The sequence below is a fragment of the Crotalus tigris genome, unplaced genomic scaffold, assembly GCF_016545835.1.
Source record: "Crotalus tigris isolate CLP2741 ecotype Arizona unplaced genomic scaffold, ASM1654583v1 scf7180000017701.1507938, whole genome shotgun sequence".
Lineage (NCBI taxonomy): Eukaryota > Metazoa > Chordata > Lepidosauria > Squamata > Viperidae > Crotalus > Crotalus tigris.
Genome location: NW_024096577.1, coordinates 1,387,583 through 1,507,938, shown reverse-complemented (window position 1 = coordinate 1,507,938; position 120,356 = coordinate 1,387,583). Strand labels below are relative to the sequence as shown.

At 41.0% G+C, this 120,356-nt stretch overlaps 1 protein-coding gene across 2 annotated transcripts; it reads left to right on the top strand.

Annotated features, from left to right (window-relative positions):
- The first annotated feature begins 56,029 nt into the window (after nt 1–56,029).
- LOC120306004 (cAMP-specific 3',5'-cyclic phosphodiesterase 4C-like) lies at nt 56,030–117,777 on the top strand. 2 transcript variants are annotated; one of them, XM_039338543.1, is made up of 15 exons: nt 56,030–56,151; nt 74,450–74,641; nt 75,309–75,345; nt 77,203–77,276; nt 79,466–79,518; nt 82,130–82,242; nt 85,403–85,496; nt 89,534–89,712; nt 90,951–91,049; nt 91,541–91,705; nt 94,328–94,427; nt 100,486–100,640; nt 113,340–113,462; nt 113,917–114,099; nt 114,482–117,777. In XM_039338543.1, exons 2-15 carry the CDS (start codon nt 74,610–74,612, stop codon nt 115,019–115,021), a joined length of 1,947 nt encoding a protein of 648 aa, XP_039194477.1. In that variant the 5' UTR covers nt 56,030–56,151; nt 74,450–74,609; the 3' UTR covers nt 115,022–117,777. The 2 variants fall into 2 exon arrangements, with proteins under 2 accessions (XP_039194477.1, XP_039194476.1); XM_039338542.1 differs by lacking the exon at nt 56,030–56,151 and adding an exon at nt 56,277–57,349.
- The last annotated feature ends 2,579 nt before the right edge of the window (nt 117,778–120,356 follow it).

Sequence of the window (120,356 nt, the reverse complement as noted above, 5' to 3'; positions counted from 1 at the left end):
GTACTGAGTTGCTCCATGATATCTCCTAGAGTCAAGGACTTCCTTTATTTCGAAGTGTTGTTCACCCTCCACCATGATTGGAGGTGGTGGGTGGGGGATTTTTGGCCGTAGAGGTGACTGATGCTCTCTTTTCAGCAAGCTGCAATGAAAAATTGGGTGTATTTGCCTGAGGTTTTTGGGTAATTCTAATTCTACTGTTACTGGATTTATGATCCTTTTAATTGGAAAAGGTACTATATATTTTGGTCCAAGTTTTTTACAGGGCTGTAGGGACTTTAGGTATTTTGTAGATAAGTACACCATTTCTCCTATAATGAATGGTGTAGGCTCAACCCTTTTTTTAGCGGCTTGTGCTTTGTATGCCCGCCTAGCTTCATCTAGTGATTTTCTGACTATTGGCCAGGTGTTTTGTAGGTTTTCCATCCATTCTTTCAGTGAAGGGATCGTTGGTTCCTTTGGGGTTAACTCTGGCATAGGGTTGAAACTTTGACCGTTGGCTATTTGAAAAGGAGTGTAGCCTGTGCTGGAGTGGACTGCATTATTGTAGGCAACTTCTGCACAAGGAAGTAAGTCCGTCCAATCACTCTGTTGGAAATTTAAAAAACATCTCAAATATTGCTCAAGTACCGACTGGCAGCGTTCCGCTTGTCCATCCCCTTGAGGGTGGTGGCTAGATGTCAATCCCTGAGTGGTCCCTAAGAGGGATAAAAATTCCTTCCAAAATGCAGACGTAAATTGTACTCCCCTATCAGAGATGATGCGTTGGGGTGCCCCGTGCAATCTGTAAATGTGCTGGATGAAAAGTTTGCTAAGGCCTTTGCAGTGGGAATCTTTTGGCAAGGGATAAAGTGCACCTGTTTGGAAAATACGGTCGTGACTGTCCAGAAACATTATTTCCATGCTTTCTGCAATTCCACTAAAAATCCAGGATATTTCCTCAGGGGGTGAGGGGACTTGGCCAATGTGTTAATAGCCCTGGCGACTTCCCTTGCAACCTCTTTGCCGATGCACAGGTTGGGCAGATGGCAACATAACTTTCTATGTCCTTTTTTATTGATGGCCACCAAAATTGCCGTTTAATTAAGTGTAAAGTTTTTACAAATCCAAAATGCCCTGCTGATTTTGTGTCATGGCAAAGTTGCATGAAAGTTAGTCTTTGAGTTGTTGGTATATATAACTTTTCCCATACCCAAGGCAATCCGTCTCTCATTGTGCACACATGTTTGTTTTTCTGGAACCATTCATCTGTTTCCAAACTTTTTCTGAATTCAATCCCAGTTTGGCTGTCCAGTTGTGGTTTTATTTTGGCTTTGGTTCTTGTGGTTACTGGCGCTGCCAGTTGTGACTCTGCCATTATTGGTCTAGAGTCTGTGGTTCGTGCGCTGTTATATTGGGGCATGCGAGATCGTGCATATGCCAGGAAGTTCTTTCTCCCTGGTAAATGTTTGAGCTTAAATTGGAACTGGTGAAAATGCTGGGACCAGCGGGCTTGTTTGGGATTGAGTTTCCTGGACGTTTTCAGGGCTTCCAAATTTTTGTGATCAGTCCAAACCTGGAAGGGGATTTTGTTGCCTTCCAGGAACTGTCGCCACGTGAGTAATGCCCAACGTATCCCATAAGCCTCCTTCTCCCATACGGGCCAGCGCTGTTCTGTTTCCGTGAGTTTCTTGGATGTATATGCACAGGGTTGCAATACTGCATCATCATTTTCTTGGAATAGCACAGCCCCCACTGCCACATCACTTGCATCTGCCTGTATTATGAAGGGTTTGTCCATGTCTGGGTGCCTTAGTACTGGTTCGGCAGAAAAAAGTCTCTTTAGTCTCTCAAACGCTGCTTGGCACTCCATTGTCCATGTTAGTGGCTGGCTAGGTTTTACTGAGGATGTTCCCTTCGTTTTTAGTAAGTTAGTGAGGGGCAAGGCTATCTGTGCAAATGAGTGGATGAATTGGCGGTAAAAATTTGCAAAGCCCAGGAAACTTTGTAGTTGCTTTCTTGTGCGGGGTGGTGCCCATTCTAATACTGCTCTGACCTTCTCTGGGTCCATTTCAATGCCCTGTGGGGATATGCGATAGCTAGTAGTCTAGACTTTTCTGTGTGGAATTCGACTGAGAGTTTGGCATATAGGTGAGCGGCTCGCAGCTTCTTTAAAACCGCTCTGACAAGTTGGACGTGTTCTTCTTTTGTTTCAGTAAAGATAAGAATGTCGTCCAAGTAAACAAGGACCCCCTTAAATAGGTGCTCCCTTAGAACGTCATTGATTAATTGCATAAAGACTGCAGGGCCCCCTTGTAATCCAAATGGCAAGACTTTGACTTGATAGCACCCCATGGGGCAGTTAAATGCAGTCTTCCATTCGTCCCCTTCCTTGATTCTCACGCGATAGTAAGCTTCCCTTAGGTCTAGTTTAGAAAAAAATGTCCCTTTCGATAGGTGTGACAGCATGTCTTTCATGAGGGCAGCGGGTATAGGTTGCTTTTTCAATGATGTATAAGGGCCCTATAATCCACGCATAAACGTCAAAGAGCCATCCTTTCTCTCTAAAAAGGAACGGGCAGCCACTTTAGGCTTGGCTTGCCTCAATGAAAACCTCTCTCAGGTTTTTTTTATAAATTCCATTTCCTTCTCCTTTGGGCTCATGGGAGTATAAATCTGGGTTCGGGACGTTTTGCCCCAGCTTGAATCAAGTACAGTCTGTGGGTCGGTGGGGGGGAAGCTCATTCGCCCTCTCCTCACTGAAGACTTCAGCAAGGTCCCTATATTCCTCTGGTATTTCTGTTAATCTTTTTTCCTCTCATATGGATGCTTTTTCTATTCTTGATTCTGGTAGCCTCTCTTGGGGTTTTAAGTCCATAGGGTCCCCCTTCGGGAATTTGATTTCTGTCGTCCTCCAATTTACCAAGGGGTTCCATTTTTTCAACCATTCCATCCCTAGAATCATTGGGCATTCCATACCTGGGGTCAACACAAACGTTAAGTCCTCTTCATGGTTGCCCAGGGAGAGGTGTATTGGCAGAGTGGCTAGGGTAGCTGGCACCCCCCCTGCTATGGATCCATTCTAGTGGCAAATGAGATGTTTTGTTCAGTCTCCTGGATGGGATGCAGCATTCCCCATAGTGTGGGGCTATAAGGAGGCAGCGGAGTGAGCCAGAGTCTATTAAGGCTTTCACCCACAGCTTCGGCTGGGGGGATTAATATAGTCACTGTTTTGAAGATGGGTGTGATGCGTCCACTTACCAGGGGTTCGCCTTCCGAGCTGTCATCTGAGGCATCCAACGTCCCTGTGGTGTAGGCTGGAGTTCTTTCCCCTTGGTGAGCAGAGGTGGGGTTTTCTGCAATTTCCATCATTTTCATGGCTGTTTCTTTTGGCTTAGCTGAATACCCTCTGGGGTTGTTGATTGGGGATCTGTCTGGGTTGTGCTGGGGGGCCTTTGAGCGGCATTCTACAGCTCGATGCCCTTCTCTTCCGCACTTGAAACACCCCATTTGCTTCTTGGCTGTATCCGATGATTTCAACGGTTGGTGTGTCAGCTCAGGCGGGGGGCGGCTCCATTGTTTTCCTCGGCGGTGCCTCTTCAATATGTCGATCTCTGCTTCCTCTGCCAAGACGTACCATTCCTCAAGTCGATGTGGGTCCCCTCGGGGCAGGCAAAGCATATATAGATCATAGTTTAGTCCGTCTTTGAAATGGCCAAGGAGGATGTCTTCTGGCCAATTCAGTTTGCTGGCAATGGACCGGAATTCTTGTGTATACTCGGCCACTGGGCGTTTGCCTTGCCTCATCGTTGTTATTCTTTCACGGGCTTTGCGATCAGCCAGGGGGTCTTCAAATCGTCTTCTCAAAGAGGACATGAAACGGTTGAAGTTAATGAGTTCTGGGGCATTGGAGTCATGCAGGTTCACCACCCAATCTGCAGCTGGTCCATCCAGGGCAGATTGCACGATCCGGATGCGGGCTTTGTCGCTGGGGATGTCCTGCCCATATTCCTCCATGTAGCTGAGGACTTTGGTTAGGAAAAACCCCAAGCGTGTTGGCTCCCCTTTGAATTTCACCTCCAACGGTGGACGTCTTGGAATGGATCGGTGCCTCCGTTGTTGGTGGTAGTGTCTTCCGTTCCAGATTGCCATCTAGTGTCCGTTAGGGTGCGGGGGCGCTACTGGATTCAGTAGATGTCCTCTGGGGTTCAGGCTCCACGTCCCCTCGGTCTGTCTATCCCTTTGGCTCCAGGAAACTGGGGCGGCCGTTAGGCTCAGTTATTCTCCTCTCTAGGGAGCTGAGAGTTCTATTAATCAGGTCAATAGGCTTTCTTAGGATCCAGGCTTGAGCGGTACCAGCTTCCCCATCTTCACTTGCGTGCAGGTATTCTCATCTCCTGCTTCCATTTCTGGTGCTTGGTCCCCCGTCTCAGGGTCACCTTTCTGATCCTTTATCCACTCACTTTCTTCAAAAGTTCATCGACCAGCGAGGCTTGTGGTCCTGTGTCTCCACCACTTCTTCTCCCGAGGAATCTGACCTCTCAGATCCCAACATCTGGCAAGGTTTCAACTGGGTCAGCGGCTCTCTTTCCAGGGAGTTTTCCCCCTCTCTTTCTCCATTGTCTGACATGGTAAATTTTTTGCAAAATCCCCCGGCAAGGGTCTCCCGTCCAGGTGGATTAATTTTGCAAGTCCTGTCTAATGTAAGGACCCACCCCACTTTGCATCTTAAGAAGACAGAACTTTTGGAATAATTCTTCCAACAGGAATCCTTTATTAAGAGAAAATGGTTGCAGGCATGCTAGACAGGACTTGGGGTTCAAGCTCTTCCATTCAAGGTTTTAAGGGGTTCCCCGGTAGTCCCACCCAATCAACCCCCCTTCCAGTGATAGTTTCAAGTATCACAATTCCGCCCCGTTTCTTCTTTCTTCCGTCTGGATGGGGACTTCAGATAACTACATGAAAGGCAACTACCCTCCTTTGGTATGTTAACGCTTCGAGGTTACAATAAACACACATTCAGCATTCCGCTCTTTGAAGTGTAAAGAAGGAAGTGAGGGCCATAAAACCCCTTTGTTCTCCCCCTTCTCTCCCTCTTATGGCAGAATCCAGAGAAGGCAGAATTGGGGTTTTCTATATTTGATGATTAAATATGCAATATAATTGGATTCTGCAGGTGACAAAATGCCAAATCCAGTCTGAAACATCTGGCTGAGGTTGAGGATCCGTAATAATAAATAATGGAACAATGAATCATGCCCTTCATCCACGCAGTGACATTGATAGACTTTATCTACCAAGGCAAATAGGTGGGCGTGGAATGCTACAAGTACATCAGATGGTTGAAGAAGACAAAATGGCTTTGGAAGAATATCTGAAGAACAATGATGAAGATGCACTGAAATTATTATATCAGGAAGGCTTACTAACTACTGGAGAGACCAAACTGGCCTACAAGAAAGACCAAATGAAGAACAGAATAGAGGCATGGGAAGACAAAGCACTACATGGCCAATATGTTAAAAAAATAGCTGGGAAAGCAGATAATAACAAGACCTGGCAATGGCTAAGAGCAGAAAATTGAAGAAAGAGACCGAGGGACTAATTCTGGCTGCACAAGACCAAGCCTTAAGGACAAATGCATACAAAGTCAAAATTGAGAAGACAGCAACAGACAGTAAGTGCCGCCTATGCAAAGAAGCTGAAGAAACAGTGGACCACCTGGTAAGCTGTTGCAAGAAGATTGCACAGACTGACTACAAGCAGTGGCATGACAAAGTAGCAACATTTTTTTATATTGTGGCGACCAAAACTGGATGCAGTATTCCAAGTGTGGCCTTACCGAGGCATTATAAAGTGGTATTACACTTCATGTAATATAAAAAAATATTTAAAAAATGTTGAGACTCTAGAAAGAGTGCAGTGAAGAGCAAGAAAGATGATCAGGGGACTGGAGGCTGAAACATATAAAGAACGTCTGCTGGAATTGGGTATGTCTAGTTTAATGAAGAGAAGGATGAGGGGGGACATGAGAGCAGTATTCCAATATCTCAGGGGTTGCCACAAAGAAGAGGGAGTCAAGCACCTGAAGGCAAGACAAGAAGCAATGGATGGAAACTAATCAAAGAGAGAAACAACTTAGAACTAAGGAGAAACTTCCTGACAGAGCCATTAACCAGTGGAACAACCTGCCTCCAGAAGTGGTGAATGCTCCAACACTGGAAGTTTTTAAGAAGAGACTGGACAGCCATTTGTCTGAAATGGTATAGGGTTTCCTGCCTGAGCAGGGGTTTGGACTAGATGACCTCCAAGATCCCTTCCAACTCTATTATTATTACTACTACTACTACTACTACTACTACTACTACTACTACTACTACTACTATTATGGATCATCGCACAGTCAGCCAGATGTTCAGACTGGATTTGGCATTTTCTCTACCTATCGAGTCCTTACCCAGGACCTGGGATAGGCAGATGTGGATGTTTGATGGTATTACAGATATCGTCGCAGGATGGAAGCAGTTCCTAGTAAGGCTGCTTTTTGCAATTGACTAATAGCGAATTTGTCAATGCCAATGGTGTTCAAGTGGTGCTCCAGTTGTTTTGGGATTGCACCCAAGGAGCCTATTACTATTGGTACTACCCTTGTTTGCTTTTGCCACAGTCTTTCTATTTCTATTTGTAGGTTTTTGTATTTTGTTATCTTCTCCAGTTCTTTCTCGTCAATTCTGCTGTCTCCAGGCACTGCCACGTCCACTATCCAGACTTTTTTGTCTTTCTTATCGACAATTGTTAAGTCTGGGGTGTTATGTGGCAGGTGCTTGTCTGTTTGAATTCTGAAGTCCCAGAGCAGTTTAATTTTATCATTTTCTATGACTTTCTCTATTTTATGATCCCACCAGTTCTTGCTTACAGGCAAATGATATTTCTTGCAGATCTTCCAATGCTGCATTATTATTATTATTATTATTATTATTATTATTATTATTATTATTATTATTATTATTACTTGAATTTAATATCCTGAATTCTGGAATGAGAGAGAATAGCTTTGATCTCCTTCTGTGAGACATTTAGGCTGAATTGGCCAGAGAATGTTTCAGAGAAATGTGCAATGCTCTATTCTCCCAGCAGACCATGCCAAATCTTCCCCTGGAGCATACCATTCAGCCGATCCTCAGTGATATTCTTTCAGCATTCAAAAAGTGTTATCCTATCCCCTCCCAGCCTCAAGGTGAAATTCTATTAAGAAAATAGGTTTCCTTCCCCAAGATCCCAGCCCAGCCTCTTTTTTTTGTTGTTGTTGTGCCAACCTAGTTGGAATTCTACTGGCATCTTCCTTTATCTTCTGATGAGTAATTCTTTGGTTTTCCTGGGCTTGGGCTCAGAAGAGTGAGTTGGTTCTTTTTTGCATGTGCTTTTTGCCTGTGTATTTTGCCTGCTCGGGATGATAATCTGCTCCACTCACCCAGTTAAGTCTGTATGCTTCCCACTCCTCAGATTTTCCACAAGTCTCTTGGGAAACCTGGCTTTGCTTCCGAGATGGGGGACAGAGGGGGGGGGTTACTGGGCTTGTTGGGTTTTGGGGTGAATTGTGTTTTTTTCTGGATGTATATGGTTCTTTTCTTTTACTGTTTCTTGCTCCTGAAAGACAATTAGAGTTGTCTGGGAGTAGGGCAGTCTCCAAATTCAGTCAATCAATCATTTATGTTCAACACAATCCCCTGTGTGCTTTTGAAACTTTTGAACTTGACCAGACATAGGGGAGGGGCAAGAAGAAAGATTTTGGCTACTAGTTGAGGGGGATACAGTATGCTTTTTTTTTTTTAATGATGGTGGTGATGATAAAGTTAGTCTTCTTGTTCTCAAAAGCCATCCTTATCTGATTGCCAAAATGCTCAGAGAGGCTACAGTTTATTTGCCTTTTAAGAAATAAATCAATGCATACAAATAAGAATATTCAATAAATGCACAGATGGATAGATGTGGCATGCACAGATGGATAGATGTGGCAGCAACCACCACCAGGCACCCGTATTTCACAGTATTTTTTCTAATTTATTGTCTGATTAGCCAAATGTCTTTTAGGAAACAACTTTATTAATTTTGAATGAATGCATCTTAAGAAGGCCCAGGAGTCATCTTTTAAATTATTGATGGAACTGAAGAGGGGGGGGGGATGATCCATCAGTTACCAGCAGGGCATTTTTTATATACTTGGATTTTGCTTCCTCTGAAAAAGAAAGAAAATTGGGGTTTAACTTTTTTGAATTTGGGGATACTTTCCCAGGAGGCTTTCTGCTGTGTGTCCCTAGGTTGCCATGTCAGAGTCCCACAGAGCACTTTAGCCAATTTCTTTCTGACTTGACCACCCAACATTTCAAATTATGAAAACCTCTGCTTGAGGTATGAGATGCTGGACCAATCTGGGGACTTGAGATGGGCTAGTTCCCCATTGACTGGGACTCCAAGGATGAAAGATTGAGGGCAACAGAAGAAGGGGACAACAGAGAATGAGGTGGCTAGATGGAGTCACTGAAGCAGTAGGAGTGAGCTTAAATGGACTCCAGAAGATGGTAGAGGACAGGAAGGCCTGGAGGAACGTTGTCTATGGGGTCGCAATGGGTCAGACACGACTTCGCAAGTAACAACAACAATCAAGGACGAGGACGAGGATTCCTGATGCAGTCCTAGGCTGCATCAAGAGAGGGATAATATTGAGATCACATGAAATGCCAATACCACTTTTTACTGCACTAGTAATACTGCATCCAGTTTTTGTCACCATGATACAAAAAAGATGAGAATACTAAGAACCTGATCATAAAATTGCTGAATTTGTGGAATGTGCAAAACTGTACAGTGAGCCATTGTGGGGAACTCCAAAATATATTATTCCACCATTAGACTTCCCACGTGTCTAAGGATGGTCCAGTAGTTTTCTGGAAGTCAAGCTTCCCAATCAAAAGCGATTATATGGTGTTCTGGACATAGCATTCTGGACAAAATAGGCTTGGAGGATGATAAATGTTATTTTTATATACTTCTATTTGTGGAATGCAATTTGCTCCCCATTTGGTTTCCCAGATTTGCACTGGAGAAGTTCTAGTCATCTCTAGCAGGATTGTAGAGGGAGTATTGTAAAAGCATTCATCCACCTAGAAGACACCAGACACTGCCACTCCTTGGCTACTGATAGACATGAATTTCTTGATAATTTGCAGTTCTGAAGTTTCATACTTCATCTCTTCAAAACTAATTTTTGCCAAGGGAATGCCACTATGAGGTGAATCAGTAGAATGGCTCCTCAGGATTATATTTTCTTTAGTGGTTTCTGAATATTACATTTTTCTTTTTCGGTTGTTGAGTGTGTGTTCTACATACTGGGCAGGTTTGCATCCATTTCTCAATAATACATTGGATCCTTGTTGAGATTATTGAGACTCTAGAAAGAGTACAGAGAAGAGCAACAAAGATGATTAGGGGACTGGAGGCTAAAGCATATAAGGAACGGTTGCTGGAATTGGGTATGTCTAGTTTAACGAAGAGAAGGACGAAGGGGGACATGATAGCAGTGTTCCAATATCTTACCAAGAAGAGGGAGTCAAGCTATTTTCCAAAACGCCTGAAGGCAGGACAAGAAGCAACAGGTGGAAACTAATCAAGGAGAGAAGCAACCTAGAACTAAGGAGAAACTTCCTGACACTTAGAACAATTAATCAGTGGAACACCCTGCCTCCAGAAGCTGTGAATGCTCCAACACTGGAAGTTTTTAAGAAGAGATTGGACATCCATTTGTCTGAAATGGTACAGGGTTTCCTGCCTGAGCAAGGATTGGACTAAATGATCTCCAAGGTCTATTATTATTATTATTATTATTATCATCATCATCATCATCGTTATTATTATTATTATTATTATTATTATTATTATTATTATTATTATTATTATTATCGATCATCGCACAGTCAGCCAGATGTTCAGACTGGATTTGGCATTTTGTCTACCTATCGAGTCCTTACCCAGGACCTGGGATAGGCAGATGTGGATGTTTGATGGTATTACAGATATCGTCGCAGGATGGAAGCAGTTCCTAATAAGGCCGCCTTTTGCAATTGACTAATAGCGAATTTGTCAATGCCAATGGTGTTCAAGTGGTGCTCCAGTTGTTTTGGGATTGCACCCAAGGAGCCTATTACTATTGGTACTACTCTTGCTTGCTTTTGCCACAGTCTTTCTATTTCTATTTGTAGGTCTTTGTATTTTGTTATCTTCTCCAGTTCTTTCTCGTCTATTCTGCTGTCTCCAGGCACTGCCACGTCCACTATCCAGACTTTTTTGTCTTTCTTATCGACAATTGTTAAGTTTGGGTGAAGTTCCCCAGTCTTTAATTGACCTGATCAATCCTGTTGTTTAAATCAGTTTCACTTGTACATAAAAATTGACTATTTGACCTTTGTAGATTATAATGTGGAAATACCTCAGACCTTTCTGTGAATATTATCAGAAATGGAGCAGTTGGTATAGCATAACCTGATTAGATTTTGGAGAAGAGTTGATCTTTGTTAGAGGGCTTGCTTGCTTGGATTGGGACTGTTTACATGGCCTGCAGGCTCCAGTGCTCCAAGATTTTTAACATTGCTTCCAATATCAGTGTTTTCCAGCTTAACTTTGGTGCCAAGAGCCAGAGAGCCTGATGACCTTACCTCTGCCCTTGGCATTTGGCTTTCATTAGTAAAACCACCCTTAGGTGCCGGCTCTATGGTTACCAGGAAGTTTCTCCACAATTTTTTTTCATCTTTTTTCTTCTAAGCCAGGGATCATCCTTGTATGTTGCTCCATTAGTTATTCATTTTTGCAGAAACATTTTTCCTTTGGTTTTCTCTGCTTGTCAGATTTAGGGTTTCAGTGGACATTAATGATATATTAACTGCTTCAGGTCCAATATTAAGGGAAAGGTGGAAGTGTTTGTTCCTGCACTATACATTAATTAAAGAAAATTCAAGTTCCCCAGTGGTGGGATTCAGGCAGTTCGCACAACTTTGGCAGAACTGGTAGCTAATTTTTTGTTGCCCAGGCCCAGAATGGACTTCTGGAAGCGGCACCCACACAGACAACCGGTTGTTTACATATTTGAATCCCACCACTGAAGCTCCTCTTGAATTTTCTTGATGAAAACCTTTATCACTGGAGGTTGTAAAGAAGAGACTGGCCAGACACTTATCTAAAATAGTATAGAGTCCCTGCTTGAGCAGGGGGCTGGACTAGATGACCTCCAAGGTCCCTTCCAGCTTCTCTTTTCTTTTCTTCTCTTCTCTTATTTCTATTTCTATTTCTATTCTGATACATTTACATATCTACTTGCATTTCATTCATCAATTTTCTAACTTTTTGATGTCTGTGAATCTTTCCTCTCCCCCTGCAGCCTCCCTTTGCCTGCTCCCCAAGCAATTATATCAGAAGGGGGGGAAAAAGGATTCCATAAGCCGTAATGGAAACTTTTCCTCAACCCTTTGCAGGTTGATCTGGGGGAATCAATGAGCATGGACTGGAGATTAAACTGCCTTTTCCCAGCAATCACACATTTGTTCTCACATGGCAATTAGGCTCAGGGGGGAAAGTGCTGTTGTTCATGCAAATGAAAGTGTTCTTTTCCATTGCCTTCAGCCCAGTTGCCATGTAGGCTTAGTTCTCAAGAACAAAAGCACAGGTTGGGATTTAAAGGTATTTCAGACTTCAGAGATTCCCTACGTGACTTGGTTGCACTAGGTGGTAGCTCCTAGCCAACTAGGGCTCATCCTGGGGGTGGGGGGTGGAAAACAACTAAACAGGATCAGATCAATGCCAGGAAATTCAAGGTGATAGGTGAGACTGTGAAATCAAAAATACATCCCAGAAGATAACCTTGGCAAGCCATTTTCATATTGCTGTCATGAACACTTCATGAACATGCCCATTAAATCTCTCGCTGTTAGAACTGGTTCAGGAGAGGGTCACAGATGATACAGAGGCACCAGAAGCTGCTCAAAGAACTGTTTTGTTTGGAGGAAAGAAGACCGAAGGACACATACATCCATGTTTGGTACAAAAAAGAACGCCACAGACATAGGGAAGAAGATTAAGGACACTTTTCCATTGCCACAGAAACTTGGATCAGGAATAGTGGGTATAAAGTACAACTACAATAAAGGCTTATTTAAATAAGATTTGTGCGAAGGGGGGGGGGACAGTCCACTTATGGACGATGTGGATCCTAAACCTGGAGTATTTAATGAAAAGACTGAGCAGGCGGTTGAACTGCTTTCCCTGCATATTGCAGGAGAATGGATTACATGATCCTTGTGGCCCCTTCCAACTCTATAATTCTATGTCTGTTGCCAGGAAAATAACATGGATGTGTCCATGAAGTCATTCAGATAAACAACTTGGGGAAGGCTGACTTGAAGGTTAGGGAAAATGGAAATTAAATCCTAACTGAAAGAACTGCTTGTTGTCTTTGAAAATATGGAAAATTTTAGCACAACATCTGAACTGGCAGACTTAAAGCCAGTTAATTAAGAATTTCAAAAACCTTCCTCAGTTCAGAATTAAAATATAAAATATAGTATTTGTTGGATAGGAAGGACAAAATCACCCCCCCCCATATAACAACTACCTGTGAATTGGCTGATAAAAATAGTTGTTGAAAACAGATGGTACAGATGACTGCAGGCACCTAAAAAGCAAGCTGCTTTTGAAGATTAGCCCTTGTTTTAAGAGGCCTTGTATACCCAATGACTTTAATACTTTTTCTAATGCCTAAACAGGGTTTCTCTTTTCTTTCTTATTCAACTATTCCTTCCTTCCTTCCTTCCATCTACTTTTGTATGCTGTTTTGTCTTTCTTTCCTTTCCCAGTGCAATTTATCTTGTTTATTTATCACATTTGTAGATTGCCCATTCAGAACGAGTCCAGTTAGCATAGAAATCAAAAATGGTGGAGTCCCTCCACAATCTGAGCTTCATTGTTTCCTTGTAAACATTTCATTACTCAGCTAGGTAACATCATCAGTGTGAGTGTGAGGTTTGCTCTCTATATACAGATAATCCTTGACTTATGACTGGTTGCTTGGCAACCATTTGAAGTTACAACAAACCTCCCTGAGGTACTTATGTTTCAAAATTCCAATGGCTGCCCCCCCCCCCGGTCACATGACTGCATGCTGGTTGCTTGGCAATTTGCCTGCATTTACAACTGTTTGCAGCTGCAGTCACTTTTTTTTTAACGATGGTTTTCCTGAAAGCTGGCATTTACTTCTGGTTTTCAGCAAATTGGTCTATGGCAAACCACTGGCGTTCACTTAATGAAAGTGGCATTTGCTTTATGACTACGGTATTCATTTAATGACCATCTGAAAAAAGATCATAAAATTGGATCAGTCACATGGGTGACCTGATTTACAACCATGATGACTTACGATCATGGGGCTCCCATTACAGTCGTAACTCAAGGACTACCTGTACAGTAGTTTGCCTTGTTGAAAGAAAAGCCTTCATCGTGGTTCAGTGCGAGGTGGGAATAAACATGGCGACTGCTTTAGAAAGAAGGTTGCAGTTTATTGAAGAGGAGAGCCAGACAGGAAGATGGCTTTGGAAATAAGAGAGAGAGAGCACATGTAGGGAGTGGGTTTTTATACCCTCTGGAGCCTTTTGTTTGGAGTTGTTTCCTGTTCTTGTTTGAGGCTATTTCCTGTGTCATGTATTCTAACCTGAGTCTGGGTATGCCCTTTGACATCTGTGGGTTAATCCTATTATGTCCTGTCTTAGAGTTTGGATGGGGTATGTAGATTTTAGGTGTCTTTGTCTTCCTAAGCTTCTAGCTTCAACCTTCCTGGAGTTTACATCTGCATTTTTATAGAGCTGGTTTCTGCTTGGGGAAGGGAGACTTGGGGCTATTAAGAAATGGCATGCTTTTCTGCCTCTTTAAGATCCTTTGAGGAAATATATTTTCCTGTCCTTTTACTATTTCCTTCTCTGGGGGACTGACTTCCCACAGCCTGGCTAATTTTGGTGGGGGTGTGGTTTTTTCCTTGGTAGTTCCTTGATTAGGACATTGTTTGTCTGGTGTTAATCCTTGCTAATCTGGATATCGGTTGCTAGAAAGGATGTGTTCTGGTATTTTATGACTCATGTTTCCTTCTTAATTGTTTGTCTCTTTTGAATAATATGAAAATATAGCTTATCTTAATGGTCTGTTGATTGTCATTTATCTGAATGCTAAGGTTTTAGGAATTCCCTAATGTTTCTAGATTTGGCTTGGTCTAGATGGCTCACAGTTTTTCAATTGAAACTATGATTGAATCTTTCCGTGGGTTGTCAAATTAAATTTTTATTATGTCTTTCTGATCGCTAGTTGGTGTTCATGGATACGCGCTGTTAGTCTTTTGCTGTCTGTCCTACATAGTGGTTTTTTCACTGTATGTTGTAGGTAACTTTTCCTTTTTCTTCTTGGACTTCTGGGTCTTTTGGTTTAGATGTTTCAGAGGGCTTTAGTTGGTTTTTGTGCTAAGGTGATGTGCAGTTGTAATAATCTGTTTATTGTTTTTGAGATGTTTTGGATGTAACTGTTATCCTTTTCACAACTTCTGTTGGTTCCACTGTAGTGGACTGAGTGGTCATGCACTTTCTGATAAAGTTGTGTGCATATCCATTTTGTTGGGAAAATATTGTTGTAGGCAGTCTGTTTCCTTTTGCTGATGTTTTGAGTTGCTGAAGTGCATTTATACTCATCCAAATAATGCAGGGGTCTTCAAACTTGGCCCTTTTATGACTCATGGACTTCAACTCCCACAATTCCTCAGCCAGCATGCCTGGCTGAGGAATTCTGGGAGTTGAAGTCCATGAGTCATAAAAGGGCCGAGTTTGAAGACCCCTGGAATAATGCCTTTACAGAGCTCCTTTTGTAGGAGATTGGATTGTTACTTCAATAATGGAGCACCTGGTTAGTGCGGATTGTTTTTCGATAGAGTTGCTTTTTTAATTTGCTATTGTTTCCTTTGCTGGATATCCAGCAAAGGATATCCAGGAAGGGTTACATGTTTTCTTTTTCCCTTGTGGATGTTATTCCTTTGAAGATACGTTGATTTTTTATGTGTCCCTTCTAGTTGTTTTTTTTTTATTGTGATGAATATGCCATCTATATACTAGATCCATATTTTTGGTCATACTTGTGGGCAGTGCTTTTTTTGTACATGTCATACAACCCGCCTTGCCTATCCTACAAGGTTCCATCCCAAAAAGGTGCCAGAACTCTGTTCTTGGCGTTCTATGACAAAAAAAGCCCTGCTTGTGGGGATGCTACAGTTTCTAGATCTGCATTACAGTCTTTGTTATGCGTTCTGTGAGTGGTAATCCCGTGGATGTTCCTCTGATTTGTTGATATATTTGTCCCTCATACTGAAAACAGGTAGCGAGGCAGAGTAGTAGGTATTTCAAGCTTAATGTATTTGGCTAGATTGGATGTCTTTTATTCTACTGCTGCCATGGATTTTTTTTCACTAGTTCTGGATCTATTTATTTATTCGATTTGATTGCCACCCATCTCGCATTGAGTTGTCTCTGGACAGTTTATTTATTCAGTTATTAGCTATGAAAGGCTATAACATTGAATGAAACCATAATTTCATCTTCTTCTATTTTTTATTTTCTGGAGGCACTGTAATGAGAAGTTGATAGAATATTTGCTTCTCTCTGTGATTAAAAAATAAAATGAAAAATATTGAAGACATTAAACAGTAATAAAAATTATAGGAAAAGGGGAAGATGGTCAAACAGAAACGTGAAAGATACAATAACAACAAAGTGCCATTTCTTAGTGTGTATCCAGGCAAGTCTGCAATGTGTGGTCAAAAAAAAAAAAAATCAAGATGGTGGTTACAAAAGTGTAATCTTCTGTTTTTTTATGAGTATTACAATATTGCACGGCCAGCATTTTTTTGATCACAGCCTGTGAACCATCCTGGACTTGTCTAAAAGAGTAGGGTTGGGGCCGTGTGGCTCTCTAAAGGGAGTGTGGATGCTGTTCCAGAGGGAAAGTGCTGTGCCAAAGAAAGCGCACTATCTGGGTCCCATCAGAAGATGTTGCTTTATAGCAGGGGTCTTCAAACTTGGCTCTTTTATGACTTGTGGACTTCAACTCCCAGAATTCCTCAGCCACGGTGCCTGGCTGAGGAATTCTGGGAGTTGAAGTCCACAAGTCATAAAAGGGCCAAGTTTGAAGACCCCTGCTTTATAGCATAGGTGGGGAACAGTGGCCCCTTTATGACTTGTGGACTTCAACTCCCAGAATTCCTTGGCTCAGGAATTGTGGGAGTTGAAGTTCACAAGTCATTAAAGGGTAATCATTCTCCACCCTACTTTATAAAGTAGATGGAACTTGGAGCATACTGACGCTATCAGATTTTACAGGACATGTAAACATCACTTTCTGTCTATGATTGATATATCCAGATGGCAAATGAGTTATTGGTTCTTTCTGTTACAGCCAATTTAATTCATCAATTCTTTTATTATGTACATTTATCAGATAGGGGAAGATATTCAGCATTGGCTACAACTGAAGCTACTAACATTAGACTGATATAGTTGGAACACTGGAGAGCATACAAAGATTTTTGGCATGTTTATATATTTTCCTCTACCCTCCTTTGAGTAGGGGATCTTCTTCAATTCAGGGTTATCTTTCTTGAAGTACATACAGTAGTTTTACACAGAAACATGAGATGTCACTTGCATGTTTTTAAAAAAAAAAAAAACCAATAGGCATGCACATATATTCACTAATTCATCCATCTATCCATCAAATTTCTAGGTTGCCAAACTCTAAAATGATTCTGGCTGGCTTTACAATTAAAAGAAAGCAGTACTGTACATAGAAGGAATAGCAATCACCCAGAGGGATCAAATAAACAAAATTTCCTCCACTTATGGCCTGACTTAAAGGGTCCTGACCATGCACTAAGGCTGGGGAAAAGCCAGATTTTAAAGCTTGTTTAAAAATGGGTAGCATAAGGGCTGTCCTATTTCTGAAGGAATGCTGTTCCAAAGGGCAGGTACAGCAATGGAAAGTTTTACTTTCTGGGTCCTACTAGAAGCCCTGCCAATTCTGTTTGGGATGAGCAGACCAATGAGGAGGAGGAGGAACAGAATCAGATAGTGCATGCCTATAACGGATGAGCAGAAATGCTCAAAGGTTGTGGCCAAATTTGCTACTTCCCAATCTGGATTACTGCTAGAAATTCCTTCAAGTCAATAGAGTGGAATCCAAGCCATGGTGAACCAAAACATCAAGGGCCAAAACTTCCCATCCCTATCCTACCCTCTAAGACAAGCCTGGGGACCAACAAGATCATGGGCTAGAAGTGGTCTACAGAACCTTTGAGTAGAACTAGGGACTTCCCATCTGCTCTTTGGTTTTTACTTCACTCTGCAGTCAACTCCAGTGTTTCAAACTTTGCTGCAATGCCACAGTCTCCTAAGTTGATAAATGACTCTGCAACCTTCCCAGTAAGTAAATCCAATAAATAAATATACCATATTACAAAGTATGTTATTTTGTTCATACTTTAAGCGTTACTTCTGAGCACAACTTGTAAAATGGCCACCTTTAGCTTTTGTCTAAGCCAGTGTTTCTCAACCTTGACAATTTTAAGGCATGTGGACTTCAACTCCCAGAATTCCACAGCCAGCATTGGCTGTGGAATTCTGGGAGTTGAAGTCCACATGCCTTAAAATTGTCAAGGTTGAGAAACGCTAGTCTAAGCAGCCAATAAAAAGTTCTATTTTGAAAGTTAGAATGATGTTTTCCCTGATGTATGTATTCCAATTCTGCTGATGTTTCAAAAGGCCTTGAAGGCCCTTTGGTGAAGGTAAATGAACCCTCAACCACCACCACTTTGAACCATGTGTGTTTATTATTTTTTTCTTTCCATCCAGTTTTTTGTCTTCCTTCCCATTTTTATTTTTTCTCTATTGTATTTTTTTTCTTGTAACTAAAAGTTGGACTTTGAATAAGCAGGATAGGAAGAATACTGACATTTTTTGAATGCTGATGTTGGAGAAAACTCTGGAGAATATCACTGAAAGCAAAGAAAACAAACAGATAGAATTACACAATCCAGAGTTTTCATTTGAAGCACAAATGACCAGGTTCATATTTTAGATATAGCATTTTTGAGAGGTCTATAATGCTGGGAAAGGCAGTAGGAAATGGGGAAAAAAAACACCAATTGAAAGGTGGATGAATGCAGTTACAATGACAATGAATACACCATTACACCCAAAGAACCTGGTTGGGGACAGGACAGGACAGAACAGAATAACAGAGTTGGAAGGGACCTTGGAGGTCTTCTAGCCCAACCCCCTGCTCAGGCAAGAAACCCTATACCATTTCAGACAAATGGTTATCCAGTCTCTTCTTAAAAACTTCCAGTGTTGGAGCATGCACAACTTCTGGAGGCAGGCTGTTCCACAGATTAATTGTTCTAATTGTCAAGAAAATTCTCCTTAGTTCTAGGTTGCTTCTCTCTGATTAGTTTCTATCCGTTGCTTCTTAGCTTGGCTTCTGGTGCTTTAGCTTGACTCCCTCTTCTTTGTGGCAAGCCCTGAGATATTGGAACACTTTTATCATATCACCCCTCGTCCTTCTCTTCATTAAACTAGACACACCCAATTCCAGCAACCGTTCTTTATATGTTTTAGCCTCCAGTCCCCTAATCATGTTCTTTGTACCCTTTCTAGAGTCTCAACATCTTTTTTATATTGTGGTGACCAAAACTGGACGCAGTATTCCAAGTGTGGCCTTATCAAGTTATTATACAGTGGCATTAACACCTCACGTGATCTTGATTCTATCCCTCTGTTAATGCAGCCCAGGACTGTGTTGGCTTTTTTGGCAGCTGCAGCACACTGCTGGCTCATATTTAAGTGATTGTCCACTAGGACTCCAATATCCCTCTCACAATTACTATTACTGAGCCAGGTACCACCTATTTTATGGCTGTGCATTTGGTTTTTCTTGCCTAAATGTAGAACCTTACTTTTTTCACCACTGAATTTCATTTTATTAGATAGCGCCCAATGTTCAAGTCTGTCAAGATCCTTCTGTATCTTAAGCCTGTCTTCTGGAGTGTTGGCTACTCCTGCCAGCTCGGTGTCATCTGCAAATTTACTGAGTTCCCCATCTATCCCCTCATTGACGAAAATAGTGAAGAGTACTGGGCCTAAGACAGAGACTTGGGTTACCCCACTGCATACTTCCCTCAATGTAGATGCAGTTCTACATAGTGGGAAGATATCCCTAAAAAAAAAATTAAGTGATTCTAAAACTCAACATGAATTTTGTGGCCAATTATCAATAGGAAATAAAGAAAATAATGATAACTCCCTGGAGTTATTTTTCCAGATATATATTTCTTAGAAGGAATGACATCAAATTAGCAATTGGCATTCACAGCACCTCTGCAGATTCCTCCCCACACATACTAGATTTGCTGTCACCCAAACAAGCAGACGGAGAGTTCTCCAGCATATTCCAACCTGCAGTTGTTATTTTGCTTTGAAAACAATTAATAAACCAATATGTTCGTTACTTTGAAGTTGCTCCATCTGAAACTGGAATCTGAAAGTGTATCCAACTCTGTGATATGCAGCATTTGGCCCCACACTGTATTGTTGGTCAATGGTCAAAGGAAAGAAACTGAATTTCCTTGTTCTTGCTGTCCATTGCCTCAAGGATAGGTGAGAAACGTGCACAGTAAGTGGAAAAATAAGCACATTTAATAATGTTCTCTGGATCAGAGATGAACCTTTGGAGGAAAGTAATCATCTTGTTTTGCCAAGAGTGTGGGTGCATACTGTACTCTAATGCAGTGTTTCTCAATCTCAGCAACTTTAAGATATGTGGACCTCAAATCCTGCTGGTTGGGGAATTCTATGAGTTAACATCCATGCATCTTAAGGTTGCTGAGGTTGAGAAACTCTGTTCTAATCGACTTTTATACTAGCTTGTGGAACTCACTGTAACAAGATGACAACTGCCTATAATTCAATAGTCACATACGGCATATTCACAGAGTATAAGATCTGTTATAGTAGGGGTGTCCACAGGGTATGGATTATAAATAAAGTCAAATGGATGGGGCAACTGTACAATTAAAGCTCTGTTTTTATGTGCTTCTTAATGCCTGGATATATTCATAATGGGAGAGGTGGTCCTTTACATAATTAAACCATTCTTGGTTGTCAAGTTCCAGGTACTAGATATGTAGTTCCAGAAATATTATCTCTGAAAATGTTAGCTTTTGTCACACAATCGTATTTACATAATCCATTACTTTCTCCCAAAACTTAGTAAGTGTAGGGCCTTACTAAGTGTAGTAAAAACATGTGTTTTAAAGAAGCATTGTCCATATATGTCCAACGAAATGCTGTTTTGACAGTTCTTTTCTACACAAACGTACTGTAATAGACTTCAATACATTTTAAATATTATTTTTGTTATAATTTGAGGTCCATTGATACTCTTGGCTATAGATGTTAAGACACCCTTCCATCGTCTAGGTGATACAGGAACTTCCAATTCTTTATTCCACTGATTTCTTACCAGTTGCATATCAAATTGTTTTACTGATAACAAATATCTATAAAAACTAATTGTAGTTTTAAAGGATTTAACAAGTTGTTCTAGTATCTCAGATGTCTTAGAAGCTGAAAATTTTGCTGGTCCAAACATCTCTACCTCCATCTAATTTTTCCACCTCACAATGTTTTCCCCAATTTTTAAAGTTGGGTGTCATCATAAAGTAAATTTAGCATGGGGAAAAGGAGTCATTTTTTTTATTAGACATTACATTTTATAACTTCCTAACTAAGAAATCTATTCCCAGAAATACTAGAGTTTTAATATATTTAGATCCTAATATAGTCCATCCAACCAAAGATATATATTCCAAAGTTGCCCAAATTGAGAAAACTAACACCAATTGTTGGCTTCTAACATTTAATACTTGACAGTAAGCAAGCATGATGATATAGCTCCAGATTCCGAAAACCAAATTTTTCCTGGTAAGGATTTGATTATTGCATTTTCTGCAAAGATATTCTTGGAATCGAAGAACCTCATACAATTTTTCTAAACAAACAAAGATGTATAGTCATATAAATCAATTAAAATTATGAAAAGGAATAAATAATAATGTTTGCCCTCTTTGCAACTTTTAGACACTTTTCAAGGATAATTCCTCTACAAAATTTGTTGCAGTAATCAAGAGGCTATAATTGTGTTACCAAATCAAAGCCTCTACATTCAATCTACCTGTAAATATTACAATCTGGCCCCCATTTCTAGGCTCTCCCAGATACACCTGGCCGGCTGTGAGAAACAGGAGAACACTAAACCAGATGGATGGACGCTTGGCATTTAATTTCACTGAACCTGTGCACAAAATTGTCCTAGTAAAAGGAGAGCCATAATTGGTAGCCATTAATAATGGTTTTCTTCAGGTAGAGGAAAAAATTATTTCCATCAAGAGTAGGAAATAATGGGATTTAAGAGCGAAGAGCACAGAGGGCAGCTTCAGAAAAGAAGTGTGTGTGTGAAGAACAGTGGCAAAAATATGAGTCACTCAGCAATGCCCTTTGGTCCTTTTTCTCTTCATGCTGTGCCATTAAAGTGTTTTTAAGAGCACCAGCTGAACATGGGGAGATTGCAAATCTCTCCCAGATCCCTTCAAGTTAAACCCTTGCCTTACCCATATTTTGGCTCTCTAGCAAAGGCAGGCAGAAGACGCCAAAGCCTTTCCTAGCCAAGAAACCCATTATGCAGCAGGGAACTATAGAAGGTAGATGTGATAGAGAGAAGTGTGGTTGAAAAGGAAGGGAAATTATCAAGCATGTAGCCCAGAGGGCAATAAAATGGCTGTGAAATTAATAACATAGGGCCTGATCAAAGCTCCAGTTGCACAGTCACCTGCCAGTTGATTACTCACAGATGACCCAGGAGCTGCAAATCTAACATTTGTGAATGCATTTTTGCCAGATGAAACAGATGCCAGGAAATGTTTTTTGAACGAGTATATTTGGGGCTTCTCAGAAAGGATCTCCTGGAGCTGTTTGATGTAGCTACTCTTGGGGGCATGAGTCGCCATGGGTTCCCCCTCCCCCAAGAATATTCTTGGAAGAAACTGAAGCCACCTAGGGAAAACTGCTTTGCTCTCCCTCTAATCTAGCATCCACAGCTGCAAGGGAGGGAGCACCAGACATCCCAGATACATGTTCTTGGCCTTAGGCATTTTCCAGCTACTACCCACAACTCTTCTAGCCACTTCTATTTCTCATACAAATGTTCAGGTTGGTTTCTCTTCTTTGGGAACTAAAAGCACAAGACCGGCAAATATATGTGTCCCAGGATAATGTTGCAGGATCCTATCTGAGTTGGTCACCAGGACCAGAGCTTTAGTCTTCCTAGATCTGGACAGACTTGAACACTGGGCACTATCTAACCAAATGAAATTCAATGGTGAAAAAAGTAAGGTTCTACATTTAGGCAAGAAAAACCAGATGCACAAGTACAGCATAGGTGGCACCATGCTCAATAGTAGTAACTGTGAGAGGGACCTCGGAGTCCTAGTAGACAATCACCTAAATATGAGCCAGCAGTTTGCTGCAGCTGCCAAAAAGGCCAACACAGTGCTAGGCTGCATTAACAGAGGGATAGAATCAAGATCACGTGAAGTATTAATGCTACTCTACAATGCCTTGGTAAGGCCACACTTGTAATACTGCATCTACCGTAAATGCCGGCGTATAAGACGACTTCCGCGAGCGCTGAAATCGGCGCAAAAGACGGGGGTCATCTTATACGCCGAGTTGTCTTATACGCCGGAAATACTGGTAGTTTCCGGCGTATAAGACGACGTTCTAGGAATGCGGCCCGGCTATAAAGACGGGGGTCGTCTTATACGCCGGGTCGCCTAATACGCCGGCATATATGGTAGTTTTGGTCATCATGATGTAAAAAAGATGTTGAGGCTCTAGAAAGAGTGCAGAGAAGAACAACAAAGGTGATTAGGGGACTGGAGGCTAAAACATATAAGAAACGGTTGCTGCAATTGGGTATGTCTAGTTTAATGAAGAGAAGGACGAGGGGGGACATGATAGTAGTCTTCCAATATCTCAGGGGCTGCCACAAAGAAGAGGGAGTCAAGCTATTCTGCAAAGCACCTGAAGGCAGGACAAGAAGCAACAGATGGAAACTAATCAAGGAGAGAAGCAACCTAGAACTAAGGAGAAACTTCCTGACAGAACAATTAACCAGTGGAACAACCTGCCTCCAGAAGCGGTGAATGCTTCAACACTGGAAGTTTGTAACAAGAAACTGGACAGCCATTTGTCCGAAATGGTATAAGGTTACCTGCCTGAGCAGGGGGTTGGACTAGATGACCTCCAAGGTCTCTTCCAACTTTATTATTATTATTAGTAGTAGTAGTAGTAGCAGTAGTAGTGGTAGTAATAGTAGTAGTAGTAGTAGTAGTTTTTGGACGTGCTGAAGCCCATTCTCAGGGGATTTCTCTCTGTCTCCAGAATGTGTACACTGAACTGTTCTATACATAGTATTTTCGTGATGCCTGCATATGGCACCACAGAAATACTATGCATAGAACAGCTCAGTGCATATATTCCAGAAAGAGAGAAGTTCCTTGAGGATGGGCTCCAGCATGATTCGCTTGGAAGGCTAAACCTCTGGTCTCGGTGATCAACTCAAATTGGATCCTAGTACAGGATAGGTCCAAAGAACCACTAGACAGGCATATCTCCTAATTGACTTCAAAGGCTTGGAAAACACTTATTCTCTGCTAATATTCTTCCTTTCTTATTAGGAATCACTTGCTACCCCAAGTAGACTAAACCCTCCAATATGCAGTTTTTTTTGTAAGAGCAAAGTTTGCTGCATGAGGAAAGAAGTCTGTCATCTAGCCTCTTATTTCCCCTGTGGCCAGTCAAATACTGGAATAAAATGTCCACAAAGAGAACAAAAGTTTTCTTCCAAGACTTTTTTTGCTTAGCAACTGCTATTCCAAGATAAATTGCTCCTGGATCTGAAGGTTCCATGTCATTTTCACTGTTACTTTCCTCTTCCGTTACTCTGCCTAATCCTTTCTTTAAAGACATGTAAGATGGTAGCCTTCATCAAGTAATTAGCATTAAGAGATTTAAAATAATTTATTAAGAGATTTATAATTAATCAGACTACATTATACAGAAAACATTCTTCCCATTTGGGCAGCATTTCAACATTTTTTTTCTCTTTCTGGATGATGAACAGGAAAATATCTGGCGATAACTGTAATGCTACTGAATGAGCAAGGTTAAACATTTTCAAATTTTTTTTGGCATATTTCAGAGGGCTAGGGAAATATAAATGTGTGACTTTTGTTTCTCAGAAACTTAATGTATCCATTTCTGCCCTTGTTTGGGTTTAAAATATTAACAGCAAAATTGCTTTGCTAAAAATCAGCCTTTTTTGCTGCCAAAGTTGATTGCTAATATATATTTAAGGGGGAATTAAGTAGCTATGCAGAGCCTACAAATTGTCACTCCTGCGTTCTGCGTGATTCTACCTGATAGTTAAACTAATTTCAGTACTTTTTCTCAAAATGGCCTGCCTGCTGAAGATTATGTCAGTAGTAATTTGAAATACCTATTTCAGGAGAGGTTCCCTCCTTTGAACAACTTCAGGTTGAAGGTTGTATATTTTAGTTTCAAATAAAATAAGATGCAAGAAAGAAACCTTCTCTCAGTTAGTATATCTCCAGAGATCAGCCTTCTGTCTGTCCTTTCCAGGTACCTTGGATTACCAGACTCATCATTCCCGGCCATCAGGGCCATGGTGTCCAGAGAATGATGGGGGTTACAAGTTAGTAATGCTAAAATGTAGTAGATTGGAGAAGATTGCTCTAAAATTCTTTTCCAGATACATTTGTTGCACTTTGTTTTATTGTGATTCATTTTAACAATATTAAATGATAGCATATGTGGGCCAAGATATCATACTTGTATATTAAATGATTCTTCTACCTTGTAACATTTCTGTGAAACAGGAACTCAGCTTTTCTTTGCAGTGCTAAAAGGGCTGATAAGGACTGTTCTATGTCATAGCATTGACAGAGCTTGTGATTTTATTAATGCAAGTGAACATTTAAAAGGGGCTGCATATAATTCCTTGTCACATTTCTTAGGGAAGGATGCTGTCTCTTTTCTCCAGCATGTAACACAGGGGTAGTCAACCTTTTTATACCTACCGCCCACTTTTGTATCTTTGTTAGTAGTAAAATTTTCTAACCGCCCACCGGTTCCACAGTAATGGTGATTTATAAAGTAGGGAAATAACTTTACTTTATAAAATTTATAAAGCAGAGTTATAGCAAGTTAAAGCATATAATAATAATTACTTACCAAACACGACGAGTTGTGTTTCTACCAAACAGTTCTACTTTGGTTTCATCTGACCATATGACATTCTCCCAATCCTCTTCTGGATCATCCAAATGCTCTCTAGCAAACTTCAGACGGGCCCGGACATATACTGGCTTAAGCAGGGGGACACTTCTGGCACTGCAGGATCTGAGTCCCTGGCAGCGTAGTGTGTTACTGATGGTTGCCTTTGTTACGTTGGTCCCAGCTCTCTGCAGGTCATTCACTAGGTCCCCCTGTGTGATTCTGGGATTTTTGCTCACCGTTCTTGTGATCATGTTGACCCCACGGGGTGAGATCTTGCGTGGAGCCTCAGATCGAGGGAGATTATCAGTGGTCTTGTATGTCTTCCATTTTCTAATTATTGCTCCCACAGTTGATTTCTTCACACCAAGCTGCTTGCCTATTGCAGATTCAGTCTTCCCAGCCTGGTGCAGGTCTACAATTTTGTTTCTGGTGTCCTTTGACAGCTCTTTGGTCTTCACCATAGTGGAGTTTGGAGTGTGACTGAGGTTGTGGACAGGTGTCTTTTATACTGATAACAAGTTCAAACAGGTGCCATTAATACAGGTAATGAGTGGAGGACAGAGGAGCCTCTTAAAGAAGAAGTTACAGGTCTGTGAGAGCCAGAAATCTTGCTTGTTTGCAGGTGACCACATACTTATTTTCCACCATAATTTGCAAATAAATTCTTTCCAAATCAGAGAATGTGATTGTCTGGATTTGTTTTCTCATTTTGTCTCTCATAGTTGAAGTCTACCTATGATGACAATTACAGGCCTCTCTCATCTTTTTAAGTGGGAGAACTTGCACAATTGGTAGCTGTCTAAATACTTTTTTGCCCCACTGTAGAAACAGGAAGTCTGATGAAATTACATTTAATTAATTAAATTATTAATGAGATCCCTGAGGCTGATGCTGCGAAACTAAATACTGGATATCTGGCTCAATTTTTGTAAGGAACAAACGAAGGTCTCCTCTTTCGGAAATATTCAGGCGGTTTCTTTCTTTGGTCATAATATGATTAACAGCACTAAAGCCTGATTCCACAAGATATGAGGTAGGGAAAGGTATCAATAAACTGAATATCATTTTCCACATATTTGGATATAAGGCAGGCATTTTTTTACTTTGCCATAGGTTTTCATATCCACCACTTTCAAATTTATGTTTACTTTCTTCATCATATCTAATTTCTAACAGTTCTTCTTGGCAAGTTATATCAGCCTCTTCAATATTTGCGGTAAAAGGATTTTTCATCCAGTCATACACCTTCAATTTCAAAATATCTTCAAATCGTTTTTCCATGTCCAATTTAAGTTCGTTGAGGTGGCTACTAAATCTGTCAATATCCTCTGGAGTTACATCATCTTTTATAGATGATAATTCAGGAAACTGATGAAATTCTCTCTTCAATAGATTATAACGAAGTAGTTCAAGTTTGTCAATAAATAATGACACAATAGTTTGGCAACCTATAAGAGTCTTATTAGCTCCCTGAAGCTGCAAATTGACATCATGAAATCTCTTGAAAATATCTGCCAAATAAAAGGCATCATTCTTTACTGTTTTTAACTGTTGACACAAATTGGTCTCATTATTACTTTCAAAAAATTGTATGACACTATCATATAATGCTACAAAACGAGCCAAAGATGTACCCTTTGACAGCCACCGAACTTCTGTGTGCAAAAGTAACGTAATAAAATCTTCATTATTGTCCTGGCAAAGCTGTCGAAACATTCTATCATTTTTTGGTTTGGATTTGATCTTGTTTATGGCTCGAATTATTATATTTAATGATGAATGGAGAGTTGTACTTAGATGTTTTCCTACAAGATGTTGTCTGTGCACCACACAATGAATACATAAAACATTTGGCACTTCTTCCTTCAAATAAGCAACAAATCCACGATAGCAACCTACCATTGATGGTGCTCCATCAGTAGCACATGCAACAATATTATTCAAAGGAATATTATTTTTTGTAAAGTATGATTTCACAGTATTAAATATAGATAATCCTCTTGTATCTGTAATGAGATTTATTGCAAATAGCATTTCTTCTTGTAATGTATTGTTTTCATCAAAATAACGTACATATGCCATCAATAAAGCATTATTATCTGCAGTGGTAGACTCGTCCAGTTGCATAGAAAATGAAGTGTTTTGGAGAATACTTATCAGTTTTTTTTCAACATTAACTGCCATTTCATCAATTCGTCGCTTTACTGTGCTATCGCTTAGGGGCAACGTTTTTAAATTTTCAGGTATATCCTGATGCATTACTGTTGAAATAAATTCTTTTATAGAGGGTATTATTACTGTTTCTCCAATATTATAGCTTTTACCACTTTTTGCAATTAATTGTGAAATGCGATAAGCGCAAATTAATCCATCTTCGTTCGCTGCATGTTGTTTCTTAAATGATGCAACGATTGTTGAACGATTTTGAAATTTTTTATATATTTCCTGAAAATATTCAATGGGCTTGTCCTTATCATTTGGATGCTTTGTAGAAAGATGTTCTCGCAATCGACTTGGCTTCATTGCCTCATTGGATAATGTTTTATGACACAATAAACACATTGGGTGTTGTTTATTTACAACAGATTCTATGAAACCCATCTTCAGATACTCTGGCAAATAGCCACGAGCGTATTTCTTTTTTTGAGACATGGCCTCTACCTTGGTATTGAGGGAATGCCCAGTGGAGTCTGGTTTGCCCCCGATCTGTGCCTGTCACAGCAGGATGAAGAGAGAGCCTGGTTTTTGTCAGAGATGTCTGAAACCTCTATGACTGAGGGCTCTGTGCGGTCTCAAAATGGCAGCCGCACCAAAATTAGCGGCCGCTTGTATTTCGGCTGGGCCTTCCCAGCCATGAGGGGCTCTAAGAGGAAGCTTGTTGTTGGTTGTGCCTTAATTTCCACCCCCCAAAGCCGAAAATGAGGCACTTGCAGTTTTATCTCGTTGCGCAGCCTCTGCTGCAATCCGGATAGTCGAGAAAGTTGACGGGAGCCTCGTGATGATGGCGCGCTTCAGCGAGGCTCTCTGGCCTCCGAGAGCTCCGTGGGGGGTCGCACAGCTGAGGCTAACACCCCGCGCCTGCTGGAAAGCTCTGTGAGCCGATCGGAGGGCTCAATAGATCCAAAAATTTAAACGGCTCGATTGAACCCCTACCGCCCACCAAAAGAGGAAGCTTGTTGTTGGTTGGGCCTTTAATTTCCACCCCCCAAAGCCGAAAATGAGGCACTTGCAGTTTTATCTCGTTGCGCAGTCTCTGCTGCGATCCGGATCATCGAGAAAGTTGACGGGAGCCTCGCGATGATGGCGCGCTTCAGCGAGGCTCTCTGGCCTCCGAGAGCTCCGTGGGGGGTCGCACAGCTGAGGCTAACACCCCGCGCCTGCTGGAAAGCTCTGTGAGCCGATCGGAGGGCTCAATAGATCCAAAAATTTAAACGGCTCGATTGAACCCCTACCGCCCACCAAAAAAGCTGGAACGCCCACTAGTGGGCGGTAGGGACCAGGTTGACTACCACTGATGTAACACAACTGCATATCAAGCAGGACAAAACATTAGGCTGGAAATGAATTTTATAGGAGACAGAAAATTCCAATGCCAAAAAGTAATTGACTCATTTATTTAAACCCTTCTGCAAATAAGCAATCTTTCCTGAAAATTGTTGCATTTACACACCATCCCCTTCAGTTTGAGGCTTTGGGAGCACAACCCATCCTCCTCAGTAGTTTAGTGCAAAGCTTCTTCAGAGAAAGAAGACCAGCTGTAGAGCAATATGGAGATGGCCCTGAAGAAGGTATTTGGGTACCATTAGGTAAACACCAGCTTAGCTGTGAAAGGAGGGAGTGAAGAAGAAACTCAGTTTTGATCTCTTTGGTATAAAAAGATGGAGAGAGAATCTGTGCTTGGCTTTCAAGATTCTGTTATAATACATTGCAAGAATATAGTACAGGTAGTCCTCGTGCCAAGGTCCCGACTAAGGAAACCAAATAGAGTAGAACTCTGAGACTTAAGAATTCCTCAGAGAACATATGTATTGGATACATAATATCGGCACGATCAAAAGTGAAACCAGCTCTAAACTTTCCCCCCAGAATTTCAAAGTAATTAAATGTAACAATTCCCTCCCTTCTATTATGCTACTGATCACATTATCCAATAAGTGCATTTGTTGGTCTTCTTGACAGTTCTTCTCTCTGCCTTCAGGGTCTGGTGAGAATGACCTTGGTTCCCATGGGATCGTTCTATGTTTAGTCTAATAAAAGTAAAAGCAACCAGATCCCCCCCCCTCCCTTCTCTTTATGTGGCGACTGAGAACGAACGACAAAGATGGCATCAGCTAGGTTTGTTGCAGGACTAAACACCTCAACTTACAACAATTCATTTAGTTCAAAGTTACAATGGCACTGAAAAAAGTGATTTATGATCATTTTTCACTGTTCCAACTACTGCAGCATCTCAATGGTCACGTGATCGAAATTCAGACACTTGGCAACTGACTTATATATGATGATTGCAGTGTCCCAGGGTCATGTGATCCCTTTTTGCAACCTCCTGACAAGCAAAGTCAACAGGGAAAGCAGATTCACTTAACAACTGTGTACTAACTTAACAACCAACAACAAAAAATTTAGGCTCAGTTGTGATTGTAAGTTTCCTAAAGCTTCCTGACACAACTCACTGATATAAGCCAATTTTTTTCTGTGGCAAACTTCTGCTTAATTCTGAACTGGCTTCATGCTGATTAAGCTAATGATTAAAAAAAAAACCTGTCTGAATGATTTGCAATGGCAGATCTAAATTTTTCTCCAACTTCCTGAGAGAAGGTCGTTCTATTTTGGCCCTTGTAGCACTTTCTCTTTTTCTCTTTCTTCCTCTGAAATTCTCCCCTGCAGGGAAGTATTGATGTGTGATATTGATAGAAGAGTCAAATATTCTGCTTAATTAAATTGTAGGAACCCAAATCATTTAGCTATGGAGATTAAAAATAAATAAATGCAATCTTATTAAGTGGAACACTTGTGGTGAACATCAGCAACACATTTGGTAGGCTTGGTAATTTCTCTCTTTTGTAAGCAGTGGGAAATTTTACATGAGGCCACTGCCTCTGAGGCAAACTACAACAGCAGCCCAGGATGGGAAGGTGGATAATAGCTCCTTGACAAATAGATTCAGACTTTATATTCAGTTGAAGGGGTTATCATTAAAAGTAGGAAATTATTTAATACTTTCTTCTCATTGTATCTTGTTCCATTTCCCCCTGTTATTCCAAAATACTGACATGCTGGAAGCATGTTTACAATATAATTCCTTTTCTGATTTCTTTTACTGACTTGGAAAAAAGTGCTAATTCACTTCAGCAATGCGGGAGTTGTGCAGAGCTCAGATCTGAAAGCAAAAAAGGCTCTTTGGAGGGAAAGGAGTGCAGACACAATAGCTACAAACTGCATAAATCCAAGGAATCTCTTCCCAGGATAGTGCGGTAGCTGTGAGGGCAAACATCCGTGCCCAGAAAAAGGTCCAGTGCTTTAAAGGGATGCAGATGGGCGCTATGTAAATACCTTCAGATTTCAAATTAAACCAAAGCACTGCAATATCCCCCCCCCGCCTCCCCCCTCCCATTAATTTGGAACTGGTTCATTTGAGTTGTGTGGATTCATGCAGTGGTGGGATTCAAATATGTGAACAACCAGTTCTCTGGGTGGATGCCACTTCTGGAAGTCCATTCTGGGCCTGGGCAACAAAAAATTAGCTACTGGTTCTGCCAAAATGGTGCAAACTGACTGAATCCCACCATGGCTCTTCTTCCCACTGGCCCTGGAGATAACTAAGTTTAAGAAAAGTATCGTTATTGCTCTGATGGATATGGAGCACTGGTTCTCAAACTTTTCTTTATGATGACAAAACAAACTCCCTTTAAATACTATTTGTAGCCATGGACCATGGTCATGGACTCCCAAAACTTAACTCAAGGTTTAAATTATAACATTTCTTTAACCTTTTGTGGACTCCCTGGACATTGCAGCCCCCAGGGGTCCACAGACCACAGGTTGAGAGCTACTGATGTAGAGGGTTTTTTTCAAAGCGTCCAAAATTCAATCCATTATTTAATTTTAGTAATATCTTGGTTTGAATCAGACCATCAGCGACGAACCAAATACATTTAAGAAGTAGGAGAGGAGGAAAGGCAACATCCCCCATCATTGTCCTTAGTAATGGGTATTCAAAACAACATGGCTTCCAAACATAGACATTTCAACTATATTTCGTGGCCAGTAGCCATTGCTGAAGCCCTCAATATACAGGTAGTTCTTGACCAGGGGTAGGCAACCTTGTCTCTTTTATGACTCGTGGACTTCAAGTGTCCACGAGTCATAAAAGAGCCAAGATTGCCTACCCCTGTCCTTCACATATAAGGATAATGGACCCTGACGGTCGTAAATTGGGTCACCCACATGACCGACATGATTTTGCTACCTTCTTTGCAGCAATCATTAAGCAAACATGGCTGTTGTAAAATGAATGCACTGATCTTTAAATGAACGTCATGGCCATTAAGCAAATCCGTTGCTCAGGATGACACTGTTTGGCTGAAAACTAGAAGTAACTATCAGTTTTCGGCAAAATCATCCTAAAATGGGTCACATGATTGCAGGATGCTGCAAACAGTTTCAAATGTGGCCATGTTGCAAGTGCGGTCATGTGACTGCAGAGCACTGCAGGAACTTTGGAACTGGGTTATAATTCCCTTCTTGCTGGTAGGCCCCAACTTCAAATGATCACCAAGCTAATAGGCACAAATTGAGGACTACCCATAATTCCACTTTAAAACTGTTTAAATCAGACATGTCAAACACAAGGCCCGGGGCCAGATGCAGCCCGCAAAGTGGTTTCATGTGGCCTGCGAAGCCATCCCGAAAACAGTGAGGGAACGGCCCCCGCTGTCTTGGCCCTGGCCTAGGCCAGCCAGGAGCCAATGTACAATTTTGTGGTGGCCATCTATGCTGAAACGCATTCAGTCTTAGCTCCACAAGGCCGTCTGGAAACAGCGAGGAACCAGCCCCTGCTGTATCGGCCCCGCCCCCTGGGTGCATGCTGGGGAGGTGTCACCCTTTGTGAGGAATGAAGAAATGGACCATGCCTTGGCGCTTGTTCCTGTCCCATCCCCTTCTGCCAGAGACCCTCAGATCTGTCCCACTCCTGCCCACAGGCACCCTTGACACGAACAATGTAGAGCTGGCCATGCCCACCCAGTAGGCCACACCTACTCCATCCACACCCACCCAGTAGGCCGCACCCACCCTGGCCACACCTACCCGGTCCTCCGAGGGCAACCGCAATGCTGATGCGGCCGTCAATGAAATTGAGTTTGACACTCCTGGTTTAAATCAATAACTGAAACCCAACCATTATGGTAAGGAGTCCCTTTCCTACCTGAACAAACTAAAGAAGAGCCTTCAACTGAGAAAAAAATATTTGATGCAAAAATCAAGCAAGTGTAATCAGTTTGAAAAAGCATCAATCTTGTGGATAGTAGCCCACATCAGCAGATGTATAATACCGGATAATAAATTATGCACCAGGGCTCTGCAGAACTTTGGAACTGATTCCCCCAAAAATATTCCAGAGCGGGATGGATGCTTTAAAATGTTGCAGGCAATAACCATGTTAGTGTCTAAATGCTCTGAAGCACTTTTTTGAAATTAGATCCAAGGCTCTGCAGAGCCATTTTTTATATATACACACACATACTATTCCCTTCCTAAGACTATACGACATATAGCCAATGAAACATAAATTTTCCTACACACTTATATCAGCAATACCTTATAAAATGCAGCGGAAAAAACAGTGATGTGGTAATAATATATATTAGTCTGATCTGCCAAAGCATCCAAGTGGACAGATGGATTCATTTTGTACGACTGCCCATCTCAGCAAGTTAATAAACACTGCTGTACTCTTAGGCAGATAATAATAATAATAATAATAATAATAATAATAATAATAATAATAATAATATACGTGAAAAAAATAGCTGGGAAAGCAGATAATAATAAAACCTGGCAATGGCTAAGAGCAGGAAAATTGAAGAAACAGACCGAGGGACTAATTCTGGCTGCACAAGACCAAGCCTTAAGGACAAATGCATACAAAGTCAAAATTGAGAAGACAGCAACAGACAGTAAGTGCCGCCTATGCAAGAAGCTGAAGAAACAGTGGACCACTTGGTAAGCTGTTGCAAGAAGATTGCACAGACTGATTACAAGCAGCGACATGACAAAGTAGCAACAATGGTGCATTGGAAGATCTGCAAAAAATATCATTTGCCTGTAAGCAAAAACTGTTGGGATCATAAAATAGAGAAAGTCATAGAAAATGATAAAATTAAACTGCTCTGGGACTTCAGAATTCAAACAGACAAGCACCTGCAACATAACACCCCAGACTTAACAATTGTCGATAAGAAAGACAAAAAAAGTCTGGATAGTGGACGTGGCAGTGCCTGGAGACATAGACGAGAAAGAACTGGAGAAGATAACAAAATACAAAGACCTACAAATAGAAATAGAAAGACTGTGGCAAAAGCAAACAAGGGTAGTACCAATAGTAATAGGCACCTTGGGTGCAATCCCAAAACAACTGGAACACCACTTGAACACCATTGGCATTGACAGATTCGCTATTAGTCAATTGCAAAAGGCGGCCTTACTAGGAACTGTTTCCATCCTGCGACGATATCTATAATACCATCAAACATCCACATCTGCCTATCCCAGGTCCTGGGTAAGGACTCGATAGGTAGACAAAATGCCAAATCCAGTCTGAACATCTGGCTGACTGTGCGATGATCCAAATTAATAATAATTCACTATTACTCAATTGCAAAAGGCGGCCTTACTAGGAACTGCTTCCATCCTGCAACGATATCTGTAATACCATCAAACATCCACATCTGCCTATCCCATGTCCTGGGTAAGGACTCGATAGGTAGACAAAATGCCAAATCCAGTCTGAACATCTGGCTGACTGTGCGATGATCCATAATAATAATAATAATAGCAACAGAGGAACAAAAGATCAACTGCTAATAGACAAAATGATCTTGGAAAACTGCAAGAAAAGGAAGACCAACCTGAATGTGGCATGGATTGACTACAAAAAGGCATTTGACTCTCTGCCACATGACTGGATAATCAAGTGCCTAGAAATAACAGGAGTCAATAGAAACATCACAAAATTTGTGCAAAGATCAATGGCACAATGGAAGCCACATTTGCAGATCAATGGTAAGAGACTGGAAGAGGTTAATATCAAGAGAGGAATATTTCACGGAGATTCATTATCACCATTACTATTGCACTGTTTCCTCTGTCAACAATACTGAATAATTCAGGACATGGCTATCAAACATCAAAAACATCTGCCAGACTATCCCACCTCCTTTACATGGATGATCTGAAGCTGTATGGAAAAATATCATCTGAAATAGAATCGCTTCTCAACACTGTCCGTATATATAGCCAAAATATTGCAATGGAATTTGGCTTGGACAAGTGTGCCACACTTACTATCAAACAAGGAAAAATAGTGAAAACTGAAGGAATCAAGATGCCCCACGAAAATAACATTAAGAGTCTGGATGAGGAAGATTACTACAAATACTTGGGTATCCTTCAAGCTGACAACATCAACCACACTGATGTCAAGAAAAAGATTAGAGGTGAATACATCAAGAGAGTGAAGAAGATCTTAAGTCCAAACTCAATGGAGGAAATACCATAAAGGCAATTAACACCTGTGCAATTCCAGTCATTAGATACACAGCTGGAATAGTGGACTGGACTCAAAAAGAACTAAAAGCAATGGATAGGAAGACCAGAAAAATAATGACAATGAATCATGCCCTTCATCCACGCAGTGACATTGACAGACTTTATCTACCAAGGCAAATTGGTGGGCGTGGAATGCTACAAGTACATCAGATGGTTGAAGAAGAAAAAATGGCTTTGGAACAATATCTGAAGGACAGTGATGAAGATGCACTGAAATTAGTATATCAGGAAGGCTTACTGAGAAGGCTTACTGACTACTGGAGAGACCAAACTGGCCTACAAGAAAGACCAAATGAAGAACAGAATAGAGACATGGGAAGACAAAACACTACATGGCCAATACATTAAAAAAATAGCTGGGAAAGCAGATAATAAAAAGACCTGGCAATGGCTAAGAGCAGGAAAATTGAAGAAAGAGACTGACTAATTCTGGCTGCACAAGACCAAGCCTTAAGGACAAATGCATATAAAATCAAAATTGAGAAGACAGCAACAGACAGTAAGTGCCGCCTATGCAAAGAAGCTGAAGACACAGTGAACCACCTGGTAAGCTGCTGCAAGAAGATTGCACAGACTGACTACAAGCAGCGGCATGACAAAGTAGCAAAAATGGTGCATTGAAAGATCTGCAAGAAATATCATTTGCCTGTAAGCAAGAACTGGTGGGATCATAAAATAGAGAAAGTCATAGAAAATGATAAAATTAAACTGCTCTGGGACTTCAGAATTCAAACAGACAAGCACCTGCAACATAACACCCCGGACTTAACAACTGTCGATAAGAAAGACAAAAAAGTCTGGATAGTGGACGTGGCAGTGCCTGGAGACAGCAGAATTGACGAGAAAGAACTGGAGAAGATAACAAAATACAAAAACCTACAAATAGAAATAGAAAGACTGTGGCAAAAGCAAACAAGGGTAGTACCAATAGTAATAGGCTCCTTGGGTGCAATCCCAAAACAACTGGAGCACCACTTGAACACCACTGGCATTGACAAACTTGCCATTAGTCAATTGCAAAAGGCAGCCTTACTAGGAACTGCTTCCATCTTGTGACAATATCTGTAATACCATCAAACATCCACATCTGCCTATCCCAGGTCCTTGGTAAGGACTCGATAGGTAGACAAAATGCCAAATCCAGTCTGAACATCTGGCTGACTGTGCGATGATCCATAATAATAATAAAAAGTTGGAAAGGACCTTGGAGATCATCTAGTCCAATCCCCTGCTGAGGCAGGAAACCCTATACCATTTCGGACAAATGCCTATCCAGTCTCTTCTTAAAAACATCCAGTGTTGGAGCATTCACAACTTCTGGAGGCAGGTTGTTCCATTGGTTAATTGCTCTAACTGTCACGAAATTTCCCCTTAGTTCTAGGTTGCTTCTCTCTTTGGTTAGTTTCCATCCATTGCTTCTTGTCCTGCCTTCAGGTGCTTTGGAGAATAGTTTGACTCCCTCTTCTTTGTGACAGCTCCTGAGATATTGGAACACTGCTATTATGTCCCCCCTCTTCCTTCTCTTCATTAAACTAGACATACCCAATTCCAGCAACCATTCCTTATATGTTTTAGCTTCCAGTCCCCTAATCATCTTTGTTGCTCTTCTCTGTACTCATCATCATCATCATGATTTATAGATTCCCCCACTTCAAAAGTCTGTTCCTTCTCATCCAGACCTAAGCACGTTCCAATCATTGGGTCAGTTCCTCAAACAGCTTCACCTACACAATCTAGGGATGAGTGGTACAGCTGGATATCATCATCATACCAATAATAGCAAATCCTGAACTGATGTATGACCTCATCCAGCAGATTCCTCTGGATGTAAATTGGGAGGAGGGAAAGCATGGAATCTTGAGACACCTCACACGGAAGAGGCTACGGGTGTGTTTTCTTCCCTCTCATTAACATTGACTGGAAGTAACCACTGAGGAAGTGGAGGAACTACTAGAGTGCCCTCCCACACCCAAAATCCACAGCTGGTACAGAAGAATACAGTACTTTAATACAAATCAATAGTATTGAAAGATCAAGAAGCACAAAAATGGATGCACCGCTTCCAACATGGTCCTACCAAAGTCATCAAAAAGTATGACAAACTTTGTGCCTTTTTTATACCCTGAACTGAAAGCCAACTCCAGCAGGTCCAGCTAATCCATTTCCTCCAAGATCCCTGGTAGCTGCCATTCAATCACCTTCTTTACAACTTTCCCTACAAAGGAACATTGGAAATTGGATATAATTGTCCAGAATCTATACCATGTCTCATATTCAGTTGTTTTAATCTCCCCAGATTCATAAGGGTGTTCCTCTGAACAACTGGGGCATTATAGAATCTTGTGTCTAGAACTGGGAACAGAAGACATTGAAGCAGGCTCTGACAGAGGCTGAAATTAAGGGTTATTAAGTCACTTTAAGTAACCCACTTGAAATTTACTTTATTTTTTTTTTTAGATAAGTGCATCCTATAACTTTAAACTTATGTTTAATTGTCTCCTTGTCCTGATCTAGAGTGTTGTAGTAAAAAAAATCCAATTGTAGTTCAGGTATAAAACTATCCCACCAACTGCATCTATGTTCGTCCAGTGATATTAATGGCAGCCTTCCTGTGGTCATCAAATTGTCTTAGTCCTTGGGGCTCAATAAAACATTTGAACTCTTTAGTACCTAACTGTACTTAAAAGAATTTACAGTCAAGATTTCTATTATAGAGAATTAAAATTTAGTTGCGTTCACATCTTTGTACAGACAAGCACAAATTTCTCACTAGCGGAGATTAGTTTTCCAATTATACTAAGCAAATAAAAATATTTTGTTAAATATTTTTGTCAAATATGCGTGGACATCTTTTACTTGGAGTATAAGAACTGCAGGCTAGAAGGAGAAGATGAAAATATCCTGTAAGACAACACTTTTATAGGGCTATTGAAAAAACTCTATAGCCATGAAATTAAGAAAAAAAATGAACTCACACAGGACTGAGCAATTATTTTAAGCCAGCGGTTTCATCTGAGTTTTGAATGCCAGGCAGGGGGCCAGTATCCTGAAAAGAAGGGTTAGGGCAGTGGTTCTCAGCCTGTGGGTTGGGACCCCATTTGGGGTCAAACGACCATTTCACGGGGGTCGCCAAACAAGGCTGTCCGCCATTTTTTCCCCCTTTTCTTTGGCCATGCCCCTGGCACCCGGTGATGTATAAGTGGTTGGGGGGGGGTCACCACCACAACATGGGGAACTGTATTATGGGGTCGCGGCATTAGAAAGGTTGAGAACCACTGGGTTAGGGTAAAGAATTAAATGGGGCTACATCAAAAACTAACTTTGATTAACTAAACTGAAAGTAAATGCAGGTAATATGATTAATCACCAAGTATTTCATAATTGTGTTGTATTAATATAGCAAAGTTTGGAAGGAATCTGGGAACTAGTTGCACCCAAACTTTGGGGTAGGGGACGCTGAAGTGCACATTCTGTTGTAATAGAATAAGCCAAACTATTATCAGAATCCTTGTTCAATAAGCTTATTGTTACCAACACTTTATGTGAATCCAATAGATAGAGTTCAGAGGATGACACTTACGAGACCTTTGGGGCATGTTTTTTAGCACTGTTTATCAGAGGGCATTCTGCAGCCATTCCAATTGGATTTTTTTCCTGTTTATATGGTGTTTTTAAAAGATGAAGAACTAGAGAAGTATTGTGGAAAGCTGTGATATAAGCTGTACCACTGATTATTTAATGAAAGAAGTACCTGGAAGCACCCATTATCAAGCTTGAACATTCCATGTATTGTTTAAACACATTCTACTAAATAAGTTATTTGTGCTGAACATTAAACTATAAGCCATGGTTTCCAACCACAATAGTAAAGTTTAGACAACAGGTTCAGCCAAAAACATATCAAACAAATTATGACTTAGTGACATGCACGAACCAGGCCATTATCTCAGAAAAGGGTGAGTTTCTTTGCTACTTCCTAATGTGATTAACCTATGTTTTGAAAGTAGAAGTAATACAGAGAACTGGATAGCATGGAAGAGCAAATGGCTCACACATGTTATGTAGTGGTGGGATTTAGCTACTTTGCACCAGTTCGATAGAACTGGTAGCTAATTTTTTGTTGCCCAGGCCCAGAATGGACTTCCGGAAGTGGCATCCAAACAGAGAACCGGTTGTTCACATAGTTGAATCCCAACACTGATGTTATGTTGAGGAACACATGTCTTCCATCATCATTCCATGTATCCTACTTGCTTTCTTGACCTTACCAGCTGGAACCAATTTCCTTAAGTGGCCATGAGTGTCCATTGAACATATTTAAGCAGAGGCTGGAGACCAATCTTCCAATGTGAATTCTTGCCTAATCCATATGATTCTTTCAAACTGAGCTTATATGGCTCTGTTTGGTATAGGGCAGTGGTAGCGAACCTATGGCACGGGTGCCAGAGGGGGCACTCAGAGCCCTCTCTGTGGGCACGAGTGTCGTCGCCCCAGCCCTAGGCCTTCAGCTGGGTTTTATAAAACCTTTTCGCTTTAGGCCTTCGCCGCTGTTGCAAAAAAAAAAAAAAAGGTTCAATCAATCAGTCAATTTCAACTTCTCACAGGGAAAAAAAAGATCTTGCAAAGTTGGAATTGATTGATTGAACCTTTTAGTCCCCCCCCCCCAGTCTGCCGTTACCACCGCAGCCACGCCCACCCAGTGAGCCATGCCCACCCAATGGGCCACACCCACCCAGCACCCGACGATGCATAAGTGGGTTTTGGGTTGCAGTTTGGGCACTCGGTCTCTAAAAGATTCGCCATCACTGGTATAGGGAGTAAGGCTGTGTTGCTATTAGAAGGAGAGTGCAAACTGAGAATGTGATTCCACCTGTGAAATTACATCCAAGAAAATGTAACTGAACTTTAGTTATTGAGAGAACAAGGGGATTCCTTCAGGGATTGGGGATGAACTGGTTTCATTGTACTTGTTGAAGTTGTTCCTCTTTGCTCAGAAGTACTAATATGAGACAAGAGTCATTGAGATATGAATCCAGAAGCTCATTCCCAGTGGGTTTATTTGCTGCCCTAACAAGGAACCACAGCTTCAACCAAAACAGGATTTTTTTAAAAAAAATAAATTACAAAGCTGGTAGGAAACAGGAAGAAGGCTCCAGATAACCTCATTGGACTACAATTTTCATTATTCATATGCAACATGCTGGGAATCATAGCACTGTGAAAATGATGAAGCCTGCTCTAGCTCATGGCTATGAAGCCTCAGACTGTTGTCTGGATCAGACCAATAAGCCTGTTTTAGTACAGTATCAGGCTTCAGTTTGGGGGTTGAAATGATTTTTTTTGTCTTGTGTTAATTTTGCTTTTTCTGTTTTGCTTGGCCATTTTGCTAGGTCATTAGTGAAAATTGAACAAAATGACTTCTCTAATGTACTGATTTCCTATTAGTAAAGCTGAGTATTGGTTTGTAGACTGTTTTTTTTTAATTGTTGATCTAAGCAAAGCTGTTTAATGGCTTTTCGTTGCTTGGTTTCATGTCAGCTGCCTCTGGATCGGTTGCTGCATCATTGCATTTCCAACTTTACCCTTTCCAATCGTTTGAAGAGGAGCCTCAGCTCTCAATAGTGATAGAGATAGGCTCTTGTTTTAACCTTCTTAAGTCCCTTGTGTAACTTCTTGCAGTCCCCAGCATAAATGGGATAAATAATGAAAAAAAAGTCACCAAGCAGTCACCTATCCTCCGCGAGCTGCACTGGCTTCCTGTGGGTCTCCAGACGCAATTCAAAGTGTTGGTTATCACCTTTAAAGCCCTTCATGGCTTAGGATCAGGATACTTACAGGACCGCATAGTTCCCAGAGACCAGTGAGGTCCCACAGATTGGGCCTCCTTCAGGTCCCGTCGGCCAGACAATGTCGGCTGGCGGGCCCTCAGGGAAGGGCCTTTTCTGTGGTGGCTCCGACGTGGTAGAATCAACTTCCCCCCGAGATTCGAACTACTCCCACCTTGCCGGCCTTCAAGAAAGCCATTAAAACTCTCCTGTTCTGGCAGGCCTGGGGTTGATGTCCCTGGGGGGGGGGGATACGATTGAGACATGCTGTACGAATGCATTTATTTTTATTGTTATATTTATTGTTTTAATTTTGTACGCCGCCCTGAGTCCCTAGGGATTGGGCAGCATATAAATTTTATTAATAAATAAATAAATAAATCCCAAAAAGAACAGAACCCACCATTTCTTGGTGAAGAATTCTATAGTTTTGAGCCCAGGGACAGGTCTCTGCAGAGTAACATTACCTCCTATGGTGCTTTCCACGCTCCAGAATTGATGCTGAATGTGGTAGGTTTTCCATAGACAGAGTGCTGGGCCCTGCAGCGAATGTACAAATAGGGCCCTTGCTGTGTGCCAGGGAGGCAGCAGCCTTCCCTCTCAACTGGAGAGTTGGGGAAAAATCTAATATTTCTAAACCCCTCTGGTTGTTTTCCTTTAATCAGCTTAGCACTTATCACCTCTAAAGATGATGTTTTGTTCTTGTACAGATAAAAATAATAATCAAGATGAGTGGGTGGCAAGCCTGTAGAAGAGCCTTTTCCATTTTACAAGGACTTGAGTAATCTTGTAGCTGTTAAATCAGCTCAGGTTTCATTATTATGAGCTTGCCATCACCCCACTTCGGCTAATCAGCAGCAGAAAAAACGAGAGCGAGCAATAGTTTGGGAAAAGTGAGAGAACAAGAATTGTTTAAGAATCGACTTCTTAAAGCAGCTGTCTTTTTTTTTTTTTCTCAAGCTGGCACTGGAGGCTGGTAAAGGATGGTTTAATCATAGCAGAGAGATGTTGTGCTTGGCAAGTCTAAGCACTTTTTCTAAATCATTTTCAAAAAATGAACAGCCCTAGTGTTTGCATAAGACATAGCACTTGAGCTTTGTTAACTCAAGGTTACAGTTAGAATGTTATGCAAACTCAGTCACATCAGTTTCTTTGTTTGGGGCTAAGTGCAAAGATTTAAAGATAATTGTGGTTTATTCAATTAACTGTTGTTAAACAAACTTAATACAAAGTATGAAGCTAGTGGGGTGCCCCCGTGCTCTGTTCTGGGCCCAGTGCTCTTCAACATCTTCATCAATGATTTGGACGAGGGGATAGATGGGGAACTCATCAGATTTGCAGATGACACCAAGCTGGCAGGAATAGCTAACTCTCCCGAAGACAGGCTTAGGATAAAGGAGGATCTGGACAGACTTGAACACTGGGTGCTATCCAACAAAATGAAATTCAATGGTGAAAAAAGTAAGGTTCTACATTTAGGCAAGAAAAATCAAATGCACAGATGTAGTATACATGGGTACCTTGCTCAATAAGTAGTAACTGTGAGAGGGATCTTGGAGTCCTAGTGGACAATCACTTAGATATGAGCCAGCAGTGTGCTGCAGCTGCCAAAAAAGCCAACACAGTGCTAGGCTGCATTAACAGAGAGATAGAATCAAGATCACGTGAAGTGTTAATGCCACTGTATAATGCCTTGGTAAGGCCACACTTGGAATACTGCATTCAGTTTTGGTCATCATGTTGTAAAAAAGATGTTGAGACTCTAGAAAGAGTACAGAGAAGAGCAACAAAGATGATTAGGGGACTGGAGGCTAAAACATATATAAGGAACGGTTGCTGGAATTGGGTATGTCTAGTTTAACGAAGAGAAGGATGAGGGGTGATATGATAGCAGTTTCCAATATCTCAGGGGTTGTCACAAAGAAGAGGGAGTCAAGCTATTTTCCAAAGCACCTGAAAACAGGACAAGAAGCAACGGATGGAAACTAATCAAGGACAGAAGGAACTTAGAACCAAGGGGAAATTTCCTGACAGTTAGAACAATTAATCAGTAGAACAACCTGCCTCCAGAAGTTGTGAATGCTCCAATACTGGAAGTTTTAAGAAGAGACTGGACAGCCATTTGTCTGAAATGTTATAGTTTCCTGCCTGAACAGGGGGCTGGACTAGAAGACCTTCAAGGTCCCTTCCAGTTCTATTCTATTCTATTCTATTCTATTCCATTCCATTCCATTCCATTCCATAATGTTTGTAAATACTGGAAAGGCAGAAGGTATTTTTTTTTAGTTGCCTGTATGTTTGCTCTTTTTTAAAACCTGGACTTTTGATAGCATGAGAAAGGCCGATGAGCTTGGGAAACCGTCATTCTTTAGAAAGTCTTATTCCTTTTTCCTTCTTTTCCAAGACTTTGCAACCTTGGGATGGCAGAATGTACAACATAGGTTGTAAACCTAGAGCCCCTTATTCTAATTAATTTAGTTTTAATTTTTTTAAATTAAATTAAAACTCATAATTTAGCCATTTGACTTTTAATATAATGAGTTCTACTTATGTGCAGGAAAAATTGGTTCACAAAAACACTTTTGTGTCATTAGTCTTCGATACTGGTTTCTATGTTTGTTCTAACCATGACTGACACAATTCAGTGCCACACTTCTCAGTGGCTACCTAGCCTAGAACAAACGAATAGTCTCACAGAACTCCAGGAACTTCTGATATACATATATATAAACAAATGCACCATTAAAAAAATTCCAGTGACTGCTGCATATCAATATAAGACCTGTTTTGGTAAAATCTGTATTCAAATTTTGTGCCTTTCTCCTACCTGAGATATGCTATAGCCTGGACAGCCTTTGCTTTTCTCTTGTTCTAGTAACACAGAGATCTGATTCAGTTTGTTTCTCTCTGACAATATGAAAACCCAGGTCTATTGTATGTTCTGAGCCCGCAGAAGGTCAATCAGATGCTACTAAGCTATATTACTTATCCTCCCAGCTTCCTTTGCTTTATGGAAGGAAGTCATGTGAATACCCAGGATTCCTTGGGGACTAAGCTAGGCATCTAGCAGTGAGATCACTCCTTTTTTAATCCAGAATAAATAAAGCAGGCAGGCAGCTAACTCAATTATGCCAGAGTTGGTTGCTTATAGCTATGGGCAGTTTTCTTCCTCAGGGTAATTTGATTTACAAAAGTATTGGCAAAGCAGAATTGATGCAGTGACCAGGATTCAGGGATACATCCTATAAATAATTGGGGCTTTTGCATCTAGGTCACGCAAAATAAAAATGACACCAACAGCAAACTTTGTCTTCTGCGTGACTCACTCGTGAACTCCCATGGTCAATCCCACTTAGCAAGCTCATTACCTCCCCCTGTGATCTATATACTGTAGCTAACAGATTAAAGCTGCTCTTGGTAAGCCATTTGCCTAAGAAAACTGACATTGGGTTTGTACAGTACTTTAAGTCATAACATGATCTCCTTGCTTATAGCTAGGGCTTTTTTTCTCATAGAACGCCCAGAACGGAATTCCAGCACCTTTTTTGGATGGAACCTTGTAGGGTTGTATGACGTGTGTGAGTTCTGGCACCTTTTTTTTTTTTTTTTTTTTTTTTACAAAACACTGCTTATAGCTAAGAACAATGTGCAAATATTGTAGTTCAAAAAGAAAGAATATCTGCAGTTCAGGAGTGAACTATGGAGTTCTCTGAGCTTGGTTGTTTGCTTTTTAATGTTTCATTACCCAACTAGGGAACATCATCAGTTTAAGAGCATCCCTGAATACCAAGTAGCAGGCAGAAGACTTGATGAAAACTCCTTAATCCCACAACATGTGGACAAACCTAACCACACATGGACAAACTCGACCACAGTTTCAACTGGGAAATTCCTGTGTTAGCATCTTAGACCAAGCCAAATCTAAAAATGCTACGGGTTTTCTGGAAGCCTGGCTTTCACATAAATAGGTTGTCCCCAAATTCGGGTCTTAGCCGGGCACCAAAGCCAATGAAGACTACCAGACATGAAGTGCAGGATTGATTTCCTTTAATTGAAGCACTTCAGCAAAAGAGATCCCAGCCAGCAAAATGCCAGGACCCAGAACGAAGGATTCAACAAGCTTTTATACAGTTTTTCAAGGCGGGCTAAAGAAAACATTATTTATTTATTTTATTTATGAGACTTATATACCGCTTTAAGTGCAAGCACTCTAAGCGGTGTACACCAGTAAGCAATGTATATATATATATTTACATTGCCCCCAACAATCTGGGTCCTCATTTTACCTACCCTGGAAGGATGGAAGGCTGAGTCAACCTTGAGCCGGTGAGATTTGAACCGCTGACCTGCTGAACACAGTCAGCTAAAGTGGCCTGCAGTACTGCACTCTAACTGCTGCGCCACCTTGGCTCATTGTCTAATAGGCTTTTTGAAAGTTATCTAAAGGGTCCTCTATTGGCTCCACACCATCCCTATTTCTAAGTCTTAACTAATAAACACTTTAAAAGTTATCTAACAAGTATTCTATTGGCTCTACTTCAACCCTATTCCTAAAAGTTAACTAATAGGCATCCTATTGACTCTGTCTTAGCCCTGTTCCTTGTCTTAGCAATAGGACTTGTATGATTTGACTGACAGTCAGCTCTTGTTTTCTAATTGAAAGGGGCCCCACCTGTCCACACTCCCTCTTCCTTTATCTTTGTTATGCAGGCTTTGCAAATGTTCCATTCCTTCTGAGTTTATGGCATAGCTTTGCATTTTCACAGCAAATGGCCCTACAGCAAATGGCCCATCAAGGTCATCAACAGGCATATAGAGATAAACCATATGTACACAGCAGTGTGCTGCAGCTGCCAAAAAGGCCAACACAGTACTAGCCTGCATTAACAGAGGGATAGAATCAAGATCACGTGAAGTATTAATACCACTCTACAATGCCTTGGTAAGGCCAAACTTGGAATACTGCATCCAGTTTTGGTCACCACGATGTAAAAAAGATGTTGAGACTCTAGAAAGAATACAGAGAAGAGCAACAAAGATGATTAGGGGACTGGAGGCTAAAACATATAAGGAACGGTTGCTAGAATTGGGTATGTCTAGTTTAATGAAGAGAAGGACAAGGGGGGGACATGATAGCAGTATTCCAATATCTCAGGGGCTGCCATAAAGAAGAGGGAATCAAGCTATTTTCCAAAGCACCTGAAGGCAGGACAGGAAGCAATGGGTGAAAACTAATCAAGGAGAGAAGCAACCTAGAACTAAGGAGAAACTTCCTGACAGTGAGAACAATTAATCAGTGGAACAGCCTGCCTCCAGAAGCAGTAAATGCTCCGAAACTGGAAGTTTTTAAGAAGAGACTGGACAGCCATTTGTCCAAAATGGTGTAGAGTTTCCTGCCTGAGCAGGGGGTTGGACTAGATGACCTCCACGGTCCCTTCCAACTTTACTACTATTATGAATTACACATTCAAAAGAGACAATAAAATGTAGAATGGAAACAAAAATACTAGAGCATATCCCCTCTTGTAGTCAGCATTCAGATAAACAGGGATTAACACCAGACAAACAACCAGGTGGAAGACAATATTCCAACCAAGGAGCCACTAAGGAGGAAAGTCTACCCCCACCAAAACTGGCAGGGCAAGTTGGTATATACTGTATAAAGAGACAGCAAACTGCAAGCTCTCCTGGACTAATGCAAATAAGCAAACTTAGAGAGCATCAAGATTTCCATATATTGTAGTTTCATGTTTTGCAGTTTACTGTGTGAACCCAACACCTTGTGGAGTACTCGAGAAACTATGTTTATGCAAACTGTGGCAGGTTTGATTGAGCACAACAACAGGGACGTCTGAGAAGACATAAAAAAAGGATGGTAGTGTTAAAGCGGCTCTTTTGCTTCATTAAATCCAATGTCCAAAGCTTTGACTGATCAATAACACTCTCCAAATAGCGTCTTTGGAGAATCATGTTCTCCTGTGAACCAGCTCAATTGCACAGCCTTAATGAATTCTGCCCTTTCTTTGAAGAGAGAGTGAAGAGGCCAATTTCCTTCAGTTACCTGGAGGCTGGACTCACTGAACTCTGTGGCGCCTATTTATGAGTCCAACTATAAAGGTTTGTGCTAGCTTGTTTTGCTTAACCTGTTATTCCTCAAAGGTCCAAGGCAAAGCATCACGATGCCAAAATGATGATACCCACCCAGTGAGATTATCATGCAAATATGCCATCTATATGCACTTGTCTCTCAAAGTCTAAGCAAACATCTCATCCTTTGTTTGCCAGCCCCTTTTCCAGGTCCCATGCATAGTAGCCTCCAGAGTGGGGATAGGATAGTAAGAAACAATGCATGCCCCCTAGATATGCATGTGATTCAATGCAACAAAAGAAATGGGGCTTTGATTGCCTGTTTAGACCTTAAATTATGTAATGACATGTAAGAATGGCCTTGAGAAACGGGGAAGAACAGCATCAGAGCAAGTGAGATAAGTTGCAGCTTAGCCGGCAAAGGAATGTGGGCGTGCCATATGTCTCAGAAGGGCCTTTCCCTAGTTTCTTGGGCTGTATAGGTAGTCCTTGCTTAATGACTCTCATCAACTCTGCCACTACCTGAAACAATTGGTAAGTGGCAAATCACTTAACTGTGACTGTGCTTCTCAGCAGGAAAGAGACAAGAATTGTCAGTTTCATACTTTCAGCTTTTGTTTGCCTCCCAATCACAGCCCCAGTTTTGGAATGCTCCAATGCCTGCTCAAAAGCAATGTGATTGCTGAGAGCTACTGTATATGAGTACAATGCAAGCAACTTAAAGTACTCTCTTGAAATCTCTTTCTCTCCAACTCTCTGTTTGGGAGGAGGAGGGAAGGGTCAGGCAAAAAAGAGATTTCCTAGAGAAAAAAACCTGCTTCCTTGCCCTTTCCCCACCTGAGCAGAGAGACTGGAGAGGAAGAGAATTCAAAAGAGTATTGTAAGCTGCTTCTGCAGGGCATCCACAGCTCCCACCCTGGGCTGCTGGAACAATTGCATTGCTATTGATGTGTAGAATAGCAAAGAGTTATTATCTTGAAATCCCATTCCAATCTCTCTACTTCAAGAGTGGGGGATACAAATCAGGTACAGGATAATGCATACTGATTGTAATGGTGATCATCTTGGGAAGCTTGGGAAGGATTCCATGAATGAAAATCTTAAAGGGGAAAACAACTCAAAAAGCTTGAAGAACTCTGAAAAATGAGATTATAAAAGCCCAGTCTAGCACAATGCCACTGAGAAAGAAAAACAAGAGACCCGGAAGAAACCTGCATGGTTGCATAAAAAAAACCTCTCTGATATACTGAAAGACAAAAAAGACAAGTATAAAAAAAATGGAAAGAGAGACACATAACTAAAGCAGAATACCAGCAAATAGTCTGAATCTGCAGAGATGAAGCCAGGAAAACTAAGGCCCAGAATGAACATTTTAACAAATGTTAAAAATATTTTTTTTTCAGCATGTAAAATAACCAAGAAAAAAATTAAGGGAATGATTGGTCCACTATTGGGAGAAGATAGCGAGGAGGTAATGGGCCTCAGGTTTATGACCTGATAACAGTCTTCCAATACTTAAGGGGTTGTCACAGAGAAGAGAGTGTCAACTTATTCTCCAAAGCACTTGAAAGCAGGACAAGAAGTAATAGATGGAAGCTTAACAAAGAGAGATTCAACCTAGAGCTCAGGAGAAATTTCCTGACAGTTAAGAACAATTAACCAGTGGAATGGCTTGCCTACAGAAATTGTGGATGCTCCATCACTGGACAGCCACTTGTCTGGAATGATATAGAGTCTCTTGCTTATGCTGGGGTTAATAATAATAATGATAATAAAGTTGAAAGGGACCTCGGAGGTCATCTAGTCCAATCCTCTGCTCAGGCAGGAAACCCTTTACCAGTGATGGCAAACCTTTTAGAGGCCGAGTGCCCAAACTGCAACCCAAAACCCACTTATGCATCGCCGGCTGCCGGGTGGGTATGGCCACCGAGTGGGCATGGCCACTGAGCTGTCGGCTCGTGCTTGTTCACTTGCTTGCTGTCCGCTCCAACTCGTGCTCGCTCTCAAGCTGTCTGCAGCAAATGCTGCTTCTGCAGAAAGTTGCTCCTTTTATAGCCTCTCGCCTATTCCCAGACTCCGCATGCGCGGAGAGAAGGAGGGAGCAGCTCAGCCCAGCAATGGCTCGTGTGCCACCAGAGACGGCTCCGTGTGCCGCCTGTGGCACACATGCCACAGATTCACCACCATGGCCCTATACCATTTCAGACAAACGGCTGTCCAATCTCTTCTTAAAGACTTCCAGTGTTGGAGCATTATTCTGTCATTAACTGACTGTGGAACATTGCAATGGTCATAAATGAACCATAAAATTGTTTTTTCAGCTCCACCGTAGCTATGAACAGTTGCTGACTGAATGGTCACTAAATGAGGATAACCTGTACAGGCGACTAGGGAGAAATGTACTTTCAGTTTCTGTTAATGTAATCTAACAATAAAGTGGAATTAGTGCTTCTGGATACGCTTCTTGTCTGGATTACCTCGCAAAGCTAACAACCCCTGACTGAGTGTAAGCATTTTACAAGGATAAATGAAATGGATAATTTAAATTGGTAATAATTACAGCTTGTTCAGTTACATGATCATCTGAACGAAAATATTAAGAGCTCACTTATTTTATTTGGACTTATATTGTTTAAAATCCTGAGTAAGAAATCCATGCACGACCCCATTTGAATAAGTTCAGAGTTCCTTTCCAAACTCAGATGCACAAAGATATGATTTTTAATAGTAATCTTAAATAGTAAGGAGGGGAAAAGGCACCTCGAACAAATGAACAGGAGTTCAGCAGGAGAAGGAAGAGCCAGAAGACAGAGGAAACGCTAAGGAATGAAGAGCTGTTGACTGAAAACTGTCACTGTTCCCTGGGTGTTAGTGATGGATCCTTGAGGTTGCACCCTGTGCATGATTGGATTGTTGCCTCCTGCTGAGCAAGGACACCATATCCTAGGGAGTGAATTCACTGAGCAAGCAAAGGGGGCTGGTAGAAAAGGACCTTTTTTTGCTTCATTAGACTATGTGGATTAAGGCAGGGGGTATAATATCATCATCATCATCATCATCATCATCATAATAATAATATAATAAAGTTGGAAGGTACCTTGGAGGTCATCTAGTCCAACCCCCTGCTCAGGCAGGAAACCCTATACCATTTCGGACAAATGGCTGTCCAGTTTCTTCTTAAAAACTTCCAGTGTTGGAGCATTCACCGCTTCTGGAGGAAGGTTGTTCCACTGGTTAATTGTTCTAACTGTCAGGAAGTTTCTCCTTAGTTCTAGGTTGCTTCTCTCCTTGGTTAGTTTCCATCCGTTGCTTCTTGTCCTGCCTTCAGGCGCCTTAGAAAATAGCTTGACTCCCTCTTCTTTGTGGCAACCCCTGAGATATTGGAAGACTGCTATCATGTACCCCCGTTCTCTTCGTTAAACTAGACATACCCGATTCCAGCAACCGTTCCTTATATGTTTTAGCCTCTAGTCCCTTAATCATCTTTGTTGCTCTTCTCTGTACTCTTTCTAGAGTCTCAACATCTTTTTTACATCGTGGTGACCAAAACTGGATGCAGTATTCCAAGTGTGGCCTTACCAAGGCATTGTAAAGTGGTATTAATACTTCATGTGATCTTGATTAATACTTCATGTGATCTTGACATGTTTGTCTTCAGATGACAACACCTGCACATGGTGTAAGTTGAAGCTTATTGTCCTCCTAGAAGAGAATGAGAAGGAGGTTGGGGAAACTTTCCCTGCAGTTTATCAGGGAAGGTGAAGAATTTGTGCATCAAATGGAGGCCTAAGAAGCTTCCCAAAAGATAGAGGCAGAGGGGACAGACAGATCTTCATGAGATGACACAAAGGCTCAGGTGCAAGGAAGACTCTTGCTTTCTGGAGTTTCAAAATACACCAGCGTTTTGTCAGTGATGATGTTTCTGGACCCCTGAATGAAGAATGCTGCCATTAAGACCCAAGGACTAAAGAGAAGGCCATGAGTTCTGCAAAAGTGGAATTGCTTTTTTGGTCCCAAAGAGGAGGAATGATGGTGTTGAAAGGCATTGAAGCAGCAGTCTTTTGGCTGGACAGTCTATCAAGGGAAGTTTGACAGGAAGATTCTCAAGACTCCTTAAGCCCACTGACAAATAGCCCTTATTCCTGATTTCCATGGAGATACAGTCTTGAAGATGCTGCAAGGGACTACGAACTGCTGGACAGAGGTGAAGGACCCAGGGAAAGGGTTGTTGTTTTTTTTCATTCCTTCTAGTTGAAGGCCCAGGGTTTGAAAAGGAGAAAAAAAGACTGTGAGAACTGGCTATACAGAAGGCATTACTGGGAATGATTTGGATTCTCTGATAATGGGTTACATTTCAGAGATTAAAGACTCTGGACCTTATGGGAACTGAGAAACAGGAGTTCAGAAAGTACCTTACCAACCTGATCCAGAGGGATCCTGAGTGAGAGGTGAGGGATCTCCCCAAAAATAGTACAATCCAAGTCTTGGATGGATATGCAAAAGCTTTTCTCACCAAGAACATTGTCCACCCCGCTTCTTTTGAGACCCATCAACTCATAAACATTTCAAAAAAAAGGTTGCAGTTGCTACCAATTCTTCAGACTCAGTCCAGTCATTCTCCAATTCCAAGTCTACAGTGGCCAAAAAGAAAAACCCGAGAAGACTTGTGAAAGCTTGTCCTTTTAATAACATTCATTAGTTAGAAAAGATGCTACTAGTCTATTTATTTTCTTCCCAATCCAATGAATGTTCTCATCACCCCATTTCTGTTCTTTTTTTTCCCCCTCCTCTTTTGCTGTTCCTGCTGGAAGTGTGGATGTTATGTTTTTCTGTGCAAGACAAAAATCATTAGTTTATGCATATGGAAAATTAATTTAATAAATGAGACATTTTATAGGAAATTCATTTTATTCAGTGATTGAAGACAGCTTTAAGTACAGAGAACGGAAGAGGAAGAGGAGAGAGAGGAGAAAAGGGACAATAGCCCTGTTTAATCTTCAGGCTTGTTGTTATAGTCACTTGTGGTGTTCCAATATCTCAGGGGCTGCCACAAAGAAGAGGGGGTCAACTTATTCTCCAAAATACCTGAAGGCAGAAGAAGAAGTAATGAATAGAAACTAATCAAGGAGAGAACCAACCTAGAACTAAAGAGAAACTTCCCGAGAGAACAATTAATCAGTGGAACAACTTCCTCCAGTGCTCCAACACTGGAGGTTTTTAAGAAGAGATCGAACAACCATTTGTCTGAAATGCTTGAGCAAGGGGTTGGACTAGAAGGCCTCCAAGGTCCCTTCCAATTCTGTTATTCTGTGCTGTGCCTTATGACCAATTCATTGTCCTCATTTATTTCTGTTCTTTTCAGCTTTGGGGATAAGTCCACCCACTCATTATTTGGCAAGAGAACCTTGTCTAGTTATTCATTCATTTTTCCCATCATTCTTCAAATGCTGTTAATGGTCTTAATTAATGAGGTTATGAAAAAAACATATTGTATTTGACTCACTTGAAATTGGAATTTAAACCATTGGTTTATATGCTCATCCACAAGGGGATTTCCATCCAGAATCCAATCTCTTAACTGTCTAAAAAATGTTTTACCATCTCAGCTTATATTGAACAAATTTATCCTTGGGAATGAGAAAATCAGAACGCCAAGCAGTTTAACTTTTTCCAAATTTCTAAAGTAAGTTTAAACTGTGAACGTAGGAAAAGGGGTAGTAATTTCTTAATGCTGTGGATGAACACTATCCTCCTAAAATGAAAAGGAATCCAATGTTAACATAGTTCTATTTGTTGAATATTCTTCAATTCCTAATGATGTAAACTGCTATTTTAATTAAAAAGTATATAACATGGAAATTTCAGAAAATTGGAGCCATGTTCCAACTTGCACCTGACTATGGTGAAAGGACGTTCCGGCCATTTCTTTTTTCTGCTGTTTTCCTTTCATGTTTCCTTCATCTCATCCCCAGTCTGTGAGGCAGCCTTAAATGATCATTATTATGTTAGCATTACTGGTGTTAATGCAGTGTTTTATTCTGAGACCCTCCAAGGTCAGCCTCAAGATCTATTAGGTTGGTTAGCCTTTGTCAGACACTGACTTGGACAGAAGTCAGGGAAGAGAAGCAAGAACAGGATCAGCAAATGGGGATAGCCAACATCCTGCCAGTCAAGTATTTTGCTAAGTAAGAGAAGGGAAGAAAACTCTCCAGCTCAACAATGGGGAAAATCAAGTTTGCCTTGCAATAATAAAAAAAAAAATCTCCTTATTTAGAATTTTGGTATGGTAAACTGCTTCCATCTAGTGGAGCTAGTGACATGTTGCAACAAATAAAAGTCCAGATTTTTCTTAGAAACCAAACACATTCATGATGGCATATGCTTTCATGGGTATGAATTTTCTTGATTAAGTGCAACTCTCCTAATTCTTCCGTTATGAAGATCTATTTCTAGCATCTCCAGTTAAATGATGGTTAGGGAGGAAAGGGTAGAAACAGAATTCTATAAGAAAGGCAGCTGTCTGTCAAAGTCTGTATGATAAGTTAGGGGAGTTAGAGAAATAGTTTGGCCTGTGTTCCTATTAATGTCATCCTCATTTAGTCTCTCTCTCTCTCTCTCTCTCTCTCTCTCTCTCTCTCTCTCTCTCTCTCTCTCTCTCTCTCTCTCTCTCTCTCTCTCTCTCTCTCTCTCCCCACCTTTATATACACATATAAGGCAAATCTCCAAATAGAGGATACAGCCTCTCATATTTTTAATGAGGCTGTATCCTCATTAAATACAAATTCCTGAGGATATGATTACAAATTCCTGAGGACTAGCACCCCTCAAACTGGCAAAAACAAGAAACAACCTAAACATGCTCATTTCAAAAGCAGCAGCGTTTGTGAATTAGAGCTGTCCACTTAATCCCCAAGGGATTCTTCCATCTACTAGATATCTTTAAAGCTGTCAGAAAAGGCATCATTTTAGGTACGGGAGAAAATACAGATCGCTTTATTTCAGGAAGCAAAGGAGGTATTCACAGGCAAAGCAAATGCTCTGCAAAGATTCTTTGTTAAATGTGAAATGTTTTCAGCTTAGGTTCCTTTATTTTGTTTTTTAAAAAAATGAAAATGCTAAACAGCATCAAGACCAGGATCAGAAAAATTTTCCAGTCTTCCTCCCAAATGTGAGGCTTTGTACACCAGAGTCATTTGTTTTTCCTTCTGCTTTATAACCTTATATAGTCACTTGGCAGGAGGTGAGATATATACTTCTAACCCAACTCCTTTGGAGGAAATCTGACATTCCTTTTCTGCCCACTGCATATCTGTATTTGGTTGCCCCAATTTTCAGAGCTCCCCAAATACCAGGTAAAGGTAGTGGTCCAGCAGCTCTACAGAGGGATGCATTTGAAGCCAAGAATCACCTAGAAAGAATCCAGGAGCAAGTGGGAATTTACTGTTTTGCCCCCCACCCTCCTGAGCCTGGATCTCTGCCAGCTGCCTCTGATGAAGGGCAATATATGATCAGCCAGTCAAAGAGGAATTATGTTTATGGGACTCTGGGTTTCAGCCCCCTTTTGATTCAGATCCTTGCAAATCCCTTCCTTGTTTGTTGCTTCACATTCCTGGAACTACTTTGCAAAACATCAAGCCAAAAGGCCTCGTCAAAATGGTGTCCAACTTCACACTCAATGCCACATGTGTCAGTGTATAGGATTCCAGCCAAAGAGCTTTTTTTAAAAAAATTCCTGGGTAGAGCTGGGTTTGAAGACCCAACAGACACAGTTTCACACTTTATAAAATAGCTCGATATTCTCATGAGTTTTTAAGGGCCGATTGTCCTGTGCAATCTCCCCACACTGAGGCATGAATGAAGTCCCTCTCCCGAGCCCTACCTTCCGAGAGATTAACAGTGTGACCACGGAGAAGACCTACTTGCTTAACCCATCATAGCATTCTGCCTGTTTCTCCTTCACCCGCAAATGCTTGTCTGTTTTAATTGGTAACCAGAACAATCTAACCATGGTACGGTAGACCCACCAGGTTATTGTTTTCTCTGTGCACATAGAAATGAGGTGGGGAAGAAGAAGGAGGTGGAGGAGGGGGGAGGAGGTGGAGGGGGAGGGGGAGGAGGGGAGAGAGAGAGAGAGAGAGGGAGGGAGGGAGGGAGGGAGAGAGAGAGAGACTGGTCTGCTTTTGGTGCCAGAGGTGCCTTCAAGTTATCCTGGACTTAGGACTGCCTGGACAAATCTCTGCAGGTTTTTTGATAACATTTTTTTAGAACTGGCTTTCAGAATCGTCTCATTTTCAGCCCTTCTTCCTAGGCTTACTGGCTCAAAGTCATCCAGCTGAATTTGTTCCTAAGGTAGGACTAAAACTCACAGCCTCCTGACGTTTAAGACTTGTGCCTTTAACCACTACACCAAACTGTCTCACTCTTCCATTATTGCTCTCTGTAGAAAAGTCCTGTTTAGGGGAGGATTCCATCTGGGTGATGTCCCAGGAGGCAATCCATCCCTCCAACTGGAAACGAATCTGCAGCTGTTCTCATCTACTTTTAGTTCAGTGGCACATCACATGTTTCGCAGGCAGTCGATCCCAGCTTCAGTCTCTGAAAGGAAAGGATTCTTCTCTGACCAAGAGTCCGTCCGGCAAGCTGTTTGCCTGTCAGAATAGTTAGTTCTGGAAAAGATGGGAAGCGCCATATGCTAATAGCCTAGATCAAGTTACATGCGCTCCCTCCCTCCCACCCACACACCCTCCTGCCACACGAACTGTGCCAAAGTTAGCGAATGACAAGAGATTCCCCAGGGACACTCGGCTGTCCCATCTTCATCACTGTTAGCTCGTTTGCATCGCTACCGTTCTTGTATCAGCCGGCTATTTGCAAGCAGCCTGGAGCAGCAGCGAAAGGTCAGAGCAAATGTTTACATTTGCCAGACGGGTTTGGAAGACCGAGGGGGGGGGGGCGCGTCGGCAGAGGTGATCAACTGTCAGTGAAATTGGACTCACCCGAGGTCAGGGGGCGGGCTAGCAGAGGTGATCAACTATCGGTGTAATTGGACTCACCGCCTCAGCATCGCAAGGGCTGATAGGCAGGTTTGGACATAGCTGGTTTAGGTTTCAGGCCTACTGTGCCCTGCAGGAATTGTTGCTTTTTGCTAGGGTTTATTGTGACCATTTCCAACGACTAGTGCTGCTCTGGGAGGCAGCTATATAAATGCCAGGCTTTTTTGCATTTGAGCTTCTGGAAGGGCTCTGCTGTCTTGTTAGGGCTGACCACCACCTGCAGATCCAAGCTGTCTACCGTGGATGGCCTAAGCATTTAAGTGAGGTAGCTAGAGGGAGCTGCAGGTGAGTTATGGGGACAAGCCTCTTGCCCCTTGTCCCTGGCTTACCCTTGCTGGAGACAGTGACGAGAGAAACTTGGCCCTGCTTGTCAGCTGGATCCACGCCAAGCCATTTGTTTAGCTTCCCGGCTGGGGGTGAGGCGACAGCAGAAAGTTCCCTAGAGCAGGGCGGATGGGATGGTGCCTGTGCGTGTCTCGCTTTGGGCTTGAATAATGGCTGGGGTCCCTTCAAGGGGCCACAAAATCAGAGGATGGTGAGCTCCTTCAGGGCTGGAATATCTAACGTTGTGGAGGCTGTCACGTCTCTGGACACACAGAGCGCCAACACATCAGGACAACAGACTCGGAGGAACCAGAGAGAGGAGAGCTTGCTTCTCGCAAAGAGGATGGATCCCAGCCATGCTCCCTTCTGTGGCAGTGACTCTCTCCTTTCGGGTCCATGTTTTTGCATGGTGTTGGGCATTTCCAGCTCCAGAGTCTAATTTACCCTTTCGGCCATCAGCTCCCATCCTTGGCTTTGTGCAGAGCCTTGGGGACGGGGGCGGCGGTGGTTGCAGGGGTGGCCTTTGCTGAATTCTCTGCCTCTGTGGAACAGCAGCCGGGATGTAAGTGGGAATGCTCTCCTCCTGCTCCAAGCTACACAACTCCCCAGGCGTTTCCCCATCCTCCAAGACCAGCAGCTCACCTGTCCTCTCCAAGAAAATGAGCATGTTCCCCAAACTTCGTCTCCAGAGGAGGTTTACTGTGGCCCACCCGCTTTGGTAAGAGGACTTGGGGGGGGGGACTTCTCTGGGGCCGTTGTATGCGCTCCTACTTCAGACCTTCATAACAATGAGCTTGAAGAAAGACAAACTAACATCTAACCCAATATTCTCCTTCTAGCAGTAGATAGTTAAATCTTTCTAGTAGCAATCCTCCCCTTTGTTTTCCGTTTACTCACAGATACTCCACAAAGAATTTCCATTTAGCAGTTAAACCTGTTCTTCATGGATATGTTTCATTGTCCTTTAAAATAATCTCAGATATCCTGTAGGGGGAAAGATTACAGGTTAGCTCTCCACTGGATAAGAACAGGCATCCTGTTGTCTTGAAAGGGAAAAAAGTGTCCTTCGTTTAAAATTCCATTTATCACTTTCTGGACAAGTAAAATTTGTTCATGCTTAAAGTTCGCTAGAAGCCTCCGTTGGTCCTTAGGAGCAAATCAGATGCAGGATAAACAAGTATCTTTGAACCAGATTGTCTTTCGTTATTAAATGAAACCTCCCACTGCAAAGTCACTCTATCTGGGAACATACAGAGGAAATAGAGCAGCTGTTTTCTTCCCTGTTTCTTCTGAGCTTCCTGCAGGCATTTTGTCTTTTAAGGCCATGAGCTTGATCTAGGATTTTCTTTTAACCTCCCCAAGCAAAATAATAAATCTGCATTTAAGTAAGGAAATAAATCAGTTAAGTCTCTACTCTGGACAAAAAGGGATGTTTTAAATCTATTACAGTACTTTCTTGAATGTTTATGATTCTTGGCAACGTAAGTTTGTTTGTTTGTTTTTCCCCTTCTGCACTCAGTTTTGCTTTTGACCATGGAGAAATTGTCTCCAAAGGGAGAGAGAGATAACCTCAGTCCATTGTGAGATTCCGGCATGTCCCTTCATCTAAGGCAAACCACACACTCACAACTTGTTCTCGCCAAGTCCCTTCCAGCCGCATCAACAGCTATTTATAGGAGAGTTCCAGATTCCAAAAGTATCTTCCCCAATGGGGTCAGGAACAATTAAAGCAAACAAAGTGGGGTGGAATTCAAAACAAAAGTCGGGATGGGTCATTTGCCAAATGCTTTCCCTCCTCTGGCGAGTGGGATGGAGATTAAATTGAGCTGCTCCGTTGCGCTCATGAGGGAGGGGTCCTCCGTTCATATGCATACCTCGCCACATCTGCTGCTGTTGTTCTGGGCCTTCGGTTTGGCTTTCCCAAAGCATCACGTGTTATTTTGCACATTCCTGGAACACAATTTTAGAATGAGAGCATTGGAAGATGCCACTTAGACCTGAAGGTCCAATTCCCTATATGGTGAGAGGATCCAGGATAAAGCATCCCCATCAAGGGTCTAGCCAATCTGAAGCACTTTAGTGAATTGACGGGGAGGGGGCAGGCTGCTGCTTCCACACTTCAGCTGCTTCCATTCTGTTAGGAAGGTTTTCCTTAACATTCAGCAGCTATTACAGGTAGTCCTCACTTATAACTATTCATTTAGTGACTATTCGAAGTTACCATGGCACCGAAAAAAAGAGACTTACCCTTATGACCCTTGCAGCATCCCCATGGCCACATGATCAAAATCAGGACACTTGGCAACCAGCATATATTTGTGAAGGTTGCAGTGTCCCAGGGTTATGTGATCGCCATTTCTGACCTTCCCAGTCAGCTTCCAACAAGGAAAGTCAAAGGGGGAAGGCAGATTCGTTTAATACAGGGCTCCTCAAATTGGCCACTTGAAGACTTGTGGACTTCAACTCTCAGAATTCCCCAGCCAGCATAGTCCACAAGTCTTAAAGTGGCCAAGTTTGAGGAGCCCTGGCTTAATAGTTAAGTGAACATGATTCACTTAATAACTGCAGTAATTCACTTAACAACAATAGCAAAAAAAATAAATCATAAAATTGGGTGCAACTCCCTTAACAACTGACTTACTTAGCAACCAAAATCCTGGTCCTAATTGTGGTCGTGAGGACTACCTGTAGTCCACATCATTCTTTGTGGGGAAAGACAGAGAATTTATTTATTTATGGGATTTATATACCGCTTTAAGTGCAAGCACTCTCTAAGCGGTGTACACCAGTAAGCAATGTATATATATATTTACATTGCCCCCAACAATCTGGGCTTTTTCTTGGGCTTTTTCTGCAGGTATTTCCAATGTGTTGTTATCAGAGGCTGAATGTTCCCCGTTCTTGCAGCACTTAAGGTGGGACTGGACCAATGAAGAATTTAGGGGAGCTGTTACTTCTCTCGATCTGAACATGATTCTTTAGGTGGAAAAAGCAGTGAGAGAAACGGAAAGAAAGAATGCACTAACGTTTTCCTGGTAGACTATGCAGGTGTAAACCCGGATTTGTCAAAGCCAGAGATATCTTGGCTTCACTCAAGCTTGCTGAACTCCAGACGGCGCCTAAAGAAATGGACGGCAAGGGCCGTGTCCACAGAAAGGCCTTAATCAGTTCCATTAAGAACTGACCCTGCCTGTTCACAATACAGTTAACTTAGTTAGGGTAGCTTTGCGTCGTTTGCTTTTCTTTTGAAGGCTTTCATGCTGCACAAGCCTAGCAGCTGACCTGGTTATTTTAGGGCAGGGGTCTCCAAACTCAGCCCTTTTATGACTCGTGAACTTCAACTCCCAGAATTCCTCAGCCAGTGTGCCTTTACAGAGCTCCTCTTGCAGGAGATTGGATTGTTACTTTAGTAATGGAGCACCTGGTTAGTGTGAATTGTTTTTCGATAGACTTGCTTTTCTAATTTGCCATTGTTTCCTTTGCTGGCCAGGATATCCAGGAAGGGTCACATGTTTTCTTTTTCCCTTGTGAATGTTATTCCTTTGAAGATATGTTGATTTTTAATGAGTCGTCAAAAGGGCCAAGTTTGAAGACCCATTTTAGGGGTTGCATTGAACCTAGGAAAAACTTGACTAAGGGTACAAGGTGTATGTAGGCCTTGCAGCTTAGTTTGATAACCTGATTTACTTTACAGGGGACAGCAACTGGATTCCCGTAACATGCCAAGTCACACACAACCCCCCCCCCCCAAAAAAGCTGTGTGTCAGACAGATGACAAGGTGACCTTGCTCACTCTTACTGAAATATCCCCTCCACCAACAACTTCAAAAACAGTCATCTTGCCTTTGTTCAATTCATGTCTTTCTGGGCTTATGAAGTAATGTTTGGTTTATATGAATTTGATTTTGGCTTCAGGCCCACCCCTGAACTGCCAAAACCCCCGGAGTTTTCCTAGCAAATTTTCAGAAAAACGGGTTTGTGTCCATCTGTTTAAATGGAAACTGCATGACCAGGGGAAGTCTACCTCCAGGGATAAGCACTGGGCAGGGCTAATTCTTTCCATCCCCGCTTGTGGATTTCCTGCCATTCGTGAGCTGCCTGATGTTTGCAAGTGGATATAGTAATGAGTTAGACCAGGGGTCCTCAAACTTGGGGAATTCTGGGAGTTGAAGTCCACAAGTCTTAAAGTGGCCAAGTTTGAGGGCCCCTGAGTTAGACCATGGAGTTAATCCAAATGGACCTCGCGAAACTCTTGTGTTAATGAAATGAAGCCTCCCTGTGCTGAAAAAGTCTATCTCTACCTGCCTTCATTCAGCAGACTTTAATTATCAGGCAGAAAAGGGCTATTTTTTTAATATTGCTTGTTTTTTTCACAGTAGAAAGAAGCATGTTTATGGGATTTTTCAGTGTCAGGTACTCAAATAGCCTTAGGTATTAGGTGCTTTGAAGTAGAGAAAGGGAAATAATAGTAGTAGTAGTAGTAGTAGTAGTAGTAGTAGTAGTAGTAGTAGTAGTAGTAGTAATAATAATAATAATAATAATAATAATAATAATAATAATAATAATAATAATAATAATAATAATAATAATGACAGTAAGTGCCGCCTATGCAAAGAAGCTGAAGAAACAGTGGACCACTTGGTAAGCTGTTGCAAGAAGATTGCACAGACTGACTACAAGCAGCGGCATGACAAAGTAGCAACAATGGTGCATTGGAAGATCTGCACAAAATATCATTTGCCTGTAAGCAAAAACTGGTGGGATCATAAAATAGAGAAAGTCATAGAAAATGATAAAATTAAACTGCTCTGGGACTTCAGAATTCAAACAGAAAAGCACCTGCAACATAACAACCCAGACTTAACAATTGTCGATAAGAAAGACAAAAAAGTCTGGATAGTGGATGTGGCAGTGCCTGGAGATAGCAGAATAGAAGAGAAAGAACTGGAGAAGATAACAAAATACAAAGACCTACAAATAGAAATAGAAAGACTGTGGCAAAAGCAAGCAAGGTTAGTACCAATAGTCATAGGCTCCTTGGGTGCAATCCCAAAACAACTGGAGCACCACTTGAACACAATTGGCATTGACAAATTCGCTATTAGTCAATTGCAAAAGGCGGCCTTATTAGGAACTGCTTCCATCCTGCGACGATATCTGTAATACCATCAAACATCCACATCTGCCTATCCCAGGTCCTGGGTAAGGACTCGATAGGTAGACAAAATGCCAAATCCGGTCTGAACATCTGGCTGACTGTGTGATGATCCATAATAATAATAATAATAATAATAATAATAATAATAATAATAATAATAATAATAATAATAATAAAGTTGGAAGGGACCTTGGAGGTCATCTAGTCCAACACCCTGCTCAGGCAGGAAACCCTATACCATTTCAGACAAATGGCTGTTCAGTCTCTTCTTAAAAACTTCCAGTGTTGGAGCATTCACCGCTTCTGGAGGCAGGTTGTTCCACTGGTTAATTGTTCTAACTGTCAGGAAGTTTCTCCTTAATTCTAGGTTGCTTCTCTCTTTGGTTAATTTTCATCCATTGCTTCTTGTCTTGCCTTCAGGCACTCTGGAGAATAGCTTGACTCCCTCTTCTTTGTGGCAGCCCCTGAGATATTGGAACACTGCTATCATGTCGCCCCTTGTCCTTCTCTTCATTAAACTAGACATACTCAATTCCAGCAGCCGTTCCTTATAAGCTTTAGCCTCCAGTCCCCTAATCATCTTTGTTGCTCTTCTCTGTACGTTTTCTAGAGTCTCAACATCTTTTCTAGAGTCTCAACATTTCTCAGAGTTATGTGCAATAATTATTATTAAGAAATAAAAGGTGACTACAGGTAATCCTCGACTTACAATCATTCGTTTGGTGACCAGCCAAAGTTACAACATCGGAAAAAAAGTGATTTGTGACTGGTCTTCACACTTATGACCATTGCAGCATCCTCTTGGTCATAGGACCAAAATTCAGATGCTTGGCAGCTGGTTCATATTTATGACGGTGTCCTGGGATTTTATGATCCTCTTTTCTGATCTTCTAAGAAGCAAAGTCAATGGGGAAACCACATTCGCCTAATAAACATATTACTAACTTAACCCTGAATTGATTCACTTAACAGCTGTCGCAAGAAAGGTTGTAAAATGGGGCAAAATTCACTTAACAACTGTCTTGCTTAGCAACATGAATTTGGGGCTCAATTGTGGTTGTAAGTTGAGGACTACCTGGTTGAGCGTAGTATGAGACAGGATACTGCCGGGGTTAGCAACAAGATCCTGGACTAGATTTGATCCTATCACCCTACTCTGATTAACAGCAGCCATGTTAAAAGCACACCACCAAGCGATGCCACATTTCTGAGATCCAGAAAGTCTTTGTTGGATCCACTCTTTCTTTCTCTCTCTCTCTCTCTTCGACGCTTTCCTTTTTCATTGAGCTGAGTCTCAACAAGACTGCAGATTTATGCAAAAATCTGAAACAATTACAAACCAGAACATGAGCAGAGTGCTTTTTCCTTGAGGCCAGCTGGTCCCCCTGAGCTATTGGGAGAGCAAAGGAGGGGCAGGAAGGAGCAAAGACCTTGCTGTTCAGGGCAGTCAGGGCCCAACGTAGCCATCATCTGGACTCATTCATTCAGGAACCGGGTCTGACATTTCAGTGTGGTGAGAGAGCGACACAAGAAGCTCCCATCGCTTGGTTAGTCACCAGGATGAATTGTTCATCCAGAAGATTTTGATCCACAATGAAGGCTTTGTCCATGTTGTGCCACTGGGAGAAATGAACCAGAAACAAAACAACAACCAGTTTTAAATGGAATGGTTATTTGTATTTCTTCTTCTTTTTCTGTTTCCTCCTTTTTTTTTTTGCATTTACATTCATTCAAAAAAACCTTCCGTCTTTTGGAAACAAACTTCTGTCAGAGTACCGGTAGATAGAAAGAAGGGCCTCTACCCCCCATACTTGGGGGTGGGGGTGGGGGCAGTCTGAAACATATCCTGGCATTTCCAGAGTGTTCCCCCAGACCCAACCCCGTCCTGCCCAAAGGCACTTCACGATCCAGTTTCAGGCTTGTACTCCAGAAACAATTGACTGATTATCTCACACTGCTGGGCTTTGGCACTGACGTGAGCTGGAACAAGCTGTTGAAAGGGTACCCATTGTTCCATGCTCAAATGCATTTCATCGGAATGGGAGGCTGTCGGTGGTTATGGGGGGTTGATATGGGGACCTGGATATACTGTACAGAATCCTTTGGGGTTTAGGCACATCTGTGGCTTGCCAGGAGGATGTGGACACATCCTCCAGAGGCCCTTCTACACTGGGAATATCCCTGGTAAGATTAGTTCAAATGCTATCTGGAACTTTTGAAGGGTCCTTTCAGCCCACCAATTCTCCTCCTCTCTGCAGTCCAGTTCTGGCTTTTGAGAAAATTGCATCTGGGTTGCCAAAGCATTGATCTCTCAAAGCTGTAATCCAGGGGTGTCAAACTCAATTTCATTGAGGGCTGCATCAGCATTGCAGTTGCCCTCGGGGGGGGGGGGATGGGTGGGTGTGGCCAGGGTGGGTGTGACCTACTGGGTGGGCGTGGCTGGAGTGGGTGTGGCCTACTGGGTGGGTGTGGCCAGCTCTACATCATTCGCGTCAAGGGTGCCTGTGTGGGCCTAGGCAGAAGTGGGACAGATCTGAGGGTCTCTGGCAGAAGGGGGTGGGACCGGGGCAAGCGCCAAGGCATGGTCCATTTCTTCATTCCTCACAAAGGATGAACACCTCCCCAGCATGCACCCAGGGGACGGGGCCGACACGGCAGGGGCTGGTTCCTCACTGTTTCTAGACAGCCTTGTGGAGCTAAGACTGAATGCATTTCAGCATAAATGGCCACCACAAAATTGTACATTGGCTCCCGACCAGCCTGGGCCAGGGCCAAGGCAGCAGGGGCCGTTCCCTCACTGTTTCCAGGATGGTTTCGCGGGCCACATGAAACCACTTCGCGGGCCACATCTGGCCCCCGGGCCTTGTGTTTGACATGTCTGCTGTAATCAAATGAAAATGGGAGAATATCACAGAGAAACTGCTCAGAGTTTGCTGAATTATGAACTTCAGACCCACCTTGCTAGCAGTGAGAAAGATGGGGGATCTAGGCGAGTACTATCTGGGGGGTGGACACAGCACTCTCCCTCTCACGTACTGCCTGGTGTTTGGGGCTATCTAAGTAGACTTCAGAGTGGTCAACTGCTTTTTGCTCTTCTCCTGAACCTCAATGGGGAAAAGTTAATAAAATATCCAATTCTCACTTAATGAGGATGTTTGGGTGGGTTAATCTTCTGGGGAGGAAGAGCGAGTAGCCCTAGGGGTCTAATTATTGGAGGAGAGAGGCTGGCAATTGTGTCTTCTGCAATTCTACTACTTTTAGACACTTGTGTTCCACAAAGTCTTCTGAAAACAACAGATAAAAGATGTTAAAAAGTTAAGAAGCATTGGGAGAGGACAGCCAATTCTCTTTGTCAATTTAAGGACAGATAGAGGCCAGCTACAGAATCCAGCAGGAAAGAGGGGGAGTGAAAAGACAAAGGTGGGTAAAAAAGGGGTGACTTTGTTAAGTTCTGTTTGTTTCTGAATTTTTCATTCTCTTTTTAATCTTGGGCTTGAATTATGTTAGAAGGTAGTTAACCATAAACCATGCAAATATCTGGGACTAAAGTATTTATAATCCTTAGTTGTGGTGTTGGATGGGTGATGACAGTTGTAGTCCAATATTTTTGAAAGTTGCAACTTTGAAGAAAGATTCTGCTAGCTAAAGAAGTTAGGAAATGCAGTCCAGCCCATCTGGAGGACTGTTAAAAAGGAATACTGAGTTCCTGAACTACATTTTTAATCAATAGAACTTTTTTGAAATGACAAAAATGGGAAGTAGTTTGATTTCTTGTTACTAAAGATGCCAGCTAGCAAGGTTTTATTTTCCTGTTTTAGGTTTGAGAAAAACAAAAAACAAAAGTTAGAATATTTCGGATATGTGATGCGAAACCCAGAAAAATACAGCATACTCCATTTAATCCTCCAGGGAAAGATTGAAGGCAAACGAGGTCCAGGCAGAGGAAGAACATCATGGCTTCAAAATCTAAGGGACTGGTTTGGACAAAACTCAGCAGCACTTTTTCGTACGGCTGCTGATAAAAACAGGATCGCCAACATGATCGCCAATGTCTGATAACAGATATGGCACAAGAAGAAGTATGCATGTGTGCCAGTGCCCATGATGCCAATATGGAAATATATTAGTGTTTCTTAACCTTTGCAACTTTAATATGTGTAGATTTCAACTCCCAGAATTCTAGCTGGGGAATTCTGGGAGTTGAAGTCCACACATCTTAAAAGTTGCCAACGTAGAGAAACACTGCTCTATACAGTATTCAGGGCAGTGTGTCTTTGAATACCAGTTGCTGAGAAGAACTACCTGGGAAAGTTGTTCTCTTTATGACCAGCCAACGCATTTCCTGAAGCTGTTTGGTTGATCCTCAGGATAAACAGAGCACTGGATTAAATGGTCCTCAGCCTGATCCAGCAAATTCTCATGTTCCCAGAAAAGATTCAGCTGCTAACTAAAAGCAGTATCTTCAAAGTGATCGACAATGACTGATAAGACTAGAACTTCCCTATTAAGAAGCAGCCTACCTCTGAGTATCAGTTTCTGGGTGAGAAGGAAGTTGTTTACCTTAGCCCTGCTTGAATATGTTCAACCAAGGAAGAGAAAGTGGGTAAATTATATTATTTCTGATGCAGCACAGCTCTTTTATATTTTTTTTTAATAAATGGTACTTATAATTGTTAGGTTCTCATGCCGTCCAGCCAGGGTTTGGTTCTGAGGAATGTTGTGAGGTAAGCAAAGATGTCTCAGGAACTCTCTCTGGACTTTAACCTCATGGCATCTCGATGACCTCCTTCCCTACTTAATTGGCTAAGGTTATTCAGCACATATGAAATACTTTCTGGAGTTTTCTGGAACTCATTGTACGTATGCTCCTCGTGATCCTTCCAAGAACCCTATAAAACAGACAGGCTGGTTTTTATTGCAAAGGTGAGGCTGAGGAAGTAGCTGGCCTGACTTGTGTTCCTCTGGTTGAGTTCATGGCAGGAGTGAGCTACAAGACAAGAGGTGAGGTGATAAACTTCTTGATTTGCAGCTCAGTCTGTGGGCTGTGTTGCAATGCTAGGCTCTGTCCCATCTTTTGAGCTGTTAGGCAGTTTGAGTTTCACGAGAACGAATTCATTCCAGGGCTGGATGGAATGACCTCCAAATGTCCTCAGTGAGAAGTTTCCTCAGATTCATGATGTCTATAACACCTGTGGTTCTTGGCATGCAGCCTCTTCCCCACTGCCTTCTTTTTCCTACTCCCTGGTGGGGCACACACTTTTTTTCTCACGGCATCATGGAAACAGGACAAGAGCCAAGATGCATAAGTAATCCTGGCGAGTCGAGACAGTTACATTGGACAGAATCAAAGACTTAAAACTGTTGGGGGGGAGAGAATTGGGGAGGAAGCTAAAATGTGTGTAAAAATTAGGGGAAAAATATATGCCTGTTACACAAAGAAATAGGGGGAAAGAAGCATTTCTCTCTCAGTAATGCTAGTGCTATAAATTGTTTAGTAAAGGGCTTCGCTGAATGATGTAGAGAACTCATTGCCATAAAACACAATGATTATGATTAGAGCTTCAGCCAAGACCTGGTAATAAATAACAGAATAATAGAGTTGGAAGGGACCTTTAAGATCTTCTAGTCCAACCTGCATGAGCAGGACACCTTATAGCATTTCAAATAAATGGTTGACCAATTCTTCTGAAAAAACTCCAATGATGGAGCACCCACAACTTCTGAAGGCAAACTGTTCCACTGATTCATTCTAACTTTCTTCTTAGTTTTACGTTGGTTCCCTCCCTGGTTAGTTTCCATCCATTGCTTCTTGTTCTGCCTTCAGGTGCTTTGGAGAATAGGTTGACACCCCTCATCTTTGTGGCAGCCCTTTATAAATGTATCTTTGTTTACAAACTCTAACCTGCATTTGGGAACATGTCCAAAGAATCTAGGACAGTGGTTCTCAACCTGTGGGTCGGGACCCCATTTGGGGTCGAATGACCATTTCACGGGGGTCACCAAACCATGCTGTCCGCCATTTTTTTCCCTTTTCCCTAGCTGTCCTACTCCCTCTTATTGGTGGCCACACCCACTTGGGGGTCACCACAACATGGGGAACTGTATTATGGGGTCACGGCATTAGAAAGTTGAGAACCACTGATCTAGGACAAGGCTGGAATTGATAGGTTATTCTTATTTCAGATACAAGAAGCCCTAATAATGAAGAATAAAGCCACCAGGCCTTCTGGTTTAAATCTTGAATTTCATTCACCCAAGCCTATGTAATATAAAGAGCTCTTCCTGTTCATTTCTCAGCCTTAGATCTCGATGGCATCTGCATCATGTTTTAATGATGGATCTGTCGGGACTTATTCTCTTCGTTCGTGCTCCTGCCAGCTTAAGCCCTTGTCAACTCAAAAGAATCAGATTTGTCGAACTGAAAGGGACCACAAAGAATATTAAACCCAATCCTCAGGACCATCTGGTTCAACTCCAGTTGAAACCAATCTTGGCGATTTCCTCCTTCATATGAATATATCTGCCAAAAAGGGCCAAGAGAAAGATTTATTTTTTTTGCTATCCACTGATTATTAAAATTGCTTATAAAATAAGATGCCACACTTATTTACAATGATGATCTCCATATTGTCAGACTGAACAGACAAAAAAACAACATGTGGAGTTACTTCTGAGTAGTTTCTTTATTGTTGTTCACCCACAGACAGAACCTTGCCAGACTAAAACCATGATCTGCATAACTATAGATATACCCTGTGAACCACTAGGGAGGGTCATCTTTTCCCTCTTCCTGCCAACCAGACATTGCGAGCTGGAAAGAAGCCCTTCCTTCCTGGTACTCCAGACTACATTCCACGACACTCTGCACATATCAAACCTTTCAGAATAAAACAGTTTGAAGAGATCTTGGAGGTCTTCTAGTCTTGCAAACAAATAATGGTTGTCCAATCTCTTCTTAAAACCCTCCAGTGTTGGAGCACTCACAGCTTCTGGAGGCAGGTTCTTCCACTGGATAATTGTTCTGTCAGGAAATTTCTCCTTAGTTCTAGGTTGCTTCTCTCCTTGGTTAGTTTCCACCCATTGTTTCTTGTTCTTCACAAACAAGCTCCATTCTTTTTAAATCTCTCTAGGTAGCTGCTTTGCTCATTTCAGGTGGTTCAGTGATTCTTCACGGAGAGACCAGCCTCTATTTCAACAATCTCAGAATCTGATACATTGATAGTCCAAGAAGTCTTCCAACTTCCCATTAGAGGAAAGTTCTGCCCTTTAACATTAACTTAGCTTACCTGTCAAACCCAGAAATTAAAATAAAAAACAACTGTGCATGCAAATCCCAACATCCCCCAATTTAAAAAATGTAGAAAAAGAAGTTGGGGGGGGGGGGAAGAAAAAAAGTTCTTTATGATCCAGGCATAAACAAAATGTCCTTTAAAAACTAAAACTTTAATTTTTTAAAAAACTAAAATATATTCAAAAATTCCAGGGTGGTTATCAACGATGGAGGCATTTATACATCCGAATCTGATAGACTTTAAAAAAGTATGGACATATAAAGATATTTTAGATATTGATGGGAAATTAAAATCTAAACAAGAATTGGAAAATTTAGGAATAAATTTATCCTGGTGGGCACATTTGCAGATACAAAGTAGATATGAAAAAGATGTAAAAATGTATGGATTTTACAAGGATCAAAATGTGTTTGATAAGATTTTGTTAACCTCGGATGAGAAATTAATTAAGAAAAATGTATAATTTTTTTGTTAATTTTAGATATGGAAAGTGAACAAGTGAAAGAAACAATGATAAGATGGGCAAAATTTTTTGGTTATGATATAGAATTAGAAAAATGGCAAATGTTATGGGAGAGAAACTATAAATTAACAATGGCAACTTCATACAAAGAAAATTTGTATAAAATGTTTTATAGATGGCACCTTCCACCAGCAAGATTAGCAAAAATGTTTAAAAATATGTCAGATAGATGTTGGAAATGTAAACATAATATAGGCACGTATTACCATATTTGGTGGACATGTGGGAAGGTAAAGGCCTATTGGAAAAACATACATATGTGGTTAGAAAAAATATTGGGTGAACAAGTGGATTTTAAACCTGAACTTTTTTTACTAGGCATTATGTCTGAAAAGATTAATGAGCAGAAATTATATTTAATTCTACATATTACCACAGCAGCAAGAATAATATTTGCACAGTACTGGAAGAATGAAGGATTGCCATCAGAAGAAATAATCACGAAAATATTGGAATGTGCAGAGATGGACAGACTAACTATGAGGCTGAAAGACAAAGAAGATACGGACTATTATAAAATTTGGAATTTATTCTATTCTTGGTTAGAGAAAAGAATGGAGGATTAGGAAGTGAACATGTATTAGCTTAGCAAACACCAGACAATTTGTTTGATTGGAAAAATTAACATATGTTGATGGGAAAAAAATTAATAAAAAAAAAGATTGTTAAAAAACTAAAACTTTAATTTTTAACACATATAGGCAAGAAAAACCAAATGCACAGGTACAGTATAGGTCCGTGGTGGTGAACGTATGGCACGTGTGCCACAGGTGGCATGCAGAGCCCTCTCTGTGGGCACGTGCGCCGTTACCCCAGTCCTAGGCCTTCAGCTGGGTTTTATAAAATCTTTTCGTTTTAGGCCTCTGCCGCCGTGTGCAAAAAAAAAAAAAAAAGGTTCAATCAATCAATTTCAACTTCTTGCGGGAAAAAAAAAGGTCCCGCAAAGTTGGAATTGATTGATTGAACTTTTTAGTCCCACCCAGTCTGCTGTTACCACTGTAGCTACGCCCCACAATGGGCCACGCCCACCCAATGGGCCACACCCACCTGGCACCCAACGATACATAAGTGGGTTTTGGGTTGATGTTTGGGCACTCAGTCTCTAAAAGGTTCGCCATCACTGGTATAGGTGGTACCTGGCTCAGCAGTAGTAACTGTGAGAGGGATCTCGGAGACCTAGTGGACAATCACTTAAATATGAGCCAGCAGTGTGCTGCAGCTGCCAAAAAAGCCAACTCAGTTTTGGGCTCCATTAACAGAGGGAGAAAATCAAGATCACGTGAAGTATTAATACCACTTTACAATGCCTTGGTAAGGCCACACTTGGAATACTGCATCAGTTTTGGTCACCACGATGTAAAAAAGATGTTGAGACGCTAGAAAGAGTACAGAGAAGAGCAACAAAGATGATTAGGGGACTGGAGGCTAAAACATATAAAGAATGGTTGCTGGAACTGGGTATGACTAGTTTAATAAAGAGAAAGACAAGGGGTGACATGATAGCAGTGTTCCAATATCTCAGAGGTTGCCACAAAGAAGTCAAGCTATTCTCCAAAGCACCTGAAGGCAAGACAAGAAGCAACGGATGGAAACTAACCAAGGAGAGAAGCAACCTAGAACTAAGGAGAAACTTCCTGACAGTTGGAACAATTAATCAGTGGAGCAACTTGCCTCCAGAAGTTGCGAATGCTCCAACAGTTTTTAAGAAGAGACTGGACAGCCATTTGTCTGAAATGGTATAAGGTTTCCTGCCTGAGCAGGGGGTTGGACTAGAAGACCTTCAAGGTCCCTTCCAACTCTTATTATTTTTTATTATTACATCTCTCCATGCATCTCATGGCAAAGTAAGCCTATACAGTAGGATGAATTGCTGATCTCAAAACTACTGTCCTAGAAGCCCTCTATATCTATACATCCTAGCTCTGCCTCTTGCTTTGGTGATCGTGCTATCATTACCTTCAGTATCCTTCAGAGCAACCCCTCACTTTTTATTCTCCCCCTAATGTTGGAGTGTGCTTGACAAAGATGATTCTTGCAACCTTTGTTGCTTTATTGGCAAATAAGGAAGAAAAGGAAAACAAAATAAAATAAAGTCAATAGCACCACATTCTGGTCTTCTTGTGTTGCGGCTAGAAGAATCAATCTTTTTTCTGTCCCTCCATCAGAAGACAGACCAATCTCACAAGAGAGAAATAAATTTTATTAAAAAGCAAAACAAATATAAAAATCCCTTTTTAGCTTTATATATGTGCAAAAATATTCAGTAGCAAAAGAGGTAAAAAAAATATAGGGCTGTTCAATCCTCAGCAATTGTAAAGAATAAGCCCTCTAAAAAATAAGAAAGATATTATGTGGACTTTGGAATATAGAAACTGATTTGTTAGTGATTTCTTTGCAAATATAAGCCCAGACAACATGCCGTTTACCAAATATTAAGGTGTTTATGTTAAAAAAAATTAATAAAATATATTTTTTAAAAAAGAAAGAAACTAAGAAGGAAAATATAAGAACATAACATTGATCTGCTCCACTCTAAAGCAATTGCAAATTGCATAAAACACACAAATTACTGGTTTTACACAAAGAGCATCAATACAAGAGACAAAATATTAGATTTTAATACTGTTAAACATGGTAACAAAAATTAAACTTAAGATGCAATTCCAATTAGACTTGTTATCTATTTCTTAGGATCATCTAATGCTTGAGGCTAGAGTCCACCGCTTGGACCTTTTCCAGCATTTTGTGGATTTTCCTTTAATGCTTGCTCAGGAAGATGCTACTTTTTTTCTTTTCCTGGTCTACATACATAGCTTTTTCTATTATTACAAAAGATAATAGTTTTTCTTTATGGCAGAAAGGGAGATCTCCCTGCATACCTAACCTCCAGCCTTACCTCATTCTGAAAGATCCTGCTTGACAAGGGATTGGGTGTTTCCTTCCAGTTAACAGTTGTTGTTCTTATGAAAGCCAAGGGGTATTGCAAAAGATGTGATTATCATTGGTTGAATAAGCCAAATAGATAGGTTCACTGAAAAAGTTGAACTATCATATATAGTTTACAAGCCACAATAATGTAATCTGTACAACCATACACTGAAAGCAAATAAGACACAGTATGGCTTAGCAGTAAATGTGAAGCTGATTGGTAGCTTAAGATGGCGGAGTGGACGAGCAAAGAATTTTTAAAACTTGGCAAAGCAGCAGTTGATTTAGCACTGGGTTTGCCTTTGGCCAGAGGTTCATAAACTTTGTAATCCTGCTGTCATCTCAAAAAATAAATGATTTTGTGTGATACTTCACCTGAATAAAGTACAGGTGATCCTTGAGTTATGACCATAATGGAGCCTGCCCATGACAATCATAAATCATGACGATCAGAAAATGGGTCCTCGTGTGACCAGACCAGTTTTTGCAATCTTTTTGCATGGTCATTTATTGAGTGCGGTAATCATAAAGTAAATGTAACAATTGTAAAGCGAATGCAGTAATCATTAAATGAACCAATGGTTTGCTATGGGGATTTTTTTTTTGAAAATTGGGAGTACTGTAACTGCCGGTTTTCAGCAAAAACATCATAAAGGATGATCATGTGACTATGGGACACTACAAATGACCATAGATGTTACCGAGTGCCCAAAGTGCAGTCATGTGATCACGGGAGAACAGAATTTGGTTGTACCTTCTGGGAGGTCCATCAGAACTTCAGATGGTTGCTAAACAACTGGTCATAAATCAAGGACTACCTGTAATAGATTTTAGTGGTTTATTGCTGTGGATTTGGGTGCTTCCTTAGGAGCTACTGTATTTCAGTTTTGTGTTTTATTGTGCTTTATTGTTGTTTCTAACTTGCTTTTTGTTGCACAGAGTCAAACATCAAATGATGATTATACAAATTGAATGAACAAATTAAACTGCTCTCTGGTTTTCTCCATGTTTAGAGCACCAAATGTCCCTCTCAAAATCTTATAGGTGCCAAATATTAGCTAAAGTGGCATACTAAGAACCATTATCCCATGATCATCCTGTGAATGACTATAGGTAAAGATCATCAGTCTCTAATCTCCTTCCAGAAAGTAAAATTTAGGCAATTCTTGAATTTTCTTACTGTTCAGCAGTAGGGTGCATTCATATGTATGTGTGTTTGCAGTTATGGAAGGTTTATTTATTAAATTTATATGCGGCCCCTCTCACTATTGAGATGTTTAGTAGTCACTCACTATTAAGCAACTAGTAGTCCTTTTTGGACTCCAGAAGATGGTAGAGGACAGGAAGACCTGGAGAAACGTTGTCCATGGGGTCGCGATGGGTCGGACACGACTTCGCAATTAACAACAACAAAGTCCTTTTTTTACACATTGTCCTCAATTTACAATTGTAATTGAGCCCCAAATTATGGTCATAAATGCCAGTCGTTAAGCAGGTTCCCACATGATCACACTTGAATTTACAACCTTTTTGTGACAGTCATTAAGCAAATGCAATGGATGTACAGCGAACATCACAGTCATTAAGCAGAGTCTGTGACTTTTAAGTGAATTCACAGTCTGCAATGCATAGTTTTTGACAGAAACTGGAGTAAATATCAGTTTCCGGCAAAACTAGGGGGAGAGGTTGGCCTTTGGAATTTTAAGTCCAAAGGAGGTCTGTTGTAACTTTGATCAGTTGCTAAGCGAGCAGTCATAAGTTGAGGACTACCTGTAAATTCATTGGAGGCTTAGTCTGTTATGAGCCATGATTGCCATCTTCTTTAAAAATAAAATGTTCCTTTCAACAGGAAAGAATGAGCAAAGCGACTGGAGCAATTGCTTTACATTTTGGCTTTCTCTTTTTGTCTTTCTACAGCTTTGATGTCGAGAATGGCTTCTCTCCAGGACGAAGTCCCCTTGATTCCCAGGCCAATCTGGGTCTGGGACTTGTTTTACAAGGCACAACACCCCACAGCCAACGTCGGGAGTCCTTCCTCTACCGTTCGGACAGCGACTATGATCTCTCCCCCAAAGTCATGTCCCGCAATTCTTCCGTCAGCAGTGACATGTAAGCAGAGAGGGCAAGGGTTGTATACATTTTTCTGTCTTTTACTAGAAGAAAGTAAGACTCATAAAATCACACAAAGACCATTTCTTTCTTTTCCACCTTTGACATCTTCTGTTATGTGGAGTTTCTTGATGCTTCTCTTCTGGCTGTAAAACCAGAGCCACACTAATCAGTGTTGTCTCCCAGGGACAACATTGTGTCTTAGGATGTTTGCAGTCTAGCTGCTCTAAGACTAGTGGCCAGTCTGGCTGAGATTAAAGAAAGATCGCGGAAGAATGCCGTTTCTTCAGAATTCTTGTATTTGCAACCAGAATTTGTCCTCCCTCAGCTTCCCATTCTTCAGCTTTTATATTTGAGAACAATCCCTTCTCAGGTTCAATGGATTTCCATGTAAGGCAGTGAGACAGAGCCTTATAAAATGGGTGCAGTGCGGATTCTGACCCAAGTTTCTGTTTTCACCTGGGATACGTTGAAAGGCCTGCCATAGTGTGGAAAGAAAGTTCCAAGGCCACCTATATATATTCCAAGGCAGTTACTCTAGGTTAGCTGAGGAACAGAGGTGTAATCTGGATAGGGCACTCAGTGTGGCACTTCATGCTGTGTTCGGAAATTGAACCCACCATTTGGACTTTGTAACCATTAACATCCTTCTCTTCTCCCCTTGCAGGCACGGAGAAGACTTGATTGTTACTCCTTTTGCACAGGTGGGTATCTCTTTAGGGTTGGAAGTGGTTAGCCCTTGTTAAGCCCCCCAAGACACTATTGTTGTGAATTGTAGCCTCATTTCTCTGAAAAGGATCAGGCTGGGGGTAGTTGTCCCTCATGGACTCTTCCTCACCTTTGATTATATATATTTTTGAACTTTTTCTAAAAGCCATTTAACTTGTTGGCCACAATCATATAACAGAGCAAGAAATTTGAAGAATTAATGCTGCAAAATTGTTTTTTATCTGTTTTTTATCCTCCTTATCCCCCCCCCCAAGTTTATATGTGCAAAAATAAGGAATTTCTCTGCTTCCACTCTGCTATGCATAGCTTTTCAAGCTTCCACTCTGCCTCCCATTTATATCATTTATATCAATCTTCTTGCTGCTCTTAATATACATACCTCATGTACAGGTAGTCCTTGACTTGCAACCCTTTGTTTAACGACTGTTCAAAGTTATGGCAGCATTGAAAAAAGTGACTTATGACCCTCACAGCATCCCCACGGCCATGTGATCAAAATTCAGGCACTTGGCAACTGCCATGTATTTACGATGGTCACAATCTCCTGAGGTCATGTGTTTGTCATTTGTGATCATCCCAACTGGCTTCCAACAAACAAAGTCAATGGGGGAAGCTGGATTCACTTATTGACCACATGATTCCCTTAAAAACTGCAGTGATTTAATAACTGTGGCAAAAAAAGATTGTAAAATCAGGCACGACTCACTTAACAGCCTCTTTGCTTAGCAATGGAAATTCTGTTCCCCATGTGTAAGTCAAGGACTACTTGCATGTGGTTTGGCATTCCCATATCCCTCCTTTGGGATATCTCACTGCTCTGTAACAGTGTTCTGCAGGAGGAAAACATTTTGTCTCTTAAAAGAAGGGAAGTACATGGAATAATGAATTCACCACCTGGAGTGAGCAAGCAATTTTTCCCTCCTGGGATCCAGAGTTTTGGTGCTACCTAGGAAGGAAGGTTAAAAGAGCCTCGCCCTCTCCTTAATCAGACAGCAAGAGAAAACTTCCATGTCTGGTAGCTGCGAGACCGCTGAGAGGCAGAGTTGAGAGTCAGGGAGGAAAAAGAGACTGACTAAAGGCTGCAACCTAAGTCTGCAAACCTCGCAATATTCTCTGAAGCAGGAAAGTTTCAGGGAAAAATTGTATAAAGGGTGGTCCTCCTATATCAGTGATGGCGAACCTTTTAGAGACCGAGTGCCCAAACTGCAACCCAAAACCCACTTATGTATCGTTGGGTGCCAGGTGGGTGTGGCCCATTGGCTGGATGTGGCCCATTGGGTGGGCGTGGCTGCGGTGGTAACGGCAGACTGGGTGGGACTAAAAAGTTCAATCAATCAATTCCAACTTTGCAAGATCTTTTTTTTTCCTGTGAGAAGTTGAAATTGACTGATTGAACCTTTTTTTTTTTTGCACACGGCGGCGGAGGCCTAAAGCAAAAAAGGTTTATTAAAACCCAGCTGAAGGCCTAGGACTGGGTCGACAGCGCACATGCCCACAGAGGGTGCTCTGAGTGCCGCCTCTGGCACCCGTGCCATAGGTTCACCACCACTGTCCTATATGATTACATCCTCTTGGGCTTAGTTTGTATAACCTGGTCAGTTAAAGACCAAGGGCATAAAATATGCTAAACTTGGTTAATTTTAACCATGGCTAACTTTGAGGCCCAGTTAATCTTTTGTTTTATATATGGTTCACTCTAGGAGGCAAATCCAGTAACTGAGGGTTGATTCAATAACTCAAAACTGTATTATGCAAATCCAGCTAACCTGTATTCATGTGAGACCAAGAGCGGCTATGCAGATTCTGAGGGCTGTTCTTCTCCCCATTCACAGGTCTTGGCCAGCCTGCGGACAGTTCGCAGCAACTTTGCTGTCTTGACCCACCTGCGGGAACATGCCTGCAATAAGTGAGTGACAGGTTCAGGTGGGGAAGGAAGGAATCATGTGGGGTCTGGGCAATTAAAGGGGTGGTTGGCAAAACTGTGTCCCATTTTGGATTTCCATCAACCTGCAGAAACCCTTTTCTGATCCTGTAGTTCTGCATGATTTGGTAAAGCAAAAGTGGATACAGAAGGCATATCTCTGGGGTCTCGTCCTTTTGTCCTCCCTATTGTGTACAAAGATACCTCAAATACCATTTGTAAGGACCATATTCTCATGATACCCCCATCTGCTGTTACAGTGAGGTTTTCTTCATTCTCCTGATATAATCTGATGGTGCATACCATTTGTGTGTCTTGAGGATAATATTGGTGATTGTGCAGTCCAGAACTTGGATTTGTTGAACTTCTATTGCCTACTTAAGACTGTTACAGCCACAGAGACACATATTGTGTCTTTGGGCCCTGCTCTCTGGGACCATTTTGACTTGAATTGGAAGAGAACTGGGCACTTGACTTCCATGGAAGCATCTACCTACGTAACCCCCAACTACTTCATTTTATGAATATGAATCTGCCAGTTTTCTGAAAGACTGGTAACCCTGTTTTTTTGGCAGACTTGTCAATAACTAATAGATTTGTATGTATAAAAGAGTGGTCCATATAAACAAGGGAAGAGACATCTCATTGATCATACTCCCAAATAAACATATTACAATTTTTTACTAGTCCTAACAAGTGCAGGATTTGCATGGTGTTATCTTTTTTGGGGGGGGTGCTCCAATTTTGGCCACTGTAATGCAATTTTGTGTGTCCTGTGGGGGCTACTAGTTGCAAACTCCATCTTTAATAGATTACTGGGTTGTGAAAAAGTGAAAGAGCAAGTTCCCCTTTTTCCTCACAGGAATACTGATTTTCCAGAAGATATTCCCATGTTAAAAAAGAAACACCACCAACAGTTGCTGGGATGTTTGAGGGGAGCAGGATGATGCAGAAGAGAGCTCTCCTAATGTAGCTGTGAGCTCTTCCCAATTGAGACTGTGTTGTTTTCTCCCCCCCCCATATGACTCTTGACATGAACATATCAGTCTCCAGAAGACTGATATTCCTATGTCAAGAAAACAAACAAAGAAAAAAAATATCCAGTCAGTGGGGCACACAAGAGTAGCAGTGTGATGGGAAAAGAAATAAGCTCTTTCCTGCTCCGTTGTATGGCCACCAATCTTTGTCAGCTGGAAGAGCTGATCTCCAAAGACCAACTATCCATGTTCGCTTAGGCCATTTGAAAAGGGACTAAACTCCCCATTTCAGGCACATGCTGGAGTTTCTCAACCTTGCGCCATTGGGCCACATGTTATGGAGAGCAATTCATGATAATTTTTCCCATCTGTAAGAGACCTATGATGGGAGAGGAAAGTAAGCCTGGGAATTAAAGCTGTACTGCAGCCTTCCTCCCCAGCCTGGTTGTTCAGGCACAGTGAAGCTTACCTGTTGGCCCACTTTTCTTCTGATTCAAGAATGGGAGGAATGCTGATTTAATACAGCTATGAAGCCACATCCTCAGTGTCAGTGAGTTGTGCAGGTCTAAATAGAGGGAACATAACAAGAAACAGAAACAAAGATGGGAAGTACATTTCTAGGGTGAGAGCAGCTGTGTTCACAGCGGAGGTCAAAACGGATTAAGATGGCAAATGCATGGTTACAATGCAATAAGGCCAAAATGCCCACAGGAAGGGATCAAAAAAGTGAAGCAGGTCACTACAATCATGCAATTGAAGGGACAAAGGGATGGAGCATGCATTCATGACTAGATGTCATGTCTGCCATCTTGCCCATTTCGACTCGGGGGGGGGGGGAGGAGAAGAACCTTGCTATGTGAGACCCACCTTTGTCCCAGATTTCCGAGAGAGAAGTAGGGAAGACATTTCACATTACTGCTCCCTTCTAAAACTGTACTTCTTTGAAGTACAGCCTCTTGGCATATTGGCTGAGCTAATTTTCAAATAAATTTGCTTAGGAATGCAGCCTTCTTTCAATTAGAGTTCATGGTTCAAGTATAATTTGTATGCCGGTAACCATACTGTAATCCTATGTGGAGGAGGGGGGATGAGTTCTTGAGTAAATAGCTTGTTGGGGGATTTTTCCCCTCTCTCCAGCATCAGCCACTGAGGGCCACAGGGCTTCAGACAAACTTAACTTTATGCTATATTTTGCAGACGAACGTCTGGTCCTATCAACCCCCTCACCACGTCTAAGGTCAATCTATCAGGTAAGCCCTCTCAGCTGTCTCTGGGATGTTTTCCTTCCCCCTCCCCAAATACTGTCTTTGAAGTGAAGTGGCCTCACCTTGTGAGGTGGCCCATATTACAAATTGGAAAGCTCATAAGCTTGTAAAAGGAAATCAGCTGATTAGAATCCAAGGTCTGCATCATTCAGCATCTGGCTTTCAAGAGAGGCCAATCAGATGCTTCCACAAAGTCTGCAAGAAAGATGCATAGGCAGATGTCCTTCTGTGGTTATTCCCAGTAACTGACATTCAGAGCTAGACTGCCTCTGATTATGGAAGTTTCAGGCTTCGTTCACGGCTTAACAGCTATTAAAAAATCTTCCCTACTGAATTTGTCAAAATCTCCTCTCGGCCATTGCTACATTTGGTGGGCAAAGAGTTCTATAAACTAAGCTCTATGCATAAAACAGCTTTTTTAAAAAAATGGTTAACTTGTTAAATTGGAGGTGCTGCAGACTCCATTTTTTGTGAGGTGCAAGGAAAAAACAACTGTCTCTATGTTCTTGCAGGATTTTACTTCTCTCACATCCTGCTTTAGTTGCTTTATAACACACACACACCCCATGCTTTACCCTTTCCTATTTCTGAATATTGGGAAACGATGATTTGCCCTTTTCCAAATGACTTTGTGGCACAGAAGTTCGAACTAAACATTCTTGGGGGTGGGGAGTGTTTCCCTCCTAGCTCCTGTCTATGCAGTGTCAGCAGGCAACTGTACTGAAGCCGTGGAAAGGAAAAAAAAAAAAAGGTTTCTTCTGCCTAAAGAGAAAAGCTGGGGGGGGGGGTGATACCAGCTCCTTTTCATGCACTGTGCATGAGAGTAGTATTGAGGCCCGCTGCAGGTGATTCTAAGGGGAGCCTCCCAGGGTCTGTCTTGTCCACTGTGGGATACTTGCCCTCCCACCCCTGCCCACCACACCCCCCTCAGCCTCTGCAGTCTGTGTTTGCTCTGGGCTGCCCTCTCCCTGCCCCTCCTTCTCTGGCTCTGCTTCATGCCACCTCTGCGGCGGGTGGAACGTCTCCAATTGACGTCAGTTGTTCCATTATTCAAAGCGCTCTCTTTCAGCTGGTCTCTGCGGCCCCACAAGAGACAGGCCCTTCTGATGGGCAGCCCTTCCTTTCCTGTCTCAGGGCAACCTGAACCACCTCTCTCTCCTGCATTCTGCTAAACCTTTGGCCAACAAATCGGTTCCAGAAGCATACATCAACCTCCGTGGGCTTGTCTGACAGAAGACAGGGGTTGCAATAGAGGCACATGCTGCAGCAAATGGGGAGGGGGGAGGTGTTTGATGGCTCCCAGTGAAATACACTAACAAGAGGGGGAGGCAACTTATATACCAATGCTATGGCCGAGCAGGATTCCCAGGCTGTGGCATTCAAAAGTCCCAGAATGATAGGGAGGAAAGCCTCTTATTACTTTCTTATCCCTTTCTCGTCTTTGCTTCCTTACCTTGCCTCTTTGGACAAGGTAAGCAACGTCAGGACAGCCTAAAGCCAGGATTTTGCCCTAAAATTCAGTGTTTGGTTGATTGTGATATATTGAATAAACCATAGCTCCTTGGTTCATAGATATTGCTAAGCCTCTATGAATGAGTTTGTACATTAAAGCAAAAACAAACTAAATTTAGCCTTCTATGAGGCATGAGCCCAGGAAAGATTGAAATGTAGATTATAAGCTCCTTGAGAGCAAAGACTTGTCTTATTTCTCTAGCCCTGTGTTTTTCAACCTCAGCAACTTTAAGATGTATAGACTTCATTTCCCACAATTCCCCAGCCAAAATTGCTGGGGTTCAGAAACATTGCTCTAGCCGTTTAAAATATATGCAAACTACTTTTCCAGCAAACATTCAAAGTCCAAACTGCTGCTTCAAGTTATTATAGAATAAAATCACAGAATAAAAGAGCTAATGCTAACAAAAGAATATCCCAAAAGCAAATTAAAATATTAGAGTTGCAACCCTTAAGGCAAATCATCCAGAATAAGAGCATTTATTTATGTTGCAGCAATTTTAATATAAATCATTAATAGTTTTTTCTGGCAATCCCATGTGGATCAGCATCTTGTTCCCTGAAGAGGCGAATATAATTTTCTGAATCAAATGATCCTGTTCTGTTTATTGTGGGTTTGCTTCCCACTTGATTTCAAATATTCCAGCTGGGATCTTGGATAACTCTAAAATGTCCCGTTTTATTTAACCTTACTTGCAAGGTTGTTATGCCTCCATATTTAGCCCCCACCTTGATAGTTCTGAGTGGATGACACCTGTGAACTCCAAAAAATAAAACCTGGACCATTTTTTTCAAACTAGAGCCAGTTTTTAGAACGTACCACTGTGGTTTCCACCTAAGGCTACCCAGGTTTTTGGCAGTTTTGAATCTAATTTTCAGTGTGTGTGGAGACTCAACTATGCCACTCCTTAAGATACCACAGACATGCCTTCTAGACCAGGGATCTCCAACCTTGGCAACTTTAAGACTTGTGGACTTCAACTCCCAAAATTCTGGGAGTTGAAGTCCACAAGTCTTAAAGTTGCCAAGGTTGGGGACCTCTGTTCCAGACAGCATTTTCAGTGATGCTCTTTGCATTTCCTAGAGGATGCCTACCAAAAGTTGGCTATCGAGACCTTGGAAGAGTTAGACTGGTGCCTGGATCAGCTGGAGACTTTGCAAACACGTCATTCAGTCAGTGAGATGGCTTCCAACAAGGTAAGACATTCAACCTGGGTTGGGATTCAACTCCAAAGGCAGGAAGTCCCCTCTTCTCTCTCTTTCTTGACCACTGTCAGCCTCCGTTATCAATTCCCCTTTTGGCAGAGAAATTGCTGTTGTGTTATGGCCATGAAATCGTTTCTTTTTTAAAAATGGCATAAGGTTTTCAGAAGAAAAGAGGAAGCCAAGGAAACGGTGCAGGCTTTTTGCTTGAAGCTGATTAAAATTTGAGGAACAGCTGAAAGTTGAGAAATGGGGTTGCTGTTTGCAACATTCCACAAGCCACCTTTGCAAAACAATTTTACGTTATTCCAGAAGTCTGCAACCCCTGTTTGTCTAGTGCAACTCTTCCCATGATATATCCCTGTGCTGTTTCAACTGTTTCAGAGTTGGGGAAGGCCTGCTCTGGGCCAATGGCCGTCAAGCAGCGCCTTTCCCCACGGTTCACTTTTATTCTTCCCTCTGAAGAGAAGCATTTGTGAACTTCCTGAAGGGCAGCCTTGGTTGACCAGTCATACAAATAAACAAACCATGATATCGGTCATAAGAGATCGGAAGTGACTGCTATAAATAACTTTTATGTATTTCAGTAGGGAAAAATGTCAGAGGAGACAGTTGGGGAAAAATAAAAGTATAGGTCAGTATTCAAAATGCTAAAATGGCTGGCAACTGTTATTGCCTTTCATTCAAGGCAATAAAATAAGTTCTTTCAATTTTTTTTATACACCCCCAGTTTCTGCTCCACTGATTCCAACAGAGTGGAAAATAGTAGTTATGTGTATATATATATACACACTGTGCTGAAAGCCAGTGAAAAGTGAGGATTTGTGTGGGGGACAGTCCAAACCATAAGAATGAGGTAATAACACCCATTTGCAAGGTTTATATAACACGCAATTACTATCTGATGTCCTAATAAAATGGAGCATAAACCAAACAATGCCAAGCTACCCAATTCAGTTTTAGCTTAAAATGTTCAGCCTATCTGTGGGGCAGGAAAGCAGGGGTATATTTAAATAAGTGTCTTCCCCGGCCACTTTTAGATTCTGAAAAAGATCAGCCTTCCCTCCTATCACTGTGAGCCCTTTTTACCACCAAAGAGAGAGAGAGAGAGAGAGAGAGAGAGCCTCCTCCAGCCTTTGTTCACCTTTGTTCACCCTAGGAACTCCACTCTCTCCAATTGTCAATAGTTTTCTTGAAGAAGGTGAAATGGGGAGGAGGGGATTATCTCCCAGTATTCCTCTTCCCTGGTCTCTCTGACAGCCTTGGCTGTTGCTAAACAGAGTTTTTGGAAACAACTTCCATGCTCTGTTGTGCCTGGGCACCATCGGGGTTAAAGCAAATCGCCTTCCTCAGAGGGTCTGCCAGCCAATCGGAGAGATGAGCTGGCTCCAGCCTCTGTGGCTGTGGCTTCTGATTGGATGGCAGCAGAAAGGAGAGGTACCTGATGCTGGAGCAGCCTTGGTACATCCATGGAAAAACCTTTCTTCGGCAGTGATGCAGGGGGGACTTTGTCCCCCTCCCCAGCTTCTGTCCTGACTCTCAACGTGGCAGACAAGTCCTAGGCTCCTTGTTGCAGAGCTTGGGACGGGAGTTCGGGCCTCTTGGTAGAAGCATCCGTGGTCTGACTAGGGCACCTCGGAGAGAAGGGTGGGCTCGCACACAAGCTGGCACTTTTGGCGTTGCGATGCCTGACGCCAGCACTTCGTTGTTCGCATTCTGGGACAGCAGCATCAAGGTAAGTGGGGACTCCCCGACCCAATGTAACTCTTGGCAAATCTCTCCGGCAAGGGATGCAGGAAAGGGGTTTTGCCGCTGCAAAGATTTAGTCACAGACACAAAACATCAAACAAACACACACACACAAACGTGTGCACACCCCTAAATGCATGCTATTCTGCAGCAGTGGGAATGCCTTTTTTCTCTCTAATTGTTCAGGTATCCTCTCCTTATCGCAGGAGCTCAGGGGAGGTTTCTGCTTTTGATACATCAGTAATGCTTTTATTTTTTAACCTCAATTAAAATACTCTCGAAGGAACTCCGCAAAACTGTGGCTGAATAATGCCGTCACCCAGACAAAACAGTAGTTCAGAAGGGTGTCTGTCCCCGTCCCCAAATAACATGCCACTTGATGAAGAGACATATATAAAAGAAGCTTATTTCAAAGTGGGCAAAAAAATGCAATCAAGGCAATCGTGTGTGTTTTGAGTTATACAGAACTCTTCTTCCCAGCAGCTGAATTTTTAAACAATTCTAGGAAAGGACCAGGTGCATTAATCCACACTGTAGAATATAACTCCACATTGTTTCACATAAGTATAATTCTTTTTCATTAAGGTGAATCCTTTAATAGGATGGAAGGCTTGTTTCAGTATGGATGAGATCTAGCACATCTGTCTTGGAACTAGGTCATGTTTGAGAAAAGCAGTAAAATATACAACATGAATGTATCTTTGTATGTATCACCCAATTCTTTATGGAGTTTTTTGGGTATTCTCCTCTAGTGTAAAAAACTAATTTTTACACTAGTTTTGAAGCAAGATTCCTGAGCTCACCTTTGATGTTTGAAAATTTTCACTTTTAAGAATGTAAAATTGAAGATTAATCTAAGATTTGTGCAATCAGAATTCCCCAAGTAATTGTTTTTTAAAATTTTGTTTGATATTTCTTCTTCTCCTTGGCCATATGTGCTACCAGTAATACACATAATTTAAATGCTTACAACTCAGCGAGAAAATAGATATTATGTTTGTAGCTCATCAAAAGATTTTGCTGTGGTTTAGCTTTTCCTCTGCATATTTCAATATTTGCTTTCTTTTGACTCATTTTCATGTCTCAGGTACTATACTACCTCAATACCTATTATTTTAATGTTTTAAAATCATCTTTGTTTGCAATTTGGCAATCCTTTCCAGATTCTGAATATAACCAGAAGCCAGCTAAGAAAATTCAGAAATTAAGAAGGAAAGTAGATATTTTTCTGCTGCTGAAGTACCTTATTTGAAATATCTTTCCTTGCCACTGATCTCTTTCTTTAACAATGGCTTCCTGTTCAATGGTATCTTTAAGGCCAGGCCCATGGGATTCAGATTCTCCTGATCCAAATGCTGTGATGGCTCCTTACAGGTTGCTGATTTCCTCTCCCCTCTGTCTCTAGTTTAGAAGAATGCTCAATCGAGAACTGACACACCTCTCGGAAACAAGCCGTTCTGGAAACCAGGTATCCGAGTACATCTCCAACACATTCTTGGGTGAGTCATCAGCTTAATGGTCTTCAAATGCAATTATTGAGGAAATTGTTAAATTGATATAGAAGAGTGGGACAGTCACTTTTCTAAGGGGAGGCAGATGTAAACTGTTAAAGAAATGTTATTCTACAGAAGCCTACAACACATACTGCTCTTTTTGATCCTGGTACATAAGCAATAGGCCTTAGAGAACATTAGAAAGAAAACTGAACAAAAAATGAAATTCTTTTGCAGTATTTTCGGATTTCAGGTTTCTTGAACAACTAGCATCCTTCTCGTGAGGTTATCACTATTCTCTTTTAAAACACCATAAAGAGAAATTTTGGAGAGCTGTGCTGTAGCAGACCTACCAAGCTGTCTAGTCCAGTGTTCTGTTCCTTCAGCGATGAAACAAACATCACTGGAAATTCTATAATAAAGACATAAATGCCATCTCCTTCATGTACAAACTGAGTTCCTGATCATACAAGTTGACAACCAGTGGAACAGACTGCCACATGAAGTGATCAGTTCTTCTTCATTAGAAATCTTTAAGCAAAGGATATATAGTCATCTGCATAGATGTACTAGTGGATCCTGTACTGAGCAGGAAGTTGGAGTAGACACTTCCAACTTTATTCTGTATTTTGCCATGATTAATATTCATAAGTGTACTTCATCTGATACTGGTGGTGACATACCCTCAATAATGAACAATCTCATTCTTGTCTAATCTTTTGAAGCTATCCAAGTAGGCATGCATCACTGTAACTTGTGATAATGAACACCACAGTTAAACTTTTTGTTTGCAGAAAAGTGCTTCCTTAATTAGTCCCAAATATCTTATCATTAAATTTCTCTTTCCATTATCTACCATTGCTGCATTCTGACTTATTCTAATTCATCTCTAACATCTCCACTAATGTATAACTTTTTTATCTAAATTCCCCAGCTTTTTATATATTTTACATATTTTCCTGATAGCAAATTAGCTTTAGCCCTACATTATTTTGGCTATTCTTTCCTGCACCTTTTCCATATTATATTTTTTTAAGTGCAGCAATTATATACTAGAATTATGAAAATGATAGCTTCATTCATTCATTCTTTCATTCATTCACTCAATTTCTATAGCCACCCTTCTCAACCAAGTGATGGGCAACTTACAATTATAATATTATAAAGCAATTAAAAACATTAAAAGAATAAAGGCATCCATAAAATAAATGTATAAACAGCAGCTGTGATAATTTATCAACTAATAGCAAAGCCAATTTAATTTTAGTTCTTTTACTAAAAATTTTCAAAATGGAATTAACCTTTTGAATAGGGACTGCATGTTAAGTCTTGTTTGAGATAATCACTGCAATCCCAAGATCCTTTTTGTGGATCATCAATGAATCTAAAAAATTAGGCTACACTGGGCAGTAAATGTACTTCAATTCTTGTGTAGAATAGCACTTACCAAATGTGAATAGTATAATGCAAACATATAGAATAGCCAAATATAATGTGTACCTGACTTTAATTCTTCAAAGTTTATCTAATTCATGAAATGCTATCCTCAGTTTTCAGACAGACAAATAAGCCAAAAGATGGAGATATATATACAGGAATAGAGAATAAAAAACTTGGTTAAAATGGTCTTAGTCCATTAGGTCATCAGTACTTCTCTATATGCCCTAATGAAGAAATTGGTATCTTGCATTCACATGCAAGTAGGCAAGTAGGTTTTCATTCTGGGGCAGCACCTGTATTGTGGCACAGGTGAAATTCACATGTCTCCAATTATATCTTTTAGAATCCTGTTGAAGACCTGTACATTCACCTTGGTCTTCCGAATGTGAAGGATCATTGAATGATTTCTCATTTGATTGTTCTTTTTCCCCTCCTATTCATTTTTTTTTTTATCAAGGATGGGCATAGCATTTAAAAGAGCCATTTCTCCAAGTACCTTTGTTGAAAATATGAAGGCAACCGTGTCCTTAACAAGGCTGGCATGGCTATTTTGAAATCTTTCTCCGGCTCTTTCTCTATGCACATGTGTGCCCAGTTATTTTGCTTCTCTAACAGTTTTTCACCTGTATTATCTATGCATGTATATACAGGCAGAGACAACTGGGACAGAAGCAACTGCATGAGCTTTGTGAGCAAAGTGGCTGTTTTAATGTTTCAAAGAGAAATGCTTCTCTTGCATTAACTGTTTAACCCTTTACACAAACTATTTTTATAGCGACTTAGGTGTTGTCTTTATTATTCTATTATAATAATTTTGTTGTAAACTACCTAGAGAAACAAATGTAAGTGAAGCTATGTAGAAATGTATAAAATAACAACATATACATCAAGTGCACTGATAATGCACAAGAATAGTAGGCAACAATACAGGCATTCTGACTTTGATATGCAAACTGAAAGTCGCAAAAGGAGGGAAACAATGGTCTTTCTTAAGCTATAAAATAAATGCCTAAATTCTACTTCAAATCTGCCTCCTTGTTTTTCAAGGCGGCAAAGATGCAGGCAAGATTGGCGCATTCTTCTTAGCTTTGCAAGAGAAGATACCTTTTAAAGTTCTTCTGTTAGTGAGTGATGTCAATAATAATAATAATAATAAAAATAATAAATAGAATTTATTTTTTATTTAATTATTTTAAAAATAAAAAAAATTATAAAAATCAATAATAGATGACCCTGAATAACTGAAAGTTCTCCTGCTGTTTGGAAGGTCATTGAAAACAAAATAATGTTTAAAATGCAACACTTCTAAAAGAAACTAATTAGAATAGGATGACCATCTGTAAGTTGAAAACAACTGGACCATCACTAGATAGCTGCAGAAAGTTAGAGTTGTCTAACTTTTAATTGCTGCCTTCTAATGATCATCCAGATATATGCAGTTCAGCTAACGACAGTCTTACAAATAAGAAATTTGTCTGAAGCTGAGTACAAACATTTATGATTTAAAAAGAAAAAAAGATCAAAACACATTCTAAGCAGTTATCCTGGAAGGAAATCCTAATCCTATTATTCTTATTCAAATCTTATATCTATTAATAAAGAATATGCTTTGATTATATTACTATTGGTGCTTATAAACAGTGATTTCGCTTAGCAATTTTTAAAAATTAAAACATAGGAAAGAAAGTTCTTTCCGTTTGTTCTCTCCATGTATGTGACTTTTTTTTTCTCATGTGTTATACAAGTTTGAATATATACGTGTATGTGTGTGAGTGAGAGAGAGAAGACAGGTGAAATGGGGAGACCCTGGCTGGTCTTAGAAACATCACTTTGAGGAAAGGACCGACATTCCACCACGCATTGTCTCTGGTTGCCATGGTGTCTGTAATATTATTAGTTTCTGCTGACGTCAATCCTTCTGTGCCTCAATATTGGGGGAGGGTCTCCCTTTGAACAGCAGGAGACTTGTGCAGGGGTGGGGGCTTTTCATACTCCACTTTTTCAGCATGCTTAACTCTTTGGTTTCAGAAATGTTGTTTCAAGGAGGACAAATGTTAGTGCTGGGCAGGGAATTTGCTAGCTCATAACAACTTTGAAATGAGAATGCTGAGTTCCCAACTCCATGTGGGGAGAAAGAGTATGTGCTTGTAAAGGGTTTCACAAGATACAGTTTCTTCATCCTTCTCTATCTCCTCCTCTTACTTCTTGACTTGAATTTAGATTTTGTAAAGCTTCATGAAGATGGAAGGTGCCATATTACATAATAAGACAACGGGGCTATGCTCCTCAGATTAATAGGAGCAAAGATCTGATTTGATTTATGTTGATTCTTTGATTTTCGAGATACTGTCACGACACCATTTTTTTTTAATCACAGAAAAAGAAAGTTCATAAAGGTCCTGGATTTTATTGTGAACCATCAAATCATTTAAGCTGTCAGCCTATATTTTGTTCTTTTCATTGCAGGGAATCTGTTTCTTTCGGGGAGCTTCTCTATTCTCATTCATGATCTCAATAGGAATCCCCATAAGCTTCTGAAGAATTTGGAGGAATCTACGTAATAGGACTTGTTCCATTGCTATTGTATTTTCTGTCTCCCGCAGACAAGCAGCATGAGGTGGAAATCCCAACCTCTGTTCCCAAAGAAAAAGACAAGGAGAAAAAGAAGCGGCCAATGTCACAGATCAGTGGTGTGAAAAAACTGATGCATAGCTCCAGCTTCAGTTGTGCTGCCATTCCTCGTTTTGGAGTAAAAACGGACCAGGAAGGGCCATTGAGTAAGGTGAGGAACGCCAGGCACCAGAAAAGACTGGAACAGGAAAGCTGGCGTGATTCACTACATATTGGGGTTGTATATTCTGAATTTTATCTAAATGCAGAATTGATGTTCAACATAAAGAAGTCCTACCGCAAAGCATTTAAAAACAAGTTTCTAATCTTCAAATTGCATAGCTTAACTATAGTAAGAATATTAACCGAAGACTAGTTGGGATGGCGAGGGATATTTTTTCTGCAGGTTTACAGATTAGTTTTGAGGCTGTGGGGAGAGGGGGGGGATATGGAATAGATATCATTAATTGTGGCTCCACTGTTGTGGGACTCCCTTTAGTTGCTTCTTCTTGAGTCGTAAGCAAAAACTCTTTTCTTTGTAAAAATAATTAAGCTGCTTCTTACGTGCATGGATATCTGCCAATTTCAGGTTGTTTTAATTGCTTAATGTTTCATTCTTACTGTAATGTTTTTAAACCTGCTGTAAAACATCTTGATAATAATTTGATTGATCTTTTGATTGGTGGAAGAAGGAGGAAAGGCATCTGGCAGGGGGAACTAAGAGGAGGAAAGGAAGACAGGATTCTTCAGGGAAATAGAGGGAGAGAGGGAGGGAGAAATCCAGAGGGTGATATTGGAACTCAAATAAAAACTGAGAAGAGGCTAAGGAACTCTGTCTGAGTGAGTGATGATAGAGAACAAAAAAAGAAAAAAGAAGGGGAGGGCTGCGGAAGATAGAAGCATATTTACAGAGGACAAACTGAATGGTTTGAAAGAAAAAGAAATAAAGAAAATACAATAAAGGAATTGGAAAGATACTGAAACAAGAAAAAAAAAAGACAAGAACCTGGCTTTACACACACACACTCACAAACACACACTCATACTGTATGAGTGTGTATGTGTGAATATATAAAAATCTAGAAGCCATATATCCCTATTTCAGTCTTTGCAATACCACTTTGGTAAATGCTATCCCCTTTCAATTGAGCACACTATATTGTGAAGCAGTTCTACTTAATCATGCAATGTACCACAGTTCCTGAAATTCAGTTTGAGGTTTTTTTACGTTCTTACTCCTGCTTATTTTAATTGTCTACCTACTGAAAACTTTAGTAATTTTTTATATATTGTTCAGTTATGCTAAGTAAGTCATCTTATTTGGAGAGACAGGGAGGCAATTTGTTTCTGCTTTTGTTAGTTGGCAGAATCCAAGATTGTAGTGACACCTTTTCTTGCCGCCCCCTTTAGGAACTAGAAGATGTGAACAAATGGGGCCTTGATGTATTCAAGATTGCAGAGTACTCTGGCCACCGCCCACTAACAGTCATCATGTACAGCATCTTCCAGGTGAGCTGACTCTTTTTCACAAAAAGTATCAGGTTAACAAAATTGTTATTGAAATGTCAAAAACTAAATGGCAGAGGAGAGATACTGCAGTTTTATCATTAAACAGGGCCATTGGACTGGAAGAAGAGTCCAAAGAAGTAGTTCAGTCTATATGTATATTAATTGATCAATAATGTAATGCAGGTACATTAGGTAAATAACATTTTACGCACTAATGGTCACTTCCATGCTGCTTTGAAGCCTTACACATTTAGTTGTTATGCCTACTTTGCAACAACATCATACTGATTGATTTGGAAATTGTAGGGTATTTTCTTAAGAACTATGGCTAGAGTAAGAGATTTATTGTGTCCTTGGCTAGTTCTGAAATCTCGGGAGAAAGGATGAATTTGGTTTCACGAGTTCTTCCTCCAGCTCTTCTTTTCCCTGTTTCTCTGATGTTTTAACTAGGAGGGTCATAGCAGCTTCCTTCTGTATTGTCCACATTATAGGAAAGGGACTTGCTGAAATCTTTTCACATTCCTGCGGATACCTTCATCACATTCATGATGACCCTGGAAGATCATTATCATGCTGATGTTGCCTATCACAACAACATTCATGCAGCAGATGTTGCCCAATCCACACATGTATTGCTTTCAATGCCAGCTCTGGAGGTGAGTCTACAGAAGGCTTTTGGGGGGAGCTTTGAAATACGCAGGGAAAAATCACAGAAGGCTTTTGACAATGTCAATTGGCTATTTATGATCCAACAATTAAAATCAATGGATGTTGGGGGAAAAAATTTAAACATGATAACTGCAATATATTCTGAACAAAAGGCCCAGATCATAATAAATGGAGAGGCCACTGATAAATTCAATATACAGAAAGGCACAAGACAAGGATGTCCTCTCTCGCCATTGTTATTTATATATACATTAGAAACTCTTGCTAGAGTACTAAGGCAAGAAGAGCAGATTAAAGGATTTAGGATTAAGAAAGAAACATACAAACTTCAAGCTTATGCAGACAACCTAGCATTTATATTAGAAGACCCAGAACAAACAGAGCAGAAGTTATTCGAAATATTGGAAGAGTATGGAGATCTGGCAGGTTTGAAAATAAATAGAAATAAAACAAAGATTATTACAAAAAACATGACTAATATACAAAAAGGAAACCTTGAGGAAAAATTAGGTATACAAGTAGTTTCCAAATTAAAATATCTAGGGATAGTTATTTCAGCACGCTGCTCATCAATTAAAGAAGATAACTATGGCAAATTGGTAAAGAATATAAAAGTAGATGTAGACTGCTGGAAAAATTTATATCTCTCACTCTCGGGAGAATTGCAGCAGTGAAGATGAACATTCTACCCAAAATGATATTCCTGTTTCAGAACATCCCAATTTAATTAAACAAGAAATTTTTCAAGGAGTTGAATAAATTAACCTTAGAATTTGTGTGGTCAGGAAAGAAGGCAAGAATAAAATTAAAGGCATTACAGGATGCCAAAGAGAGGGGAGGTTTAGGTTTCCCAGATTGGGAGCTATATTACCAAGCAGCGGCCCTGACGTGGATTAGAGACTGGATAACCTTAGAAAATAAAAGATGCTCACATTTAGAGGGTTACGACCACCAGCAGGGTTGGCATGCTCACATATGGATGGGGCGGAGCAGAAACTACCAGTATTTTTTAAGACATAAGGTTCAACAAGAACTAATAAAAAGCTGGAATATAGTCAAACGTCAACATTATACAAAGATCCCGGCTTGGTTATCGCCATTAGAGGCAGTTACATATCTCAATCTGTATAGGAAAGACAAGGCTATTATGTATAAAGACAACTTAATCGAAGAAGGTTACTTAAAACAAAAACAAGAGTTAAGACAACAAGGAATAGACCTGGAATGGTGGTCTTATCTCCAGATACAAACAAGATACATGAAGGATAAGCAAGAATGGGGTATTAACAGACAAGATACGGGGTTAGATAAAATACTGCTAGGCCCGGAGAAAAAACAAATTAAGAATATTTATAAATACTTGTTGGAATATAAGCTATATAAGGAGCAGGTTAAAGAAACAATGGTGACATGGCCAATGGATTTAGGATATAATATAAATATGGATCAATGGCAGCAAGTATGGGAACGAAATAACAAAATCACAGTGGCAACATCATATAAAGAAAACCTGTATAAGATGGTTTACAGATGGCATCTCCCCCCGGCCAGATTAGCCAAAATGTATAACGGATACTCACCTATGTGCTGGAAGTGCAAAAAAGAAAAGGGCACATTTTTTCATGTATGGTGGACATCTAGAGAAGCACAGGTGTATTGGCTTATGGTCTGGGAATGGGTAATAGAAATGACTAGGCAAAACATTCAATACAAACCTGAGACATTACTATTAGGAATACTAGGGAAAAATGTAAATAAAGGTGACACATATCTAATCATTCGGCGGCAAGGATACTGTTTGCTCAAAAGTGGAAAGCGATGGAAGTACTGAGGGGGGAAGCACTAATAAAGAAAATTATGTATTGCGCAGAACTAGACAAGATAACTAAAAGATTAAAAAAATCAGGAAGAAACAGAATTTTATCGAATCTGGAATAAATTTTATAAACGGAGGGAAAAAAATGGGGGTCAACAGCAAAGATGTAAGTTAAGACAGAGACTAGGAATATACAGTTGTATATAGATATATCATATGTAATTATTGTACAATATGAACTGACAAGACGGAGATATATGTCAAAGACGATTTATCATGTTCAATGTTTTTAATCTTTTTTTTTCCTTTGTACACAATAAAAAAGTTTTTTTAAAAAAAGAAATACGCAGGGAAAAAGAGAGGGAAAGTTCTATATCCTCCTTATTTTGCTGTAATTGTTGGAGCAATTCTTTCAAGTCACTTGGGGGGCTTTCTATAAGACAAGAACAAGCTGTGCAATTGACTAATAAACTCCTACTAGGAAAAATCCTTGAATTCTGTGACACTCAAAGAAAAAAGCTAATTCTTCCAAGAAAAAGAATTCTGGCATGGCCAGCCAATTTCTCCATTGTTCTGTTAAGCTATAAGAGAAAAAACCAGTAGTTCATAGAATAATGGAATCGTAGCATCATAGGATTGAAAGCAACCTTGACGGTCTTCAAGTTCAACCCCCTGTTTGAAGTACCTTCCTGTATACACTGATACCGTGTGAAATCTCAGAGAGTGTTCCATTCGTATTTTATTGGTTTATTCTATCTTTTCCAATGCTGTTTTTGCTCCTTTTGTTCTCCAGGCTGTTTTCACTGACCTAGAGATTTTGGCTGCCATTTTTGCAGCTGCCATCCATGATGTTGATCATCCTGGTGTTTCTAACCAGTTCCTGATAAATACCAGTAAGTGAACCACCTTTAATACCACAATTTCATTTGTTCTTTAGGCTATTAATACTGTCTGCAGTCTAATCTATCTTAGGTCTTATCCAGATGTCTTAGGGTTGTATCTTACATGTCTGCTTTCCTCCTATCCTTGAATCGAGAGGAATGTATGTCAACATGAAAGACTGCCTCACAGGCCAACATTTACTGTGACTCAGCATAGAGCTGGTTAATTTGTTGCCTGCACCCAATGTAACATTGGATAATTTTAGGAAGCTCTGTTGAGCTTCCACCTCCATCTGACAGTCTTTACCAGCAAAACATTGCTTCCTGCTATCTGGCAAGGCAGGGCTGGAGGATTCCAGGTCCTTCAGTCAGCTGAAATATTTTATGTAGGGGGGTTTCAAGGTCAATATTCATTTCTTCTTTTACAGCCTGTCCTAGTAATGTTGATCTGTCAGAAGATTGAGAAATTGATATTCCCATGGCAAAAATACTTCAGAAGAGTGCTTCTCAGCCTGTGATCCATGGACCCCTGGGGGGACGTGATGTCACAGGGGGTCTGCAAAGGCTTGAAGAAATGTTATGATTTAAATGCTGAGTTAAGTCTTGGTGGTCCGTGGCCACAAAAGGTATTTAAAGGGGGTCCATGGTGAAGAAAATGTTGAGAACCACTGCTCTAGAATATTCCAAACTGTTTCACTGAAGCCCCTCATCAAACATTGAGAGCTCAGGCTCAACAATTAGAACTCATCATAGTGAGAAAGCAAATCACTTGATTTCCACTCTTCTGGAAATTGAGATCTGTCAGTAAGTTACCATTTCCAGAAGACCTCTCCTCCCCCTGCTATTACCTCCTTACTTCTGATGGGAGGATATCCTCATAGACCACCAATGGTTTCGGACAAAATTTCAGAGAGAAACCCAGACTGTAGATCACTTCTTGAAACAGAGTTTATCTATAGTAAGAGTAGATAACAGATCACAGATAAATTTTGGAGTGGCTGTCTTAAACAGGTTAATTCTTGAAAAAATTGCTAAGTAAGTGGTTAATTCTACTGACTCAATAAAGCATTGTCTTTTCATATGCTTAAAAAGTCCTTTCAGTACTTTTTAATTAATGTGGACATAGGAACTTTCTCCCTCAGGGTGTTCTGTGGTTTAACCAGGGCTAAAACTTACTACAAAGAATGCAAACTCGGATCAGTATTACAGCAGGTTTGAGGAAAGTGGGAAGCAAGGCACACAAAATAAAAGGCATTTAACACGAAATGTTTTGATGCCAAAAGTAAACTAATTAGAAAATTCAAATTATGTAAAGAGAAGCTGGCTGAGAAATCTAGAACTTTATACTCCTGAAGAAACAATACAAATGTCTATTACAAAACAAGAAAAGAAAATACACTATGCTTCTTGGCAGCAATTGATAACAACCCTCATGCCAGAAATATCATTCTACTCTGGTGCCTGATTGGTGGCACCAGATTGACAGGTGCCTTCCCCTTCCCCAATTCTTACCTGCCTCTATGTGGGAGGATTATTTTAGAGTATTATAGTCACAAGAAGTGTCTCCTAAATTCAATTTAACTCGTAATGCTAACCTGCTCTCTAATTGGGCCCAAGTTTCAAATGCTGAAATGAAAAAGTTTATAAATCATCTAATGCCTGGTAAGGCTTTTGAAATATTATACAATAACTGGGAATGGTGGCCCTCAGTTCTTGCTTTCCTATTCACCTATACTAATCACTCTGTGCAAATATCAGAGGATTGGGGCCTAGTGCCCATTTTTTAAAAAGGTACCTGAGACCTGCCTGCTAATTATAGGCCTGTTAGCATTTTAAGTATAATAAGTAAGCTCTAGGCCTGACCCTTATACAACAAATTAGTTGTCTGAACCCAAGCCAACATGGGTTTGTCAAAAACAGATCATGCCAGACAAATCTTATTGCATTCTTTGACCAAGTGACAAAATTAGTGGATCAGAAGAATGCTGTGGATATAATTAATTGGACTTCAATAAGGCATTTGATAAAGTAGATCACAACCTACTATTTGACAAGATAGAAAAATGTGGGGTAGACAGTATCACCACCAGATGGATCTGTAGCTGTCTGACAGGCCATACTCAGCATGTGGTCCTCAATGGAACTGCATCTACATGGAGGGAAGTGTGTAGTGGGGTGCCTCAGGGCTCTGTTCTAGGCCCAGTGCTCTTCAACATCTTTATCAATGATTTGGATGAGGGGATAGATGGGGAACTCTTCAAATTTGCAGACTACACCAAGCTGGCAGGAATAGCCAACACTCCAGAAGACAGGCTTAAGATACAGAAGGATCTGGACAGACTTGAACACTGGGCACTATCTAACAAAATGAAATTCAATGGTGAAAAAAACCAAGGTTCTACATTTAGGCAAGAAAACCCAAATGTACAGGTATAGTATAGGAGGTACCTTGCTTAATAGTAGTAACTGTGACAGGGACCTCGGAGTCCTAGTGGACAATCATGTAAATATGAGCCAGCAGTGTGCTGCAGCTGCCAACAAAGCCAACACAGTGCTAGGCTGCATTAACAGAGGCATAGAATCAAGATCACGTGAAGTGTTAATACCACTTTACAATACCTTGGTAAGGCCACACTTGGAATACTGCATCCAGTTTTGGTCACTGCGATGTAAAAAAGATGTTGAGACTTTAGAAAGAGTACAGAGAAGAGCAACAAAGATGATTAGGGGACTGGAGGCTAAAGCATATAAGAAACGGCTGCTGGAATAGGATATGTCTAGTTTAATGAAGAGAAGGACGAGGGGTGACATGACAGCAGTGTTCCAATATCTCAGGGGCTGCCACAAAGAAGAAGGAGTCAAGCTATTTTCCAAAGCGCCTGAAGGCAGGACAAGAAGCAACGGGTGGAAACTAATCAAGGAGAGAAGCAACTTAGAACTAAGGAGAAACTTCCTGACAGTTAGAACAATTAACCAATGGAACAACCTGCCTCCAGAAGTGGTGAATGCTCCAACACTGGAAGATTTTAAGAAGAGACTGGACAGCCATTTGTCTGAAATGGTATAGGGTTTCCTGCCTGAGCAGGGAGTTGGACTAGATGACCTCCAAGGTCCCTTCCAACTTTATTACTACTACTACTACTACTACTACTACTACTACTACTACTATTATTATTATTATTATTATTATTATTATTAATCTAGACCACATTTGGCAATGAGCAAGCAGGCTTCAGATTTGGACATTCTATCTATGGACATGCCCTTATACTTCAACACCTGGCTGGATAATATACATCTAAAATTGGCTTAATATTATATACTGCAATTACCGATTTTAGGTCCACATTCAATGTAGTTCCCAGAACAAGGATATGAATTAAACTTGTGAATACAGGTAGTCCTCCACTTACAACCACAACTGAGCCCAAAATTTTTGTAGCTAAGTGAGTCAGTTGTTAAGTAGGTTTTGCCCCATTTTATGCCTTTCTTGCCACAGTTGTTAAAATGAATCAGTGCAGTTGTTAAGTTAATAAGATGTTTGTTAAGTGAACCTGGCTTCCCCATTGACTTTGTTTGTCAGAAAGTCACAAAAGGTGATCACATGACCCTGGACACAGCAGCCATCATAAATACGAGTCAGTTGCCAAGCATGTGAATTTTGATCATGTGACCATGGGATGCTGCACAATCATAAGTGTGCCACTGTAACTTCGAACTAAGGATTACCTGTACTACCATCAAAAGATGATTACTGTTGCTTATGCATAGCATTTATAAGAATTGTAGTATGAATTCTACACAACACCAATGAGATTCTAACTTATGCAAGAGTGAGCCAGGATGTATTTTATCTCCCTGCTGTTTAACAGCCTGTACATGAATCCACTCATGGCCAAAATAATCAGAATATCACCTCACAAAACTAGCAAATAGACATATTGCAACTTTGTTGTATGCAAATGAAATAGTACTTCTATCACAAACAATGAATTCCGAATGCTCTGTCCAATTACTGCTCTGAGGAAGCACTTGCAATTAACCATAATGAAACAAAGAGACCTAAACTGTGGGGCTGGAGGATAAATGGCCAGAGTATTGAAAAATTTATTTTATTTTTTATTTATTTTTTAAAATTTATAAGCCGCCCCACTCCCGGAGGACTCTGGGCGGCTAACAATAAAAAACACATAAAACATAATAAAACAAACAGTACAAGAACAGTCATCCAGGGGTCAGATTTTATAAACCCCAGGCCTGCCGGAAAAGCCAGGTCTTAAGCAGCTTACGGAAAACCAACAGGGTGGGAACGGTCCTAATCTTCGGGGGGAGCTGGTTCCAAAACATGGGCGCCATCACAGAGAAAGCCCTCCTCCGCGGCCCCGCCAAATAGCACTGCTTGGTCGACGGGGCCCGAAGGAGGCCCAGCCTGTGGGATCTAACCGGACGTAGGGAACTATAAGGTAGTAGGCGGTCTTGCAAATAGCCTGGCCCTGAGCCATATAGGGCTTTAAAGGTAATGACCAACACCTTGAATTGGACCCGGAGACCAATAGGCAACCAGTGCAGCTCACGGAGGATAGGTGTAACGTGGGTGTATCGAGGACACCCACTATCACTCGCGCGGCTGCATTCTGGACCAACTGTAGTCTCCGAATACTTTTCAAGGGTAGACCCATGTAGAGCGCGTTGCAGTAGTCCAGACGTGAGGTGACAAGGGCATGAGTGACTGTAAGGAGAGCCTCCCGGTCCAGGTAGGGTCGCAACTAGTGCAACAGACGAACTTGTGCAAAGGTCCTCCCAGCCACAGCCGTCAAATGATGTTCCAAATTCAGCTGTGGGTCAAGGAGGACACCCAAGTTGCGAACCCACTCCGAAGGGGATATATTTTCCCCCGCAAGAGTCAACACTGGACAGTCGACATGATCCTTGGGAGGCCACATCCAAATGAAATCTTTTAAGTATTTGGGCATGGTTTTCCATAGCTCCACCAAATACTTTGCATATGAAAATTATGTCATATAAAATACTCAAGAAACAATTGCCGAAATTCAGTCTTTTTCACTGAATTTACCAGAGGAGTATAGCAGCACTTATAATGCCTGGTAAAATTAGTCAGACTTGATTATCCACTGACAAACCTACCACAATTATAAAATTCATCTTGTTTTGTTTTGTTTTTATTTTTAATGTGTTAAAATTTGCAATTCTGTCAATGACTATAATAAAAAATATTCATGTTATTTATAAATTAGTAGGAGTGAAAATTCAGGGTTGTACCATAGATCAGTATATAGTATATAAGTCCGAGGAACATGACAGGTAATACAATGAACTATATTGGATTTTGGATATGAATTCTTGTTTAAGAACATAAAAAGCCAATTACTGCATCAAAACAAAGCAAGTAACTGAGCACTCAACTTTGAAATTAGGCATATGACTTAAGGGAGTTTGAGATAGAAAAACAGCAAGATGGTCTATAGTTGTTTACCCTGTTTCAAATAACTTTTGCTCCAGTTAGATAATTTTATTTAGCTACCAGAGCTAAGATCATCTAGGTTTATTTTTAAATCAGACCAAAGGCCAGTGTAATTCAGCATCCTTTAGAAGATACCTAGTAATCAGCAATCATATGATAAGCAACAATGATCTAGCATCAGCTGTCTATGTGCTTATTTGAGACCTAACATTTAAACTGAAGCTTAGACAGTGCTTTTTTTGTAAAAAAAAAAAAAAAAAAAAAGGTGCCAGAACTCTCACATGTCAAACAACCCGCCTTGCCTACCCTACAAGGTTCCATTCAAAAAAGATGCCAGAACTCCATTCTGGGCGTTCTATGACAAAAAAAAGCCCTGAGCTTAGATATGAAATGTAAATGAACTGAACAAGTAAGAAATTATTTAGTAAGAATGCATATAAAACCTGTATGTAAACTTTTCAGCTTCCTTACTTTACTGCCCTATTTCTTACCAAACTGAATGATTGCCACAACCTTAAACACTGCCTACAAGGCTGACTTTTAAACTAATGATGCTCCTCTTCCTTCCCTATTTAATTTTATTTGTAGATTCAGAACTGGCATTAATGTATAATGATGCATCAGTGTTGGAGAATCATCATTTGGCAGTAGGATTCAAACTCTTGCAGGAGGAAAACTGTGATATTTTCCAGAATCTCTCTAAGAAGCAACGGCAAATGCTCCGGAAGATGGCCATTGACATGGTAAGAAGCTTTGTTGGTCATGGTCATAATTTTGAATGAATCACAATATTTCAAGTGACATGACAGGTGTTTATTGACATGCATGGGATTGATTATTTTGATGTTGAAAGCTGTTTCAGTGAGACTCTTGTTTAAGAATAAATTAATCACATAGTTAAGGAAGTAGGACAAGATTTTACTATTTTAAAAGCTTGGCAAACCTGTTTGAAAGAAAGGTTTATCTCTTGGGAAGTTTACATTCTTCTTCCCAAGTTTACATTCTTCTCTTGGGAAGTTTCTGTTGTTTTATTTTTATCCCCTGAAAAATAGTTGCTTGGCTTCAGTCAAATATAATGAAAATTCAGAGAACATTATGGCTTTATCAGTTATGGAGGGTAAACTTCTACATTGCATTTTTTACTTAAAGGCCATTCTAACCCACATCAGGACTTAGAGAATAGGAAAATCTAGTGATCATTTTTATTCTTGGGACTCTAATTAAAAACAAATGCTGAATGATTAATAAGGCTGTTAATCAAAGATATCTGTCAAAAACTGAATATGTGATTAAAGCCCCATTCCATTTCTACATTTGTCATTTGCAGCATGGCCACCATCTTGGCTTTGTAAAGAATATAAAGAAATTGAAATAAAAAGAAAAAAATATGTTGTGTGCATCTGAAACTAAAAATCCATCCAAACAGCTGCTTTAACAAGCATTCATTCCATTGTGAGTTGGCACAAAAGTATGGTGCCATAAATTGTACTGCTCCAACAGCTAATCTGTATTTATTCTAGGAACAAGCAGGGCTATTCTGACAATGTTAAGGTGGGACAAATTAAAGATAGCAAGTGGTTGCTCAGTTTCTGTTCCTACCTGCTAGATGAGAAAAATAATTGCCTATTTTTCTCCTGAATATTGGGATGGGTTTTATTTACAGGTAGTCCTCCTTAACAACACTAATTGGGAATCTGCTGTTAAGCAACGTGATTATAAATTGAAAAAACACATGACTGTAGTGCTGTCCCTATAGTGCCACTGTTGAATGAGGATTGTGAGGGTCATTAAGCAAGGACCTCTTGAGACTGCAATTTGCAATTTCCATGTTGATTTTACTTGTTTGGAAACTGGCAGGGAGACTTACAAATTGCAATTGTGACCATGGGACACAGTGACAGTCAGAAGTGTGGGCCAATTATCTGAAATGCAATCACATGACTGATGGGACACTGTGATGACCAGTTGTAGGTACTATTTGTTTAATACCATCATGACCATTGTAATTTCAAACAAACGTTGTATGGTCATTAAACAAGGCCCATTTGTATTCAGTTTTGATGCCACTTACTTCAATTAGGGTTTGAGTGACAGTAACTATGAATGAACTGTTTGATACTTCACCAGAGCTAATGTAATGATTTTAAAATCATATTGAAAATAAAATAAATACTCTTGGCTACCTTTGGAATTGCCCTACTGTTGGTCTTCACAGCAAACTTAATACTACCAAACTCTTCCTCTATTCCCAATATTTAAAGAGTTTTCTTTGTTTAAAAAAAGGTAGTGATACTTCATAATAAGAAACCCCCAAATAAGCTAATGCGTACTTTGATAAATGCCAGATTGCCAGTGTCCACAAACTGGGGGGGAGAGGGTAGCATACCAAGAGCAATCAGATTCTGATTGTGCCACAGTCACTGGCAAAATGCTAGAAATTGTATGCAGCAGGGCTTATGCTGAGAAGATAGTAAGCATCCCTGTAACACTGAATCAACTAACTACAAAGTGAGCTGGGTTCACTTTGGGCTGGGATAAACTGAAGATAATATGAGGGGTCTCCTTAACAAATGGCTAATTAGGCAACTTCAAGCCACCTTTAGAAGGATGTTGGATGAGTTCTACGAAAATTGAATTGAATTCAACACTTTATTCAGCAAATTGTGATTAGACACATAAGGAATTTGTCTCCAGTGCAGAAGCTCTCAGTATATATACAAAGCAACAGAATAATGACCATCATCATCATCACCATCCCAAAAAGATAGGGGAATAAAGAAGATAATAACGATACATAATAATACTACAGCCATACTACATGAGTAAATATACATAGACATTAAACAGCACTGAGAGAATTAGATATTCAGCAGAGTGATAGCTGAATGCTAGAAAAAATATGACAGAGTGATGGAAAAAGGGGAAAGGAAAAATCTGAATGAAGGTAGTAGGATCTGGTGCAGAGCTGAGGAATACATGAAGGAAAATGAATGTGCATATTGGATTATGAATGAAAAGATTAAAATGTGTGTCAGTATGAATTGGTGTCATCTAGTCGTGGTGGATGCATATGAAAATAAGAATCCATGTGTTGGTGACAGTTCACGTTACTCTCTTCCAAATAGTAATAACATCAGACCCAGGGATCAGCTTCAGGGGGAATTGTGCAATACTAAGAAAGTATGTAATCCAGATGAAAATTATTCTATTAGCTAACATGAGTGGGTAGATGGGAACAAGATGACAGGGTACACAAAGAAGTGATCAAGCCATTCTGAAGCTCAAGAATTAATAATAACAGTAATTATTCGGGGCTTATCTACTTAGAAAAAGACTTGTTTGTTTGAATGTGTGGTTTATGCATAGATCTATATGGCTAAGGAATTAATATAAATTGAAAAGTGTGATTGATTTGAGAGTTTACAAAGAAAGATCAAGAGAATTAGTGAAGATGATGAAAGGTTCTGAATGTGATGTAGATCATTTTTATAGAAAGGTTTAAAGTGGATTTTGGAAATATATACATATTTAAAAAAGAAAAAAGTGAAATTGGAGTGAAAGAATAATTAAAGGAAGGGAATGTCAGAGGCTGTATAAAATAAGATTAAAAGACAGATTACACAAAAAGAATGGAAAGTGTATGTAAAAGAAACAGGAAGTGGAAAATGCTTGGAACAGAGTGAAAAGAAATGTAATTACTTCTAATTGGAAGTAAAAAAAGAAGCTTAGTGAAATGATCAGGTGAAAGAGGCAGTGAGTGAGAAAAAATATATATCAGAGAATGACTGCTGCAAAAAATAAGAATAAGATATAAAATCTTTCCCGGCAGAAAAAGAAAGTTTATACAATACAGTCAAAGAGAACAAGGAATGGTTAAGATTAAAAGCAGCAGAGAACAAGAGTGATATCAGTGATAATAAAAATTGTTTTTGAAGCGAGCTAAATAAGGAACTTTCAGCAGAGTAAAAAGAATTAAACATAAAAGTAATGAAATTATTGGGAAAGAATCTGAAGTAAAACTGAAATTGAACTTTCATAGATTTATAGGAATGATACACGAGTAGTCCTTGTTTAATGACAGTAATTAGGAATTTCCCTTTGCTAAATAATGAAGTCATAAAGCATGATTCCAAAAGTCCCCATTGCTGTTGTTAAGTGAGGATTGTGAGTCATTGAGTGAGGACCTCACATGATCCTGATCTGTAACTTTCTGCCGACTTCTAATAAGCAAAATCAGCCAGCAAGAAGTCGCAAATGCTGGACAGCTTGCAAGCAGGCTGCTGGATGAGTGCCATGGAGTGTGGCCAAGTGACGGATGGGGTGCTGTGGTGCCACATGAGTGTGGCCATGCAGGGGGATGCTGTGGTGTGAGTGCAACTGGATAGGCGGGCATGGGCTAGAGCAGTGGTTCTCAACCTTTCTAATGCCACGACCCCATAATACATTTCTCCATGTTGTGGTGACCCCCAACCACTTATACATCACTGGGTTCCAGGGGCATGGCCAAAGAAAAGGGGAAAAAAATGGTGGACAGCCTTGTTTGGTGACCCCCGTGAAATGGTCATTCGACCCCAAATGGGGTCCCGACCCACAGGTTGAGAACCACTGGGCCAGAGAGTGTGGGTGGCAGGCAAGTGATACAGAGTATGAGATCCAAGGCGCCTGAAGGCAGGACAAAAAGCAACGGATGGAAACTAATCAAGGAGAGAAGGGGCATTGTCTTACCTGAATGCCTTTTCTCAGCACGGAGATGGAGAATCCACCAATGGGTTTTCTCTGTCTGCCTGCTCTTGAGACCAAGTTAGCCAAACCTGACACGCCCCCTGTTGCTAGGAGATCGCAGTCTTACGAGGGCGAAAGCAGCTGATGTTAGGACGAGGTGTTGGCTCTCAAACCCCTAAAACCGGCCTAACTGACCTTAAGGGTGGGTGTGGATTCTCCATCTCCGTGCTGAGAAAAGGCATTCAGGTAAGACAATGCCCCTTCTCCAGCACAGGAGATGGAGAATCCACCAATGGAACATACCAAAGCCTCATTGTCCCAATGGGTGGGAAACAGACGAGGCCAGTTCCACGTCCCCGGAAACCATCTGCTGAAGGACCCTCCTACCAAAAGAGGCGTCCGCTGAAGCAAAGCAGTCAATTTTATAATGGCGTACAAACGGGGAGGGAGAAGACCATGTCGCAGCCCAAATCTCCTCAATGGACATCTGAGTGGCCCATGCTGCAGAGGTCACAGCACTGCGAGTGGAGTGAGCTGTGATATGACTTGGAGCTGGCAGTGAAGAAGACTGATACACCTCCGCGATAGAGACGAAGAGGGCCTCCGACCTGCGAAAAGACGCTGTGCGCTTGATGTATCATCGTAGCATCCTGCGGATGTCCAGTTTGTGCCACTGCCGCTCCAAGTCATGGGAAGGATTGGGACAGAAATCTGGCAAAATAATTTCTTGAACTCTGTGGAAAAGCGAATTGACCTTGGGCACGAATGTGGGATCCAGCCAAAGGACCACCCGGTCCCGGTGGAAAATGCAAAGATCATTCCTGATCAATAGAGCTGCCATTCAGAAATGCGCCTGGCTGACGTGATAGCGATCAGGAAAGCGAGCTTGTGGGATAAAGACCTCAAAGCTATAGTAGCGACCAGCTCAAAAGGCGGTCTAGTGAGTGCACGTAGAACTCGGAGCAACTCCCAAGATGGGTACCTGTGTACCACGGGCAGCTTGGTGTTGCTGGCGCCCTTGATAAAGGCTCGTATTCTGGGATGATGGGGCAGAGGAATCGCGTTGGCGCAGGTGAGTAGGGTGGATAGGGCCGCCACCTGTCTACGGATAGTCACAGGGGTCAGGCCCCTATCTAGGCCATCAAGAAGGTAGTCAACGATCTGAGAGATTATCAATTTTGAAATGTCCAGTTGCCGCCCTGCGCACCAGTTGCAAAAATTCTTCCATAAATGCGATTGGTCGCCGGCCTGCAAGAGGCCTGAATCATAGAAATCACCCTTGGTGAGAACGACTCCTGAATCATGATTCTGCGCTCAAGTGCCAGGAGGCTAACTATAACCACTGAGGGTCCGGATGCTGTAAGACCCCTGGTGCAGGGACACGCGATCCGAGGGAATCCTCCATGGGAAAGAGCGGGAGAAATTCACCAGGTCGGCGAACCAGGGTCTCTGAGGCCAGTAAGGGGCCAAGAGGATCACCTCTGCTTGCTCCTGTATCAGCTTGCGGATGGTCACCGGAATCAACGGGAGGGGACCAAAGGCGTAGAGTAGGCCTTCTGGCCACGGGATTCGTAAGGCATCTGTCCCTTCCGCCCCTGGGGAGTAATAGAAGGAGAAGTATCTCAGGAGCTGGGCATTGCTCAACAACGCAAATAGGTCGAGGACCGGTCAGCCAAACCTTCGAGACATCTCGGTGAATAGATCCGGGTGTAAACCCCATTCCGAGGGATCTACTGTGGAGCGACTCAGAAAGTCTGCCTGCCGGTTCTTCTCCCCTGAGATGTGTTCAGCCCTGAGGGAGGACAGGTTGGATTCTGCCCAAGAGCCCAGCAATTGGACCTCGGACATGAGGGACCTGGACCGAGTGCCCCCCCTGCCGGTTCATGTGGGCCTTCGACGCCACGTTGTCCGTAAGGATCAATATGTGTCGACCCCTGATCTGATTGTGGAAGTGGCATAGGGCTAGGTGAATGGCCCTGAGTTCCAGCCAGTTGATATTGTGTCTCAAATCTGCACAGGACCAATGGCCCTGTGCAAACTATAGGTGAGCTCCTCAACCGAACAGACTGGTGTCCATCGTGATTGTGAGATGGTCAGGCTCCTTGAATAGCGACCCCTTGGCAACCGCTTGTGAGAACCACCAGAGAAGAGACATCAGGGTATGGACTGGGAGTCTCACCTGACAGCTGGATAAGCTGACGTTCAACTGCTGGAACGGAAGCAGGAACCATTGAAGGCTCCGTAGATGCAGCCTGGCCCAGGGAACTATGGCTATGCAGGAGACCATTTTCCCTAGGAGTTGAGAAAGCAAGATCAGTGGGACAGTGCGGTCCCTGTACACTTGGCGAGCTAGGCCCCTTATGCTGTCCAAACGCTCCTGGGAGAGATAGACCATGCAATCTGCGGTGTCTATGATGGCTCCCAGGTGCAGAAGTCTGGATGAGGGAACCGTCTGGCTCTTTAGGAAGTTCACCAAAACCCCGTGCTGTTGTAGGACCTGGATGGTTAAGTTCAGGTCCGACTGAGCCACCCTGAAGGAGGACGATTGGATCAGGATGTCATCCAGGTAGCACTGGACACATACCGGTACCTTCCGTAAATGAGCAGCCAGCACAGCTAGGATTTTGGTGAACACCCTGGGAGCCGAGGACAGACCAAACGGAAGGGCCCTGTATTGGAAAGTGGCGACCCCTGTAGCAGAACCGGAGGTACCGCCGGTGGTCCGGAAGGATGGGGATGTGGAGATATGCTTCCGTGAGGTCTATAGACATCAGGAAATCTCCTTTTCTGATGCCTCCTAAGATGGACTGGAGCGATTGCATCTTAAATTTTTTGTATGCAATGTGGAAATTCAGACCTTTGAGGTCTAGAATTGCCCTCCATCCCCCTGAGGTTTTGGGAACCATGAAGAGGATGGAGTAGAATTCCCTTCCCTTCTGATCTGGCGGTACCGGTTCTATGGCATGTATGTCCAGAAGGTGGCGAATGGCCTCCTGCATGAAACCCCATTTGGCTGAGTCTTGGGGCGTGGGACAGGAGATGAAATGAACCAGGGGACTAGACACAAATTTGAGGGACAGGCTGAATTGAATAGTTTGTAGGACCCAGGCATCCGTGGTGGTGAGCTCCCACTGATGGAAGAAAAGGGATAGCCTGCCACCCATGGGAGGGTTGGTCTGGGAGTCACTTGGACCTTCTGAAGGGACGACCGCCCCCTCAAAATGGCCTCCTGCCCTGATTTTGTTGTCTGGGTGTAAAGCCTGACCTGTCATATGGGCAATCTTGTCTGGGCGTGAAGGGGTGGAAAGATTGGGCTGCTCCTGCACCCGTCGCTGGCCGAAAGGACTGCCTACGTCCATAAGGAGTGGTGCATCTATCGGACCTCTTGGAGAGGTGGGCCATGACCTTCCATTTGTCCTTGTTTTCTACGAGGAACGGATTCAGGGCCTCCCCGAACAGATGGTCGCCCTGGTAGGGGGCTGTAGCTAGACACCATTTTGACTTGGCATCTGCCTGCCAGTGCTTGAGCCATAGCATCTTTCTGGCCGTGATATTGGAAGCTATGGATCTGGAGGCAAAGTTGGCCAACTGTAGGGTTGCATCCGACGCATACTCCGTCGCTGCAACCATTTTGCTTAGGTCCTGATGGGTCCGTATGTCCTCGGGAGGAAGCCTGGCCTGAAGCTGACGGAGCCATAAGAGGGTGGTCCTGACAAAGAAGGGCGCGCACATGGCCGTTTTAATTGCCCACGTGGCAGCCTGATGGGTCTTGCGGAAGGTCAAGTCCCATTTTCTGTCCTCTGCCTTAAGTGCCTCGGCCATGTCCCCTGAGATCGCAGTCGAAGACACCAGAGAGGTCCAGGCCTCGTCCATTTTTGGCATCTCCAGAGCATCAGTCAGGTCTGGAGAAGTATTAAATAACTTTTTGTCTGTGCCTCCCATGGAGGAGAAAGAAGATGGGGACACCCATTGCTTCTTAACTCCCTTAAGGAAGATGGAAGGGGAGGGGACATGGTGCTGGGCTGCCACAGTTTCGAAGAACACCGGATTCAGGCTCGAATCAGATATGGCTGAGGGAACTGATCGGACCCTATATTGGCCATCGTGGTGGCCTTACGCAGTAACGCAAGGAAGAGAGCCTGGTTGAACAGACCTCTGGGTGGAGAGGGGGGGTGCTCCTGGGAAACCGGTTGTGAAAATACAAGGCAGGATCTACTGACCTGGTGAGGAATCTGACTGAGGCAAGTGAATGAGGTAAACAGAATTCACCAATGGATCTCTAACCTGCTAAATATAATTTTTGGATCTCTGATTTCTGAGAGCCAAACCTGACACATCTTCAAGAGCTTGAGACCAAGTAAGACTGGGTCTCCTAGCATAAGGGGGCGTGTCAAGTTTGGCTAACTTGGTCTCAAGAGCAGGCAGACAGAGAAAACCCATTGGTGGATTCTCCATCTCCTGTCCTGGAGAAGCAACCTAGAACTAAGGAAAAACTTCTGACAGTTAGAACAATTAACCAGTGGAACAACCTGCTCCACAAGTGGTGAATGCTCCAACACTGGAAGTTTTTAAGAAGAGACTGGACAGCCATTTGTCCGAAATGGTATAGAGTTTCCTTCCTGAGCAGGGGGTTGGACTAGATGACCTCCAAGGTCCCTTCCAACTTTATTATTATGGATCATCGCACAGTCAGCCAGATGTTCAGACTGGATTTGGCATTTTGTCTACCTATCGAGTCCTTACCCAGGACCTGGGATAGGCAGATGTGGATGTTTGATGGTATTACAGATATCGTCGCAGGATGGAAGCAGTTCCTAATAAGGCCGCCTTTTGCAATTGACTAATAGCGAATTTGTCAATGCCAATGGTGTTCAAGTGGTGCTCCAGTTGTTTTGGGATTGCACCCAAGGAGCCTATGACTATTGGTACTACCCTTGCTTGCTTTTGCCACAGTCTTTCTATTTCTATTTGTAGGTCTTTGTATTTTGTTATCTTCTCCAGTTCTTTCTCTTCTATTCTGCTATCTCCAGGCACTGCCACGTCCACTATCCAGACTTTTTTGTCTTTCTTATCGACAATTGTTAAGTCTGGGGTGTTATGTTGCAGGTGCTTGTCTGTTTGAATTCTGAAGTCCCAGAGCAGTTTAATTTTATCATTTTCTATGACTTTCTCTATTTTATGATCCCACCAGTTTTTGCTTACAGGCAAATGATATTTTTTGCAGATCTTCCAATGCACCATTGTTGCTACTTTGTCATGCCGCTGCTTGTAATCAGTCTGTGCAATCTTCTTGCAACAGCTTACCAAGTGGTCCACTGTTTCTTCAGCTTCTTTGCATAGGCGGCACTTACTGTCTGTTGCTGTCTTCTCAATTTTGACTTTGTATGCATTTGTCCTTAAGGCTTGGTCTTGTGCAGCCAGAATTAGTCCCTCGGTCTCTTTCTTCAATTTTCCTGCTCTTAGCCATTGCCAGGTTTTATTATTATCTGCTTTCCCAGCTATTTTTTTCATGTATTGGCCATGTAGTGCTTTGTCTTCCCATGCCTCTATTCTGTTCTTCATTTGGTCTTTCTTGTAGGCCAGTTTGGTCTCTCCAGTAGTTAGTAAGCCTTCCTGATATACTAATTTCAGTGCATCTTCATCATTGTTCTTCAGATATTCTTCCAAAGCCATTTTTCTTCTTCAACCATCTGATGTACTTGTAGCATTCCACGCCCACCTATTTGCCTTGGTAGATAAAGTCTATCAATGTCACTGCATGGATTATTATTATTATTATTATTATTATTATTATTATTATTATTATTGATCATCGCACAGTCAGCCAGATGTTCAGACTGGATTTGGCATTTTGTCTACCTATCGAGTCCTTACCCAGGACCTGGGATAGGCAGATGTGGATGTTTGATGGTATTACAGATATCGTCGCAGGATGGAAGCAGTTCCTAATAAGGCCGCCTTTTGCAATTGACTAATAGCGAATTTGTCAATGCCAATGGTGTTCAAGTGGTGCTCCAGTTGTTTTGGGATTGCACCCAAGGAGCCTATGACTATTGGTACTACCCTTGCTTGCTTTTGCCACAGTCTTTCTATTTCTATTTGTAGGTCTTTGTATTTTGTTATCTTCTCCAGTTCTTTCTCGTCTATTCTGCTGTCTCCAGGCACTGCCACGTCCACTATCCAGACTTTTTTGTCTTTCTTATCGACAATTGTTAAGTCTGGGGTGTTATGTTGCAGGTGCTTGTCTGTTTGAATTCTGAAGTCCCAGAGCAGTTTAATTTTATCATTTTCTATGACTTTCTCTATTTTATAATCCCACCGGTTTTTGCTTACAGGCAAATGGTATTTTTTGCAGATCTTCCAATGCACCATTGTTGCTACTTTGTCATGCCACTGCTTGTAGTCAGTCTGTGCAATCTTCTTGCAACAGCTTACCAGGTGGTCCACTGTTTCTTCAGCTTCTTTGCATACAGACACTTACTGTCTGTTGCTGTCTTCTCAATTTTGACTTTATATGCATTTGTCCTTAAGGCTTGGTCTTGTGCAGCCAGAATTAGTCCCTCGGTCTCTTTCTTCAGTTTTCCTGCTCTTAGCCATTGCCAGGTCTTGTTATTATCTGCTTTCCCAGCTATTTTTTTAATGTACTGGCCATGTAGTGCTTTGTCTTCCCATGCCTCTATTCTGTTCTTCATTTGGTCTTTCTTGTAGGCCAGTTTGGTCTCTCCACTAGTCAGTAAGCCTTCCTGATATACTAATTTCAGTGCATCTTCATCATTGTTCTTCAGATATTCTTCCAAAGCCATTTTTTCTTCTTCAACCATCTGATGTACTTGTAGCATTCCACGCCCACCTATTTGCCTTGGTAGATAAAGTCTGTCAATGTCACTGCGTGGATGAAGGGCATGATTCATTGTCATTATTTTTCTGGTCTGCCTATCCATTGCTTTTAGTTCTGCTTGAGTCCAGTCCACTATTCCAGCTGTGTACCTAATGACTGGAATTGCCCAGGTGTTGATTGCCTTTATGGTATTTCCTCCATTGAGTTTGGACTTTAAGATCTTCTTCACTCTCTTGATGTATTCACCTCTAATCTTTTTCTTGACTTCAGTGTGCTTGTTGTTGTTGTTGTTGTTGTTGTTGTTATTACTATCCCTGAAACCTCTGTAGCAGGCTCCTCATGAGAAAAAATGGCAGAAGAAACTTACCAGAGTGGCCTGGGATTTCTTCCTAGCTTCCCCACGGACTTTATTTGTGGGAAGCCAGCAGGGAAAATCTCAAATGGTGATTGCATGACCATGGGATGTTGCAACCATCATAAGTGCAAGCCAATTGCCAAGCACCCAAATCACAATCACGTGACCACAGGGGTGCTGCAACAGTTGGAATTTCAGGGACTGATTATAAGTACCATTTGTTCAGTACCATAACAACTTCTAGTCGCTGAACAAGTGGTTCTTAACCCAAGGCCTATCTGTATGTTGAAAGTAAAGCATATGAGAAAAATATGAGAATATATAGAGTGCTTAGCAAAGGTCTCAACACTGAATAGAGTTAGATTAGGATATGTGCTGTTCCCTTGACTGTGTAATGTAACTGTAATAGGTAACTGCTTAAAGAATGTTAATGGGCAATGTTAGAGCAATGTTGTTTGTGAGTATGATTATACAAGTATTTCTATATGAGGATGATGCTATGTTGTTGGCTAATAATGTGAATGATTTGCATTGAATGTTAGAAAGACTGTATGATGTAACAAGGAATATGAATCTGAAAATCTGAACATGGATCAAAGAATGTTAGTTGTCTTTGGCTGGGAATATGGAGGAAATGATTGTAAGTTGGGTTTATCAGAAAAAGTATAAAAATGCAGTGGGAATGGGTGTGGGTTAAAGTGTGTGCTATAAAACAAGATATATTAGGTAAGGTAACTAACCAAAGAGAGAAACGACCTAGAACTAAGGAGAAATTTCCTGACAGTTAGAACAATTAATCAGTGGAACAACCTGCTTCCAGAAGCTGTTAATGCTCCAACACTGGACATCTTTAGAAGAGATTGGACAGCCATTTGTCTGAAATGGTATAGGGTTTCCTGCCTGAGCAGGGGGTTGGACTAGATCAGAGGCCCCCAGTCTTTTGGGCACCAGGAACCAGTTCCGTGGAGAAAGGTTTTTCCACGGACCGGAATGTGTGTGGTTTTGTGTGCTGCCTGCATCCCACAGATGGGGCTTTGCTTGTTTGTGCAGACCAGTTGCTGGCATGCTGTGGCCGGGTACCGGTCCATGGACCAGGGGTTGGGGACCTCCAAGGTCCCTTCCATGGTTGGATGCAATTGATGAGAACATGAAAAAGAGCAATGAAAAGTTTTAAAAAATAAAATGAAGTGCATGTGGATATGGAAGAAGAAGACACGTAAGAACAGAAAAGTACGGAGAGGTATAATAATGATGTAAGTTTTAAATTCTTTGGCTTCCTCCTATTTCTTATTACTTTTCTTTACTCTGTGTAACATTGCTTTACTTAGGTTGGTATGAATGAATGCATGAATAAATGCCTGCAGACACAACAATATTATGTTATTATGTGTAATTTTTTTCTGAAATTTGTTTCAAAACTGTACTTTGTTTCTCAAGTGACTCTGTCTCTTCTTTCTAGTATTCTTGAAAATAGGGAGAGTAAAACAGAGAAATAATTTTTGTATTTGTGGTGGGGGGTATAAATAGGTCCTGGCAACAGATATGTCAAAACATATGAATCTTCTGGCTGATCTGAAGACAATGGTAGAGACCAAGAAAGTAACCAGTTTGGGAGTCCTGCTTTTGGATAACTACTCAGATCGCATTCAGGTAAGGCACTAAGGAGCAGGGATAAAATGGAAAAGTGCAAATTTCAAACAGAGGTGTGAATTCCAAGCTCAATTCATAGTTCAACAAACTTAGAGCTGAGCTCAAGATTTTGTGGTTAGTTATTAAATGTCAATGATAGTTCTACTGAAGTCGTCAATGATAGTTCTATTGAAGTCGTCTTATTCAGAACTTAATGTTATTAACTTCAAAGAATATTATTAGTGTATATGAATCAATTTAAAATATATTCTTAAGATCTGTCTGAATTTGGTGCTAAGAAAAATAATAAAGAAGCAGAGAAAAATCAATGAGATACATACTTATTAAATATTATTAATAAAATTGAAGTGCTGCAACATATTAGTTGTGAAGTTAAGACTTCCAATGATACTTCTTCTTTGATATGTTGATTTGTGATGTAGTTCTACTGTAAATGTTATGTTTTCCTCCACAGGTTTTGCAGAACATTGTACACTGTGCAGATCTCAGTAACCCCACAAAACCACTAGAGCTTTATCGCCAATGGACAGACCGAATCATGATAGAATTCTTCCACCAAGGGGATCGTGAACGGGAGAAGGGCATGGAGATTAGCCCAATGTGTGATAAACACAATGCCTCCATAGAAAAGTCTCAGGTAACACTGCTAATAAACTCCAGGTTACAGAGGGCATGGGAATGATAGCTGTTTAACTGTGGGTGGAGGTTTTGAAAAAAACTACAATACTCAGAAATTTTATGCTAAAATGAAATAAAATACAAAGCTAAACACAAATGAATGTAAAAGCTTTGTGTATAAGGATAGCCAATAATAATTTTAAAAACTTATTGAATGGAAGGGAGCAAAAGAAAAGCAAACATGGGTATTCATAGTCAAGAGCATTTTGAGTTAGGAAACATTTGCTTGTGTACCTATGATTTTTGCAAGTGTAGAATTGGGACTGGAGGAGGGTAACAAGATAGGGTAACAATGTCTGCCCTAGCACATTTAACATTCTCTGTTGTTTTTCTTCTGCCAGGTGGGATTCATTGATTATATTGCGCATCCACTTTGGGAAACCTGGGCTGACTTAGTTCATCCTGATGCTCAGGAGATTCTGGATACTTTAGAAGACAATCGAGAATGGTATCAGAGCATGATTCCTCATAGTCCCTCACCTCCCCCAGATGCATCAGATTTAGAGAAAAGTGGAGGAGACAAATTCAAGTTTCAGCTTACTTTAGAGGAGGAAGATGGAGAAGAATCAGATATTGAACCAGAGATTGAGAGCCCTCTGGAAGAGGATAATAGTGAATCCAAAACCTTGGGGACAACTGATGATTCAGAATCTGCAAATGAGCCATTGCCTTCTCCAACAGACAAATTGGCCAGCCCCCACAGAAATGCCCTAATCAAACAAAAAGGTGCACTGAACTTTGACAACCAAAGAACACTTTCACAGACTGATAGTGGTTCCATAGCAGATCCAGTTGAGTTAGCAAGAAGAGAGAGCCTAATGGATGCACAATCATGTCTTGACATGGAAGGAAATATCACCTTTTTGCCTCTTGGGACGTAGTGAAGGGAAGACCCGATGATGATTACATTCTGGCAGGGCCAGAAGGGGACCACAATAGGCCACCCCAAATCTTGCTGCCAGCAACCTATAATTTCACTCCCCATTGTAAGGGAGTGTTACTATTAACATTTTCTTTCCCAAAGAAATCTGTAGCTTGAACCGCATTATTTGCCCAGATGGCGAAATATCAGAGATCAGACAATGCCTGTCATGTCTTCCTTCCAGTGTTGCTACTCAGCATCTGAGTTGTACCTGGCAAATGGAAAAATTCTTCCTGCTGGACTTGTCACTATCACTAATTTCTTATTTTGGTTTCAACTTGGAAATAGTCTGTATCTTGTTTTAAGAAAGCCCAGGTGGAAATACAGCTCTTAGTTCAGTGTAAAAACAAATATTTTGCCTGAAGATGGACACAGGTTCAATCTCTGACATCTTTAGTCTTCTTTTTTTAGAGGTTCTAGGCTGGAAAAAAGTTTTTTCTGACTGTGATCCTGGAAAGCTTTTTCAAGTTATAGCAGACAGTTCCGGGTTGGTTGGACAAATGGTCAGACTTTTTTAGTCCTACACTTTCCAAGCATGCAACTTTCATTTGAGGAAAGGTTCTGTATGATCCTGCTGAAAATCAGAATAATGTAGTGGGTTTGATGGACCAATGATTTGACCCAGCAAAAAGAGAATCTTAAAAAGACATGCTACTGCAGAAAGGGGAATGGTGCAGATAAATATTATATTTGCTTTTCTCAAGTGTAATAAAACCAGCATCCTGGGAAGTTTCACATAAAATATTCAAGTAGGAGGCAGTTTCTGTAAATTACAGTGTGATAGAATGCTATCAAGAAATACAAAATTCATCCTGCTGGATGCACTTGGCATCAAATTCCTGATACTCAAATAAGGCCTTCCTTCTGACTGCATGTTACCTCATTCTGGTAGATGCATTGAAAATAGCTTCTTTTATCTTAATCTCCTACAATACCTTTTCTCCCATATGAAAATATTTATAGAAAGTGATAAGCCCATTTCTCCAATATTCAGAGATTTTGTTTTAATTTTTCCAGTAAGAAGGGAAAACCCTATTGTTTAAAATTGTTTATTTTGTAACATGTATTTCTCCATAGCAGCTGTAAAGAGTAAATTATTCATGTTTTCTTTTTAAAAAAGAGGAAAGTATTTTGATGCAGAAATAGGTAGTCAATATTTTAAAAAATATGTAATTAATCTTCCCAGCAATTTCTAATATAAATTGACTATAGTAACTGGCAGAACTGCTTGCCATACAAGAGTAATTGGAAATCTTTCTAATTTTCAAATTAATGGGGGGGGGGAGGACCTGAAGTTGATAATTTGACTCTTTTGACATTTTAATCACTTTAACTTTTTCCTTTGAAATCAATGCCCCACTTTCTTGGGGCTTTGGGAGTATGGGGCTTCATTGTCCCTTTCTCCTAAAAAGAATGGGAGAAGCTATTCAAAGTGATGTGTTCATATTAGACTACTCATAAAAGTTTTGTGTGATATGTACACTACTTATTTTGGATCTTTTGATCATTAACGTTTTGCAGAAGAAAAAGACCTATTATTTTTAAAAGGCATTTTAACTTTGTTTTCTAAATACAAAAACAATTGTTTTATTTTAATAAGTTGGTTTTGTGACATTAGGGGAGAAGCAATTTATGTGGAATTGTGAAAAAATTGTGGATTTACACATTTCCCGCCTGTTTTCAGTATTCAAAGAAATCTATTATTTTGTTCTTTCTGGGTTATCTGTATCTTCACTCCATGTATTTCACAGCTCACAAAAGAGGATTGTTACAACACTGAATTTGCTGCTAAACATTTCTTGATTTCAATCAAATTAGAGATCATTCTGTCCCTCTTATTCTACATCCCTATGCATTAACGAGTCTGTCCTATCCCAGAGAAGACTTGTAACTAGATAGTATTCTGTCCATTGATTTCCCCCCCCCCCCTAGAAGGCTTAATCTACTGATTTGAAGAGATGCACTTACTGCTTTGGGTAAATAATGCAGTTCTATGGAGCCTCAAAAAGAGACAGGGTCCGTTGAAATTGGGGAATCATTAGCCAATGTAAGTAGCAGATAAAAGTTATGAATAGAAGAATGAGATTTAAAGATTCATTTGTAAAATTTTGGCGAGGCCAACTTATGATTTGAGAAGCTTAAACTGCTGATTGATTATAAAGCTAGTGCAGTACCTCCATCTACTGTATTTACGTATTAGAAATCCAGGGAGGGTGCAAATGAGGATGATTCTATGCACCAAAATGATATTGTGTCTCATCATTTTCTTTCCATATACTGTACCTCTTATGAAAGGCCAGTTATGCATTACTACTGGGAAGGCTACCACTTTTAATTTATTTTCAGCAAGTATTTTTTGTTCTTTTTTTAAAATAACTTTTGTAGCTTTATGCTTAATAATATTTTAATGTGTAATAACCTCACCAATGGTTGGTTCAGGCAAATTTTATTGATAGCAATTGGTTTAATTGTGATTTGCACTCAAAAATGCTGCATTATGTGTGTGCAAATGTATATATGTATATGTTGAATGTTTGTTTGTATACACATGTATTTCACAATGCACTTTGAGTTTGCTGAGCTGCCACTGGGGCCTGGCCCTACAGACTAAGTTACTGTTTCTTTGTGTATTGTGTATTGTCATAACCACAGAGAACATATTGGCATTTTTATCTGATTGTCTGGTTTTCCTTGCAACATTGTTTTCTGGCAACACCTTTTCTTTACATTGTATTTAAGTGTTAAAATGAAATGTTTGGCTTTTTTAAATTGTACTATAAATCTCCAGAGCTTGAAAAAAACACTTCAGTCCTAAAGAGATCATAGTAACACAGCATTTGTTAGTAGAATGGTAACTATATGAGAGAAGAGATACTACCAACTGGAGTTTAGAATGTAGAAATTGTGGATGGAGATGAGAATGAAGTTAATCCAAAATAGAAAAGTAAATTGAGCAAAGAAATTAGAGGAGGGAGGGAGGGAGGGAGGGAGGGAGATTATATGGTGATGCTTGATCAAAGTTTTAGGCAAAAAAAGCAAAAAGGTCAGAGAACTGTCAGGACTTAGGCCAACTGACTGAGGAAAATTAGGATCAACTATTAGAACTGCAAAGGATGTAATGCTCTCCTTGCAAACAACACTTTCTAATATCTAATATAATTATTTTGAAAGGGTAGTGGATTGAGTGGTATTGTATGTGAAATTTCCACAGTAACTGATGCAAAAATGAGTGAAATTCTGGAAAAACAATAATGACTGCTTATTTCCCACAAGCCAGGTCCTTTTTTATTCCCAGCAAATCCATCACTGACAAGCCTAACTCCCAAATAATGTAAATATTTAATCCCAAAGCATAAAGATTATCTCTCATCTGTGTTTGCCTGTCTCTTGTATGTCCCTCAGTGCTCTTAATTTATACACACACATCGTACATGCACATCTGCCTAGTTTCACAAAATACTTTTGCCTTCTTGGGGACTTATTATGACAGTGATCCACCAACTACATTTACTTTCAGATTCCATTTGTTTCTTTCACAGATTACATGGTGAAATTATAAGAAAGTACAGTACTATATAATCAAATGGCCAAGCAAAACTCAAATCAAAACTTTGATATTGGATTTTGGAAGATATTAAGATTAAATAAGATTTAGCAATGCCTACAAACACACCATGAGGTTACCTGGGGATTGCTAGAATAGAATAGAATTGGAAGGGACGTTGGAGGTCTTCTAGTCCAGCCCCTGCTCAAGCAGGAGAACCTATACCATCTCAGACAAGTGACTGTCCAGTCTCTTCTTAAAAACCTCCAGTGACGGAGTGCTATTTCGACCCACAGATGCACTCAAAAACTGTACAAAACATTTTTCTGCTATATTTTTCCTTAAACACATATTATGTAAGTGAAAGAAAAGGAAAGAATGCGAAAAGCCAGAGTCATAATAGTGGATTTACAATCACTTTAGTGATGATTCAGTTTTGGAATGCATTTGAGCTTTCAGAATGTCTTTCAGCATATAACAATTAAGGGGGATTTCTTCCTTGTTTCCTATATTTTGCCAAGACTGCAGTCTGTGTGCCCCATGACTAGCTTGGGAATTATACAGGCAAGTATGTTTGAGATGTTTCCACTCTTTCTTTTTTTTAAAGTTATATCAGTCTCAGAAAAGATTCACTTTAGCAACATTTAGAAGTTTAAAAGTGATGTTATGTTGCCATCTAATGGTCACACACAGTCCTTGGCCCTGCATTCACACATATCACTCTCAGTCTTCTGTTGTAAATAAGTTTACAAGTAAACTTGTAGTTTATATTCTTAGGAGATATTGTACACTTCCTGTATGTATCTCTCACCATGATCCAGCCATCCCACTGAGTTAGGGATAGTTCGGTTTTCTTATGGATGGTGATTTACAAGCAGATGAGCTAAATCTATTAAAGCTCAGGACATAGTTATGGAATTTTGCAGAGTAATGAATTAAAATCCTAGCAAGATAACACTTAAAAGTTTTCTAATGATATTCCTCATAACACAACATAATACAACATGATAGAAAGGAAATTCTGATGTTAGTCTTCTGTATCTAGATGCTTAAAACACTTTTTGTAAGTTAATTAATGGAAAGATTGTCAGTTACAGTATCTTACTGGAGAAATAATACTACAGATACCAAACAACATGGATGGTGTGGGTTTTGTTAGGAGCCCTGGTGGTGTAGTGGTTAGAATGCAGTATTGCCGATTAACTCTGCCCAGTCTGGAGTTTGATCCTGATGGGGCTCAAGATTGACTCAGCCTTCCATCCTTCCAAGATTGGTAAAATGAGGACCCAGACTGTTGGGGGCAATATGCTTATATTGTAAACTGCAGACAGAGTGCTGTAAAGCACTATGGGATGGTATATAAGTCTAAGTGCTATTGCTATTGGTTTGTTTTTTCTCGCTTTCCTGGCCATGACTGTTTTGGCCCATTTTCACAACAGTAGAAAAACTTGCTAGCATTTTCAAATACTTTTCTCATACTACGATATATGCATTTTATACACATTTGTTACTGTGAGCGTGTTAGTAACTAATTTCTCCATAATAAAACACATTTGTCTATGCCCTTTTCATTAACATGTGTTTTAGTGTGCACTTTTTGTAATATAAATATTTTATGCATATTTTTGAGTAGTGAATTACATCACTAATTCAGACAAAAAAAAACCATATAATTTGCACACACATTCAACTGGTGTAGGTTTATATAAATGTTCAGACTAGATAAATCTCTCCCAGTCCTTAGACCTAA

Bases quoted from the DNA above. Each gene is read 5' to 3' on its own strand.
- LOC120306004 (XM_039338542.1), top strand. From the start codon at position 57,204: ATGCTCTCCTCCTGCTCCAAGCTACACAACTCCCCAGGCGTTTCCCCA. The intron at 89,713-90,950 runs GTGAGGAACGCC...CGCCCCCTTTAG, and splicing joins AGGAAGGGCCATTGAGTAAG to GAACTAGAAGATGTGAACAA. The intron at 91,706-94,327 runs GTGAGTCTACAG...TTTGTTCTCCAG, and splicing joins TTTCAATGCCAGCTCTGGAG to GCTGTTTTCACTGACCTAGA.